The sequence below is a fragment of the Ranitomeya imitator genome, chromosome 7 (assembly GCF_032444005.1).
Source record: "Ranitomeya imitator isolate aRanImi1 chromosome 7, aRanImi1.pri, whole genome shotgun sequence".
Taxonomy (NCBI): Eukaryota; Metazoa; Chordata; class Amphibia; order Anura; family Dendrobatidae; genus Ranitomeya; species Ranitomeya imitator.
The window spans coordinates 220,357,824-220,502,002 of record NC_091288.1 but is presented as its reverse complement, the minus strand read 5'-3'; the positions used below and the strand labels follow the sequence as shown (position 1 = coordinate 220,502,002).

At 43.6% G+C, this 144,179-nt stretch overlaps 6 protein-coding genes across 6 annotated transcripts; 4 read left to right on the top strand and 2 right to left on the bottom strand.

Moving 5' to 3' along the window:
• Positions 1-12,962: 12,962 nt before the first annotated feature.
• On the top strand, positions 12,963-19,993 carry LOC138645638 (perforin-1-like). Its single transcript, XM_069735083.1, has 3 exons — positions 12,963-13,632; positions 13,741-14,116; positions 18,014-19,993. The coding sequence occupies exons 1-3, from the start codon at positions 13,094-13,096 to the stop codon at positions 18,713-18,715; spliced, it is 1,617 nt and encodes a 538-aa protein (XP_069591184.1). The 5' UTR covers positions 12,963-13,093; the 3' UTR covers positions 18,716-19,993.
• A 23,058-nt stretch (positions 19,994-43,051) lies between these two features.
• On the top strand, positions 43,052-56,654 carry LOC138645634 (guanylate-binding protein 1-like). The gene is made up of 11 exons (XM_069735080.1): positions 43,052-43,171; positions 45,422-45,601; positions 45,757-45,884; positions 47,173-47,282; positions 49,149-49,336; positions 49,436-49,684; positions 50,327-50,607; positions 51,121-51,333; positions 51,788-51,890; positions 54,519-54,712; positions 55,708-56,654. The coding sequence occupies exons 1-11, from the start codon at positions 43,156-43,158 to the stop codon at positions 55,945-55,947; spliced, it is 1,902 nt and encodes a 633-aa protein (XP_069591181.1). The 5' UTR covers positions 43,052-43,155; the 3' UTR covers positions 55,948-56,654.
• Positions 56,655-62,992: 6,338 nt separating this feature from the next.
• On the top strand, positions 62,993-65,533 carry LOC138646212 (high mobility group nucleosome-binding domain-containing protein 5-like). Its single transcript, XM_069735674.1, has 2 exons — positions 62,993-63,094; positions 64,712-65,533. The coding sequence occupies exons 1-2, from the start codon at positions 62,993-62,995 to the stop codon at positions 65,531-65,533; spliced, it is 924 nt and encodes a 307-aa protein (XP_069591775.1).
• Positions 65,534-86,840: 21,307 nt separating this feature from the next.
• LOC138646210 (up-regulator of cell proliferation-like) lies at positions 86,841-92,292 on the top strand. Its single transcript, XM_069735673.1, has 2 exons — positions 86,841-87,159; positions 88,245-92,292. The coding sequence occupies exons 1-2, from the start codon at positions 86,841-86,843 to the stop codon at positions 92,180-92,182; spliced, it is 4,257 nt and encodes a 1,418-aa protein (XP_069591774.1). The 3' UTR covers positions 92,183-92,292.
• A 3,251-nt stretch (positions 92,293-95,543) lies between these two features.
• Positions 95,544-100,828, bottom strand: LOC138645637 (perforin-1-like). Its single transcript, XM_069735082.1, has 4 exons — positions 100,742-100,828; positions 99,268-99,810; positions 97,435-97,801; positions 95,544-96,516 (listed from the first exon to the last, which is right to left on the bottom strand). Exons 2-4 carry the CDS (start codon positions 99,798-99,800, stop codon positions 95,797-95,799), a joined length of 1,620 nt encoding a protein of 539 aa, XP_069591183.1. The 5' UTR covers positions 99,801-99,810; positions 100,742-100,828; the 3' UTR covers positions 95,544-95,796.
• Positions 100,829-115,198: 14,370 nt separating this feature from the next.
• Positions 115,199-132,932, bottom strand: LOC138645625 (up-regulator of cell proliferation-like). Its single transcript, XM_069735070.1, is given in 3 exon segments — positions 115,199-119,961; positions 126,402-126,712; positions 132,818-132,932. Coding segments are annotated over 2 exon segments (4,998 nt in total). The 5' UTR covers positions 126,694-126,712; positions 132,818-132,932; the 3' UTR covers positions 115,199-115,255.
• Between the last annotated feature and the right edge of the window lie 11,247 nt (positions 132,933-144,179).

Sequence of the window (144,179 nt, the reverse complement as noted above, 5' to 3'; positions counted from 1 at the left end):
TATCAATCAGAAGAGATGCGGAGGATGCATGAAGGAAGAGGCTTTCAGGGCTCTGGTCCAGCAGCCATGGACTACTGCTATGGCCATTGAAACAGTGTCCTGCAAATCAATTACTTTAATGGCGCAGTCAGACAGCCATATAAATCAGACGGAGATGAAAACGCAGTGTATGGACTGGTTGCCGGCTCTCCAGAACACAGCATGAATGCTTCAGTCATTAATATGCTCGGGTCGGGAGAACCACAGGTCAATGAGCATTGCGTTCCAATCTCCACCTGCTTTATATAACCGTCTGACTGTGCCCTAACTCGAATATATATATGTACATACATGTATGTATGTATGTATGTATGTATGTATGTATGTATGTATGTATGTATATATATATATATATATATATATATATATATACACACACACACGGTACAGTATATACCAAGAATATGTATCTGTAGAAAAAAATCCAAAATTAAGACAGATAAAGGAAAAATAAAAATAAAACTTTCCAAGGTAGCTCTGTAAACTAACACAATATGCATAGATACACACACAACACATATATATATATATATATACTAGATTGTGGCCCGATTCTAACGCATCGGGTATTCTAGAATATGCATGTCCCCGTAGTATATGGACAATGATGATTCCAGAATTCGCGGCAGACTATGCCCGTCGCTGATTGGTCGAGGCAACCTTTATGACATCATCGTCGCCATGGCAACCATTATGACATCTACGTCGATACTGTGCCCGTCGCTGAATCAGAAACATGGGATTTCTACGTCCTTTATGACCAATCAGAGACGCGGGATTTCTACGTCGATACTGTGCCCGTCGCTGATTGGTTGAGGCCTGGTGGCCTCGACCAATCAGAGGCGCGGGATTTCCAGGACAGACAGACAGAAAAACCCTTAGACAATTTTTATATATATATATATATATATATATATATATATATATATATATATATATATACATACACATATATACACATATACATACACACACACACACACTTTCTCCTCTTCGCCCAGACTAAAACTAAAAAAGTTAACAAAAGTTGAGTAAAAAGGAAAAAATGTCAAATGTTCCCAACAAAAATGCACAATTTATAATGTCTCAAAGTGCAAAAAGAATGGAGACTTTGAACAAATTACTTGTGAACCTCCGGAGATGTTCTTATGTGAATACACTGCAGATCACAGTAGCTGCATAATGAATGACACTACCAAATCTCAACTACATACTGCACAAGAATATGCAGCCAATGTGACCTTCTCCGTCAATTTTCTTTTGGCAGCATGTCAATTTATGCTGCAAATTTTCATGGTAGATTCCATCCTTTATAAATCAGGGCTATGGAGTCCGTAAGCCAAACCACCAACTCCTCAATTTCTCTGACTCCATGACTCTGACTCCACAGCACTGCCCTGTATACTATATATACAGGGGTGGGATGGCTCCTACCATTAGTGATAGGACAGATCCCTGTTGTGAATTCTGTGGCTGAATTCACTCCTGTGGTCACAAGTGGTACTGCAGCTTCTGAGCTTCCTCCCTCAGGTGTTCTGGTGAGCTCGTTAGCTGCTTCGTTACTTAACTCCACCTGATGCTGCTATCCTGGCTCCTTGTCAATGTTCCAGTGTTGGATCTGAGCTTCTCCTGATTGTTCCTGTGACCTGCTGCTCTGTATAGCTAAGTGCTTTTTTGCTATTTTGTTGCTTTTTTTTCTGTCCAGCTTGTCTTTTGTTTTGCTGGAAGCTCTGAGACGCAAAGGGTGTACCGCCGTGCCGTTAGTTCGGCACGGTGGGTCTTTTTTGCCCCCTTTGCGTGGTTTTTGCTTTAGGGTTTTTTGTAGACTGCAAAGTTCGCTTTACTGTCCTCGCTCTGTCTAAGATTATCGGGCCCCACTTTGCTGAATCTATTTCATCCCTACGTTTTGTCTTTTCATCTTACTCACAGTCATTATATGTGGGGGGCTGCCTTTTCCTTTGGGGTATTTCTCTGGGGGCAAGTCAGGCCTATTTTTCTATCTTCAGGCTAGCTAGTTTCTTAGGCTGTGCCGAGTTGCATAGGTAGTTGTTAGGCGCAATCCACAGCCGCTTTTAGTTGTGTTTAGGATAGGATCAGGTGTGCAGTCTACAGAGTTTCCACGTCTCAGAGCTCGTTCTTTTGTTTTTGGGTATTTGTCAGATCACTGTGTGCGCTCTGATCGCTAGGCACACTGTCTCTGGATTGCCTTCATAACACCTTTCATTAGCAGACATAACAGTACAAGGAGCCAAACTAATGATTCTCAATAGAGGGAAAGAAAAAGTTCTGACATCATTTTTTTTTTTTTTTTTTTTCCTGCTCTGTGTTCACTTTTTTTTTTTTTTTCCCCTAGACATTTGGGGGTGATTCTGGACACAGGTGTGGACATGGATATTCAGGGTCTGTGCTCTTCAATGGATAATCTCGTTATAAATGTACAAAAGATTCAAGATACTATTGATCAGAAATCTATGTTAGAACCAAGAATTCCTATTCCTGATTTGTTTTTTGGAGATAGAACTAAGTTTCTAAGTTTCAAAAATAATTGTAAGCTATTTCTGGCCTTGAAACCTCATTCTTCTGGTAATCCTATTCAACAGGTTTTGATTATTATTTCTTTTTTGCGCGGCGACCCTCAAGACTGGGCATTTTCTCTTGCGCCAGGAGACCCTGCATTGAGTAGTGTCGATGCGTTTTTCCTGGCGCTCGGATTACTGTACGATGAGCCTAATTCAGTGGATCAGGCTGAGAAAAATTTGCTGGCTTTGTGCCAGGGTCAGGATGATATAGAAGTATATTGTCAGAAATTTAGGAAATGGTCAGTACTCACTCAGTGGAATGAATCTGCGCTGGCAGCTTTGTTCAGAAAGGGTCTCTCTGAGGCTCTTAAGGATGTCATGGTGGGATTTCCTATGCCTGCTGGTTTGAATGAGTCTTTGTCTTTGGCCATTCAGATCGGTCGACGCTTGCGCGAGCGTAAATCTGTGCACCATTTGGCGGTATTGCCTGAGGTTAAACCTGAGCCTATGCAGTGCGATAGGACTATGACCACAGTTGAACGGCAGGAATACAGACGTCTGAATGGGCTGTGTTTCTACTGTGGTGATTCCACTCATGCTATTTCTGATTGTCCTAAGCGCACTAAGCGGTCCGCTAGGTCTGCCGTCATTGGTACTGTACAGTCCAAATTCCTTCTGTCCATTACCTTGATTTGCTCTTTGTCGTCGTTTTCTGTCATGGCGTTTGTGGATTCAGGTGCTGCCCTGAATCTGATGGATTTGGATTATGCTAAACGTTGTGGGTTTTTCTTGGAGCCTTTGCGGTGTCCTATTCCATTGAGAGGAATTGATGCCACACCTTTGGCCAAGAATAAACCTCAGTACTGGGCCCAGCTGACCATGTGCATGGCTCCTGCACATCAGGAAGTTATTCGCTTTCTGGTGTTGCATAATCTGCATGATGTGGTCGTGTTGGGGTTGCCATGGCTACAAACCCATAATCCAGTATTGGATTGGAATTCCATGTCGGTATCCAGCTGGGGTTGTCAGGGGGTACATGGTGATGTTCCATTTTTGTCGATTTCGTCATCTACCCCTTCTGAGGTCCTAGAGTTCTTGTCTGATTATCAGGATGTATTTGAAGAGCCCAAGTCCGATGCCCTACCTCCGCATAGGGATTGTGATTGTGCTATCAATTTGATTCCTGGTAGTAAATTCCCTAAAGGTCGATTATTTAATTTATCCGTGCCCAAACACGCCGCTATGCGCAGTTATGTGAAGGAATCCCTGGAGAAGGGACATATTCGCCCATCGTCATCACCACTGGGAGCAGGGTTCTTCTTTGTAGCCAAGAAGGATGGTTCGCTGAGACCGTGTATTGATTACCGCCTTCTTAATAAGATCACTGTTAAATTTCAGTATCCCTTGCCATTGTTATCTGACTTGTTTGCTCGGATTAAGGGGGCTAGTTGGTTCACTAAGATAGATCTTCGTGGTGCGTATAATCTGGTGAGAATCAGGCAAGGAGATGAATGGAAAACTGCATTCAATACGCCCGAGGGTCATTTTGAGTATCTAGTGATGCCGTTCGGACTTGCCAATGCTCCATCTGTGTTTCAGTCTTTTATGCATGACATCTTCCGTGAGTATCTGGATAAATTCCTGATTGTTTACTTGGATGACATTTTGGTCTTCTCAGATGATTGGGAGTCTCATGTGAAGCAGGTCAGAATGGTTTTTCAGGTCCTGCGTGCTAACTCTTTGTTTGTGAAGGGATCAAAGTGTCTCTTCGGTGTGCAGAAAGTTTCATTTTTGGGGTTCATCTTTTCCCCTTCTACTATCGAGATGGATCCAGTTAAGGTCCAAGCCATCCAGGATTGGATTCAGCCGACATCTCTGAAAAGTCTGCAAAAGTTCCTGGGCTTTGCTAATTTTTATCGTCGCTTCATCTGTAATTTTTCTAGCATTGCCAAACCATTGACCGATTTGACCAAGAAGGGTGCTGATTTGGTTAATTGGTCTTCTGCTGCTGTGGAAGCTTTTCAGGAGTTGAAGCGTCGTTTTTGTTCTGCCCCTGTGTTGTGTCAGCCAGATGTTTCTCTTCCGTTCCAGGTCGAGGTTGATGCTTCTGAGATTGGAGCAGGGGCGGTTTTGTCACAGAGAGGTTCTGATTGCTCAGTGATGAAACCATGTGCTTTCTTTTCCAGGAAGTTTTCGCCCGCTGAGCGTAATTATGATGTGGGCAACCGAGAGTTGCTGGCCATGAAGTGGGCATTCGAGGAGTGGCGTCATTGGCTTGAAGGAGCTAAGCATCGCGTGGTGGTATTGACTGATCATAAGAACTTGACTTATCTCGAGTCTGCCAAGCGCTTGAATCCTAGACAGGCCCGTTGGTCGTTATTTTTTGCCCGCTTCGACTTTGTGATTTCGTACCTTCCGGGCTCTAAAAATGTGAAGGCGGATGCTCTGTCTAGGAGTTTTGTGCCCGACTCTCTGGGTTTATCTGAGCCAGCGGGTATCCTCAAGGAAGGAGTCATTGTGTCTGCCATCTCCCCTGATTTGCGGCGGGTGCTGCTAAAATTTCAGGCGAATAAACCTGATCGTTGTCCAGCGGAGAAACTGTTCGTCCCTGATAGGTGGACTAATAAACTTATCTCTGAACTTCATTGTTCGGTGTTGACTGGTCATCCTGGAATCTTTGGTACCAGAGAGTTAGTGGCTAGATCCTTCTGGTGGCCATCTCTGTCACGGGATGTACGTACTTTTGTGCAGTCCTGTGGGATTTGTGCTAGGGCTAAGCCCTGCTGTTCTCGTGCCAGTGGGTTGCTTTTGCCCTTGCCGGTCCCAAAGAGGCCTTGGACACATGTTTTGATGGATTTCATTTCTGACCTTCCCGTTTCTCAAAAGATGTCAGTCATTTGGGTGGTCTGTGATCGCTTTTCTAAAATGGTCCATCTGGTGCCCTTGGCTAAATTGCCTTCCTCCTCTGATTTGGTACCTTTGTTCTTTCAGCATGTGGTTCGGTTGCATGGCATTCCTGAGAATATTGTTTCTGACAGAGGTTCCCAGTTTGTTTCAAGGTTTTGGCGAGCCTTTTGTGGTAGAATGGGCATTGACCTATCCTTTTCCTCGGCTTTCCATCCTCAGACTAATGGCCAGACCGAACGAACCAATCAGACCTTGGAAACATATCTGAGATGTTTTGTTTCTGCAGACCAGGATGATTGGGTGTCCTTTTTGCCGTTGGCTGAGTTCGCCCTTAACCCCTTCATGACCCAGCCTATTTTGACCTTAAAGACCTTGCCGTTTTTTGCAATTCTGACCAGTGTCCCTTTATGAGGTAATAACTCAGGAACGCTTCAATGGATCCTAGCGGTTCTGAGATTGTTTTTTCGTGACATATTGGGCTTCATGTTAGTGGTAAATTTAGGTCAATAAATTCTGTGTTTAATTGTGATAAAAACGGAAATTTGGCGAAAATTTTGAAAATTTCGCAATTTTCACATTTTGAAATTTTATTCTGTTAAACCAGAGAGTTATGTGACACAAAATAGTTAACAAATAACATTTCCCACACGTCTACTTTACATCAGCACAATTTTAGAAACAAAATTTTTTTTTGCTAGGAAGTTATAAGGGTTAAAATTTGACCAGCGATTTCTCATTTTTACAACGAAATTTACAAAACCATTTTTTTTAGGACCACCTCACATTTGAAGTCAGTTTGAGGGGTCTATATGGCTGAAAATACCCAAAAGTGACACCATTCTAAAAACTGCACCCCTCAAGGTGCACAAAACCACATTCAAGAAGTTTATTAACCCTTCAGGTGCTTCACAGCAGCAGAAGCAACATGGAAGGAAAAAATTAACATTTAACTTTTTAGTCACAAAAATGATTTTTCAGCAACAATTTTTTTATTTTCCCAATGGTAAAAGGAGAAACTGAACAACGAAAGTTGTTGTCCAATTTGTCCTGAGTACGCTGATACCTCATATGTGGGGGTAAACCACTGTTTGGGCGCACGGCAGGGCTTGGAAGGGAAGGAGCGCCATTTGACTTTTTGAATGAAAAATTGGCTGCTCTCTTTAGCGGACACCATGTCACGTTTGGAGAGCCCCCGTGTGCCTAAAAATTGGAGCTCCCCCACAAGTGACCCCATTTTGGAAACTAGACGCCCCAAGGAACTTATCTAGATGCATAGTGAGCCCTTTAAACCCCCAGGTGCTTCACAAATTGATCTGTAAAAATGAAAAAGTACTTTTCTTTCACAAAAAAATTATTTTCGCCTCAATTTTTTCATTTTCAGATGGACAACAGGATAAAATGGATCCTAAAATTTGTTGGGCAATTTCTCCTGAGTGCACCTATACCTCACATGTGGGGGTAAACCACTGTTTGGGCACATGGTAAGGCTCGGAAGGGAAGGAGCGCCATTTGACTTTTTGAATGAAAAATTATCTCCATCGTTAGCGGACACCATGTCACGTTTGGAGAGCCCCCGTGTGCCTAAAAATTGGAGCTCCCCCACAAGTGACCCCATTTTGGAAACTAGACGCCCCAAGGAACTTATCTAGATGCATAGTGAGCCCTTTAAACCCCCAGGTGCTTCACAAATTGATCTGTAAAATGAAAAAGTACTTTTTTTTCACAAAAAATTTCTTTTCGCCTCAATTTTTTTATTTTCACATGGGCAATAGGATAAAATGGATCCTAAAATTTGTTGAGCAATTTCTCCCGAGTACGCCAATACCTCATATGTGGGGGTAAACCACTGTTTGGGCACACGGCAGGGCTCGGAAGGGAAGGCGCGCCTTTTGACTTTTTGAATGGAAAATTAGCTCCAATTGTTAGCGGACACCATGTCGCATTTGGAGAGCCCCTGTGTGCCTATGCATTGAAGCTCCCCCACAAGTGACCCCATTTTGGAAACTAGACCCCCCAAGGAACTTATCTAGATGCATACTGAGTACTTTAAACCCCCAGGTGCTTCACAGAAGTTTATAATGCAGAGCCATGAAAATAAAAAATAATTTTTCTTTTCTCAAAAATGATTTTTTAGCCTGGAATTTCCTATTTTGCCAATGGTAATAGGAGAAATTGGACCACAAATGTTGTTGTCCAGTTTGTCCTGAGTACGCAGATACCCCATATGTGGGGGTAAACCACTGTTTGGGCGCACGGCAGGGCTCAGAAGGGAAGGCACGCCATTTGGCTTTTTAAATGGAAAATTAGCTCCAATCATTAGCGGACACCATGTCGCGTTTGGAGAGCCCCTATGTGCCTAAACATTGGAGATCCCCCACAAATGACCCCATTTTGGATACTAGACCCCCAAAGGAACTAATCTAGATGTGTGGTGAGCACTTTGAACCCTCAAGTGCTTCACAGAAGTTTATAACGCAGAGCCATGAAAATAAAATAAAAAATTTCTTTTCTCAAAAATGATTTTTTAGCCCGCAATTTTTTATTTTCCCAAGGGTAACAGGAGAAATTTGACCCCAAAAGTTGTTGTCCAGTTTCTCCTGAGTACGCTGATACCCCATATGTGGGGCTAAACCACTGTTTAGGCACATGCTGGGGCTCGGAAGTGAAGTAGTGACGTTTTGAAATGCAGACTTTGATGGAATGCTCTGCAGGCGTCACGTTGCGTTTGCAGAGCCCCTGATGTGGCTAAACAGTAGAAACCCCCCACAAGTGACCCCATTTTGGAAACTAGACCCAGAAAGGAACTTATCTAGATGTGAGGTGAGCACTTTGAACCCCCAAGTGCTTCACAGAAGTTCATAACACAGAGCCGTGAAAATAATAAATACGTTTTCTCTCCTCAAAAATAATTTTTTAGCCCAGAATTTTTTATTTTCCCAAGGGTTACAGGAGAAATTGGACCACAAAAGTTGTTGTCCAGTTTCTCATGAGTACGCCGATACCCCTTGTGTGGGGGTAAACCACTGTTTGGGCACACGTCGGGGCTCAGAAGGGAAGTAGTGACTTTTGAAATGCAGACTTTGATGGAATGGTCTGCGGGCGTTACGTTGCGTTTGCAGAGCCCCTGGTGTGCCTAAACAGTAGAAACCCCCCACAAGTGACCCCATTTTGGAAACTAGACCCCCAAAGGAACTTATCTGGATATGTGGTGAGCACTTTCAACCCCCAAGTGCTTTACAGACGTTTACAACGCAGAGCCGTGAAAATAAAAAATCATTTTTCTTTCCTCAAAAATTATGTTTTAGCAAGCAATTTTTTATTTTCTCAAGGGTAACAGGAGAAATTGGACCCCAGTAATTGTTGCGCAGTTTGTCCTGAGTATGCTGGTACCCTATATGTGGGGGTAAACCACTGTTTGGGCACACGTCGGGGCTCGGAAGTGAGGGAGCACCATTTGACTTTTTGAATACAAGATTGGCTGGAATCAATGGTGGCGCCATGTTGCGTTTGGAGACCCCCTGATGTGCCTAAACAGTGGAAACCCCTCAATTCTAACTCCAACACACCCCTAAACCTTATCCCAACTGTAGCCGTAACCCTAATCACAACCCTAACCCCAACACACCCCTAACCACAACCCTAATTCCAACCCAACCCTAACCCTAAGGCTATGTGCCAACGTTGCGGATTCGTATGAGATTTTTCAGCACCATTTTTGAAAAATGCGCAGGTAAAAGGCACTGCGTTTTACCTGCGGATTTACCGCGGATTGCCAGTGTTTTTTGTGCGGATTTCACCTGTGGATTCCTATTGAGGAACAGGTGTAAAACGCTGCGGAATCCGCACAAAGAATTGACATGCTGCGGAAAATACAACACAGCGTTTCCGCGCGGTATTTTCCGCACCATGGGCACAGCGGATTTGGTTTTCCATATGTTTACATGGTACTGTAAACCTGATGGAACACTGCTGCGGATCCGCAGCGGCCAATCCGCAGCCAAATCCGCACCGTGTGCACATAGTCTAATTCTAAAGGTATGTGCACACGCTGCGGAAAACGCTGCGGATCCGCAGCAGTTTCCCATGAGTTTACAATTCAATGTAAACCTATGGGAAACAAAAATCGCTGTACACATGCTGCAGAAAAACAGCACGGAAACGCAGCGGTTTACATTCTGCAGCATGTCTCTTCTTTCTGCGGATTCCGCAGCGGTTTTACAACTGCTCCAATAGAAAATCGCAGTTGTAAAACTGCAGTGAAATGCGCAGAAAAACCGCGGTAAATCCACAGCGGTTTAGCACTGCGGATTTATCAAATCCTCTGCGGAAAAATCCGCAGAGGACCAGAATACGTGTGCACATCCCGAACCCTAACCCTACCCCTAACCCTAGCCCTAACCCTACCCCTACCCCTAACCCTACCCCTAACCCTACCCCTAACCCTAACCCTAACCCTAACCCTAACTCCAACCTTAGTGAAAAAAAAAAAATTCTTTATTTTTTTATTGTCCCTACCTATGGGTGACAAAGGGGGGGGGTCATTTACTATTTTTTTATTTTGATCACTGAGATATAACCTATCTCAGTGATCAAAATTCACTCTGGAACGAATCTGCCGGCCGGCAGATTCGGCGGGCGCACTGCACATGCGCCCGCCATTTTGGAAGATGGCGGCGCCCAGGAAAGAAGACGGACACCGGCAGGCTCGGTAAGTATAAGGGGGGGGAGATCAGGGCACGGGGGGGCGTCGGAGCACGGGGGGGGAGGCGTCGGAGCACGGGGTGGGGGGCGTCGGAGCACGGATGAGGATCGGTGTGCGTGCGGGTGGATTGGAGCACGGGGTGGGGGATCGCTGTGCAGGGGGGGTGATCGGAGCACGGGGGGGATCGCTGTGCGGGGGGGGGTGATCGGCGTGCGGGGGGTTGACTGGAGCACGGGGGGAGCGGACAGGAGGACGGGGGAGCGGAGCACAGGACTGAGGGGAGCGCTGCACAGATCGGGGGGCTGGGGGGGCGATCGGTGGGGTGGGGTGGGGGCACATTAGTATTTCCAGCCATGGCCGATGATATTGCAGCATCGGCCATGGCTGGATTGTAATATTTCACCAGTTTTTTAGGTGAAATATTACAAATCGCTCTGATTGGCAGTTTCACTTTCAACAGCCAATCAGAGCGATCGTAGCCACGGGGGGGTGAAGCCACCCCCCCTGGGCTAAACTACCACTCCCCCTGTCCCTGCAGATCGGGTGAAATGGGAGTTAACCCTTTCACCCGATCTGCAGGGACGCGATCTTTCTGTGACACAGCATATGCGTCACAGGTCGGATTGGCACCGACTTTCATGACGCATACGCTGTGTCACAGGTCGGGAAGGGGTTAATAATCGGGCCAGCTCGGCTACCTTGGTTTCTCCATTTTTTTGCAATTCTGGGTTCCATCCTCGTTTCTCTTCAGGACAGGTTGAGTCTTCGGACTGTCCTGGTGTGGATTCTGTGGTGGATAGGTTGCAGCAGATCTGGACTCCGGTAGTGGACAATTTGACCTTGTCCCAGGAGAAGGCTCAACTTTTCGCTAATCGCAGACGCCGTGTGGGTCCCCGACTTCGTGTTGGGGATCTGGTTTGGTTATCTTCTCGTCATATTCCTATGAAGGTTTCCTCTCCTAAATTTAAACCTCGTTTCATTGGTCCGTATAGGATTTCTGAGATTCTCAATCCTGTGTCTTTTCGTCTGACCCTCCCAGACTCTTTTTCCATACATAATGTATTCCATAGGTCGTTGTTGCGGAGATACGTGGCACCTATGGTTCCATCTGTTGAGCCTCCTGCCCCGGTTTTGGTGGAGGGGGAATTGGAGTATATTGTGGAGAAGATTTTGGATTCTCGTGTTTCTAGACGGAAACTCCAGTATCTGGTTAAATGGAAGGGTTATGCTCAGGAAGATAATTCCTGGGTTTTTGCCTCTGATGTTCATGCTCCCGATCTTGTTCGTGCCTTTCATGCGGCTCATCCTGGTCGGCCTGGGGGCTCTGGTGAGGGTTCGGTGACCCCTCCTCAAGGGGGGGGGGTACTGTTGTGAATTCTGTGGCTGAATTCACTCCTGTGGTCACAAGTGGTACTGCAGCTTCTGAGCTTCCTCCCTCAGGTGTTCTGGTGAGCTCGTTAGCTGCTTCGTTACTTAACTCCACCTGATGCTGCTATCCTGGCTCCTTGTCAATGTTCCAGTGTTGGATCTGAGCTTCTCCTGATTGTTCCTGTGACCTGCTGCTCTGTATAGCTAAGTGCTTTTTTGCTATTTTGTTGCTTTTTTTTCTGTCCAGCTTGTCTTTTGTTTTGCTGGAAGCTCTGAGACGCAAAGGGTGTACCGCCGTGCCGTTAGTTCGGCACGGTGGGTCTTTTTTGCCCCCTTTGCGTGGTTTTTGCTTTAGGGTTTTTTGTAGACTGCAAAGTTCGCTTTAATGTCCTCGCTCTGTCTTAGATTATCGGGCCCCACTTTGCTGAATCTATTTCATCCCTACGTTTTGTCTTTTCATCTTACTCACAGTCATTATATGTGGGGGGCTGCCTTTTCCTTTGGGGTATTTCTCTGGGGGCAAGTCAGGCCTATTTTTCTATCTTCAGGCTAGCTAGTTTCTTAGGCTGTGCCGAGTTGCATAGGTAGTTGTTAGGCGCAATCCACAGCCGCTTTTAGTTGTGTTTAGGATAGGATCAGGTGTGCAGTCTACAGAGTTTCCACGTCTCAGAGCTCGTTCTTTTGTTTTTGGGTATTTGTCAGATCACTGTGTGCGCTCTGATCGCTAGGCACACTGTGTCTCTGGATTGCCTTCATAACACCTTTCATTAGCAGACATAACAGATCCCTATATACTGACTCCACAGCACTAATCACTACTGATCATGGACCTAAAGTGCAGCAGATTCTTCCCAACTAAAAGCCGAGATCTGATCAGGAACAGAACAGGCATTCATAGAACATTTCAGAACTTTCACAAAATCTTCTCAAAACATTTACAGCGCATCCTGCATTGTACTACTGCACCCAATGTGTTATATATGATAGAAGTCGGAGTCACTCCATTTTACACCGACTCCACCGACGCCCTGCCTACAATGCAACAAAGACATCCAATTAGTGTGTAAATTACATCTTTTCAACTGCTGTCTGTCAAAAAAGTTCTCGAGTGTAGTTAAATTCTGAGCAAGGTCCTCATGCATTGACCACAAAAGTTAATTTTGGATTGTTCTTGTGATACATATGCATGGATTTTTATTATGTCTGATGATGTAAATACTTTTATGTCAAAAATGACAAAAGTCTTCTTGGAGTGATACCTTTATTGGCTAACCAGAAAATTTATGTTTGCAGCTTTCAGAGCCCAGAGGCTCTTTCTTCACGCAGGTTTGCAAAGGAGGAGAAGGAGCCTCTGTGCTCTGAAAGCTGCAAACATAATTCTTCTGGTTAGCCAATAAAGATATCACTCCAAGAAGACTTTTGTAATATTTGAGCATAAATAAGTATTTACATTGATTTTTCTGGATAACACGGTACCACAAAATCATTTTGTACATCATATTATGTCTGATAAAACCTACATCTTTTTTTTACTTTTTCTGTCTAGGACATTTCAGCAATGGACCACAAGCTGTTTGTTTTGTTCTGGTTTCTGCTTCTTCAGAATCTTACACCTTCTATGTGCTCTCCTATCCTTACACATGGGTGCAGACCTGGCACAATGAAAGAATGCAAAGATACTAAATTTGTTCCAGGCCACACTTTGTTAGGAGAAGGCCTAGATATAGTCACCTTGAAGACAACCGGAAATTTTCTTTTTGATCTACAGGAAGTTGAAAATAAATGCACAGTTTGTGAGAACCCTCATAAAAATTCCATCTTGCAGAAACTACCCAAGGCCGTGGTGGACTGGAGACCAGAAACTTCATGCTCCAGAAATATACAAAGCTCTGTGTCTCAGTCTAAAGTGTCAGTAGCTAATGAAGCCACATCTGTAGTGCAGAATGACTGGAAAGTTGGTCTGAATGTGAAGGTTCAGGTGTCGGCAAGCACAGCTGTGGGAGGCTCTCAAAGCAAAATGGCCAAATTTGCAGAAAGTAGAAGTCTCATTGACAAGTACAACTTTCTGAGCCACAAGCTACAATGTTCCTTTTACAGGTATTAATGTATCCTGCATTGGGTGTGCAATTCAGTAGCTATGAATTTTTATATATTTGCTAGAAATATTATACACATAAGGTTTAACATTTTTTGTTTTTATTTCAGTTTTAGCTTGGGATTAAATGCCTCATTTACACCTCATTTTCAAAAATCTTTGGACGAACTACCAGATTTCTATAATGCAAACAATAAAGATGAATACAGACGTCTGATAGCCAAATTTGGCACACACTATATCACACATGTAAAAGTCGGAGGTCGGGCCCAAGAGGTCACTGCAGTGAAAACATGTCAAGTGGCAATGAATGGGTTAACAATAGATGAAGTCAAAGATTGCCTTAGCGTTGAAGCTGAGATTGAGGCATACAAAATGGGCAAATCAGCAAGTATCGATTCCAAAGTTGAACATTGCAAAAACAAATTAGCAAAATTGAGACTTGGAGGTCATTTTCACCAAAAATTCAAAGAACATTCAGAGGAGGTGAGTTGTTGGGATTTTTTTTTTCACTCATAGGGATACTAGCCACTCTGAATTAATATATATATATATATATATATATATATATACATATATATGTATATATATATATGTATATATATATTCTGCTGGTGTTGGGATATTGCCTCAATCATAACAGTTCAACTGAAAATTTTAGTAAATTGAAGCTTTAGAAATCTTAAGATAAGTTGGAAAGAGGTTATTTTTGTCCTTTGGTCCAATGGAATCGGTGTTAAACATTAGAGCTTTAATATTTTGCAAAGTAAATAACTTCTATGGTTGATTTCATGGTGAATTTTTCGCTGTTTAGGGAGCACATACATATAGACTGACATTACAAAATTAACAAGAGAATTAGTTTTTTCCCCCCTAATGATACATACAATATGTGACCCCGGAAGAAGGCTAACTGCCGAAACGTGCATCTGGTCTTATGGTACAGGAAAGATATATATCTTGGTACCGTGTTAGCCAGTAGATAGAAAAATATTTAGAATTGAGAGTCCTCAGTGGTTGATACCTTTTAATGGCTAACTGAAAAGATGGTAACAAATTGCAGCTTTCGAGACTATTCAGGTCTCTTCATCAGGCATAGACTAAAATAAATTCTGGAGAATTACATATTTATGCACAAAACATCACAGAGAAAAAAAAACATGGATAAGACAGGTGACATGAAGCAGAATTACCATGGGTGATAAATAGTTATGTTAATAAATATTGGACCAGTTCTTAGATAAGGAATGTTTTATTGTCTGCTGATTGGGGTTGGGGTCTGGTTCTGTTGTGATGACCCCACATGGTCTGAAGTGAAAATTCCTTAGTTCCTTAGTTGATGTAAAAAGACATAAGTCCGTGCAACACATTCATTCCTGCAGTGAGAGTGTCAAAGGTCATCATCACAGTTTATAGTCCCATATTGTTCTGTCTCTCTGAGATTTGAAGCTACCTTTTAATACAAGTAATTTCATGTCCATAATGTTATGATCTTGGAGACAGAAATGTATTGCCACCGGTAGATCCATTCTTTTTTCTCTTATTGTGTGGTGGTGAGAATTCATCCTTGTTCTCAGCTTCTGCCCTGTCTCCCCTACATACAGACCCCCAGTTGGACATTTAGTACAAATAATTAGGTACACCACATTAGAAGTGACGCAGCTGAAAGTACCTGGGATCTTGTAGTCCTGATGTGAATTGGGGATCTTTATCTTGTCCATGGTCATTATAAATGGACAGGTTTTACATTTTTTCGGGTTGCAAGGAGAGGCTCCTGCAGCTGTTGGAGGACAGGGAGCTTTTGACAATGATACTTCTTAGATTTGGGGGCTGCCTTAAAACACAGTAGTGGGGAGGTCTGGGAAAATGGATTGTAAGGCATCTTTTTGTAGTAAAGGTTGTAATTTCCGTGCAGCTCCCCTTAGCACCTCCAGATTTGGATTGTAGGTGACTACTAGAGGTACCCGGTTATTTTCTTCTTTAGCTTTGTAATGTAGCAGGTGATTCCTTGATATTCTGGTGGCTCTTGTGATCTGGTTTTCAATTGACCTTGGATGGTCGCACTGATTCAAAAAGGTCTTTCTGAGGCGACCAAGGTGTTCATCCCTATCCATTGGGTTGGAACATATATGATTGTATCTGAAGGCTTGGCTGTAGACAATAGAGTTTTTGATGTGTTTTGGATGGAAACTGTCCCATTTAAGGTATGTTGGACGGTCGATTGGCTTCTGATACAGGGATGTCTCTATTTTATTGTTCTGCAGCTTAATGATGGTGTCCAAAAAGTTAATTTCGGTACAGGAGTAGTTGAGTGTCAAGTTGATGGTGGGATGAAATTGATTAAACTGTTTATGGAATGTCTTTAGCTGTTGCTTAGACTCCGTCCAGATGATCAAAATGTCATCAATGTAGCGGTAGTACGCCAGAGGCCTGATGGGGCATGAGGACAAAAAGTCACTTTCAAGCTTGGCCATGAAAAGATTTGCATACTGTGGGGCCATTTTACTTCCCATTGATGTGCCAGTCTCCTGTAGATACATCTTGTTGTCAAATTCAAAGTAATTGTGGGTGAGGAGGAATTTTATAAGTTTGACCACAGAATCCACAGCCAAAGTCCAGTGGTAAACGTCAAACACGAACTTCTCCAGGAAGTCCGTTGCAATGTTTGGAGTTCCAGGGGAAGTTCTGGTTCACGTTCTGGTAAGGTTCTGTTACCAGAACCAAAACTTTAGAATAAAGTTTGGGTAGGAAACCAGAACCCAAACTTCACTGGCTCATCCGTCGGAAGACTATTTCCCTTTTCAACTATAAAAAAGTGTCCACTCTTCTTGGAAGAATTTTTTATCCAAACATCCAGAAGAACATTTGTGAGGTCAGAAATTGATGTTGGAACAGAGAGCTATGCTCAAAATCTCAGTCCTAGTTCATCCTAAAGCTTTATCAACCCTATTAAGTATTTAGGCAGCAAACCTATAGCAAGATTGAGCTCATCATGTAGTATATAGCTATAAATCAACCAAAGCCTTTAAGAAATAACTGCCTAAATCAAGCATAACATCACATATCCATTATTAGTTACAAATCTAGAATATACTTAATAAAAACCATTTAAAACAGTGATGACTATACATCTAAAAGATTCCAAGAAAGATATAACAAAATGTAAAAGCATCTAGGGTAGGTGATAGGTACATAAACTCAATCATAATGCAACCACACAAAAATATGAGTAATATTAAACCAAAGATGCATTGATGATTTAATGTAGTTCAAGTAACCTACATTTTTGGACAATATGATCCAACTGCAAATTGTATTAGGAGGTAATATCAGGCACAGCTTGATGGACACGTGTCATCCACTAATGGTAATGTCAAATAGATATAATAGAGTGTGGTGACTAAATTTAAGAAGCACAGGTGAGAGATCAGCATGCCACCCTTGGGTAGTGACTGATACGAAAGAGGTAGTAGTAGCCGTACATAGACTGAATACCATACGGTTAGTATCTCCATCCGATTCTTGGCATTGTGCTTTATTAGGTAGCTTATATATGCAGCTGCTCAGCCATAAAGCTTCCGGAGGGGGCATAGTTTTTGAGTGGATGTAATAGCAGAGGAGGTTTGCACTCTGCTGTTATGGAGTCAGTGTCGGTGACTTTTATGCCCTCTGCTCCTCAGAACTCTGTTGCATAGTCTCCACTTCGTGGCTGACTTGCTGCAGTTCCTTCAACTTTTTAGTGAGAATGTTGTAATGGTATATTCACTAAAAAGAGCTTCAAGAAAGGCATCCAGTCCCTTTGTGAAAATATATTAAAGGTTATGGGTACTGATCCTGTGATGAGATGTTGATCCAGGGATCTCGTCGGATGGCTGTATGTGGAGTCAGGAAGGAACTTTCCCCATAATATGGGGCAATTAACATCTACTTCATGAAGTTTTTGCCTTTCTCTGAATCAACATGTACTTCTGTCTACCTCTAACCCTAAAAACGATGAAAGCATGCATAGGTGATGGTGTAATATTTAGGAGATGATGATAAATGTTATGAACTGACTAGTTGCACCGGTCGCTCCTATTACAGAACCAACCAAGAATTCAGTGAGCTTTTTAGAAAGAGCCTGTTATAAAGGGCAGATTGCATGGCAAGGGGATGGGTATTATACGCCGGAGGGCAATGGCGCTGGATGTTATACATCTGTATCATTGGGAATCAAAAAAAAAACTAAATTCAAGGATTAATAGATGTCTGTATATATAATCATGTTAGTCGTAATTTATCAAACACCTGTACATCATGAATTACACCAATTGTCTGTAGACTTTAAGGTATGAAAGACATTGTGTGATGATCGTATTATAAAACTTTCATTTACATTTACAGGTGATCGGAGGAAGCGCAAGTTTTGATCTCCTCTCAAATAAAAAAAACACTGATGATGTCTATAAGAGATGGATAGAAAGTCTGAAGACTAACCCTGGTCTGGTCGCCTATTCCTTAGATTCCATGCATAATTTGGTGAAAAACAGGGGTCCTAAAAAAGAGAATCTCAGACTGGCCATAAGTGATTATATCAATGAAATGGCTCTAACACAGAAGTGTTCATGCCATGGTCGCCACCAAGGGAAGGACTGTTCCTGTACATGTCCAGCATCTAAGTACACCAGTTCTAACTGTTGCCCAACTCATAAAGGAGCAGCTAAGCTTCATGTGACCATCATATCTGCCACTGGCCTGAAAGGCGACTTTTGGTCAGAAACAGATGCCTATGTGAAATTTAAATTTGATGGTAATGACATAAGAACCCCAACAATCATGAATAAGAATAATCCAACATGGAATATTAATTTTAATTTGGGAGTTGTAAGGCTCGGGGAAGATAAAATGTACACAGTAGAGGTTTGGGATGAGGACAACAGATCTGATGATTTTCTGGGAAGATGTGAGAAAGTTCTGAATTCTGGTGAAAATTCTGACACTTGTTACCTAAAGCATGGTAGTGTTTCATACTCTGCAAAGGTTACTTGTGTCAGTCATCTCGATGGGTCGTTTTGCCAGGACTATATCTCAGTGCCAAGTGATTAGAGAAGAGTTCAATGTTCCCCATAGATTAAGTCTTTCTGTCCAGATCTATATTCTGCACTTACAGTATATAAATCTCTTGCTTTATATCCATTATTTTTCCATTTCCATTTCTCTGAGATGTTTGGTGTCATAATTTTAACGCTATGTTCACTTGTCCGCTAGACATGGATCCAGCAACAATTCCTGGACAAAAAAGTTGTGCAGACATCAGTTTTTCTTTCATTTGAAAACGATCCCTTTTTTGCTTACTGGATCAGTTTCAAATGGAGCAAAACGGATGGCTATTTAACGGATCGGTTTTCCATAGACACTAGTGTAAAAAAAAGGATCCAATTGAAAGCAAGGCTTTTTGCCCAACTACTTTTGTGAATGGATTGGGGCTGGATCCAGTCTAATAGATTATTATTGGACATGGGAACATAGCCTAAGCACTGGGGCCAAATTTATTGTCACCAAAAATATATGGTGAGGATTAACAATTGCAATATGGTACCATACAATATGTATCAATATATGACCTCTAGAATATGGCACGCAGATAAGGTGGAGGATACATGCGATTCCTCCAAGTAGACATGGGTTTCCTCCCAGTAGACATGGGATTCCTCCCAGCAGACATGGGTTTCCACCCAGTAGACATGGGATTCTTCCCAGTAGACATGGCTTTCCTCCCAGTAGACATGGCTTTCCTCCCAGTAGACACGAGTTTCCACCCAGTTGTACAATCCATTTGTATACACCTTGGGTGATAACGTCTAATCATCTGGTAGGCCTAGTTTCTAGCACAATTTAGGAGATCAAATCAAATGAGTCAAAAATCTGTCTTTGTGCCAAAAAAAAGTGGTGTACCTCTTGAACCTGACGGAAATAATAACTATTGGAAATAAGACATTAAACATGAGAGTGCCGAAAAGAAAAATCTATTTTATTCACTGTTTTCCATTATGATAAATTAGTTGCATCCTATGTCTATTTGTCTTTTTTTTAGTTTAAAGATGTCTAAACTTTTGCAACTTTGCAATTTACCTCTTATTAAAAAGCCTCTTCAGTCTAAAGAATGGAAAGAATGTGGTCAACACCACCAAGAAAATAAAACATAGCCTTTCCTTGACACTGTGGATTCTTAAAAGAAAAGATGGCAAATGCACAAACCTAACCGCTTTTCATTTTCCTCCCTTGCGTCTTCCCCCATCGCGATGCAGCTCGCTGGACGATATTCTGCTTGAATTTTAGATTCAGCCGTCTCATTATAAGCACAATAAAGAGCATTACAGAATCATCACTTGTGTCATTTTCATAGATTCTCGCTATGATGTTTTACAGTTTTGTTCCATGGATCATGTGAATATATGATCATCACACATACAAACAATGTAATGAAATGTAGAATTTGCTGGTTACACAGAAGTTACACATATTTTCGCTATTATAATATCAGGGGTGGGTAAATGGATTGGCCCCATTATTTATTAAAGGGGTGTGCCAAGATTTTCACATATATGCCCGTGAGTAGAGAATGATGTAAAATAAAGATATCATAATAAACATAATAATATATACCTTTATCTGCAGTATCTGTGGTCCCTGGCTCTGAATGCCTTCACGTTAGAGCTACGGGGCATTAAAATGGTAAAAAAAATACTTGTTTCTTTACTTTAGTTCATTTCCTATTTCCCGAAAAAGATTTTTATAGTAACAGAATTTTCATTGAACCCCTATTTGATGTATATATCCATCAGAGGTCGCTTAGCCCTCCACTGTTATAGCCAGGATCCTGCTCTACCTGCTTTGACCGGCGTTCTCACCCATTTGAGAAGATTAACCCTCATATGTCACTGTGAAGAGTGACAGTAGCACATGAGGAGTTAGAGGGATCGATCCATCTGTCAGCCCATTGGCAACCCCACAATATGATCACGGGTGCCAATGAGCTGTTATGGAAACTGGGGGACTGACAAAGGCCTCCAAGTCTGCCTACACCAATCCACTTAGATCCCATCGGCACCGGATACTACACGGTCAGTGCTTGACTGAGAGGTGGCCTATCAGTTTAGTGTAATGCACGACGATGCTAATGCAATGCTGTCTGTTACTGTCCTTAACCAGTTCATGACTGGGCCATTTATCATAGTTTCATGCTTTATAAGGTTGAAGTCAGGCTACAGATTGAACTCGATGGAATTAAGTCGAACATGGTGATTCAGAGGAAGGCAAAAAACCCATGGGGCAGATGCTAATTGCCCCATATTTGGGTAAAAATGCCTTCCCAACTCCATATATGGCAATGTGGTTCTAAATTTTCTCATTCAGATATTCACATTTTTTTTGCAATTTTTTTTGCGACATGTGTTTAATTTTTATGCTAATTTTTCCATTCTTTTTTCTTTTTTAAACATTGTACAACTCTTTAAATCCCTAAACTCTTGTATATCTCACAAGATCTGATGCGATTTGGTTTCCCAGAGCTCAGAATACATTGTGAACAAATTCACTCTTAAGCAGTTTATTTGATTGCATATGTTGTCGAAGTCTTCTATGGGTACGAGAGGCTTGTCTCGCTTTACGCTCGCTCTACTTCGCTTGCTACAAATTTAGACTTTACCTACATGTATCCATCCTACTTGATTTGGAAAAGAGAAGATTTCAGTCATGGTCATAATTACAGGAGTACTACTGGAAATATTGGTCTTCACTCAAGTGCTCCAAATAACATACAAATATAACCTCCGGGTCCAGTGAGATGTTGGAGGATGCGATACCTGATGGACAAGTGACTGGCTGAAGCCAATTAGTGGACACTGATCAGCTGCTCTAATCAGTGTTTTGTCCATGCTTACAGAATAGTGAAGGCTGCAGCCAATCAGTATCTGAAGATTGACTTCAGCGGTCAAGTGACAAGAAATGTCATATGTCTGCCAGGAATCACAACGCCAACATTGCATGAGTGGTGCCAACCTGGGAGTTACGTTTATATTTTTTTTACTTTATGTGGGGCAATTAAGCAATTAAAAAGGTGCTACCAAGGACTACAGAATCCCTTTTTACTAGAAGTAGCCTTATGGCTAATCTATCTTTCCAGGAATATCTCCAGCCCAAAGTATTAACCTAATTAACAGATTAAATCTCTCCTTAAGTCCGGGGTCACAATTGCGTGTGCAATGCGAGAAACTTGCATGAGTCTCTCGCATCAATACCTGGCACTGCCGCAGGCACTTGGGACCGAGCGTGCAGATGCATAGAAATACAAGCAGCTGTACGCTCCGGTCCCGAGTGCCGGCAGCAGTGCCAGGTATTGATGCAAGAGACTCCTGTAAGAAAGCTGTTGAAAGATATACTTTACCTGGGAGATTTACCTTAAGGGCTTCTACTAGTTGCGATAGATCTTCAAAAGGAAATAACTTTCTGCCATATAGAGCCCAACACACATGTATAGTCCTCAGTGTAGCTCCAAGACAGCATCCTCAATCCATCAGATATGCAAAGTCTCCTCAAAAAAGGATTCATCGTGTAGCTTTAATGAAAAAAGAGCCACAAGATAAAAGCTACATTTTATGTATCAGTCAAACCAAATAGGCTACCACAGTCTTGACATTAGTCACTCCTCTTAGTAGGGTCAATGGTACCCTTATTTTTTACTCTATTCAGAGACGGAGCCTTCACTGCAGGGGCACCTGGGTTGCATCCACAGAGTAGCTTCTGATCAGTGGAGAGAGTTGAGGTAATGTGTCAATAAATCTAATCAGAACCAGATAGATAAGTACTAATAAAAATATGTATCTACCAGCATAATTGAATAGCTGTGTTGAACTCCAGAAGTTAGGAAGGATGTTGGGCAAGAAAGAAGTCAAGCAGTCCAAGGATAAGTCTAGAAGGTCATCCAAGAGTTATACAGGAGTGCAAGAGTAGAACAGAAGCTGGTTCAGAAAATAAAGTCAATCCTAAAAGCAAATGGAGCAGTATAACTAAACAATAACTGAAATTAAAGAATCCTGGAGTGGGAAATTTGAGTATATTTCACATAAGGGGTGTCTGTGAGCACAGAATGACTGTTCAAACCTAATACACATGCTCAGTGCACCTTCCCATCTACGGCTTGCCATGGATTTCTGCCCAGCTCTGGCTCTATAAAACGAGAGCTGTCAACCAAATATAAGGATGACAGAGATAGAGGAAAAACAAGTAGGTGGGACGGTGCACTTAAATGTTTGGCCTCACCAAGGGTGCACCAAGTGCCTGTACTGAGTTTAAACAGTCATTCTGTGTCGACAGCCCCCCTCTAACTAATGCTGTACTCAGGAGAACCATCCTAAGTCTGATCATTGGAGGTCTGAGAGCTCCACATGTGAAATTATCTCACATATCTCAGTAATAGCCACTTTTTCTACAGATGGCTTTTACAGGACACTAACAGTGGAAATTACTAGAATGGATTATGGTAGGTTATAGGTCAGTGGAAACTAGTAGTTGAGATGTACAGGAACAAGTCAAAAGTCTAAGCTGAAAAGTTTGGGAGCAACAATTGCAGAACCAAAATTAATATAGCAAATTAATAAACTGATCTTCAGGACCAGAAAAACCCTTAGAAGAGGCAAGATATTCACAGTAAGGCTACTTTCACAAATCAGGTTTTCAGTGTCAGGCTAAATCCGGCTAATTTTCAAAAAAACGGATCAGGCGAATGTTCAGGTTTTTTCCCATAGACTTGTATTAGTGCCGGATTGCACTGGATGACATTGCGTTTTGTCTGGTTTTCACCGGATCCGGCAAATCTGCCGCTTCCGGTTTCTTGAAAAAACGTCCATAGCAACATTTTTTGTCTCCGGTGAAAAAGCCTGAAGCGCCGGATCCTGCGCTTTCGGCTGTTTGCTAGAATGTAAGCCTATGGGAGCCGGATCGGGAAAAAGGCGGATCCGGCGGCCTGATCCGGTTTTTCAAACTGAGCATGCTCCAATTTTTTTTTTATCCAATAATCTAGATAGGCTAGTCGGATCCGTCAAAAAAACAGATCCGTCGCCTCAGTTTTTCACAATCTGCGCCGGATCGTTTTTCCAACATTCGCCGGATTGTGCCTGACACTGAAAACCTGATGTGTGAAAGTAGCCTAATACATTCATGTATTTCATGAGATGCCACCGCAATCTGACAGATGTGGAGCTGCTAGCTGCTCCAAGGAAGAGTGGATAGAGATTGCCAATTCTACATCTGATAGACTGAATGCTGTCAGAAATGGAAAATATTAGTCTCTGGGTGTGCAGATTTATGCAACCACATTATTTTTACTTCTTTATTTTTCTTTTGCTATCAGAAAAGATTCTACTTTGTTTCCCAATGGATTTGTACAGCTTGTGAGAGACATTAAAATATTTTAAAAATTCTGAAGTTATTCTTCTTGCTATGATTATTTTACATTGCAAAAAAATTAAATTTTAACAGGGATGTGTAGACTTTTACATAAACTATAGTCTTTAGTCAAATTCAAAACTAGGAGCCTAGTGTTACTAAATATCAAGACACTGTGGTATCTGTAAAGCCACTGAACTCTTAAGTAGGACCAATACTACTACCTGCATTAATCGAGATTGCGTGGCTGTGTGCTTGATTTTATGCAGCCACTTGTAATGGGCATGATAGAATCACAAATATATATATATATATACACACATATACACATATATACACACACACACACAAATATACTCACATACTGTATGTACGGAGACAAACTGTATCTAGGTGGACCATATACATAAACCTGCACACATACATTGCTTGTATAGATACAAACACACTTACATGATGCACAAATTAACACGTACATATAACATCATTTTCTTGTTGACTGCTGCTTTGTGGCATTGCACCTCGGTATGTTTTTGCTAAATCTCGCTATTTTGGGAGAGTTCATCAGTAGCAGTGTACGTTTTCCACAAATGTTTAGTCATTTACTAGCAACCTGTGAATTTCCTGTTATTGTTTCATGGTTGCAACATTTCACACCATTGTTATCTGTAAACTGTAGAACGATTTCGGCAGATCTGCTGAATTCATCTAATATCACCCGGTATTAATGTGCCCCATATGGAGCTATGTATAAATTTGTCAGAACCTTATGTTTAAAGTGCTCCTGTGATCAGGATTGTGCAGAGTAATCTACAGACACTGTCAGGTCGGCGCCGTTATACTGATTACACTGATACCTGTGATCAGGATTGAGCTCAGTGACTACAGACAGTGTCAGGTCATAGCCGTTATACTGATTACACTGATACCTGTGATCAGGATTGTGCTCAGTGACTACAGACAGTGTCAGGTCGGTGCCGTTATACTGATTACACTGATACCTGTGATCAGGATTGAGCTCAGTGACTACAGACAGTGTCAGGTCATAGCCGTTATACTGATTACACTGATACCTGTGATCAGGATTGTGCTCAGTGACTACAGACAGTGTCAGGTCGGTGCCGTTATACTGATTACACTGATACCTGTGATCAGGATTGTGCTCAGTGACTACAGACAGTGTCAGGTCAGTGCCATTATACTGATTACACTGATACCTGTGATCAGGATTGAGCTCAGTGACTACAGACAGTGTCAGGTCATAGCCGTTATACTGATTACACTGATACCTGTGATCAGGATTGTGCTCAGTGACTACAGACAGTGTCAGGTCGGTGCCGTTATACTGATTACACTGATACCTGTGATCAGGATTGTGCTCAGTGACTACAGACAGTGTCAGGTCGGTGCCGTTATACTGATTACACTGATACCTGTGATCAGGATTGTGCTCAGTGACTACAGGCAGTGTCAGGTCGGTGCCGTTATACTGATTACACTGATACCTGTGATCAGGATTGTGCTCAGTGACTACAGGCAGTGTCAGGTCAGTGCCGTTATACTGATTACACTGATACCTGTGATCAGGATTGTGCTCAGTGACTACAGACAGTGTCAGGTCGGTGCCGTTATACTGATTACACTGATACCTGTGATCAGGATTGTGCTCAGTGACTACAGGCAGTGTCAGGTCAGTGCCGTTATACTGATTACACTGATACCTGTGATCAGGATTGTGCTCAGTGACTACAGACAGTGTCAGGTCGGTGCCGTTATACTGATTACACTGATACCTGTGATCAGGATTGTGCTCAGTGACTACAGACAGTGTCAGGTCGGTGCCCACACCAACATGGGGAGAACATAAAAAGTCCTGCAGATATTCTGCTTGGTGGGATTTGAGTGCTGCAAAGCATCCGTGCTAACCACTGAGCAACCATATATAACGCGAACCACTGAGCCATCATATATGGTGCTAATCACTGAGCCACCATATATAGTGCTAATCACTGGGCCACCATATATGGTTTTAATAACTGAGTCACCATATATAGTGCTAATCACTGAGTCACCATATATAGTGCTAATCACTGAGCCATAGTGTGACCCATATGTGTTAAAAATATCTATATGGCTCCATTTAACCAAGGAAAGCCAGAAGATTGCCCGTTTGGTGTCTGGTGGTACAAGTTTTATTTTACCAATACAGGTAAGCATAGCAGAATATACAGTGTGGTATATATTTTAAATATTTTTCTCCATAGAGCCCTATTGGTGAAACATGCGCTACAATTATATAATATCAAAGTCTTGGTCTTCATAGCCATTTATAATGATTACAATAGAAGATCTCGTCTCCTGTGTAAAACAGTAAATTGATCTGGCCATTGGATTTGCCACGTCACCTTCCACTAAGGGCTCGCTCATACCACCGTATAAATCAGGCGTGTGCCATCTCATATATTGGGTAGCACATTGACCCATGTTATTCCATGAGGCAGATGGGTGATTTTTTATGAATATGTCTGTGAAAGAAAATTGCAGTGTACTGAGATAGAACTGAAACCGGATGAGAAAGAAAAATCGGATGCCACAGTATAGAGCCACAGGATAGAGCCACAATATAAAACTATGGCATAGAGCCACAGGGTGAAGCCACAGTATAGAGTCACAGTATAAAGCCACAGGCTGGAGCCATGGTATAGTCACAGGATAGAGCCATAGGATGGAGCCACAGTATAGAGTCACAGGATAGAGCCACAAGATAGAGCCACAGGATAGAATCACAGGATAGAGCCACAGGGTAAAACCACAGTATAAAGTCACAAAATAGAACCACAGTATAGAGTCACAGTATAGAGCCACAGGATAGAGCCACAGGATAGAGCCACAGTATAGAGCCACAGGATAGAGCCACAGGATAGAGCCACAGCACAGAGCCACAGTATAGAGCCACAGGATAGAGCCACAGTACAGAGCCACAGTACAGAGCCACAGTACGGAGTCCCAGTATGGAGCCACAGTATGGAGCCACAGTATGGAGCCACAGGATAGAGTCACAGGATAGAGCCACAGGATAGAGCCACAGGATAGAGCCACAGGATAGAGCCACAGCACAGAGCCACAGTATAGAGCCACAGTAGAGCCACAGGATAGAGCCACAGGATAGAGCCACAGGATAGAGCCACAGGATAGAGCCACATATAGAGCCACAGGATGGACCCACATATAGAGCCACAGTAGTCACAGGACAGAGCCACAGTATAGAGCACAGGATGGACCCACAGGATAGAGTCACAGTATAGAGCCACAGTATAGAGCTACAGGATAGTCACAGTATACAGTAGAGCAACAGTATAGAGCCACAGTATAGAGTCACAGTATGGAGCCACAATAGTCACAGTATAAAACCACGGTATAGAGCCACAGCGTAGAGCCACAAAAGAGAGCCACAGTATAGAGCCAAAGGATAGAATCACAGGATAGAGACATAGGGTAGAGCCACAGTATAGAGTCACAGGATAGAGCCACAGGATAGAACCACAGTACAGAGCCACAGGATAGAGCCACAGTATAGAGCCACAGTATAGAGCCACAGGATAGAGCCACAATATGGAGACACAGGATGGTGCCACATATAGAGCCATAGTAGAGTCACAGGACAGAGCCACAGTATAGAGCCACAGTATAGAGCACAGGATGGAGCCACAGTATAGAGTCACAGCATAAAGCCACAGTATAGAGCCACAGGATAGAGCAACAGGATAGAGCCACAGGATAGAGCCACAGGATAGTCACAGGATAAAGCCACAGTATACAGTAGAGCAACAGTATAAAGCCACAGTATAGAGTCACAGTATGGAGCCACAATTGTCACAGTATAAAACCATGGTATAGAGCCACAGCGTAGAGCCACAAAATAGAGCCACAGTATAGCAACAGTATGGAGCCACAGTATAGAGCCACAGTAGAGTCACAGTATAAAACCACGGTATAGAGCCACAGGGTGGAGCCACAGGATAGAGCCACAGTATTGAGCCACAGTATAGAGACAGTATGGAGCCACAGGATAGAGCCACAGTATTGAGCCACAGTATAGAGACAGTATGGAGCCACAGGATAGAGCCACAGTATAGAACCACAGTATAGAGCCACAGTATAGAACCACAGTATAGAGCCACAGTATGGAGAAACAATATAGAGTCACAGTATAGAGATGCAGTATAGAGACACAGCATAGAGACACAGTATGGAGACACAGTATGGCATCCAATTATTAAGGATACATATCAATTCTAGAACATAGGAAACTGTAAATGATTAATAGCTGATTTGCTCCACAAAGTTTATTGGAAAATTTAAAAAAAAAAAAAAAAACTTTTCACAAACTATTTATAACTGTATATGTAACTCAATATGAAGACTGAAGAATGAAGAAATATGGGAATAAGACTGTTCATATCTGTGTTGTGGCCCAGATGGACACCACCACACCAAATACACCCTTCTGACAAGTAATGAGGTCCTTCGTGGTTCGCAGAAGAGTGCGTTATATTGTCAGGGAAAATGGTGCTGAATGTGGTTCTATTTCTCCCACCAAAAATGACCATATCTGCATCTAGTGTGGCATGATATATATTATTATATAGGCGCAGGGCAAAGATTTTATCAATTATTTATAATTGTCCTTTTATTTATTTTACTTTTGGGGCATTTCCCATCCTGTCCAATTATCACAACACAATGAGTCTCCATTACAATGACCTGAACACAGAAACTACTATTTTTGCCTTCAGGTATGAATTCTCTCTTACAATAAAAAAAGTAAAAACTTTCTGGACCCTTTAATGCCAGGTCACTATAAAGAACTTATATCCACAGTACATCTAGACCTAGTGAAGCCCCAGCAGGCCGTAAACCTCCCACATCTCAGTGGTGACCCTGGAGATGGGCCTGAGACCACTACACCAACTCCTTGCCCGAAGCAATGACCAACGCATGAGAGCGGAAGATGAAAAGGTGACAGGAAAGACAGCAGAAAGAAATGATAGATGTAAAAGGGCAACGATATGAAAACTGAAAAATAATAGATAAAAAGTGGGCTGTTAACGTGTTTGCAGGGCCTCGTTCAGACATCCTTTTTCACATGTGTTTCTTTATGTATTTTTACGGATAGATCACATGCCAATTATAGCCTATGGTGCTGTTCACATGTCCATGTTTTCATGCTTTCTGTTCATGGATCAAAATCACCTATACAAGTAAATAAGTTGTTGATAGGATAGCATATGGATGTCATCTGTGTGACATTGATGCATTCTCTGATTTTAACATAATTCGCAGGAGAAGCTTTGAATTTTCTTTGTATACTAGAAAAATCACTGATGGTAAAAACGAACACTGACCAAACACTAATGAAAATATGGTCCAGGATGCAGTCACCCCGACAGACATCGGTATTCACATATGAGAAAAACAGATGCCTGAATGAGACCTACCACCACCATCAGATCTTTATAGAAAATCTCATTTCCTACCTTCTCTTCTCATTTCTCCAGGGTCCAGGGGAAAACCGTCCAGAGGTGTCGAGATGAGGGCTGGAGAACTGGCATCAATCTTTAGATTCCATTTATAATTTAGCCTTCAGCAGGAGAATCTCCAGCCGGTTGTAATGATACTGCCAAGAAAAAGGCCCTCAAGATGTGTTGTGATTTCTGAGACACTCAGTTCTGTGGGTGTCGTCCTCCAAATGTACAAACTCCAACAACAACCAAAACATAGAGGTAAAGCCAAACTTGGAGTGACCAACAAAAATGTCCAGGGCCTGTGGTGGTTCTTCCTTGTTAGTATAATGGTGAGTGTCCTGCCCTCCAACACTATAGAGTAATAGCAATCCTCCTGCTTAGCACAGTGATGAATGTCCCCTCCGATCAAGTATACAGAACTTTACAATCTAAAATGGATCAAGAATAAGGACATTGGACCCATGAAGATGTCAGCCAATAAGAACTCAGCAATGGCAGTTCTTCATCATTAGTATAGTGATGCGCATCCCCCACCAGTCAGCTATATCAGATAATGGCAATCTACAATGGAATAAGAATGATCAGGGTCAAGTGTAAAGGCAGACGCTAATAAGAAATATGCACTGGTGGTTCTTCCTCGTTAGTATAGCGGTAAGTATCCTGCTGGTTAATTACACAGAATTATAACAATCTACAATGAACAAGAATGATCACAGAGGACCTGTAAAGGCAGACGCTAATAAGAAATATGCAGTGGTGGTTCTTCCTCGTTAGTAAAGCGGTAAGTATCCTGCTGGTCAATTACATAGGATAATAATCTACAATGGAACAAGAATGATCACAGAGGACCTGTAAAGGCAGACGCTAATAAGAAATATGCACTGGTGGTTCTTCCTCGTTAGTATAGTGGTAAGTATCCTGCTGGTCAATTACATAGGATAATAATCTACAATGGAACAAGAATGATCACAGAGGACCTGTAAAGGCAGACGCTAATAAGAAATATGCACTGGTGGTTCTTCCTCGTTAGTAAAGCGGTAAGTATCCTGCTGGTTAATTACACAGAATTATAACAATCTACAATGAGCAAGAATGATCACAGAGGACCTGTAAAGGCAGACGCTAATAAGAAATATGCAGTGGTGGTTCTTCCTCGTTAGTAAAGCGGTAAGTATCCTGCTGGTCAATTACATAGGATAATAATCTACAATGGAACAAGAATGATCACAGAGGACCTGTAAAGGCAGACGCTAATAAGAAATATGCACTGGTGGTTCTTCCTCGTTAGTATAGTGGTAAGTATCCTGCTGGTCAATTACATAGGATAATAATCTACAATGGAACAAGAATGATCACAGAGGACCTGTAAAGGCAGACGCTAATAAGAAATATGCACTGGTGGTTCTTCCTCGTTAGTATAGCGGTAAGTATCCTGCTGGTTAATTACACAGAATTATAACAATCTACAATGAGCAAGAATGATCACAGAGGACCTGTAAAGGCAGACGCTAATAAGAAATATGCACTGGTGGTTCTTCCTCGTTAGTAAAGCGGTAAGTATCCTGCTGGTCAATTACATAGGATAATAATCTACAATGGAACAAGAATGATCACAGAGGACCTGTAAAGGCAGACGCTAATAAGAAATATGCACTGGTGGTTCTTCCTCGTTAGTATAGTGGTAAGTATCCTGCTGGTCAATTACATAGGATAATAATCTACAATGGAACAAGAATGATCACAGAGGACCTGTAAAGGCAGACGCTAATAAGAAATATGCACTGGTGGTTCTTCCTCGTTAGTATAGTGGTAAGTATCCTGCTGGTCAATTACATAGGATAATAATCTACAATGGAACAAGAATGATCACAGAGGACCTGTAAAGGCAGACGCTAATAAGAAATATGCACTGGTGGTTCTTCCTCGTTAGTATAGTGGTAAGTATCCTGCTGGTCAATTACATAGGATAATAATCTACAATGGAACAAGAATGATCACAGTGGACCTGTAAAGGCAGACGTTAATAAGAAATATGAAGTGGTTCTTCCTCTTTAGTATAGTGGTAAGTATCCTGCTGGTCAATTACACAGAATAATAACAATCTACAATGGAACAAGAATGATCACAGTAGACCTGTAAAGGCAGACGTTAATAAGAAATATGCAGTGGTGGTTCTTCCTCGTTAGTATAGTGGTAAGTATCTTGCTGGTCAATTACATAGGATAATAATCTACAATGGAACAAGAATGATCACAGTGGACCTGTACAGGCAGACGTTAATAAGAAATATGCAGTGGTGGTTCTTCCTCGTTAGTAAAGCGGTAAGTATCCTGCTGGTCAATTACACAGAATTATAACAATCTACAGTGGAACAAGGATAACATTAGATCTGTAGCCAATAACAATTAAACAATGGTGGTTCTTCCTCATTAGTATAGTGGTAAGTATCCAACCGGTCAACTATTTCGAATAACAATGAAACAAGAATGATTACATAGGGGTTGTACATGTAACCAGCCCTCTCCTACTATCTCCCCCTCCGGTGTCACCTTATTGTGCACTCTGATCCCACATTTAGTTTTGTTCCCCTCTGTGTTGTGGTTCTTCCTCGTTAGTATAGTGGTGAATGTCACCACCTTGTGGGGATCGTAGGATTAATTCCCTCATACTGAATTATTCCATCCTCTGGTTCCAACAATAGAGATTTGGAAAGAGAAAACCCATAAGACAACAATATTCTATAGAAATGCGAGGTGGCTTTGATGTTATGAGTTAAAAGGGAAGGTGCCATGATTTTTACTTTTGTATTAGAAAAATATTTAGAATTGAGAGTCCTCAGTCGTTGATACCTTTTAAAGGCTAACTGAAAAGATGGTAACAAATCGTAGCTTTCGAGACTACACAGGTCTCTTCATCAGGCATAGACTGAAGAGGCCTGAGTAGTCTCGAAAGCTTGCAATTTGTTACCATCTTTTCAGTTAGCCATTAAAAGGTATCAACCTTTTTCTATCTACTGTTTTTCTATCTACTGGCCAACACGGTACCAAGATATATATCTTTCCTGTACTTTTGTATTAATAATTATTGATTAGATAATCAATTACTTCTAATACAAAATTAACTGTTTAAACTGTATAGTTATTATTTCTTTCTACAGCCTCTGGGTGTAACAATTTGTATTTTTTGGGGTGCAAGTGTCTGATCACGACACTTGTTGAAAATACAGCAGCCCCTGAGCATAGTAGACTTAGGCCAGTGTTCATCTGCATCTCCCACACTGTGGTTACCTCCAACTGTGAACTGGGCATGTCCCTTGGGATGTCCAGGTCACAGCTGAGGGGGTGCCAGGTGCCATTTTTTTAGCTCACAGCTCACCTCCTGTCACCACTCACAGTGTTCAGTGCGAGCAGTGACAGGAGGTCCCTTCTACAGACGCTCAGAAGTGGTGGGCAGGAGACATCAGACATGTCAGCTGACCCCACCCACTTTTATTGCAGTAGTAATACAAGCTAGCACTATACTAAGTATTTATGGCAAATTTCAACACACAGGTTCCCCAAGTGTTTAGAAGGGAAAAATATCAACACTTTCTATTATTTTTCAGATTTTATACCAATATATTTAATTAAAAACATTAATAACTTACATTTCTTCAAAAACAAATTTGGGGGCGACTCATTCCTTTCAATATGTATGGTTTCTGAATCAAGACTCTCTTGGAGGCAATCATGCATCTCCAAGGTTCCCGCAGCCCCGACCGGTCACAACACACTCAAACTAAACCAATATAACAAATAATATATATCATGTAACATTACAATCTATTATTATTGTATTATTAGTAATCTCTAAGCACTGTTAATTCCAGGATGCTTTACATAGAAAATTGTGCAGCAGTCTGAGGTGTAGCTAGGGTTTTGGTCCAGGGGGGGCGAAGCTTCTGAGTGGGCTCCTAACCAGGTAACCTTGATTACAACTCGGTGATGCGCCCTTATACTGGAGGAGAACCTCAGCAGATGACCGCGCTGTTACTGAAGATAATCTCTATATAAAGACCAATATGGATATTACCGCCATATGGTCAGTGGTAGATACCAGCCCTACAGAACATATAACAGATCAAAGCACAGTTACAGATAATGTCTTACTGCTGATGTCCTTTCTGATGGAATTGTTCACTTTTCACGTCTTTTCCATCTGGCCCAGACCGACATGACAACTTCTTCCAGCAACGACTCACCTGCAGAGATTACAACAAAGACATATTTCACTTCTCATATTCCAGCCCATCACCATCTATTCCCAACCCTGCACAAACTCCTCATCCTGCTGATACCCCAATACTGAGCCACTGCTGCCGTATGTGTCCCTATTACTGCACCTGATACCCAATACTGAGCCACTGCTGCCGTATGTGTTCCTATTACTGCACCCGATACCCCGATACTGAGCCGCTGCTGCCGTATGTGTCCCTATTACTGCACCTGATACCCCAATACTGGGCCACTGCTGCCGTATGTGACCCTATTACTGCACCTGATACCCCGATACTGAGCCACTGCTGCCATATGTGTCCCCATTACTGCCCCTGATACCCCAATACTGAGCCGCTGCTGCCGTATGTGTCCCTATTACTGCACCTGATACCCCAATACTGAGCCTCTGCTGCCGTATGTCCCTATTACTGCACCTGATACTCCAATACTGAGCCGATGCTGCCATATGTGACCCTATTACTGCACCTGATACCCCGATACTGAGCCACTGCTGCCGTATGTGTCGCTATTACTGCCCCTGATACCCCAATACTGAGCCGCTGCTGCCGTATGTGTCCCTATTACTGCACCTGATACCCCAATACTGAGGCGCTGCTGCCATATATGTCCCTTTTACTGCCCGATACCCCAATACTGAGCCGCTGCTGCCGTATGTGTCCCTATTACTGCACCTGAAACTCCAATACTGAGCCACTGCTGCCGTATGTGACCCTATTACTGCACCTGATACCCCAATACTGAGCCGCTGCTGCCGTATGTGTCCCTATTACTGCCCCTGATACCCCAATACTGAGCCGCTGCTGCCGTATGTGTCCCTATTACTGCACCTGATACCCCAATACTGAGCCGCTGCTGCCGTATGTGTCCCTATTACTGCACCTGATACCCCAATACTGAGCTGCTGCTGCCGTATGTGTCCCTATTACTGCACCTGATACCCCAATACTGAGCCGCTGCTGCCGTTTGTGTCCCTATTACTGCACCTGATACCCCAATACTGAGCCGCTGCTGCCGTATGTGTCCCTATTACTGCACCTGATACCCCAATACTGAGCCGCTGTTGCCGTATGTGTCCCTATTACTGCACCTGATACCCCACTACTGAGCCTCTGCTGCCGTATGTGTCCCTATTACTGCACCTGATACCCCAATACTGAGCCTCTGCTGCCGTATGTGTCCCTATTACTGCACCTGCTGTGTGTTTCTCTGTTCCCTCTAAATTCTAAAGCACCCCTCTATAATATAGTAATGCTGGGTGCAAGTGCCCTAGAAAATAGTGCCCACATTTTGCCCCTAGAAAGTAATAATGCCCTGTGTGCCCCTTTGATATCCACAGTAACCTGAGTTCCCCTATAACAATAAGTGCCCACTTTACATTTAATAAAGTCCCAAGTCTCCCCTGTACAGCTCCCGTATACACAGTATACTGACCCCTTAGTAGCCCCCAAACTGATGGATAGCTCCAATAATGTATAATGACCCACACACTGTACTCTCCATACTGTATGATGGCCCCCTAGATTGACTCCATACACAGTAGCATAATGCACCAAATAGTTCACAATATAGTATAATGCAAACCCCATTCGCAGACTCTATAGCATATGGCAGCCCCCATAGGCAGACACTGAAATAAAGCAGCACCCCCATATAGCAGACCATGTAATAAGGCAGCACCCCTATAGGCAGACCCTGTAATAAGGCAGCACCCCCATAGTCAGACCCTGTAATGAGGCAGCACCCCCATAGTCAGACCCTGTGGGCGGCCTCTGTCTATCATGGAAATCCAAGTCGCTGATTGGTCGTGGCTGTTTTGCCGCGACCAATCAGCGACGGGCACAGTCCGGCGGCAAAATGGCCGCTCCTTCCTCCCCGCAGTCAGCGCCTGATCCATAGTCAGCACTCACACAGGGTTAATGGCAGCGCTAAGGGACCGCGTTATGCCGTGGTGTAACGCACTCCATTCACGCTGCTATTAACCCTGTGTGACCAACTTTTTACTATTGATGCTGCCTATGCAGCATCAATAGTAAAAAGATCTAATGTTAAAAATAATAAAAAATCGTTATATACTCACCGTCCGTCGGCCCCTCGGATACAGAACAGGCCTTTCCCGCTCCTCGCGACGCCCCAGTGACCGCTCCATGCATTGCGATCTCGCGAGATGATGACGTAGCGGTTTCGCGAGTTTACATAATCTCTGTACATACTGAAAAAAAGACCTTCTGCAGGTGGGTGCCGCCGTGTCACCTGCGCTGCAGCATAATCGCATGTTTTCTGTGTAGCTAAGAAATGTGCCTGATGTTTTCCTGAGTATAAAAAAATCCATTTTAAAATGGAGCCCGCCGCACCTGCACAGTAGCAGCTGTCAGTGCTATTGGTTAATATAGGTGATCTGATAGCTGCTACTGCACATGCACCGGCGGCGCCATCTTGCTAGAGAAGGAAAAATAATTTACTCCTCCAAAATGGCACCGCCGGCGCATGTGCATTAGCAGCTATCGGATCACCTATATTCACCAATACTGTAGCTGCTACTGCGCAGGTGCGGCAGGCACCATTTTAAAATGTATTTTTTATATTCAGAATCCCAGAATCCCAGAATCCCTCAATGTCTGTCTGCTATTTCATCCTTCTTCTCCACTAGATTTCTAAAACTTAACATGGACAAAACAGAATTCATCATCTTTCCCCCATCTCACGCGATCTCCCCAACGAACCTATCCATTACAGTAAACGGCTGCCCACTCTCCCCAGTCCCACAAGCCCGCTGTCTTGGGGTAATCCTTGACACTGATCTCTCCTTTAAACCACATATCCAAACCCTTTCCACTTCCTGCCGCCTCCAACTCAAAAATATTTCACGGATCCGCACATTCCTAAACCAAGAATCTGCAAAAACCCTAGTCCATGCCCTCATCATCTCCCGCCTTGACTACTGTAACCTCCTGCTCTGTGGCCTACCCTCTAACACTCTTGCACCCCTCCAATCTATTCTAAACTCTGCTGCCCGACTAATCCACCTGTCCCCCCGCTATTCCCCGGCCTCTTCCCTCTGTCAATCCCTGCACTGGCTCCCCATCACACAGAGACTCCAGTACAAAAGCCTAACCATGACATATAAAGCCATCCACAACCTGTCTCCTCCATACATCTGTGACCTCGTCTCCCGGTACTTTCCTGCACGCAACCTCCGATCCTCACAAGATCTCCTTCTCTACTCCCCTATTATCTCCTCTTCCCACAATCGCATACAAGATTTCTCTCGTGCATCCCCCCTACTCTGGAATGCTCTACCACAACATATCAGACTCTCGCCTACCATCGAAACCTTCAAAAAGAACCTGAAGACCCACCTCTTCCGACAAGCCTACAACCTGCAGTAACCACCGATTGACCAAACCGCTGCACGGCCAGCTCTACCCTCACCTACTGTATCCTCACCCATCCCTTGTAGATTGTGAGCCCTCGCGGGCAGGGTCCTCTCTCCTCCTGTACCAGTTGTGACTTGTATTTTTCAAGATTATTGTACTTGTTTTATTATGTATACCCCTCCTCACATGTAAAGCGCCATGGAATAAATGGCGCTATAATAATAAATAATAATAATAATAATAATAATATTCCTCAGGAAAACATCAAGCACATTAACTACACAGTAAACATGCGATTATGATGTAGCGCAGGAGCCACGGTCGGCACCTAACAGCAGGTTTTTTTTTTTCTTCAGTATGTACAGATATTCATTATGTAAACTAGGGGGTGGATCAGTGACCTGTCAGCAGTCTGCACTATGAATACTTAACCAGACCAAGACATGAAGACCCGCCCCGGATCACGAGCATATCATTAACTGAAAATAAAGATTAACCCCTATCCAACATCGGGTGTAATAGTACGCCGATGTCGGACTCCCTCTGTCAGGAAAATTAGGTATTTGATTGTGTATTATCACGCACACTGAGCTCTGCTAAGTCCCTTACAGCGGACAAGACACACGCTGCCAGCTATTCTAACCCCCCCCCTCTTCTCTCGCTGCCTGCTGCTTATATGTGTGTAACTCAAAACCCCCACTAGAATCACTGAAGTTTTATGGTTCTACACTGCAAATTCCAGACTGAAAACTACTCATCCCTCCTACCATCTAGTACGAGTTGGTTCTGGTGTGAAAACCCTGAGCTTCTTTGTTCTATTAAAGTTATATATCGCGGCACCGATTTGGGCTAGACAGATAAGAATTCTATATTCCGGATGTCCATTGATAGACCTATCATCCACTGAAAGCGCGAGCAGCTAAACGCAATGAGTGCACAGTGCGGATTTCTCAGTAAGCAGTTCAGGTAATTGCTCCATATTTACACTTAAAAGAACACCCCTGACTTGGGGAACATCATGAGCCTCGTGTCTTACTTACACGAGGTTCATACAGCAAGATATACGTAAAAAATGTTTTTCACATCCTGAGAAAAGAGGAGTGCATGTTATAACTAAGCCCACTTAGTGATGTCATGACAAGAGGGCATGTCTTACACTGCTGAGTTGTAAGTTAGTCTTGGCCCAGGAAGTGAGCTAACAACAGCCCGGCAAAGCAGTTCTAATGCACCTGGATGTATCTCCTGAGCACACGGCCACCATGATAATATGGAATGATCTGAAAGACCTGGAAGTGTTCTCTTTTCAATGTTAATCCTATTTTATTTGTAATCTGTAATGCACACATGAATTGTCTTCTTCATAATATCTTAACACCTAAACACTGCCTACCTTTTTTTGGAGTAAAATATACAAAATTACTAGCTTGTCTCTTCTGCTCTATACGAACTGTCGCATCCTCTGAAGTAAATTACGCTACTGATTTTGGTTGGCTCCGAACCCGTTAACCCTTGTGGAATCAGAGCTGGTGGCAGCAAACTTTGTTCTGTGCGTTTGGGAATCTTTGTAGCGACGGTGGCGTTGATAATTATTGTTCCCGCCTGAGTGGCAGTAGTTATATTGCCATCACTGCAAAGTGCCCAATAGCCAGTACATAGCAGGCAGCCTTTCTGGTGACTAATTACCCTGGGTGCAGTACCTAATCTGACCTGAGGGTAAGGGGGCGCCAGAGAGTTGCAAGTTCCAAATCAGAACTGGGAAGTGGGATATAGATAAATCCCCTTCAGAAGGAACCAGGGGTAATCAAACAACCCAATTTGTTTGTGACAAATTGGTGTGAGTAGTGGGGTAGATAAAGATATCCTCCCCGGGATTCCTGACATATTGCTGGGATCCATGACATATTGTTAGCAGCACGGTTTGAATCGTGACACGCTCCTTTTGATGTGGGCTCCGGCGGTGAGCCCACATCTTTCCCGGGACATGTCAGCTGTTTTGAACAGTTGACATGTGCCAACAATAGCCGCAGGTGGAATGGTGATCCACCCGCAGCAATTAACCAGTTAAATGCCGCTGTCAAACTTTGACAGCAGCATTTAACAAGCGCTTCCGACAATCACTCCAGAAATACGCACACCAGTAACCCGTGTCACGTGATCACGGGTCACTGGTGTGTTGGCATGACAACCAGGTTTCCTGGAGACCTCTATGGTTGTCAGTGCCGAATTGCTGTGAGCGCCACCCAGTGGTCAGCGCTCATAGCAAGTGAGTAACTCTGCTATATAGAGGTGATCTGATCATCACCTGCATGTAGCAGAGCTGATCGGGTTGTGGCAGCTTCTAGTCTCCCATGGAAGCTATTGAAGCATGCCAAAAGTAAAAAGAAAATATTTTTAAAAATATTAAAAAAAAAGTTAAACACCCCGCTCAAAATAAAACAATAAAAATAAAATCAAACATATACATATTTAGTATCACCGTGTTCAGAATCTCCCAATCTAACAATAAAAAAAGGATTAACGACGTAGCGAGAAAAAAGTCAACACGCCAGAAATAAGCTTTTTTGGTCACCACGACATTGCATTAAAAGATCGTATCTGCACCAAAATGTTATAATTTAAAACATCAGCTCGGCAAATAAGTCCTCACCCAACCTGAGATCACAAAAAAATGGAGACGCTACGGGTATTGGAAACTGGCGCAACTTTTTTTTTTTAAACAAAGTTTGGCATTTTTTTTCACCACTTAGATAAAAAAAAGAACCTAGGCATGTTGGGTGTCTATGAACTCGTAATGACCTGGAGAATCATAATGGGAGGTCAGTTTTAGCATTTAGTGAACCTAGTAAAAAAGCCAAACAAAAAAACAGTGTGGGATTACCCCTTTTTTGCAATTTCACCGCACTTGGAATTTTTTTCCTGTTTTCCAGTACACGACATGGTAAAACCAATGGTGTCATGCAAAAGGACAACTCGTCCCGCAAAAAACAAGCCCTCACATGGCCATATTGACGGCAACATAAAAAGTTATGGCTCTAGGAAGGAGGGGTGTGAAAAATGAAAACTCAAAACCGAAAAAAACCTAGGGGGTGAGGGGTTAAAAAACAACCACAAGACAGATTTCATCGCCAGGTATCAGTGTAAGGCCGGGGTCACACTTGCATGTGCAATATGAGAAACTCGCGCATGTCTCTCACATCAATTCCTGGCGGCGGTTCGGACCGGAGCGTTCAGCTGCATAGAAAATACATGCAGTCGCATGCTCCGATCCCGAGAGCCGATGGCAGTGCTAGGAGTGGATGCGCGAGTTTCTCACATTGCACACACAAGTGTAACCCCGGCTTTATCAGTATAATGGCACCGACCTGACACTGTAGGTTACTGTGCACAGTCCTGATGACAGGTTCCAGTTAATAATTCAGATTATTACATCATTTTTTTCCCTTTGTGACATGTTAGGGTATGTTTCCACGTTCAGGAAACGCTGCGTGTTTGATGCTGCATAAAGACGCAGCATCCAGATGTTACAGCATAGTGGAGGGGATTTAATGAAATCCCGTCTCCACTATGCGTGGCAACACGCATCCGGCGGCCTTGCGATTCCGGACATGTGGCGCGTCTTTTTAGATCGCAGCATGTCCGTTTACCTTGCGGCGACTCTGCGACGCCGCAAGGTATAACACAGGGCCCTATGTGTGGGGTGCGATGATTCCGGATGTGTGCAATAAACACATCCGGCATCATCGCGTCTCCAGAAGGGGGCGGAGCGAGTTCGCCGCTCCGTCAAAACCGCCGGCCATCCTGAACGTGGACACGTACCCTAACATTTTATCTTCCTGTTGGATGGGGCTGGTCTTTTTCCTAGTGAGCTGACGTTTTTATCGATATCAGCTTTGTGTACTTACGACGCTTTCATTGCTCGATATTACATTTTCTCAGGGAGGTGAAGTGACCAAATAACTCACAATTGTAGCATCTTCATTTCTCTTTACTGTGTTTATTGATTGGGTTAATTAATTAGGGATTTTGATAGATCAGACTTTTACAATCGCAGTGATACCACACACGTATATATATATTTTTTCCTTTATTTTTAACGGAGAAAAAGGGGAATGATTTGAATTTTTCCATTTGAAAAAAAGTTTTATCTTCATTTTTTACATTATTTTTAGTCCCTTTAGAGAACCGGAACGTGCGGGCGTTTACTTTTAGTATATACTGTAATACCACAGCTTGCAGTATATCAGGACAATCTTGATCTTCTTTGGAGCTCGTCGGTCCCCCTAGATCGCGTTGTGGGGGTGTCGATGGGAGATTGATGCCAGCTATATAGTCGGTCAATCATTCCTGCACGCGGCTCCTGGTGTCCACAATCAACATTCAAAATGCTTCTCTGAAAAACAAGTTTCCCTCCTCCTCCTCCTCTGAGAGATTTCATAACCTCTGAGGAAAACAAGAAGCCATAACAGTATAAATGACAGAAATCACTGACCTCCATCTCCTATCAGTGACCCCCGGCCTCCTCCTCTCCACAGGCCTAAATCTGACTGGTCGCCATAGTGACACCACAGCACTCACTGTCACAAGATGGCTGCTGGCCTTATGTTTCAACATCCTTAGCTGGGACTTGTAGTGCTTGTGAACAGAGCACATTACTACAGGCATCGTCACCTGGAAAGCTGCTGCAGCAGCAGCAGCAGCACTCCTCCTCCTCCTCCTCCTCCTCCTCCTCCTCATCATCCTCCTCACAGTGAGGCTGTAAAACCTCTGCTTGCTGCCATTGACTGCTGCTCCTAACATCCTGTTCTGGGGTCACCTGACCGCTGAGGCCTGTGATTGGCTGCAGAGATAGAATGTCTTCTAGTCACCTGACCTAGAGAAGACATTATGTGGCCTAAACTACAATGCTGCACATATAAGACCGGCGGAAAACAGTATATGGCACAAAGTAATGTCGTTCTGAGGTTCTGCAGCAGCTGAGGTGTATCATAAGGTTCTGCACCAGGTGAGAGGGTAATTTGAGGTTCTGCAGCTGCTGAGATTTACTGCGATGTTCTGCAGCAGCTGAGGTATGTATTATGTGGTTCTGCAGCAGCTGAGGTGTATAAGGGGATGTGCACACGTTGCAGATTTCCTGCGGATCCGCAGCGTTTTTTTCCGCGCAGAAACGCTGCAGATCCGCAAGTGATTTACAGTACAATGTAAATCAATGGTAAAAAAAAAATGTTGTGCAAATGGTGCGGAAAAATCTGCACCGAAAACGCAGCAGATTCAAAAAAGGAGCATGTCAATTCTGTTTGCGGATCTGCAGTGTTTCTGCTCCCATTCCATAATAGAAATCTGCAGGGGGAAAAATACATGAAATCCGCAGTAAATCCGCAACAAAAATGCACAAATCCGCAAAAAAAGCGCAGATTTTGACCTGCATTTTCTGCCAAGAGATGCAGAATCCGCACAGAAAATTCCACAGGCAGATCCGCAACGTGTGCACATAGCCTTATGAGGTTCTGCAGAAGCTGAGATATACTGTGATGTTCTGCAGCAGCTGAGGTGTATTATGAGGTTTTGCACCAGATGAGATGTAATATGAGGTTCTGCAGCAGCTGAGATTTACTGTGATGTTTTGCAGCAGATGAGGTATGTATTATGTGGTTCTGCAGCAGCTGAGGTATATTATGAGGTTCTGCAGCAGCTGAGGTGTATGATGAGTTTCTGCAGCAGATGAGATATACTGTGATGTTCTGCAGCAGCTGAGGTTAGTGGCACAGACTTGCCTATGGTTTGCATTGAGGCGTGATACTCTAATCAGGATGTGACCTCCTCCTCACCCTCCTTTTACTTTCCGTCTCCTCCGTTTTGCACATTCGTTTCTCGAACGGCAGAGGATCAGGATCTCCGAGTCTTCGCCCTTCGTTCCAGACACCGCCATGCTGGGAGCCTCCGGTAATCGCACTCGTTATTTAGGGCCCTTCTCCAGTCAGTTTTATGTCTTATGAGGGAACCTTGTCTGATGGTGGGATGTAGCAGAGCTGAGCTTGTCATTTGACATTACAGATATTACTCGTGTAGTGTTATCACAATGGGGAGCACCGAACGACAAACTCGGCTCTGCTGCACCTGTTCGCCGGGTGACCTCTGCTCAGAGCGACGATGGCTCACATTCTGTACTGATTGTCTGGAGGTCGGTAACGTGAGGACACGAGACAATAAAGTGATGGGTGCAGCAACGAGGACGAGGGACTAATATTTATAGACATAGGGCCCAAGAATCAGCCATTGGCTCTGCTGAGTGTTGTAGTCCTTCTTTGACCTGAACTTTGATCATTCTCCTTTCACTTTCTCTTTCACTCTGAGTATGGAGATCAGCACTCCTTAACTCTTCACATGCTGACTGCACCTTTCCTTTAGCAAACGCTGAATATCACATAAATAAGATTTTCTGTTGTTTCTCGTCCTTTTCCCTGGAACGTCGCATCCGTAACATTCGTACCCCCACAATTCCATGTTTGTTTTGAGCTGTTAACCCGGTGATTGAGCGATTCACAGTCACATATGAGGTGCTGAGGCTCAATGTTGAATCTCGGTGTTGAAGCTCGGCACTGAAGTTCGGCACTGAAGCTCGGTGTTGATTCTCACTGCTTAGGCTCGGTGTTGAGGCTTGGCGCTGTGGCTCGGCCCTGATGCTCAGTGTTGAGGCTCGGTGTTGAAGCTCGGCATTAAAGCTTAGCGCTGAGGCTCACTGCTGAGGCTCTTTATTGAAGCTTGGCGTTGATGCTCAGTGCTGTGGCTCGTTGTTGAAGCTCGGCACTGAGGCTTGGCGTTAAAGCTCAGTGCTGAGGCTCGTTGTTGAAGCTCGGTGCTGAGGCTTGGTGCTGAGGCTCGACGTTGAAGCTCGGTGCTGAGGCTCGGCATTGAAGCTCAGTGCTGAGGCTCGGTGCTGAGGCTCGTTGTTGAAGCTCGGCCCTGAGGCTTGGTGCTGAGGCTCGTTGTTGAAGCTCGGCCCTGAGGCTCGGCGTTGAAGCTCGGTGCTGAGGCTCGGCGTTGAATCTCGATGCTGAGGCTAGGTTCTGGCATTATCTTTAATGAGAGGCAAAGTTTATTCCGGTCTCAGAATGTATTAGTGTAAGTGACCACATCTATGGTGACATCTTGTAGTAACGACATGACTCGGGGTTCTGCGCTCTGTGATAATCAGACAGAAATTGGCATCTTTAGTCGTTCAGTTCCTATCCAGATGTTTTTGCAATGACAGTCTTCTTTTCTTCTTCATCAGGTGTTACAGGTCCTCATGAAGTCAGTGGCATCACTTCTTTAGAATTCCACAGCTAGAACAGGTCACTGTTGGCCCCACACAGGCCGGGTTCTCTATGAACCTGTGCTCCACAGAACTTGCCAACACTAAACTCCGCTCAGTAACACAACTTGCAGTGCATACACAGGGCCAAAACGTTAGTGACCCTCATCCTATCTTAATGAGCTCCGGACCCCACATAACACAGTTCTGCTCCGTAAAATACACCTCACTGGCCACACCACAAACCTCAGGACAGTCGATCACACCCTACACACTGTCCACCAGCTTCTCTCAGACTAGTGTTCCACACTTTCCCTATTCCACTAAGTTGTACCCTCCTCCAGGTATGTATCTAACTAGGCTTATGTCCTTCACTGCCCAAACAGACTTCCCAGAACCAAGCCTTTCCCTGTGTTACAATGCAGTCCACCACGCCACCTCACTGCAGCCCATTACTCACAACAGTAATTAATTTCTTGGTCAACTCAGCATCTGCTCTTCAGACCTCATTTTGAAATGTCAGCATCATGGATGGGGCCAAGAAAAAATTATGACATAGGATGAACAGTGCAACGCTCTCCAAGCCACATCAGATAATCCGCATTCTGCCCCTTAACGCCAAAACGCACCTTACATTCTTGCCATATCATTCTGGCGCAGCACAACACATACCCAATAGTCAAGTGGTAAATGACAACATGACCCAAATGACTGCGTATATTGGGGTGGAAATCATACCACGAAGAGACAGCACTAATCTCTCTGAGATAAAGGGCCACTCTGTACAAAGAGAACCTGTTTACAAAAATGTACATAAACTAGATATAGTGTAATAATATAATTTATTATCGATGTGTTTAACGCTATGATTCCTATTACCACTCGCTTCATTACTGCAGCTATGATGGACAACCCGGTGTGTCTGATCGAGAACACAAAGGAAGGAAAGCTGATGGTGAATCCCGAGGCCGTAAAATTCCTGACAAAGATCATCCAGCCGGTGGTGGTGGTGTCAATAGTCGGCTTATACCGAACGGGGAAGTCCTACCTGATGAACAAGTTAGCTGGAGCCAAGAAAGGTGGGGAGCTCACTGAAGAAGTAGATCATCAATCCAAATCATAGCATATATTGGTTTACACAAAAAAATCACCAAAATCCATGTACATGAAGAGTTAGATTTATGTAGTTACTCAAAAAAGGAAACCATTCATTCTCAATAATTCATTTCCATAGGCTTTAACCTGGGTTACAATGTCCAAGCCGAGACCAAAGGCATCTGGATGTGGTGCGTTCCTCATCCTACAAAGCCAGACCACGTGCTGGTTCTGCTAGACACTGAAGGTCTAGGTGATGTGGAAAAGGTATGGTAGTCTAGGGGTTCACGCTCTTTGGTAGTCACTGGGGTTCACACAGGCACGGGTTTTTAGGATCTAACAGGGTAAAGTTTATTTTCTTGCCTAATCTTTCAAAATAAAGTAAAGAGCTTTTCTTTTGCAAGAATATTCAATAACAAAAACTGTCCTTTCTCGGGGTAGGCACCATAAAGTAGCACGGTCTCACCCACCCAGCAGTACAGGCACCACGTATGCTCAGGCACAGTCTGGTATTGGTCTTTTCCTCTCCAACAGGACAGACCACACCTGAGCCAACCCAGCTGCCTTATAGAGGACCTGCAAGCCCTGGGCTGGAATGCATGAGAGCGACCTTCCCACCCAAGCTCTTTTGGTCACTGAAATCCCAGACCCAAGATCTGGTGCACTAAAATTCCTCTCAGTAACTTGTTACCAGAGCACTCTTTTCTGGGACTTACATCACCCTGTCGACCCACATCGATGACACATGCCTTCTATCCAGGACTTTACCTCCTGTTTCCCTACAGTAAATATAGTTTTCCATGATCAGCTCTTGGACAACAGGAGAAACCACACACATATTCAGATCCTGGTTATGGGCACTAGATTCTGTGATGGGACGTTGATCAAGGAAACTAGTCTGATTGCCACATGTGGAGTCATTAAGGAATTTTTTGTCTGCCTCATGGGGTTTTTGCCTTCCTCTGGATCAACAGGCTATAGGTTCAACTCAAAGGACTTAAGTCTACCTTTAACCAAAACTATGAAACTATGGTCTTCAAGGAGGTCTCAAATTCAGTGGATTTTGAGATCCCGAGTAACATAGTTATTAAGGTTGAAGGAAGACTTTAGGTCCATCTAGGTCAACCCATAGCCTAACCTAACATGCCCTAACATGTTGATCCAGAGGAAGGCAAAAAAAATCATGTGACAAAGAATAAGCTCCACACTGGGGAAAAAAATTCCTTCCCGACTCCACATACGGCAATCAGACTAGTTCCCTGGATCAACGCCCTATCAAGGAATCTAGTGTATATAACTTGTGGCGTGGTGGGATCATTCTCAATTATTATCATTATTCTTATTAGAATGTCATCTAATCATTAATAACTTAGGGATGGAAAAATAACAAGAGTGATGTTTAGAGCATAAGGATATACGATATGCAGGTTATTTGATTCCTGAGTGATCATGTCTTTACCTTGGTTGTATGGAAGTCACAGGAAGACAGATCTTGGTAATCCACACGTCATTCATGAATTATCTGTGACCAAGAGACTTTTTTTTTTCTTAAAAGGGAGACAAGAAAAATGACATCTGGATCTTCAGCCTCGCCGTCCTCCTGAGTAGTGCCCTGGTGTATAACAGCAAGGGTACAATCGACCAAGATGCCATAGACAAGCTGAAGTATCCTTCCAAGATGTAACATAGTAACATAGTTAGTAAGGCCGAAAAAAGACATTTGTCCATCCAGTTCAGCCTATATTCCATCATAATAAATCCCCAGATCTACGTCCTTCTACAGAACCTAATAATTGTATGATACAATATTGTTCTGCTCCAGGAAGACATCCAGGCCTCTCTTGAACCCCTCGACTGAGTTCGCCATCACCACCTCCTCAGGCAAGCAATTCCAGATTCTCACTGCCCTAACAGTAAAGAATCCTCTTCTGTGTTGGTGGAAAAACCTTCTCTCCTCCAGACGCAAAGAATGCCCCCTTGTGCCCGTCACCTTCCTTGGTATAAACAGATCCTCAGCGAGATATTTGTATTGTCCCCTTATATACTTATACATGGTTATTAGATCGCCCCTCAGTCGTCTTTTTTCTAGACTAAATAATCCTAATTTCGCTAATCTATCTGGGTATTGTAGTTCTCCCATCCCCTTTATTAATTTTGTTGCCCTCCTTTTTTGTTATATAACAGATTACGCACTTTTCATTTAACAGTGTCTTAAATTGTGATTAATAGTTCTTTTATGTGGAGAAAAAAATTCAGAAACTCGCAAAAAAAGAAAAAGTTTCATTTGCCTCGCCGTCTTGTGAGACGAGTAATGTTTTCATTTTTCCATCTATGGAGTTTGTGCGAGGGCCTGATGTTTTTATTGCAACCATTTTTGGGTGCACATAACATTTGCATGGCTTCTTACTGCAGTTTCACGGGAGTGGGGGGCGGAAAAAAAGCGCAAATCTGAAGTTTTGACTTTTTTTTTTTCTCTCTCTCTCTCTGTGCAGCTTTTACCTCAATCTCCTATGAAGCTCAGTACGTGGCTGGGCTTCACAGGGCTTCCAACATGGCAGCCATGGAGCCAGCAGCCATAGCAGCACTGTTCCTGAGCCCACTCCATACATTTATCCCGACATAGTGTTAAGTCTCCTTGTCTGAGATCAGGAATCCTTCTGCCACTTAATTTTTGTTTCCTTCAAAATGTGCTATCCTATATATGGTCTCCCCTTACGGCACACAAACACCCGTTCACGTACATGTCTGCGACCAACAAGACCATAGGTATTTACTTTGAGTATTTACTTCTCAAGTACTCATCCCTGTCTGTCTAACAATAGTAGGCTACATTTCCCTGTGTCCGCTAACTCCCCCCCTCCATACTGGGCTGGTTCCAATAATTAACCCTGGCTGCAGCTATCCCACTGTTGCAACACTCGAACCAGATAAAACTACATTTAAAACGGCACAATGCATTATATAACCATAAGAGAGGTGTGGGCAGCTTCTTGTCTCCTTTTCAGTGGGACATTATTTACAGTCTATGCTGGGAAGGGGGTAAAACTCTAATTGACTGATGATGATTTAGCACTACTGACCCAATTCACCATTTTATGTAAAAAAAAAAAAGTTCAACCAGAATGACCATGCAATTAATTATGCAAAAATTCTATTGCATAACCAAACTAGCATTATTTCACTCCCTTACACTGCTTGCCATCTTTGTAGGAGCGCAGTTCAAAAGTTGCCCTTCGAATGGTCAAATGTCAATAAAATTCATATAACAGTTGGCCAAAATGAGCAATTTCCAACATAATGGATGATCATCAACCTTTCCATTGAATTTTGACCGATGCCCAACCAACGAATATTGTTATCATTCAAAACACCGATCGGGTGTTTTTTTTTCCACTGATGATAACCACTGGCTACATCATCAGAAAAAAAAAATCCAAAAGTCAGTGAGGTCTGAGTTTTGCCTAATGGGGGGTTCAGACATTTTGTAAGATAACGGCCATTATCCTGCATTTCCTTATCCATCGTGAATAGATTTGTGGGGGATCTGGCAGAACTGATCAAGGTGAAATCTCATGACAATGAGGACGAGGAGGCGGAATTCTCCCTGCATTTCCCCATCTTCATCTGGGCCGTGAGAGATTTCCATTTGAAGCTGAACGTTGACGGGAAACCGATCACGGAGGATGAATATCTGGACAACGCTCTGAAGCTGCGAAACCGTAAGTAACGAGATGACCCCTGTAGATAAAGGAGCGGATTACAGGGGCAGCAATCAATGATGACTTCTCTCTCCATCACATTTCTCTTCTTCACGGCAGCGGAAAAAACAATCCGAGACGAGGATTTTAACAGACCCAGGAAACGCCTGCGCATGTACTTCGGGAAGCGCAAGTGCTTCGTGTTTGATCAGCCATCTGCGAGTACGGAAGATCTGCAGAACATGGACAACATTTCCGAGAGTGAACTGAAACCGGAATTTTTGCAGCAGACAAAGAATTTCTGTGACTATGTCTTCCAGGAAGCCGGAGCGAAGAAAGTGATCGGCAGCGTCACAGTTACAGGAAGCCGTGAGTTATGTCTGTGCAAAAGGGAGTCCATTACTGGAGACTACTACCCCCACCTGAGAGCAGACTACTACCCCCACCTGAGAGGAGACTACTACCCCCACCTGAGAGCAGACTACTACCCCTACCTGAGAGCAGACTACTACCCCTACCTGAGAGCAGACTACCACCCCCACCTGAGAGCAGACTACCACCCCCACCTGAGAGCAAACTACCACCCCCACCTGAGAGCAGACTACCGCCCCCACCTGAGAGCAGACTACCACCCCCACCTGAGAGCAGACTACTACCCCCACCTGAGAGCAGACTACCGCCCCCACCTGAGAGCAGACTATCGCCCCCACCTGAGAGCAGACTATCGCCCCCACCTGAGAGCAGACTACTTCCCCCACCTGAGAGCTGACTACCACTCCCACCTGAGAGCAGACTACTACCCCCACCTGAGAGCAGACTACCAGTCCCACCTGAGAGCAGACTACTACCCCCACCTGAGAGCAGACTACCACCCCCACCTGAGAGCAGACTACTACCCCTACCTGAGAGCAGGCTACTACCCCCACCCGAGAGCAGACTACCAGTCCCACCTGAGAGTAGACTTCTACTTCTAGACTTCATCAGTTCATCCATTCATTCCATTTTTTTCAGAGCTTGGTAAACTGGCGGAGATGTACACTAAGGCGATAATGACGTCCAATATTGCCTGCATGGAGGAAGTGGCCCATACCCTGTCCGACATCGAGAACAAGGCGGCCATCCAGGAGGCTGTGCAATATTATGAGGACAAGATGAAGGAACGCGTCATCTTCCCAACCGACACCCTGAATGAGTTCCTTGAGCTGAGTCGGCAGTGCGAGAACGAAGCTCTTTCTATCTTCTTAAAAAGGTCATTTAAAGACAAAGACCAGAAATTCCTCCAAGAATATATGGTGAGTCCGACACTAGTGATCAACGAATCTGCTGAAATTATGGCCACAAAGTTCGATTCAACATTTTGCTGGAAGGAAATCACAAAAAATTGGATTTAGGTCAAAATATTTTGTAAAATTAGAGAATTAGTTTAGCTTTGAACAGATCCAATCATCTCATCCTAACACCTAAAAATAAAGGTCATAGTTTGTTTCTTTTTATTGGAGATTCACAATCACAGTACTTCCAGTTTCCTCGCAGGTACTCTACACCATGTCCAGGTGACTACCATGATAAGTAGTCAAGAGAAACTTGTATGATCAATACTACGAGAGAAGTGTGTAGGAAAACTGATGTAAAAAAGGCAAAAGTATGACCCACATGTACAATGGGACCTTCATACCAAATCTAGTCCATCTCCAACTGGACCTTAAAAGTCCCAAATTCTCCGTATACGGCTACTGCATTTGGAGCTTGACTCTTAAGACCAACTATTCAGCAAAAATTAGCAGGTTGTGTTTTTCTTCCTTCAGGAACTGATACAACAGAAGAAGAAAGAGTTCTGTGATATGAATGAGGTGAAGTCCCGGGAAGTTTGTGAAGTTCTGATTAAGAAGCATGCCGCGGAGAACCAGGAAGCTTTTTCTAAAGGATCATACAGCGTTCGTGGTGGCCATAGAAAATTCAAGGAAGACTTGAAAGCAATAGAGGAAAAATATAACATGGAACCCAGGAAGGGCATTCAGGTCGGTGGTAGAGAATAACAACTGAACGTTCAATCATCAGAGAGGAGAAAGCTGCTGTTGGACTCTTCTGATAGCAGCTTATCTTCCCTGCAAACAAAAGGATCAGGTGCTGAAACGCCAATGGCTCAGTCCTTCTCTTCTCTGACACCATCTATTCAGGAGAGTCAGGAGGCTTCTATAAACATCAGATGGTTGTCCAGTGCTGCCCTGATCGTCAGGTTCAACGTACTTTCATCTAATATGTGTGGGGACCTTAAGTGTCCAACATGTGTATGATGATGCCTCCAACAAGTGATCGCTGACTCTTTCCAGTTGATCTATTGATCTATTGATGGCCATTGATGCTTCGCGTGATGGACGAGATTCAAATTGGCTTTTCTCATGGTTCAAATAGTTTAGGTGCTCATCATTTCTCCAAAATTTGTTATATTTTTTACATTTCTCATTCATGCAGGCTGAAACTGTGCTCCAGAAATACCTGACTCATTCGAAATCCATTGAAATCAATATTCTGAAGACCGATGAAGCCTTGACTGAGAAAGAGAAGGAGCTTGAAGGTGAAGGATCTCTTATAGTTGTTGGTGTTCTTCTTACAGTCTTGCGAGGATCTTCTGGCTTCTCAATGTTGCGTTCACGATTTCTCTTGTACATTTCTCTGTTCTTCATCCTATGTCAGAGACTCGTATCTTTACATAGTATATCCAAGTAATGGTCCATGTACACGGGTCTAATCCGGCTACATATAACCTTCTTATGGAGCAAAGCTAGAGAAAAGTGGCGCAGAGCGGTAGTCGTGACCGAGCTACTGTCCGGCTTCGCTCTGGCACTTTACAGACAAGGGGTATGCCAGTCCCAGTGTGCTGTAGGGTGTGGGGTGCATCACACTTACTTGTAGGTCACATACCTCCACTTTCTCCAGGTTTCTGTCATCAAGAACCGCTGCACACAATGTATGGGACACCAAGTTCTTTACAACAGTCAAACTTTTACTAAACAGTCCGAGTTCATCAGGTGGGATAGGGCACAGCAAGTCACGTTTTCTTCCTTCTTAGCACAACTCTTCTTAACTCCTGTGCCTAGCTCGTCTTGGACTACCCCCAAGTGCACTGATTCTGTCAGTCTCAGGGATTTCTTGTCCACCTCGGTAGTTCACCTGGAACCGGCCATCCCCTTCCATCTTGGCGGGTCCCTGTCCATCTTCCACTGTACTTCAGAGGACATGATGTGTCCGGCAGCCCCTATGCCGGACCTTAGGCTCCGAGCGTGACAGGAGCGACCGCTCAGAATCCCAGTAATACCACTCACTGCCTGGAACAAGCGACACATGCTGCCCCTAGCAGACCACCACACCTGAACTTGGCCTTCACTAGGCTCTTCGGTAACTGACACTGGACTCCCTCTAACCAGGAAGTGCCCCCCTTTTATCAGCACTGTAACAACCCTGCCGGCATCACTGCATGGCCTTCCATTCCCCACCTGCCTGTTACATCTACTCACTCACCCAGTGCCATGCTGTGAGATCTGTCTGCTGCTGGTTCCATGCCATGTGCTTCATGGCGGCCTGCTCTGTGTACACTTCCTGGCTGTGTGCATAAGGGGGCGGCGCCAGCCATTCCGGATTCTTATTGAGACTGTGTGCACCTCCCTTGGGTGTTCCTGGCCAATAGCCTTGAGGCCTCTGATACTTAAGGCATCCTATCCCATTGGAGGATGCCTGAGCAAACTATTCCCCTCAGTTAGCATTTGCTACTGAGCTGCCAGGTCGTGTCTGTTTCCTGTCTCTGAGTGCTGCAATACTGCAGGCCTTCATCTGTGTTCTGTTTGTGTATCCGTGTCCGTTCCTGTCTGAACTCTGGTCTATGTCCGTCCCTGCTCCTCCTTTGTCATTTGTCATTTCCCACTCTGCTGTGTGTACCTCCGCCTTATCTTCCTGCTCTGCTTGCCACTTTCTGTGGCTCTGCATCTCTGCTCTGTTCTGCCACAACCTGTGGTTCTGTGCCTCTCAGCTTTCCTCACCACAACCTGTGGTTCTGCACTCTTTTACTCTTGGCGTTACCTCCTGCGGTTCTGGCTCTTGGCTCCGCCTCCAGTGTCTCCGCTCTTGGCTCCGCCTCCAGTGTCTCCGCTCTTGGCTCCGCCTCCTGCATCTCAGCTCTTGGCTCTGCCTCCTGCATCTCAGCTCTTGGCTCTGCCTCCTGCATCTCTGCTCTTGGCTCCGCCTCTAACGTCTCCGCTCTTGGCTCCGCCCCCTGCAGCTCCGTCCTTGGCTCTGCCTTCTCCTTCTCTGCTCATAGCTCTGCCTTCTCTTCTCTTAGCTCCACCTTCTACTCTTACTCCACCTCCTGTGATTCTGCTTTGCTTCCACTTTTGCTCTATCTTTATTCTGCTACTTTCCCTACAGGTCTCTACCTGTTCCTTTATATTCTCCAGTCTGAACAGGTTCTTACCTGTTTTCACACATCCACCTGAATACCAGTTCCTACCAGAGTATCAGTCCTGTCTGCCAGTGCCAGCCGTGCCCGCCTGTCTGCCTGAGTGCCAGCCGCGCCCATCTGCCTGCCTGTATCTCCGTCAAGCCAGTCCGCCCGTCAGGGCTTCTGCCATACCCGTCTGTCAGCCAGTGTCACAGCCGTGCCTGCCTGCCCGTGTCTTGTCTCCGGTGGGATCAGCATCCACAGTCCGACTCCACCCTGGAGTGGTACCTGGTAGCTTCCTATTGCACAAGTCTGACCTCACCATCAGAGGCTCCAGCGAACAGCTAGGAAGCTACTTAGTTACGCCCCTTCCAGGGAAGTTCGGTCTGTGGTCCAGTGGGGCCATACCCCCAGGTGCCCGCGCCAACCAGTCTGGGCGCGTGCGTGACAAGCACTCGTACCCACCCACTGGACTAGAGCTATACTTAACCATTTCCTATCTTATACGTTAAACCTATTATCCTTATTCTATATCTTATGCTGTACTCACATTATGCATTAACACTTTACATACTGTACATCACCATAATACATCCCTTCATTAGGAAATCTCCAGGTCGGAGTCCTCAAGAAGAAGTAATATAGTAGGAAAATATAAAACTCTTGTGCAGAGTATGTCCCTTTGTCTAGAAACCTGTGTAGGGATGAGGCGGACAATATGGCGCCCTACTTCAGGCAAAGCCGTCCTATCTTCAATTCTTCTCTCTACAGAGGAGAAGGCAAAGAAAAAAATTGAAGAGATGGAGCAAAAAGTGCGTGAAATGAATGAATCCCAGAAGAATCAGAAGCTTGAAGACGAGAAGGCGTATATAGGGAACCACGTTATGGGCGCGTTTGAAAAATTTGCCGAAGAAAATAGATTGATGGCTGCTCAACTTCAACGAGCTATTGCAGACAAGGAGAGGGTGAGTGCTGTGTCCTTGTACTGTACGAATGAGGCAGGAGACATTAATAACGCCATTAATTCCTAATAACTCCTTCAGCGGCAGCCAGATGTAGTCATTGATCAGACAGTTTCGTTCACTGTGTAACAGCTGCTACCAGGAACTGGAGATCAAGAGTGTAGTCAAGAGAAGGAGCTGATCTGCAGCACCCATCAGCGACCACTACACACTGAAAGAAGCTGCACTGATCAGATCTGGTCCAAGTTTTACAGCCTGACATTATAGAGAAGATGGAGAAACTTTTTTTTTCTCTCTCGTCGTACGAGAAAATTGGATTGTACTCTGATAAAACTCTGATCAAAGTGTGATTAGCATACTCGGACAGATTTCCTCGGATGTGGAGAATTCGGTGGTGTGACCCTAGGCTTAATACTGTGTTCTCACATGGTCAAATATTATCAGCAATTAGACTTTTTTTAGATAATTTTAAACATTTTTTTATTACGTTGGTTGTTTTTTTTAAATCTTTTATACTTTAGTCCCACTGTTAAACTATTGTTCAACCCCAGCTTAATCGATTGAGGGCCCCAATTGTTATAAAAACAATGTCTACTCACCTCGAGCGCAGCATCGCTTTTCCCGGTGAGTAATGTAAATTTTTGCCCCACGTAATCTCTGCAGCCGATGAGTGGCTGCGGTTTAGCTGCAGCATTTACTATTTCATCAGAGCAGATGATTGGCTGCAGCGGTCACAACAAGTTATGTCACTATCTGGGAAAAATGGGGCTGATGCTGGCGGAACACCATTGGAGGTCACTGTAAGGCTCCCAACTGACATAGCAAGTGGTGGTTGGGTGACAGAGCGAGCAGCATCCTGAGGGTTAAGCTGCCCGGATAGGGACTGGCGCTGACTCATTCTCTAAGACCCCCGATAACACGACACCTTGCCTGACTTATACTTAGTGGACGCTCTATTACCGTAGCTTTATACTCAGCCATTCTTATTGTGTGCATAGGAGCGGGATTCTTACGAGAGACAAGGATTTCAGAAACAAGCCAACATGTACCAAGCGCAGATCAAGGACTTGCAGGTGGAGGAGGAGAAGAAGATGGAAGAGCATCAATGGTATACGCCCGTCCTTGACAAGTTGAAGAACGTGGTCTCTGCTGTTGCCCCCTCACTTATCGAAATGGCGGGAACCATGATCCACGCTAAAGCCGGCCAGATGTATAGAGAATACAAAATGTGGAAATAATTAATATAAAATCACAAAACATCGAGTTCACCCATTCAGACCCTGCAAAATTCTACCCACACCCAAGTGCCGTAAAGCCCTCCAGTGGGGCAGCCCCTCATCTGCTGCCCAGAAGGCAACGCAACTGGTAAAGACGTCTTCTGTCCTGTGTACACAGCTCCGCTCGCGCCTCCTTCTGACACCTCAATGTGTCATGCTTAGATCCGCTGTTGTAACCCAAACCTCGTGGGCCCCAATGCGAAATCTCCAACAGGGCCCCTACGTATCAGGCGTCTCTGGTACGATGAGTCATCTCCAACAATCGGAAGGGACCTCCTGGAACCTGGTTGTGACTGCCGCCCCTATGCACCGGTGTAGATCTTCTCATTTACAGGGTGTGTGGACGTATGCATCCACACCAGCTCCGCGATATGTTGTCCGTAGGTGCCTCTTTGAACTTCAGATAGGGGGCATTTAATTACATGATTGGTGAGACCCCTCATTACTAATGACATACGGCTGTGACCCTTATCTCTATATGTGCAGAATAACAATCACTGATTACACTTTTATAATCGTTCTTCACTTAGTAACTATGCTACATATATGACTACTGGCTGTATACGACGTGACATGGACCTCACACATCATCAGTAGCCAAACAATCAGCTGCTGAGAGATTAAATGTTTCTGCACACGGAGGAATAAAGTACTGAATGTTTACTTTACTTCAACTATATCAATAGTAAAAGAATAAAAACTGAAAATGTAGGCCCCTTAAAAAATAGTGAGGAAAGAATGGTTGTAGATGACGAGGAAAAAGCTAACATATTAAACACCTTCTTCTCCACGGTATTCACGGTGGAAAATGAAATGCTAGGTGAAATCCCAAGAAACAATGAAAACCCTATATTAAGGGTCACCAATCTAACCCAAGAAGAGGTGCGAAACCGGCTAAATAAGATTAAAATAGATAAATCTCCGGGTCCGGATGGCATACACCCACGAGTACTAAGAGAACTAAGTAATGTAATAGATAAACCATTATTTCTTATTTTTAGGGACTCTATAGCGACAGGGTCTGTTCCGCAGGATTGGCGCATAGCAAATGTGGTGCCAATATTCAAAAAGGGCTCTAAAAGTGAACCTGGAAATTATAGGCCAGTAAGTCTAACCTCTATTGTTGGTAAAATATTTGAAGGGTTTCTGAGGGATGTTATTCTGGATTATCTCAATGAGAATAACTGTTTGACTCCATATCAGCATGGGTTTATGAGAAATCGCTCCTGTCAAACCAATCTAATCAGTTTTTATGAAGAGGTAAGCTATAGGCTGGACCACGGTGAGTCATTGGACGTGGTATATCTCGATTTTTCCAAAGCGTTTGATACCGTGCCGCACAAGAGGTTGGTACACAAAATGAGAATGCTTGGTCTGGGGGAAAATGTGTGTAAATGGGTTAGTAACTGGCTTAGTGATAGAAAGCAGAGGGTGGTTATAAATGGTATAGTCTCTAACTGGGTCGCTGTGACCAGTGGGGTACCGCAGGGGTCAGTATTGGGACCTGTTCTCTTCAACATATTCATTAATGATCTGGTAGAAGGTTTACACAGTAAAATATCGATATTTGCAGATGATACAAAACTATGTAAAGCAGTTAATACAAGAGAAGATAGTATTCTGCTACAGATGGATCTGGATAAGTTGGAAACTTGGGCTGAAAGGTGGCAGATGAGGTTTAACAATGATAAATGTAAGGTTATACACATGGGAAGAAGGAATCAATATCACCATTACACACTGAATGGGAAACCACTGGGTAAATCTGACAGGGAGAAGGACTTGGGGATCCTAGTTAATGATAAACTTACCTGGAGCAGCCAGTGCCAGGCAGCAGCTGCCAAGGCAAACAGGATCATGGGGTGCATTAAAAGAGGTCTGGATACACATGATGAGAGCATTATACTGCCTCTGTACAAATCCCTAGTTAGACTGCACATGGAGTACTGTGTCCAGTTTTGGGCACTGGTGCTCAGGAAGGATATAATGGAACTAGAGAGAGTACAAAGGAGGGCAACAAAATTAATAAAGGGGATGGGAGAACTACAATACCCAGATAGATTAGCGAAATTAGGATTATTTAGTCTAGAAAAAAGACGACTGAGGGGCGATCTAATAACCATGTATAAGTATATAAGGGGACAATACAAATATCTCGCTGAGGATCTGTTTATACCAAGGAAGGTGACACGCACAAGGGGGCATTCTTTGCGTCTGGAGGAGAGAAGGTTTTTCCACCAACATAGAAGAGGTTTCTTTACTGTTAGGGCAGTGAGAATCTGGAATTGCTTGCCTGAGGAGGTGGTGATGGCGAACTCAGTCGAGGGGTTCAAGAGAGGCCTGGATGTCTTCCTGGAGCAGAATAATATTGTATCATACAATTATTAGGTTCTGTAGAAGGACGTAGATCTGGGGATTTATTATGATGGAATATAGGCTGAACTGGATGGACAAATGTCTTTTTTCGGCCTTACTAACTATGTTACTATGTTACTGCATGGGATATATCTGTGTGCGGCCGTTCATCATGGATAGAGAGATATAGACGATTTTTCAATTTTTACATCACAACTAACAGGCGTCCACCAGATGATACTTATTCTATCTATCATCTATCTGAGTCGCCCCACGGGCTAGGGTACTCGGTACCGGGTCCTGCGGTTCACAGGGGGATGTCACGGTGGCTGCGACCCGGTCCGTGGCCCTGGGCGCCCATGTAAAAGGGGAAAGGTCTTTAGAGGGAACCTGTCACCCCCCCCCCCCCCCAGGCGTTAGAAACTAAAAGAGCCCCCTTGTGCAGCAGTATTGCTGCATTCTGACAAGGTGGCTCTTTGAGTTATTGGTGCAGTCAAAGCAGAAATAATGTGTTTTATAATTTCTCAAAAATACCTGTCTTTAGTCCCGGAGGTAGGCCTTCCCCCCTGCTGCAGACGACTCACAGCCGTCACTCAAAGCTTCTTCGGCGCCGGGCACCGCCCCCTCCGCACTGTTTTCAAATCATCCGGCGCCTGCGCTGTTTTGTTCTGCCAGGGGCAGGCGCAGTGAGCGCTGCCCGTCTGACCTCAGATGCAGTCTCGCTGACTGCGCCTGTGCGGCCGCCCTGCCTGTGAATCCCAGCCCAGCAGTGTCTTATGATGTATTCACACTACGGGGCTGGGATTCACAGGCAGGGCGGCCGCACAGGCGCAGTCAGCGAGACTGCATCTGAGGTCAGACGGGCAGCGCTCACTGCGCCTGCCCCTGGCAAAACAAAACAGCGCAGGCGCCGGATGATTTGAAAACAGTGCAGAGGGGGCGGCACCTGGCGCCGAAGAAGCCTTGAGTGACGGCAGTATGGCGTGTGCAGCAGGGGGGTTAAGACCTGCCTCCCGGACTAAAGACAGGAATTTTTAAGAAATTATAAAATGCATTGTTTCTGCTTTCACTGCACCAATAACTCAAAGAGCGGCATTACTGCTGCACAAGGCGGCTCTTTTAGTTTCTAACGCCTGGGGGGGTGACAGGTTCCCTTTAAAGGGATAGAGTTTATGTTCGTGACGCCACCTGTGGTATTCGGTCAGGGTGACAGACGCTGCTTTAAGGGGTCCGCTGGGGTGATGTTATGGCAGCTGGATGGTATACCTTCCCACAGGTGAAGTGTGTCCCCAGGGCTCCCGGTGTGTAGATGGTGGATGGTGTGAGGTGCAGTGGAGAACGAGGACACAGGTTTGCAGTCTCTTTACCTTTACTGAAGACTTCAGGATCCACAGTCCAGAGCACAGATCACAGGGCAGGCAGAGTCCGGCCGGTTCGGAGGCAAGTCCAGAGTCCCCTTTATCAGGTGAAGAATAAAAGCCTTCCTTTGCGCTGTAGTGTTGTAGTCCCTTACTGCCTATGGCTTCACATAAGGTCCGCACAGATGTTATCTCTCTCTCTGTCCCCCATATAGGATAGGACAAAACCCGTATGACTGGTGGCTTGAGCCTGTTTATAGGATCTCGATAACCCGGCTCTGTGGGTGCCACCGTGCCTCCTGGGTGTAGGTGCGGACAGGTAACGTGCAATTAGCTGTCCTGCTGGTGTTTGATGTAAGATGTAGAGGTCCTCACAACCTCAGTGTTCCGGCTACCGGCATTCCTGTGCCTCAGAAGGAGGCAGCCTGCTCGAGGCTGGTCCCCTTCTGGTATCCTCTCCTGTGCTTCCTATCCTGCACGCTCACTGCAAACAATTCGGCCTTTAATGTCTATTTCTGGGATCTGCAGCTCTGTGGGCATGCACAGCTCCGTGAACCTTCTATCCTCCTTTGACGACTGTCTGGAACTAACTGAGCTGAGCTCAGCCAGCAACTAACTAACTGTCCCTACAGACAATCAGAGAGATATATATATATATATATATATATATATATATATATATATATATACAGTTAGGGCCAGAAATATTTGGACAGTGACACAATTTTCGCGAGTTGGGCTCTGCATGCCACCACATTGGATTTGAAATGAAACCTCTACAACAGAATTCAAGTGCAGATTGTAACGTTTAATTTGAAGGGTTGAACAAAAATATCTGATAGAAAATGTAGGAATTGTACACATTTCTTTACAAATACTCCACATTTTAGGAGGTCAAAAGTAATTGGACAAATAAACATAACCCAAACAAAATATTTTTATTTTCAATATTTTGTTGCAAATCCTTTGGAGGCAATCACTGCCTTAAGTCTGGAACCCATGGACATCACCAAACGCTGGGTTTCCTCCTTCTTAATGCTTTGCCAGGCCTTTACAGCCGCAGCCTTCAGGTCTTGCTTGTTTGTGGGTCTTTCCGTCTTAAGTCTGGATTTGAGCAAGTGAAATGCATGCTCAATTGGGTTTAGATCTGGAGATTGACTTGGCCATTGCAGAATGTGCCACTTTTTGGCACTCATGAACTCCTGGGTAGCTTTGGCTGTATGCTTGGGGTCATTGTCCATCTGTACTATGAAGCGCCGTCCAATCAACTTTGCAGCATTTGGCTGAATCTGGGCTGAAAGTATATCCCGGTACACTTCAGAATTCATCCGGCTACTCTTGTCTGCTCTTATGTCATCAATAAACACAAGTGACCCAGTGCCATTGAAAGCCATGCATGCCCATGCCATCACGTTGCCTCCACCATGTTTTACAGAGGATGTGGTGTGCCTTGGATCATGTGCCGTTCCCTTTCTTCTCCCCATCATTCTGGTCCAGGTTGATCTTTGTCTCATCTGTCCATAGAATACTTTTCCAGAACTGAGCTGGCTTCTTGAGGTGTTTTTCTGTCTATTTTTGGTATTGATGAATGGTTTGCATCTAGATGTGAACCCTTTGTATTTACTGTCATGGAGTCTTCTCTTTACTGTTGACTTAGAGACAGATACACCTACTTCACTGAGAGTGTTCTGGACTTCAGTTGATGTTGTGAACGGGTTCTTCTTCACCAAATTAAGTATGCGGCGATCATCCACCACTGTTGTCATCCGTGGACGCCCAGGCCTTTTTGAGTTCCCAAGCTCACCAGTCAATTCCTTTTTTCTCAGAATGTACCCAACTGTTGATTTTGCTACTCCAAGCATGTCTGCTATCTCTCTGATGGATTTTTTCTTTTTTTTCAGCCTCAGGATGTTCTGCTTCACCTCAATTGAGAGTTCCTTTGACCGCATGTTGTCTGCTCACAGCAACAGCTTCCAAATGCAAAACCACACACCTGGAATCCACCCCTGACCTTTTAACTACTTCATTGATTACAGGTTAACGAGGGAGACGCCTTCAGAGTTAATTGCAGCCCTTAGAGTCCATTGTCCAATTACTTTTGGTCCCTTGAAAAAGAGGACGCTATGCATTACAGAGCTATGATTCCTAAACCCTTTCTCCGATTTGGATGTGGAAACTATCATATTGCAGCTGGGAGTGTGCACTTTCAGCCCATATTATATATATAATTGTATTTCTGAACATGTTTTTGTAAACAGCTAAAATAACAAATCTTGTGTCACTGTCCAAATATTTCTGGCCCTAACTGTATATATATATATATATATATATATATAGGGAGTGACTTAATAAATAGGAGCAAAAGCTCCCCCTGGTGGCCTGGAATGTGAAGTGTTGCATGTTTGTGATACCTGGATGCAGTTATCCTTTCTTGCCTCCAAATGTTGCATCACTCTTCCCTGGAGGAAAGCAATACCACTGTGACGACCAGGACCCTGGGGCGCCGCACATCATCTACCTATGTATTATCTATCTATTATCTATCTATCTATTATCTATCTATCTACTACCTATCTACTATCTATTTACTATCTATCTATTATATATCTGTTATCTATCTATCTAAATCGGAAAAAATGAAGTCAGCACACCAACAGCTGAAAATTCACATGCAGCTTATTGACCCATGTGCAACATTTCAGTCCCAAGTGTGAACCTTTCTCAAGCTATCTATTATCTATCTATCATCTATCTATTATCTATCTATTATCTGTTATCTTTCTATTTATCTATCTATTATCTATCTATCATCTATCTATTATCTATCTATTATCTGTTATCTTTCTATCTATCTATTATCTATTGATTATTTATATATTTTCTATTTTTCTGGATTCTTACAATTGAGGTTTGGTATTGCCTGGGGGGCTCTGCACCCGGACTCTTTCCTTGTGCTGCTCTAATATTATTTTTAGCTATTACCTATCTATCAATTATCTATCTATCTATGATCTATCTATTATCTACTTGGAAATTATCTATCTACTATCTATCTATCTATCATCTATCTATTATCTATGTATTATCTATCATCTATCTATGTATTATCTATGTATTATCTATCTATTCTCGATTAATCTGTTATCTATCTATCTAAATCCAAAAAAATGAAGGCAGCACACCAACAGCTGAAAATTCACGTGCAGCTTATTGACACTGGCACTGTAGGTAATCTCCCTGGACGTGGACAGCGGAGAAAAATTGCTGAAAGGTTGTAACGCAGGATAGTCCGGATGGTGGATAGGCAGCCCCAATCAAGGTCCAAAGAAATTGAAGCTGTCCTGCCAGCTCAGGGGGCATCAGTGTCAGCAAGAACTATCCATAAACATGGGAATGTAATGAAACGCTATGACCAGAGACCCAGGAGGACCCCACTGCTGACACAAAGCTGTTAAAAAGCTTGACTGCATTTATCCAAAATGTATGTGAGTGAGCCAAAATCCTTCTGGAAAGGGTCTTGTGGACAGATGACACCAAGATAGAGCTTTTTGGTAGAGCACATCATTCTACTGTTTACAGAAATGGAATGAGACCTACAAAGAAAAGAACACAGTACCTACAGTCAAATATGGTGGAGGTTCAAAGATGTTTTGGGGTTGTTTTGTTGCCTCTGGCACTGGAGGCCTCGATTGTGTGCAAGATACCCTGATTTTGGGTGGCAATATAGTGCCCAGTGTCAGAAAGCTGGGTTTGCACCTTGAGTCATAGGTCTTCCAGCAGGACAATGACCCAAAAACATACTTCAAAATGTCCCCAGAAATGGTTGGAATAAAAAAAGTTGGAGACTTCTGAAGTGACAGCAGTGAGTTTGGATCTAAATCTCATTGATCACCTGTAGAGAGATCTTAAAATTGCTGTTGGGAGAAGGCGCCTTCACATACGAGAGACCGGGAGCAGATTGTAAGAAGAGTCGTCCAAAATTCCAGCTGAGAGGAGTAAGAAGCTTGTGGATGGTTATAGGAAGCGACTGATTTTAGTTATTTATTCCAAAGGGTGTGACCAAATATTTAGGTCAGGGTGCCAACAATTGTGTCCGGCCCATTTTGGGGGTTTAGTATGAAATTATGTGCAATTTGCCTTTTTTCTCTGTTTTTTTAGTGTGTGTTGTTCCAATAAAAGGAAATGAACCTTTGTATAACAAAACGTGTGGAATTGTAATCATGTGGGAGAAATACTTCATTTTCTGGAAAAATGTAAAGGGTACCAACACTTTCCGCCATGACTGTATGATCTGTCTAGTTTCACTTGATCATTTCCAGATATTTTTCGTTTTTCTGGTCATTATCCTCCTCCCCCCTTCGTTGCAGGCAGCGCTCAATGATTCATCTCTGAGAAGTTTTCACTTTCACTTTGAGAAGAGCCAGAAGGTTCCGCCCCAGGAGATCTGCGGGGCGGAGGTGTCTGCTTGCTGTCAGTGAACTGAGACCTCTCTTGTTTCCATTCAGAGGCAGTAACTCTGCACACAGCCGCCCTGATCTCTGCTGAGAGATGGCGAAAATTGTACCCAGTCAGGGACTGATACATTGTAACAAACCAGATCTGTGCAGCTGCTGACATAAGGTCAGGAATATGTAAACTAACAACCTGAGCTGTACCTACTCTACCCGGGCTATGGTTGCTGTTGATTGGCAGCAGCGGTGACAGTGCTACAGCCAATCCCTGTGCTGTTGCAGTCGACATTAAACTGCTAAAACCTGGGAACACCACCGCTGCAGCCTGTCAACAAAGGGCGAGGGGCAGCGCAGTGTAATGTAAGCAGCCGATGGGGATCTCACTGATTGCGCCGTGGTCACAGGGCAGCGACTACTGAGCCGCAGCTGCTCCTTCATTGTTCCTCCCAGGAGTAAAGAAATGAGAAGAAAACAAGTAACAGCAGAAGACGAGTCGTCAGAAATAGAGAAAACGACTCCACGGAAGATATCAACATGGAAGAAAGATGAAATGATAACCAGCACCCAGAAGAAGACACCAAGGAAAACCTGCACCTAGGAGAAGACACCAAGGAAAACCTGCACATAGGAGAAGACACCAAGGAAAACCTGCACCTAGGAGAAGACACCAAGGAAAACCTGCACCTAGGAGAAGACACCAAGGAAAACCTGCACATAGGAGAAGACACCAAGGAAAACCTGCACCTAGGAGAAGACACCAAGGAAAACCTGCACCTAGGAGAAGACACCAAGGAAAACCTGCACATAGGAGAAGACACCAAGGAAAACCTGCACCTAGGAGAAGACACCAAGGAAAACCTGCACCTAGGAGAAGACACCAAGGAAAACCTGCACCTAGGAGAAGACACCAAGGAAGACCTGCACCTAGGAGAAGACTCCAAGGAAGACCTGCACCCAGAAGAAGACTCAAAGGAAAACCTGCACCCAGAAGAAGAATCCACGGAAGACCTGCACCTAGGAGAAGACACCAAGGAAGACCTGCACCTAGGAGAAGACTCCAAGGAAGATCTGCACCCAGAAGAAGACACCAGGGAAAACCTGCACCTAGGAGAAGACACCAAGGAAAACCTGCACCTAGAAGAAGACACCAAGGAAGACCTGCACCCAGAAGAAGACACCAAGGAAGACCTGCACCCAGAAGAAGACACCAATGAAGACCTGTACCTAGGAGAAGACTCCAAGAGAGACCTGCACCCAGAAGAAGACACCAATGAAGACCTGTACCTAGGAGAAGACTCCAAGAGAGACCTGCACCAAGAAGAAGACATCAAGGAAGACCTGCACCCAGAAGAAGACACCAAGGAAGACCTGCACCTAGGATAAGACACCAAGGAAGACCTGTACCCAGAAGAAGACTCTACGGAAGACCTGCACCTAGAAGGAGACACCAAGGAAGACCTGCACCTAGGAGAAGACACCAAGGAAGACTTTCACCTAGGAGAAGACTCCAAGGAAGACCTGCACCTAGGAGAAGAGAGACCTACAGATAACAAGGCCCCAGTAAGACTGGGATTGGGGAGCAGCTGCTGGGAGGGCTGTAGAGGGGCACAGTATGGAGGTCATTCCTTAAAAAGGTTGTCCACTACTTTTACATTGATGGCCTATCCATCAACGTCTGATCGGTCAGGGTCTAACACCCGGCACCCCACTGATCAACTGCTATCAGTGTCGATGGCAGTGGCTGCTGGCCGGAAACACTTGCCAAGCCACTCAGTTCATTTGTAGTGGAACTGGTACTGCACATCTGTCTCCTATTAATATATATAACTAGCTATTGAACCCGTTCTACGCCCGGGTGGCGAGCATTTATATTGGTATATGGTCTCCATCATGTGCTGCTGCCATCCTGCGCCCGTTCTGTCATGTGCTGCTGCCATCCTGCGCCCGTTCTGTCATGTGCTGCTGCCATCCTGCGCCCGTTCTGTCATGTGCTGTTGCCATCCTGCGCCCATTCTGTCATGCGCTGCTGCCATCCTGCGCCCGTTCTGTCATGAGCTGCTGCCATCCTGCGCCCGTTCTGTCATGTGCTGCTCCCATCCTGCGCCCCCGTTCTGTCATGCGCTGCTGCCATCCTGCGCCCGTTCTGTCATGTGCTGCTCCCATCCTGCTGCCATCCTGCGCCCGTTCTGTCATGTGCTGCTGCCATCCTGCGCCCGTTCTGTCATGTGCTGCTCCCATCCTGCGCCACTATTGTATTATATGCCCCTGTATGCTGCTGCCATTAGAGTTGAGCGACCTTGACCTTTTTAGAGTCGAGCCGGGTTTTGCGAAACCCGACTATGTCCAAAGTCGGGTCGAGTGAAATCGGCCGATTATGACGTAAAGTCGGGATCGACCGAAACACGAAACCCAATGCAAGTCAATGGGGCAGCATAGTCGGCAGTGAGTGGGGGCCAGGAAAACACCTAGAGTACCCATTTTAATGTCAAAACCATCCATTCTTCTTAATGAAGCTTGTCAAGCGTAATTTACCTTATAATAATTGGAAGGCATTTGAAATTGGGGGTCATGTGGCTAAAGTTGTGGGGGGTAGGGCTGGTTCAAGTAATTAGTGGGCCCAGGAAATCTGGACCACGTCACGGCAGTGGAGCAGGGAGAGGTAAGTATTTCAACTTTGCAAGTGCTGTGAACCTGAGCAAGCAGGGGGGGCCCACTCGTTGGCATTGGCACTGGCACAGGGCCCCTCAAAGTACAGCGGTGTGTTTGCACGGCGGGGGCGCCTCCCACCGGCAGCAACACTTTTGCGTACTATGAGAGGCCCTGTGCCAGTGACGTCGCCAACTAGTATTCCTCCCCCCACCTGATGAAGGAACCTGCACTTTCATCTGCACCTTCCTCTTTGTCCCCGTGTAAGGTGGTATGGTATGCGGGAAGAGCAACCTGACTTTCAGCAGGGTCACAATGTTGTTGTGTAGCGTGCACGGGGAATGTTGCGTTATGGGTCAATGTACCAGCAGACTCATCTATCACTGGCTGGGCAATGGGCACGATGAAGTGGAAACACAGATATAGGCCCAAAGAAGAAAGTGGGCTAAATGCAGTTCAAAATTGGTAACACAGGAATAACCAGGGGGCATTGCAGTGGAGGACAACTGGAATGAGAGGCTGACACAGAGAGTAGGGCCAAATCAGTAAGTAGTCGAAATGCAGTTCAAAATTGGCAACCGTAGTAAACAGGCGGCACAGCTTTGTTCAGTGGAGGAGAACAGCAAGGAGTGGCAGACACCGATAGTAGGCCCCAACCCAACTAGTAGGCCAAATGCAGTCTAACATTAACAACTACTTAACGAGAGGCTGAAAATGGAATTTCAGGACAGGAAACCAGGAGAACAGCAAGGAGTGGCAGACACCGATAGTAGGCCCCAAACCAACTAGTACGCCAAATGCAGTTGTTCCATTTAACCACAATTTAATGAGAGCCTGAAGATAGAAGCTCAGGAAAGGCAACCTGGGGAACACCTTGGAGTGTAACACACCCTCTCTCTCCACCCCATACCCATTTTGTAGGCCTAATGCTGTGTACTTTTCTACAACTACTAAACGAGAGTCGGAAGACCGAAGCAATGGCAAGGAAACCTGGGGAACACCTTGGAGTGTAACACACCATCTCTCTCCACCCCATTCCCCATTTTTTAGGCCTAATGCAGCCTACTTTCCGACACCTACTAAACGAGAGCATGAAGATCGAAGCTCAGGAAAGGCAACCTGGGGAACACTTTGGAGTGTAACACACCATCTCTCTCCACCCCATACCCATTTTGTAGGCCTAATGCTGTGTACTTTTCTACAACTACTAAACGAGAGTCGGAAGACCGAAGCAATGGCAAGGAAACCTGGGGAACACCTTGGAGTGTAACACACCATCTCTCTCCACCCCATACCCAATTTGTAGGCCTAATGCAGCCTACTTTCCGACACCTACTAAACGAGAGCATGAAGATCGAAGCTCAGGAAAGGCAACCTGGGGAACACCTTGGAGTGTAACACACCATCTCTCTCCACCCCATACCCAATTTGTAGGCCTAATGCAGCCTACTTTCCGACACCTACTAAACGAGAGCATGAAGATCGAAGCTCAGAAAAGGCAACCTGGGGAACACCTTGGAGTGTAACACACCATCTCTCTCCACCCCATACCCATTTTTTAGGCCTAATGCAGTGTACTTTTCTACAACTACTAAACGAGAGTCGGAAGACCGAAGCAATGGCAAGGAAACCTGGGGAACACCTTGGAGTGTAACACACCATCTCTCTCCACCCCATTCCCCATTTTTTAGGCCTAATGCAGCCTACTTTCCGACACCTACTAAACGAGAGCATGAAGATCGAAGCTCAGGAAAGGCAACCTGGGGAACACCTTGGAGTGTAACACACCATCTCTCTCCACCCCATACCCATTTTGTAGGCCTAATGCAGCGTACTTTTCTACAACTACTAAACGAGAGCATGAAGATCGAAGCTCAGGAAAGGCAACCTGGTGAAAACCTTGGAGTGTAACACAACCTGTCTCTACACCCCATACCAAATTTGTAGGCCTAATGCAGCGTAGTTTCCACCAACTACTAAACGAGAGCCGGAAGATCGAAGCTCATGAAAGGCAACCCGGGGAACACCTTGGAGTGTAACACAACCTCTCTCTACACCACGAAAGGGCTGATTCTTAGGAAGGAAGGCTGTTGTAAATAAGCATTGCGCGTCCGAGGGTGATTATATTCTTATTCGGTATCTACTCACCCTCGGACGCGCCATGCTTCTTGATTTGTAATTAATGTTTATTTGCAATGTGCTTTTGACTTACTCAATTATTTTTTTAATTATTGATTTTATTAAATCAATAGTTTAACATCTTATTGGAAATAATTTAAAGGAGACGCGACAGGACAACACTCGGTGGATGCCATATCTGTGTTAACAACTCCAAAAAACTTTCAGTTAACTTCTTGCAGGAGAAAGAAATTGTAGCTGTTGGACCTTTGTAGTACAGTTCCAGATATTTGTTGTGTGTTTGTTTTGATTGTTAAAATGTCTGCATTTGAGATCTCAACACGATCTTATTTTTTATAATCAAATTAATTTTTTAAATATTTTATTAGGTTGGTTCAAGGGGTACACGGGCCGCAGTAGACAGGTCAGTGGAGGCCTAGTGGAAGGAGGGACCGCAGATGCGCCACTGTTTCACCCATACACAATTAGTAGGCCTAATGCAGCGTAGTTTCCAACAGCTACTAAACAAGAGCCGGAAGATCGAAGCTCAGGAAAGGCAACCTGGGGAACACCTTGGAGTGTAACACAACCTCTCTCTACACCACGGAAGGGCTGATTCTTAGGAAGGAAGGCTGTTTTAAATAAGCATTGCGCGTCCGAGGGTGATTATATTCTTATTCGGTATCTACTCACCCTCGGACGCGCCATGCTTCTTGATTTGTAATTAATGTTTATTTGCAATGTGCTTTTGACTTACTCAATTATTTTTTTAATTATTGATTTTATTAAATTAATAGTTTAACATCTTATTGGAAATAATTTAAAGGAGACGTGACAGGACAACACTCGGTGGATGCCATATCTGTGTTAACAACTCCAAAAAACTTTCAGTTAACTTCTTGCAGGAGAAAGAAATTGTAGCTGTTGGACCTTTGTAGTACAGTTCCAGATATTTGTTGTGTGTTTGTTTTGATTGTTAAAATGTCTGCATTTGAGATCTCAACACGATCTTATTTTTTATAATCAAATTAATTTTTTAAATATTTTATTAGGTTGGTTCAAGGGGTACACGGGCCGCAGTAGACAGGTCAGTGGAGGCCTAGTGGAAGGAGGGACCGCAGATGCGCCACTGTTTCACCCATACACAATTAGTAGGCCTAATGCAGCGTAGTTTCCAACAGCTACTAAACGAGAGCCGGAAGATCGAAGCTCAGGAAAGGCAACCTGGGGAACACCTTGGAGTGTAACACAACCTCTCTCTACACCACGGAAGGGCTGATTCTTAGGAAGGAAGGCTGTTTTAAATAAGCATTGCGCGTCCGAGGGTGATTATATTCTTATTCGGTATCTACTCACCCTCGGACGCGCCATGCTTCTTGATTTGTAATTAATGTTTATTTGCAATGTGCTTTTGACTTACTCAATTATTTTTTTAATTATTGATTTTATTAAATTAATAGTTTAACATCTTATTGGAAATAATTTAAAGGAGACGCGACAGGACAACACTCGGTGGATGCCATATCTGTGTTAACAACTCCAAAAAACTTTCAGTTAACTTCTTGCAGGAGAAAGAAATTGTAGCTGTTGGACCTTTGTAGTACAGTTCCAGATATTTGTTGTGTGTTTGTTTTGATTGTTAAAATGTCTGCATTTGAGATCTCAACACGATCTTATTTTTTATAATCAAATTAATTTTTTTTATATTTAATGATGTTGGTTCAAGGGGTACACGGGCAGCAATAGACAGGTCAGTGGAGGCCTAGTGGAAGGAGTGACGGCAGACAGGCATCAAAGGCCTAACATTGGGCTGGCTGTAGGCAAGTTAAAATTGGTTCCAGGGGAACACGGCCATCAGTGGCCTGGTCAGTGTAGTTGTAGTTGAAAGAACGGGACGCAGACAGGCTTCGAAGGCCTAACATAATAACATAGGGCTGGCTGTAGGCAAGTTAAAATTGGTTCCAGGGGAACACGGCCATCAGTGGCCTGGTCAGTGTAGTTGTAGTTGAAAGAACGGGACGCAGACAGGCTTCGAAGGCCTAACATAACAAACTTGGGCTGGCTGTAGGCACTTTTAAATTTGTTCCAGGGGTACATGGGCAGCAGTGTATGGTCAGTGGAAGTCTAGTGGAAGGAGTGACCGCAGACAGGCTTCCAAGGCCTAACATAACAAACTTGGGCTGGCTGTAGGCACTTTTAAATTGGTTCCAGGGGTACACGGGCAGCAGTGGTCTGGTCAGTGGAAGTCTAGTGGAAGGAGTGACCGCAGACAGGCTTCCAAGGCCTAACATAACAAACTTGGGCTGGCTGTAGGCACTTTTAAATTGGTTCCAGGGGTACACGGGCAGCAGTGGTCTGGTCTGTGGAAGTCTAGTGGAAGGAGTGACCGCAGACAGGCTTCGAAGGCCTAACATAACAAACTTGGGCTGGCTGTAGGCACTTTTAAATTGGTTCCAGGGGTACACGGGCAGCAGTGGTCTGGTCAGTGGAAGTCTAGTGGAAGGAGTGACCGCAGACAGGCTTCCAAGGCCTAACATAACAAACTTGGGCTGGCTGTAGGCACTTTTAAATTGGTTCCAGGGGTACACGGGCAGCAGTGGTCTGGTCAGTGGAAGTCTAGTGGAAGGAGTGACCGCAGACAGGCTTCCAAGGCCTAACATAACAAACTTGGGCTGGCTGTAGGCACTTTTAAATTGGTTCCAGGGGTACACGGGCAGCAGTGGTCTGGTCTGTGGAAGTCTAGTGGAAGGAGTGACCGCAGACAGGCTTCGAAGGCCTAACATAACAAACTTGGGCTGGCTGTAGGCACTTTTAAATTGGTTCCAGGGGTACACGGGCAGCAGTGGTCTGGTCTGTGGAAGTCTAGTGGAAGGAGTGACCGCAGACAGGCTTCGAAGGCCTAACATAACAAACTTGGGCTGGCTGTAGGCACTTTTAAATTGGTTCCAGGGGTACACGGGCAGCAGTGGTCTGGTCAGTGGAAGTCTAGTGGAAGGAGTGACCGCAGACAGGCTTCCAAGGCCTAACATTACAAACTTGGGCTGGCTGTAGGCACTTTTAAATTGGTTCCAGGGGTACACGGGCAGCAGTGGTCTGGTCTGTGGAAGTCTAGTGGAAGGAGTGACCGCAGACAGGCTTCGAAGGCCTAACATAACAAACTTGGGCTGGCTGTAGGCACTTTTAAATTGGTTCCAGGGGTACACGGGCAGCAGTGGTCTGGTCAGTGGAAGTCTAGTGGAAGGAGTGACCGCAGACAGGCTTCCAAGGCCTAACATTACAAACTTGGGCTGGCTGTAGGCACTTTTAAATTGGTTCCAGGGGTACACGGGCAGCAGTGGTCTGGTCTGTGGAAGTCTAGTGGAAGGAGTGACCGCAGACAGGCTTCGAAGGCCTAACATAACAAACTTGGGCTGGCTGTAGGCACTTTTAAATTGGTTCCAGGGGTACACGGGCAGCAGTGGTCTGGTCAGTGGAAGTCTAGTGGAAGGAGTGACCGCAGACAGGCTTCCAAGGCCTAACATAACAAACTTGGGCTGGCTGTAGGCACTTTTAAATTGGTTCCAGGGGTACACGGGCAGCAGTGGTCTGGTCTGTGGAAGTCTAGTGGAAGGAGTGACCACAGACAGGCTTCGAAGGCCTAACATAATAAACTTGGGCTGGCTGTAGGCACTTTTAAATTGGTTCCAGGGGTACACGGGCAGCAGTGGTCTGGTCAGTGGAAGTCTAGTGGAAGGAGTGACCGCAGACAGGCTTCGAAGGCCTAACATAACAAACTTGGGCTGGCTGTAGGCACTTTTAAATTGGTTCCAGGGGTACACGGGCAGCAGTGGTCTGGTCTGTGGAAGTCTAGTGGAAGGAGTGACCGCAGACAGGCTTCGAAGGCCTAACATAACAAACTTGGGCTGGCTGTAGGCACTTTTAAATTGGTTCCAGGGGTACACGGGCAGCAGTGGTCTGGTCTGTGGAAGTCTAGTGGAAGGAGTGACCGCAGACAGGCTTCGAAGGCCTAACATAACAAACTTGGGCTGGCTGTAGGCACTTTTAAATTGGTTCCAGGGGTACACGGGCAGCAGTGGTCTGGTCAGTGGAAGTCTAGTGGAAGGAGTGACCGCAGACAGGCTTCCAAGGCCTAACATTACAAACTTGGGCTGGCTGTAGGCACTTTTAAATTGGTTCCAGGGGTACACGGGCAGCAGTGGTCTGGTCTGTGGAAGTCTAGTGGAAGGAGTGACCGCAGACAGGCTTCGAAGGCCTAACATAACAAACTTGGGCTGGCTGTAGGCACTTTTAAATTGGTTCCAGGGGTACACGGGCAGCAGTGGTCTGGTCAGTGGAAGTCTAGTGGAAGGAGTGACCGCAGACAGGCTTCCAAGGCCTAACATAACAAACTTGGGCTGGCTGTAGGCACTTTTAAATTGGTTCCAGGGGTACACGGGCAGCAGTGGTCTGGTCAGTGGAAGTCTAGTGGAAGGAGTGACCGCAGACAGGCTTCCAAGGCCTAACATTACAAACTTGGGCTGGCTGTAGGCACTTTTAAATTGGTTCCAGGGGTACACGGGCAGCAGTGGTCTGGTCTGTGGAAGTCTAGTGGAAGGAGTGACCGCAGACAGGTTTCGAAGGCCTAACATAACAAACTTGGGCTGGCTGTAGGCACTTTTAAATTGGTTCCAGGGGTACACGGGCAGCAGTGGTCTGGTCTGTGGAAGTCTAGTGGAAGGAGTGACCGCAGACAGGCTTCGAAGGCCTAACATAACAAACTTGGGCTGGCTGTAGGCACTTTTAAATTGGTTCCAGGGGTACACGGGCAGCAGTGGTCTGGTCAGTGGAAGTCTAGTGGAAGGAGTGACCGCAGACAGGCTTCCAAGGCCTAACATTACAAACTTGGGCTGGCTGTAGGCACTTTTAAATTGGTTCCAGGGGTACACGGGCAGCAGTGGTCTGGTCTGTGGAAGTCTAGTGGAAGGAGTGACCGCAGACAGGCTTCGAAGGCCTAACATAACAAACTTGGGCTGGCTGTAGGCACTTTTAAATTGGTTCCAGGGGTACACGGGCAGCAGTGGTCTGGTCAGTGGAAGTCTAGTGGAAGGAGTGACCGCAGACAGGCTTCCAAGGCCTAACATAACAAACTTGGGCTGGCTGTAGGCACTTTTAAATTGGTTCCAGGGGTACACGGGCAGCAGTGGTCTGGTCAGTGGAAGTCTAGTGGAAGGAGTGACCGCAGACAGGCTTCGAAGGCCTAACATAACAAAATTGGGCTGGCTGTAGGCACTTTTAAATTGGTTCCAGGGGTACATGGGCAGCAGTGTATGGTCAGTGGAAGTCTAGTGGAAGGAGTGACGGCAGACAGTCTTCGAAGGCCTAACATAACAAAATTGGGCTGACTGTAGGCACTTTTAAATTGGTTCCAGGGTAACACGGCCAGCAGTGGCCTGGTCAGTGTAGTAGTTGTAGAAAGAAGGGACCGCAGACAGGCTTCGAAGGCCTAACATAACAAAAATGTCAAAACAATGGTATTGTCAGTGCCAGGAATTGAAGGATGTCAGCGCCTAGACTACACATTGGTGAAGCTGTGAGAGATAATTTTGCTAGTGGTAGAGCACTGTTTGAGCTGGGGGGGGGAACTGTCTTGTGGCCGGCGGTACAGGCACAGGGCCCCTCATATTACAACGGTGTGTCTGACGTTGGGTGCGCACCACCACTGCCAGAGACACTTTATTGTACTATGAGGGACCCAGTGGCAGTGCCGTCGACCAAAAGCGGCCACACCCACCTCTTCAGACAAACAGCACTCTCAAGGGTCCAAGCGCAAAGTGGCGATAGCACGGCCCCGTGTGGGGAGTTTGGCCATTTCGTGAGGTGGAAACATGTCGTATGCTGGACAATCAGGTGAAGAAAATTACGAGATTGGAAAAGTCATTCAGAATAGTCCACAGGCAAGACCTTTTCATAGGAAAGCTAGGTGTCAGCCGGGCAGGGTGGGGCAAAAGATTTTGAAATCCAGTTGTGGTTCATTTTAATGAAGGTTAGATCATCTACATTTTGGGTAGCCAGACGAGTCCTTTTTTCTGTTAGTATTGAACCTGCAGCACTGAATACTCTTTCTGATAGGACACTAGCTGCCGGGCAAGCAAGCTCCTGCAATGCATATTCTGCCAATTCTGGCCAGGTGTCTAATTTGGATGCCCAGTAATCAAATGGGAATGACGGTTGAGGGAGAACGTCGATAAGGGATGAAAAATAGTTTGTAACCATACTGGACAAATGTTGTCTCCTGTCACTTTGAATTGATGCTGCAGTACCTGTCCTGTCTGCGGTCATAGAAAAATCACTCCACAACCTGGTCAGAAAACCCCTCTGGCCAACGCCACTTCTGATTTCTGCCCCTCTAACACCTCTGGTCTGCTGGCCCCTGGAGCTCGTGTGAGAACGATCACGGGCGCTGTGTGCAGGGAATGCCAGAAGCAAACGGTCAACAAGAGTTGATTGTTTTGTTGCTAATATTAGTTCCAAGTTCTCATGTGTCATAATATTTTGCAATTTGCCTTTATAGCGAGGATCAAGGAGGCAGGCCAACCAGTAATCGTCATCGTTCATCATTTTTGTAATGCGTGTGTCCCTTTTGAGGATACGCAAGGCATAATCCGCCATGTGGGCCAAAGTTCCCGTTGTCAAATCTGCGGTTGTGCTTGGTTGAGGGGCAGTTGCAGGCAAATCTACGTCACTTGTGTCCCTCAAAAAACCAGAACCCGGCCTTGCCACGCCACCAATTTCCCGTGCCCCCGGGAAAGCTTCCTCATTAAAAATATACTCATCCCCATCATCCTCCTCATCCTCCACCTCCTCTTCGCCCGGTACCTCGTCATGTACACTGCCCTGACCAGACAATCGCTGACTGTCATCAAGGCTTTCCTCTTCCTCTGGTGCAGACGCCTGATCCTTTATGTGCGTCAAACTTTGCATCAGCAGACGCATTAGGGGGATGCTCATGCTTATTATGGCGTTGTCTGCACTAACCAGCCGTGTGCATTCCTCAAAACACTGAAGGACTTGACACATGTCTTGAATCTTCGACCACTGCACACCTGACAACTCCATGTCTGCCATCCTACTGCCTGCCCGTGTATGTGTATCCTCCCACAAAAACATAACAGCCCGCCTCTGTTCGCACAGTCTCTGAAGCATGTGCAGTGTTGAGTTCCACCTTGTTGCAACGTCTATGATTAGGCGATGCTGGGGAAGGTTCAAAGAACGCTGATAGGTCTGCATACGGCTGGAGTGTACAGGCGAACGGCGGATATGTGCGCAAAGTCCACGCACTTTGAGGAGCAGGTCGGATAACCCCGGATAACTTTTCAGGAAGCACTGCACCACCAGGTTTAAGGTGTGAGCCAGGCAAGGAATGTGTTTCAGTTGGGAAAGGGAGATGGCAGCCATGAAATTCCTTCCGTTATCACTCACTACCTTGCCTGCCTCAAGATCTACAGTGCCCAGCCACGACTGTGTTTCTTGCTGCAAGAACTCGGACAGAACTTCCGCGGTGTGTCTATTGTCGCCCAAACACTTCATAGCCAATACAGCCTGCTGACGTTTGCCAGTAGCTGCCCCATAATGGGAGACCTGGTGTGCAACAGTGGCAGGTGCGGATGGAGTGTTTGTGCGACTGCGGTCTGTGGACGAGCTCTTGCTTCTGCAGGAGGACGAGGAGGAGGAGGAGGAGGAGGGGGTGCGAACGGCTACAGACAACTGTTTACTAGACCGTGGGCTAGGCAGAACTGTCCCAAACTTGCTGTCCCCTGTGGACCCTGAATCCACCACATTTACCCAGTGTGCCGTGATGGACACGTAACGTCCCTGGCCATGCCTACTGGTCCATGCATCTGTTGTCAGGTGCACCTTTGTGCTCACAGATTGCCTGAGTGCATGGACGATGCGCTCTTTAACATGCTGGTGGAGGGCTGGGATGGCTTTTCTGGAAAAAAAGTGTCGACTGGGTAGCTCGTAGCGTGGTACAGCGTAGTCCATCAGGTCTTTGAAAGCTTCGCTTTCAACTAACCGGTAGGGCATCATCTCTAACGAGATTAGTCTAGCTATGTGGGCGTTCAAACCCTGTGTACGCGGATGCGAGGCTAAGTATTTCCTTTTTCTAACCATAGTCTCATGTAGGGTGAGCTGGACTGGAGAGCTGGAGATCGTGGAACTAGCGGGGGTGCCGGTGGACATGGCAGACTGAGAGATGGTGGGAGATGGTATTGTTGCCGCCGGTGCCCTAGATGCAGTGTTTCCTACTACGAAACTGGTGATTCCCTGACCCTGACTGCTTTGGCCTGGCAAAGATACCTGCACAGATACAGCAGGTGGTGCGCTAAATGGTGGTCCTACACTGCCGGAAGGGATGTTGCGTTGATGACTAGCTTCATTGGCCGAGGGTGCAACAACCTTAAGGGACGTTTGGTAGTTAGTCCAAGCTTTCAAATGCATGGTGGTTAAATGTCTATGCATGCAACTAGTATTGAGACTTTTCAGATTCTGACCTCTGCTTAAGGAAGTAGAACATTTTTGACAGATGACTTTGCGCTGATCAATTGGATGTTGTTTAAAAAAATGCCAGACTGCACTCTTTCTAGCATCGGATACCTTTTCAGGCATTGCAGACTGAGCTTTAACCGGATGGCCACGCTGTCCTCCACCAGGTTTTGGCTTTGCCACGCGTTTTGGGCAAGATACGGGCCCGGCACATGGAACCTGTGGCGATGTTGATGCCTGCTGCGGCCCCTCCTCCTCCTCTGCTTCAGAACTGCTGCCGCCTGCACCCTGTTCCCCCAATGGCTGCCAATCGGGGTCAAGAACTGGGTCATCTAATAACTCTTCTTGTACCTCCTGCGCAACTTCGTCTGTGTCACCGTGTCGTTCGGTGGTATAGCGTTCGTGATGGGGCAACATAGTCTCATCAGGGTCTGATTCTTGATCAGCACCCTGCGAGGGCAATGTTGTGGTCTGAGTCAAAGGACCAGCATAGTAGTCTGGCTGTGGCTGTGCGTCAGTGCACTCCATGTCAGATTCAACTTGTAATGGGCATGGACTGTTAACTGCTTCACTTTCTAAACCAGGGACGGTATGTGTAAAGAGCTCCATGGAGTAACCCGTTGTGTCGCCTGCTGCATTCTTCTCTGTTGTTGTTTTTGCTGAAGAGGACAAGGAAGTGACTTGTCCCTGACCGTGAACATCCACTAACGACGCGCTGCTTTTACTTTTACCAGTTTCACGAGAGGAGGCAAAAGAGCTAGAGGCTGAGTCAGCAAGATAAGCCAAAACTTGCTCTTGCTGCTCCGGCTTTAAAAGCGGTTTTCCTAATCCCAGAAAAGGGAGCGTTCGAGGCCTTGTGTAGCCGGATGACGAACCTGGCTCCACAGCTCCAGACTTAGGTGCAATATTTTTTTCCCCACGACCACCTGATGCTCCACCACTACCACTACCCTCATTACCAGCTGACAATGAACGCCCCCGGCCACGACCTCTTCCACTAGACTTCCTCATTGTTTTAAAAACGTAACCAAACTAACGTTATTTGTTGCAGTCACACAACTTACACGGTGAGCTATAACTTCAGTATGATTTAGCTACCCCTTTACAGGTTGGTGAGACCACAGCGAAAATCAGGCCCAATGTTACACACTCTTTTTTTGGTGGCTGCAAATTAGAGAGATGCCCCACACGCAGGACTGTCACTGAAGCACAAATGTTAATATTAATGTCACACTATTATTTTTTTTTTATTTTTATTTTTTTCAGGAACACTTTAGAAACCCCCCAAAAAAAAAAAAATAGATTTTTGCAGGGAGAATTTAGAAAACAAATGTAACAAACTATATGCTTTCTATGGGCCACTGAGTGAGAGATGACGCACACAGGAATCAGGAGTGGCACACAAGCCCAGAGGCCAATATTTTTCTACCAATGATTGATGGAGTTATTTTCTCTGGTAGATTTTGGAACCCAAATCAAGGAAAAAAAATATAGGCTTTCTATGGACCACAATTGGAGAGAGAGAGAGAGAGAGAGAGAGAGAGAGATGGCACACCCAGGAGTCAAGACTGGCACACAAGCAGAAAGGCCAATATTAATCTCCCATTTTTTTGGGGGGTTTGTTTTTTTTTTTGTTTTTTTTTTTTCAGGGAGACTTTAGAAAAAAAAATAATAAAAAAAATATGATTTTATCAGGAAGAATTTAGAAACCAAATAAAATAAAATGATTTTTTCAGGGAGAATTTATAAAACAAATAAAAACAAAAATAGGCGTTCTATGGCCCACTGACTGAGAGATGACGCACACAGGAGTCAGGAGTGGCACACAAGCCCAGAGGCCAATATTTTTCTACCAATGATTGATGTAGTTATTTTCTCTGGTAGATTTTGGAACCCAAATCAAGGAAAAAAAATATAGGCTTTCTATGGACCACAATTGGAGAGAGAGAAAGAGAGAGAGAGAGAGATGGCACACCCAGGAGTCAAGACTGGCACACAAGCAGAAAGGCCAATATTAATCTCCCACTGTTTTTTTTGGTTGTTTTTTTTTTTTTTTTTTCAGGGAGACTTTAGAAAAAAAAATAATAAAAAAAATATGATTTTATCAGGAAGAATTTAGAAACCAAATAAAATAAAATGATTTTTTCAGGGAGAATTTATAAAACAAATAAAAACAAAAATAGGCGTTCTATGGCCCACTGACTGAGAGATGACGCACACAGGAGTCAGGAGTGGCACACAAGCCCAGAGGCCAATATTTTTCTACCAATGATTGATGTAGTTATTTTCTCTGGTAGATTTTGGAACCCAAATCAAGGAAAAAAAATATAGGCTTTCTATGGACCACAATTGGAGAGAGAGAGAGAGAGAGAGAGAGAGATGGCACACCCAGGAGTCAAGACTGGCACACAAGCAGAAAGGCCAATATTAATCTCCCACTGTTTTTTTTGGTTGTTTTTTTTTTTTTTTTTTCAGGGAGACTTTAGAAAAAAAAATAATAAAAAAAATATGATTTTATCAGGAAGAATTTAGAAACCAAATAAAATAAAATGATTTTTTCAGGGAGAATTTATAAAACAAATAAAACCAAAAATAGGCGTTCTATGGCCCACTGACTGAGAGATGACGCACCCAGGAGTCAAGACTGGCACACAAGCAGAAAGGCCAATATTAATCTCCCACTGTTTTTTTTTTTTTTTTTTTTTTTTCAGGGAGACTTTAGAAAAAAAAATAATAAAAAAAATATGATTTTATCAGGAAGAATTTAGAAACCAAATAAAATAAAATGATTTTTTCAGGGAGAATTTAGAAAACAAATAAAACCAAAAATAGGCGTTCTATGGCCCACTGACTGAGAGAGAGAGAGAGATGGCACGCTTAGTACTGGCACACAAGCCCAAAGGGCAATATTAATCTCCCTTTTTTTTTCAGGGAGAATTTCTAAAACCCAAAAAAAAAAAAAAATAGGCTTTCTATGGCCCACTATTTGTGAGAGAGATGGGACGCTCAGGACTGGCACAGATGGCACGCTCAGGACTGGCACAGAAGCCCAGAGGCCAATATTAATCTCCCTTTTTTTCTGGGAGAATTTATAAAACCAAAAAAATATTTAAATAGGCTTTCTATGGCCCACTATTTGTGAGAGAGATGGCACGCTCAGGACTGGCACAGATGGCACGCTCACAACTGGCACACAAGCCCAGAGGCCAATATTAATCTCCCTTTTTTCAGGGAAAATTTATAAAACCAAAAAAAAAATTAAATAGGCTTTCTATGGCCCACTATTTGTGAGAGAGATGGCACGCTCAGGACTGGCACAGATGGCACGCTCACAACTGGCACACAAGCCCAGAGGCCAATATTAATCTCCCTTTTTTCAGGGAAAATTTATAAAACCAAAAAAAAATTAAATAGGCTTTCTATGGCCCACTATTTGTGAGAGAGATGGCACGCTCAGGACTGGCACAGATGGCACGCTCACAACTGGCACACAACCCCAGAGGCCAATATTAATCTCCCTTTTTTTCAGGGAGAATTTATAAAACCAAAAAAAAAATTAAATAGGCTTTCTATGGCCCACTATTTGTGAGAGAGATGGCACGCTCAGGGCTGGCACAGATGGCACGCTCACAACTGGCACACAAGCCCAGAGGCCAATATTAATCTCCCTTTTTTCAGGGAAAATTTATAAAACCAAAAAAAAAATTAAATAGGCTTTCTATGGCCCACTATTTGTGAGAGAGATGGCACGCTCAGGACTGGCACAGATGGCACGCTCACAACTGGCACACAAGCCCAGAGGCCAATATTAATCTCCCTTTTTTTCAGGGAGAATTTATAAAACCAAAAAAAAAATTAAATAGGCTTTCTATGGCCCACTATTTGTGAGAGAGATGGCACGCTCAGGGCTGGCACAGATGGCACGCTCAGGACTGGCACACAAGCCCAGAGGCCAATATTAATCTCCCTTTTTTTCAGGGAGAATTTATAAAACCCAAAAAAAAAATAAAATAGGCTTTCTATGGCCCACTATTTGTGAGAGAGATGGCACACTCAGGACTGGCACACAAGCCCAAAGGCCAATATTAATCTCCCACTGTATTTTTATCAGGGAGAATTTATACACCCCACAAAAAAAAATACAGAAAAATGAAAAGGCTTTCTATGGCCCACTATGTGAGAGAGATGGCACACACAGGGATGGCACTCTAGCAGAAATGCCAAATTGCCAATCTTAATCTCCCACCAAAAAAAAAAAAAAAAAAAAAAACAGGGAATGTCCTACAATTACTATCTCCCTGCCTGCAGTAATCTCAGCCAGGTATGGCAGGCAGCTACTATCTCCCTGCCTGCAGTAATCTCAGCCAGGTATGGCAGGCAGCAATAAGGAGTGGACTGATGCACAAATGAAATAAAAAGTGTGGACAAACAAAAAAGATAGCTGTGCAGAAAGGAAGGAACAAGAGGATTTGTGCTTTGAAAAAAGCAGTTGGTTTGCACAGCGGCGTACACACAGCAATGCAGCTATCAGGGAGCCTTCTAGGGCAGCCCAATGAGCTACAGCGCTGAGGGGAAAAAAAAAAAAAAAAACTTCCACTGTCCCTGCACACCGAGGGTGGTGTTGGACAGTGCAAATCGCTGCAGCACAAGCGGTTTTGTGGTTAATGGACCCTGCCTAACGCTATCCCTGCTTCTGACAAAGCGGCAGCAACCTCTCCCTAAGCTCAGATCAGCAGCAGTAAGATGGCGGTCGGCGGGAACGCCTCTTTATAGCCCCTGTGACGCCACAGACAGCAAGCCAATCACTGCAATGCCCTTCTCTAAGATGGTGGGGACCAGGACATATGTCATCACGCTGCCCACACTCTGCGTTTACCTTCATTGGCTGAGAAATGGCGCTTTTCGCGTCATTGAAACGCGACTTTGGCGCGAAAGTCGCGTACCGCATGGCCGACCCCGCACAGGGGTCGGATCGGGTTTCATGAAACCCCGACTTAGCCAAAAGTCGGCGACTTTTGAAAATGTTCGACCCGTTTCGCTCAACCCTAGCTGCCATATAAAAAAAAAAAAAATACCATACTCACCTATCGTCCGGCTCCACTGCAGGTGTGTCTTCAAGAAAATGGCGCCGGAAAGCGCGGACTGCGCAGGCGCCGATTCCGGCAACAGGAATCGGCACCTGCGCAGTCCGCGCTCTCCGGCGCCATTTTCTTGAAGACACACCTGCAGTGGAGCTGGAGTGTCTTCAAGAAAATGGCGCCGGAAAGCGCGGACTGCGCAGGCGCCAATTCCGGCAGCAGGAATCGGCGCCTGCGCAGTCCGCGCTTTCCGGCGCCATTTTCTTGAACACACACTCCGGCTCCTCTGCCTGTGACTGGACTCTGTCACAGCAGAGGAGCCGGAAGACGGAGCCGCACGCAGCGCTGAAACGGAGGACAGGTGAATATACTTACCCTCCCTCCTGGCGCGTCCACGGTCTCTGACTCTCCGGTGGAGATCGCGGTATGCGTTCAGTGCTTACGCATACCGCGATCTCCTGGGAGCGTCACTCTGTGGGGGCCAGACTGCGCCGGCGCTTGCAGTCTATAAAGGCTTCGGACAGAGTGACGCTCCCAGCGTTATATTATAGATATAGATAATGTAGTAGATGTCATCTGCAGTCCTATGTAACACCACAGATAACACAGTGATAACTCTCTGAGTACAGATAATGTAGTAGATGTCATCTGCAGTCCTATGTAACACCACAGATAACACAGTGATAACTCTCTGAGTACAGATAATGTAGTAGATGTCATCTGCAGTCCTATGTAACACCACAGATAACACAGTGATAACTCTCTGAGTACAGATAATGTAGTAGATGTCACCTGCAGTCCTATGTAACACCACAGATAACACAGTGATCACTCTCTAGAGTACAGATAATGTAGTAGATGTCACCTGCAGTCCTATGTAACACCACAGATAACACAGGGATAACTCTCTGAGTACAGATAATGTAGTAGATGTCACCTGCAGTCCTATGTAACACCACAGATAACACAGTGATAACTCTCTGAGTACAGATAATGTAGTAGATGTCACCTGCAGTCCTATGTAACACCACAGCTAACACAGTGATAACTCTCTGAGTACAGATAATGTAGTAGATGTAGCCTGCAGTCCTATGTAACACCACAGATAACACAGTGATAACTCTCTGAGTACAGATAATGTAGTAGATGTAGCCTGCAGTCCTATGTAACACCACAGATAACACAGTGATAACTTTCTGAGTACAGATAATGTAGTAGATGTCGCCTGCAGTCCTATGTAACACCACAGATAACACAGTGATAACTCTCTGTGTACAGATAATGTAGTAGATGTCACCTGCAGTCCTATGTAACACCACAGATAACACAGTGCTACCTCTCTGAGTACAGATAATGTAGTAGATGTCACCTGCAGTCCTATGTAACACCACAGATGACACAGGGATAACTCTCTGAGTACAGATAATGTAGTAGATGTCACCTGCAGTCCTATGTAACACCACAGATGACACAGTGATAACTCTCTGAGTACAGATAATGTAGTAGATGTCACCTGCAGTCCTATGTAACACCACAGATAACACAGGGATAACTCTCTGAGTGCAGATAATGTAGTAGATGTCACCTGCAGTCCTATGTAACACTATGTATTTTGAGTCGGTCCAGCCTCAAAACACCTGAAAAAATAGTTTGACACCTTTTGAAAGCTCGTCCCATTCATTGCTATGTTTAAACCATTTTGCTGTTCCTGTGTTTGGCCTTTTCAGTGTTTCTTGGGCTTCAGGTTTTGTAATTCGGGAAGCTCAGCCATTTTTTCCTGTTTCTTTTCTATCATATTTATGGTCGTTTCCTGAGCAGTTTTTCAACGTTTTTGGCCACCTGACTTTTTTTTTTTTTGTTGCTTTTTTCCACCATTTTTGTGGCATATTATTTATTGGTGTTGTCCACCTTTTTTTTTTTCCTCAAATCAACAATGAAAAAACACCAGCACTTTTTTCAATCAAGAACACTGACAAACGCTGAGGAAAATCCCGGATGTTTTCAGGGCGTCCTATGAGGCTTCTCATTGTCTTTTATTATGAGGTGTCTTCAGGGTGGGAATTTCCTGGAGAACGGCCAGGTCTCTTCTCACCGGTTGGTTTCTTTGGAAACCTGAAGCCGTTAAAAGATGCTGAAAAGGCAGAACATGAGATCTCCGAGTCATTACTTTCTACATTGCAGTGAATATGTTTGTTCTTTTGAATGTTTCGTTAGAGCTTTTTCAGGTGGTTTCGGAGCAGATCCTCCTGAAAAAGACATGCGTCTTAAATGCAGAATATTTCCTGATGTGGATTCTACCAGAAAACTCTTTGATGGTCTATAATAATACATTATTATGGAGTAATCCCCCTGGCACCGCTATGGCGGCTCGCTATCATGTTGCTTAGGCGCCCTTTCTTGCTCTGCTACTGATGTGACCCTTTCTAGCACCTTTAGAATTGGTGATAAACCTTGTGGGGTAACATAGTTTGATGTGCATGACATATTGGCAGGTTTAGTTGCTGTCCACTTGTCTGCCTCGTGTCTGACCTGTGCGGACAAGGTTCTTACTTACAGTAGTATGACAAGGACCATAAAGATCAAAAGCTCCTCAGTAAATCTGATTTGCGCTCAAAAGTTTTTATCTGGATTTAATCAAGGTGAAAAATTTGTTCTGGATGCTGCGAGTTCACCGTCCGATTTATGGATTGTAATGCCATGTTTATGATGGACTGAGTAACGCAGATTTGACTTCTGTGCAAGCTTCTGGAAGCTGCCAGATATAGCTTGTGCTTCCCTGGTTTGTTCTGTGTCTTCTGCTCTTGGGATGTTTGTGCTTTCCTGTTTTAGACCTCGGTTTATTTATTCAAGTTTCTCCTTCCTGACGATTTTGTACCAATGATGTCCTCTTGTTTTTGACCCGGCTCCCTAACTATCCTTCTTACCACAGAACAGCAGCTGGCTCTGTGGTCCTTGTCCTGGGACCCTTGTGTAGGTCTATATCTTTGTATAAGGGAGTGAAGGCGAGGACAACCCCAGGGCTCTGTGAAACGTAGAAGCTTGCTCCAACCCTGTTCGTGGTAGCTGTTTTAGAGCTGCCAGTCAATGACAGACAGAACCACCTTACACCAGGTTTACTGCCGAAGTCTGCTGCCATCTCATCATGTTAAAAGCAATTTCTTCTATAGATGAGTAATTCGATACAATGCAGATTTCTAGAAATTCACGGAGATCAGCACTCCTCCTCCTCCACCTCTTCTTCCTCCTCCTCCTCCCATAAAAATTGCTATCCTCTTAATATATTGCAGTCACCATATTATATAGCACTGTGCACTTACAATTGCTCATTCCTCCTTTCTACCCAGATAATTCTTCTCTTTTCCATTAGGTCTATGACATCACGTCATTAATAACTACTAACTAATTAATCCTTCTAAGCTGTATGTAGAAACAGGAGGTGAATTTTCCCTGCATGAATCATCACTGCAAAAGTCAGTGGCAGGGGGGAGAAGGGAGCAGTTGGCTCAAGAGTGAAGAGGGGAATGATTTCTGCAGGGACAAGAGACTTCCTGTTTCTACATAGAGCAGAGAAAAGAGAAGAAATAGCTGGGTAGAAGGGCAAAATGAGCAATTATAAGTTTGTAAGTATGATGACTACAATATATTAAAAGAATAAAAAGGTTGAAGGGAGGAGGAGGAGGAGAATGATTGCTTATTTGAGCCAGAGAATTTTAAAAATATGTGAAAGGCTGTTGTTATTTTATACATTGCAAAAAATTGCATCAGCTAGAGAAGAATCACAGGACCTCATGTGCAGCTGGCCAGTTTTTCCCATCATGTTTTGCTATCACATCACATGGTATAGCACAGCTGAACAAGAAGTAATATCGGCGCCTGTATAAAAGCCAAGGCAGGGAATGCAGCAGCCATTTTCAAATGAATTTGGATAGTGAGAGGACATGAAAACTCACAGCTTAGCCATAGGGAGAGAAAGCCATAAACACTGAAGAAACAGTATAGATGTGTGGCAACTCAACCAATTACAAAGATTTGTGTTTGAGGAGCAGAGAATAATGCAGATTTAATTGATCATTGTGAGTATAGTGCTGCTTCATTTCAATCACACAATCACTACTTTTCAGATGACATCTACAAGGAGTTTGTATGCTCTCCCCATGTTTCGCGGGTTTCCTCCGGATTCTCCAGTTTCCTCCCACACTCCAAAGACTGATAGGGAATGTAGATTGGGTCAGCGGTGGTGATGTCTGTAAAGCTGTGATATACTGTAACATTTATAATGAACCAGACGCCTCCATACCAAGGTCCATACAGTATATATACATGGCATGATAAAAGCCTTTACTCAGCAACCTGTCCTCTTGTTATTACCAGATATGAGCTCTACGGAGAGGTTGCTTAAAGTGTTCCGGAAGATTCTTCAATCAAATTTGGCCAGTCTGGAAGAGGAGATTGATACGTTGCTCCATTATACCCTGAGGCACGAAGCCGTGGAACAGATGAATGATCCAAGGAAGAAGACAGAAGAACTCTTGAGCAAATTATTGGACGGAGGGGAAGACGCTTGTCAACAGTTTTTGGAGCATTTGAAACAAAATCCCCATTTGTTTCCCCGGATTTTATGCATCCTGAGTGACGATGGAGCTGGTGAGTCACCATCTATGATTGTCTACACCACTGGCAGCAGCTAGAGCCGATTATACCGATTGTGGGCTGACAATACTGTAGTTATCGGGATCGTGCACTTTTGTTCTGGTTTTTGTTTGTGATTATGTGTTTCCACCTCCTGCTGTGAAATATTCTTATTGATGTAGTTTCCATCGTCTTTGTGATAATGTTTTCTTTTTGCCTAAAAAAAAAATTAAGTTCAAACTTCATTTTTAATGCAAAAAAGACACAATTTTTTTTTAGGTTGACTAGATAAATGACCATTCATTTCACCGTTTCTCATCATGACGACGTAATCACCTTGACCCATTGACAGGTCACTTTTCTCCTTTTGACTTTAGTAGGATTATTGTTTTTAAAATTGGTAGAAGAAGTAAAATAGACTTTTTACTTCCATCTTAAGCAGCCCATACTCTTAGTTCGAAAGTACTTGGTGAACAGTTTCTAACGTCCTCATATTTATGCAGTCTTGGCTTAACTCGTGAATGTGTTTTCAATAGTGTGAGCAGACCAAGCAGCTCTCTGACCTCTCTTCCCCTCCCGTCCACTGGAAGCTTTTATTTTGCACAGAAAATAGGATCAGGAATGTAGAAATCCAACAATCCTAATAGGAAGAACTTCAGGACTTTCCCATACTCACGCACTAGTCTTTTCCTGCTGGTTGGTAGGTTTCGTCAACTTTCCAATGGTTGTCAAATTCGTACATCTATCCAGCAAAAATATCCAGAAGGACTCTGTGAGGTTTTAACTCTAGTACTGATATTTTATGAGACAGTATAAAAAAAATCCAAAGTATCTGATTCTGTCTTACAATGATCTGGTTGACATCGCTCATAAGACCTAACATTGGTCTGGCAATCCTTGCTGACCATGTGTGATGAAGGTCCTACCTTGATGCCTTATGTCAAATCTCCCATTTATGAACAGAATCAGAGTTTACTTATGATGGAAAAACCAATTTGGCAGAGTAGAATATTTGGTTTGCTGGTGGGGTTGGCTGTTTATGATAACAGCAACTATCCTATTTTGCCCAATTACTTGATAAAATTCTCTCTTTTTTCCAGATAATGCGATGTTCAGGATGATGTTAGAAGATTTAGGTCTAGGTGCATTTGCACAACAGAAGCTGTCGCTTTCAAAAGTCCAAAGTATCATTTGTGATGTGCGAATGTCAGATGCTACCTGCCATTCCGTGAAGGACATTCCCATGCATCTTCTAAGACATCTCATGGCATTGAATATCCAAGAAGCTTTTAGAACCTTTGACTTTAACCATGAGTCTGCCAGAAGTAATTCACAACTGAACATTTCAGGTAATGTACCAGGACCTTTTCACCCTCTAGATGTTCTCTGCGGTCTCCTCCATTGCTCAGATAATTTTCTACGACAAGAGATCATAAGAAGGATGTCCATGTGCCAGGTCCCTGTTCCTCTGCTCCTTCCAGCTGGTGAAGGAGGAGACGGCACATTTTTGTTGTGGGCAATGAGAAGTATTATCATGGAAAGCGTTTCTCCATCATTGGTTGACCATAGGGCATTGACTGAAGACAGTGTCGTAAACATTCCTTTGACAATCTTTTCCTTTGTAAGTCTTGGCAAGAGTCGATGCACGTCCATAGCCGAGATTATGAAGCAAATTTTAACTGCTCAACAGAGGAGTAAGGATAATTGCTTGCAAAGAGTGATGGACTGGGGAGATATGCCGAGAATTATTTCACATGGTTTGGTGGAAATATCTTGGTTTTTTCCTGCCTACCAAATTGACATGAATCCACTTGAAAAGCCTTTTGCATTGGTAAATCTAAATGACGATTTACAGACAAGTATGAGGCAGTTTGAGTTTTTAACAAAGGTGTCCTCTGCTGTGTTCATAGTTATGGAAAATTTGACCAAACAACAGTGGGACTTCCTATTACATGTCGGGGGCAGCGACAATAATTACTATTTCATATACCAAGACCAGTTCACCCAAGAATCAAACCAATTTTGTAGACAATTATTTTCAGACTTTGACCTCAAAGAGCAGAAATTTCTGATGCAATCAGACATGAAGCTGAACGAAAAGTTACAGCTTATTCTGAGAGATATCATCCAAAAATCTCCTAAAAAAATGACATTGAGCGACATGTCGGTGGAAGCCGAAAAACTTCACTTTTATAGTGATGAAAACCAACCTGGCTGTGAGTGTGGAAGATTATACGCTAAAGACCTCATTGATGATATTGTAAGTGCAATGAAATATGCAGGAGGAGATGTAAAACAGCAGCAAAATCTAAACATGCAAATTGCAGAAATCGAAAAAGAGTTGTGTCGCCTGAGACACCAAGGAGAACTTTGCATAGCAGACTACAAAGCTGAACTAATCCATAAAAGCCATGATCTCCTGAAGAAGCTAAGTCAATACAATCACAGCGACATAATGGTAAATCTACAATATGCATTTACTTACCTGAACATCGTAGAACAACAATATTTCCTAAAATGGACACAGTTTCAAAAATCCTCTGCAAACGCCATATTGGAAAATACGATACAAGAAGTTGTGTTTTCTAGGATCGGATGGATGTATGAAGCAGATGTTCTGGTAGAGAGCACACCAGAAGGTGTGAGGCTATGTGCCAATTTTCCTAAAGCAGCTGCAGATCTTCTCCTACAAGGAATTCCAGTCCAGCTCATTGATGGAGATACTTCCAGAATACATCTGCAGTGGATCACTGATGTCCTGATTGAACTGCACACCAAAACAAAAGGGAAATGCAGAATACGAGTGATATCCATTCTAGGAGTCCAAGGTACAGGGAAGTCCACCCTTCTTAACACCATGTTTGGTCTACAGTTTCCGATGGCCCGTAGACAATGCACACATGGAGCCTTAATAAGTCTTATTAAGGTGGAAGAGAAGGACTTGGGCTGTGACTTTTTTGTTGTAATTGACTGTGAAGGCCTACGAGCTCTCCAAAATGCACCTGTAGAGGAGAGCTTTCACCACGACAATGAGTTGGCAACACTGGTGGTTGGGTTGAGTGACATTGCCATAATTAACATGGCTTTAGGAAGTATCTCAGAAATGGGAAACATTTTGCAGATTGTGACTCATGCATTAATAAGGATGAAAGGACATAAGCAAAAGCCTAATTGTTTATTGGTCTATCAGGCAATGGACAGAGAATCTTCTGGAGGAGAACTTATGTTAAATAGGGAAATTCTTCGTATAGGGGCAGAAAGTAGCAAGTTCCTTCAATTTTATGACGCAGTTGATAATTTTTTACCATATCATATTTTGACAGATGATTGGGTTATTCCTCCATTTGATCTCAAAACTTCTTGTTACAGTGAGAAAGTTGTAGAGTTAAAGAAGCATCTACTGCAAATAATAAAAGATCTGTCGCAAAGTGCCAACTTTCGCAACGTGCAGAACTTTACTGAAGACATGAAGGTTCTACGGAATTCTATAAATCATGAAAATTATATCTTCAGATTTAAAAATATATTAGAAGGAAACATCTACACTGAGCTCTATGAAAAGTTTCTAGAACTGGAATGGAACCTGTGTAGAAAAATGAGCCGGTGGTGGGCCAACTTACAAGAAGACACCTCCAAACATCCTCCTGGTGAACTTCATATACACGACTTAGTCCAAAAGGTATTGAGAATGCTGAATGAAGAGGAGAGGATGTTGAAGGAATCCCTACAGATTTATTTCACAGGTAATTCAGAAGACATGAATATCCGCATAGCAAAAAAGTTTGAAGCTGAGTTTATAGACAAGATCCAAAGCCTGAGGAGTAAGCTGGAAACCCACTACATCATCAAGTGTTCAAAGATAAAAACTTTAGGAAGTGGGTTAAACGACACAATTCTAGAGGAATTCACCCGAGAAGAACTAGACCTTCATGAAACCTGTTTTGATGTTGAACTCTACTGGAATGAGGCTGTCACCAAATATCAATCCATGATTCTGCATTATAATGTTCAAGAAGAATTTCTAAAACTCCTGAGACAAGACATGAGGACGAAAGGAAGCAAAATCACTGAGCTGATTCACGGTATCAGCAACTTGTCCGATTACGCTCCCGCACATTTGACATATGGTGCAGGATACGCCTATAGATATGGAAATATAAACATGGAGAACGATCCAGCCTACCAAAGCAAAAGGGACAGTATCACCAAATTCTTGCTGGGCAAGTCAAACAAATATGTCTGGAAAATGATTGCATCAAATGCAGAGTATGACTCAGTGCATGGCATGAACCTGCTGAAAATGGTCAATGACGTGATCCATGCGGGCACCATGCCTTATACGGACCTGTTCACCTTAAACCTTAAGCTTCAAATCTTGGCACAAGCTGTACCACATTTTCAGAAAATACAAGAAGGCTCCTTAAGAGAATGTGTCGAACTGTATGATGTGAAACATTTAAGAGGTGAGGCGATACGTTGTCTAAAATATGTGCAAAGAGATAAAATAATCGCCAATAACTTTTGTCAAGATTGTGTGAAACCGGCTGTGGAAGTAAAAGTCAAGAAAATATTGAAACATAGACTTGTCAGTGACTTTACCAACTCTATGTGTGCAGAGAGGAGGCGGATGAGACCCTCCGGGGATTCCCGTGGGCAGAGGTGCATTCACCATCCTCCGGTAGTAGACACTCTGGAGAACATCTGCACCCGTTATACGAATCAAGGCGAGATTCGGGTTGTATTAGCGAACATCATTTCTTCAGTCACAGAGGACATTCGGCAGGTGCTAACCCACCCAGACGCCTTGAAAAGAGGGAAGATTAGGGACCTTTTGTCCGCTCTGTGGTCAGTCCTACCGGTCCTACCGGGTGTAAGAAGAGACATGTTAAAAGCCCCTTACAGAGTCACAGTTTCAGTTGCACAGTGGGCCTCATATCTGGAATATTTTGTAAATAAATTAGAAAAACAACTTCAGGAAGAATTCAGATCGAGGAGTATCGAAGAACTTTACATGGAGTGTCCATATCTAATATACTGAGACCGGCCGGACATTGGGTTATAAAGTCAGAAAGAAACATTGTGTCCCAGGCTTAGTTCCTAAAGGAGTTTGCAATATTCAGGACGTATCCTCCACAACATCAGATCGGTGGGGTCTCAATATCGGCACTGATCAACTGTGTAATGAGCCACTACTGACTTCCTTACTTACTCGGCTGCTTACCAGGCGGAGAGGGGCGGACATGTTTGATGGGGGCACCGGAAGCTTTTTGTCTTGAAGTATAATTGTGTCCCCCACTTTATATCATCATTTCTTACAGCCATGTTTCGTTGTTCCTCTTGGGAATGTCTAGTTTCATTGACAACTGGGTGTTACTAACTATTACAATGTGACACTGGCCAATCAGTGCTGACTAGGTAGGGACACGCCCGTTTCACAAGAGAGAATGGTAACACCCAATAGTCAATTTACTCGCAAATATTCAAGAGGGACGGGGCGACACTGAGAGCGAAGTAACCATGCTCCAAAATTGTTATTTCACGGGGAACACAAATACAAAACGCAAAGAGAGATAAAAATGTGATAAAACAAGCGCTGGCGGAAACTGGAAGCTTCGTACATAACGTTTTGTCTGTTTGGATCCTCAGTGTGTATTCGTATTTATTATGAACATCTTAAAGGGTTCTCCGGCTGCACACTTCTACATCAGGAGGAGGTGAGCGGCACTAATGACACCACGTCTACAGATACTACATGCACCATGACTGTCGGTCGTTCATGTCTCCCGAAAAGTGGAAGAGTGGAAGTGATCAGTGCCGGAGAGCCCCCGTAAGGATCATTATGACTTACACAAATTATTATAAATTATTATATAGAAATATATTATATAAATATTATATATAAATAATATAAATTATTATTATACTGTACACAAATTGTTAAGAACGTTCTCGATACCACTGAATCTTTTAAGGTTATGTTAAACCCATTACTTGCCAAATTAAAATTTTTAAAAGTACAGATTTTTCAGAAAAGGGCGTCCCAATATTCAATTAAAAATGACAATGACATGATTTCCTATTTCGAAAACATTCATTTTACAAACACAACACAAAAAAATTGGACCTAATTATAAAAATTATAAAATCTTAGTTGCTAGAAGCTAAAGATTAGGCGTCCCCCAAAAAAAGGACATTGGTTAGATAATGGGTTAAGATTATGTTTCCATCAATGACTAAAGTGTGGCGAAATATGTTAGCAATGTAAATAATAATAATAATAAATGATAGTAATGATTATTATTATTAATACAACTAATAATATTATTATTTTCATTGTATATTATTATTATTATTGTTTATTATTCTAAAATAATATAATATGATGAATATGATAAGACAAATTATAATATCATATAAAAAATAATGAATAAAACAATATAATAATCTAGCAACACTTCGGCTCTATATTAATTCTGAAATATTGGTGTTTATTACAAAGGCTGTTACTCGATCACATTAGATTTATAATATTCATCCTCTACTTGTATTCATTCATACAATACATAATAAAGAAAATAAATTTAGATCAGAAATGAATCCTTTCTGAAGAATCAATTGTTTGGGGTTTTTTTTTTAAAGAAAATTTGTAAGTTTTTATGGTCCAAGGGCTGAAAAGTGTCTTAGGTAACTACTCCCAAGCTATAAAAAAGAATTAGGCAAAAATTGTATGAATATAAAAGTATATAATAAAAAAGTGATAAAAAAACATAAAAACTTACACTAAAAAAAAAAAAATAATTGAAATGAACTGATAAAATAACACAATTGTTCACCCAGTGATGAGGATGAACTATTGAAGCCGACGAGTTTCAAAAACGACCTCGGGTGAACGCTCTCAAAAAACAAAAACATCCCTGTCTTCCCCCTGTTGTTCTGTGGATCGGATTACTATGGATCCAGTCACGTTCTGCTCCATAATACGTATTACACAATTTTTTTAATATGTCAATTCCTGGGATATTTCAGGGAAGAAACCAGTCCACGGAATAAACTGGAAGAATTTCAGTGTCAAAAAATACAGATTTACGGAAAAAGGTAGAATTTGTTTTTAAAGTTTGCAAAATAAAAATGAATAATCAAAGATAAAAAAGAGAATACATTTGTTCCACAAATCATTTTTTTATTTCATAAAAGCCATAAAAATGTAACAAAATGTGTCATCTACCGTTTATTGTGCAATCAGTGAACAAGAAAAATGACCTCACACAATTGCAATTTTTTTATCTTTACCAATCAAAACAATAAATAGAAGCAAAACAGCAAATGTTTTTTTACCCCAAAACATCAGTTTAGAAAGTCGCAGGAGCAAAAGCAATAAATGCAAAAACCTCAGAATGTGGGAAAGCAACAAACATATTTCTACTGCTAGTAAATCCCAAGAGGTTTAAGGTGTGAAGTCAGCAGAGTCATCTCATCAATAGAGGACAGGGTCAGCAGAGTCATCTCATCAATAGAGGGCGGGGTCAGAAGAGTCATCTCATCAATAGAGGGTGGGGTCAGAAGAGTCATCTCATCAATAGAGGGTGGGGTCAGCAGAGTAATCTCATCAATCGAGGGTCTGGTCAGCAGAGTAATCTTATCAATAGAGGGCGGGGACAGCAGAGTAATTTTATCAATATAGGGAGGGGTCAGCAGAGTCATCTCATCAATAGAGGGTGGGATCAGCAGAGTCATCTCATCAACAGAGGGCTGGGTCAGCAGAGTAATTTTATCAATATAGGGTGGGGTCAGCAGAGTCATCTCATCAATAGAGGGAGAGGTCAGCAGAGTCATCTCATCAATAGAGGGTGGGATCAGCAGAGTCATCTCATCAATAGAGGGCAGGATCAGAAGAGTCATCTCAACAATAGAGAGCGGGATCAGCAGATTCATCTTATCAATAGAGGGTGGGGTCAGCAGAGTCATGTCATTATCATTATTGGGTGGGGTTATCTCATCAATAGAGGGCGGGATCAGAAGAGTCACCTTATCGATAGATGGAGAGGTCAGCAGAGTCATCTCATCGATAGAGGGAGAGGTCAGCAGAGTCATCTCATCAGTAGAGGGAGAGGTCAGCAGAGCCATCTCATCGATAAAGCGAGAGGTCAGCAGAGTAATCTCATTGATAGAGGAAGAGGTTAGCAGAGTCATCTCATCAGTAGAGGGAGAGGTCAGCAGAGTCATCTCATCAGTAGAGGGAGAGGTCAGCAGAGCCATCTCATTATCATTAGGTGGTGGGTGAGATAAGGACAGCTTTATTGCGTGCACTTCTTGCCCTACTGTCTATACAAACAACACAGAAAATCTGTCTCTCCAATTTGGTCATTTCTATACTAAAAACAGTGGCTGGAGTTATGTGCCTCAGTTATGGGAGTTTTTCAAATAATTATATAAAATCTACAACTTACAATTATATAAGAAAATGCAATAATGAGTGCTATGACAATCGCACATGAGATATCGCCTTAATGGTGAGAATTCAGTATACGAACAAGTATTGCCCTGTGGACTCTGATATCGTGAGATGACATTGAGGAAATGTTGAGGTGTCCGGGTGCTAATTCTGATAGTTCTTGGTGTTTCTTTTTGGCTGTCCTTGAACTGTTGAGATCTTTATTTGGTGGAGGCTGCATACTCCCTACAGAGCTGTCCGGTAAGGTGCGGGAGGCACTCGGTACTCACCACAAAGCTCACACTCCCGTGCTGCAGGTAGCAGACCTCAGACTTTACTCCACTGTTTAAACTTTTTGTGCATGATCCGAGGAGATCATCATCATATTTATTATCTTCATCCCAAACTTCAACCTTCAATAAGGGCGCATGGCTGAGCTCCAAGACCCCCAGGTCAAAGCGCGCTTTCCATGAGGGATTATCGTTGTTCCATATAGTTGAGGTCTGAACTTTAGCTGAACCATAACTCAGCACAACGAAGGCATCAGTCTTGGATATATAGTCTCCCCAAAGATTCGAGGCACTTTCGATGTTCACTACTAATTTAGCAAATCCTTTCTTTGATGGGCAGCAGTTGGCATTGCGGTGGGCATTTCCTTGGCAGACACAAGAGCACTCCGCACCGAGACTCTGCATAGCCCCAGAAGGACAGGAGCAGTTCTGTCTGAGAGCCTTCTCCATGATATAGTCACTCACGGCCTTCTTCAGGTTCTCTCGCTGAGGTCCCCTGAACCTGACAAGGTTGTGGATAGACTCCAGGGAATACGATACAATTTCAGGCTGTGTCTTGAGGCTGTCCATCCATTTCTCAAAGACCGAAGCGCTCTCACTATTTTTGGAGTCAAATGAAAGGAGGTCGTACGTGATCTGTCCACCAGTGATCTGAAATGTAGGGATACAAAAAAGGTGTCATGTTCTTGTGTAAGCAAGTGAAAAGGAATACTCAGGGGCAGTTGGAATAAAATAAGCTAAATCTGGCCACTTCTGACCTGGTGACAGGACCTCCTGAAAGTCTACAGTACGTTATTACCTTCATTACTTTCTAAGTATTGTTTTTGTGTTATGCTTAAGTCGGCAGTTTTTGCTCTTATTTTTTTCCTGCTGCTCCCCTGAGAAATCCAATTTTTGTCTTTTTTTATAATCCTCCAAAGGGGCAGGTTGTTAGCAACTACCTTACTGTTAGTTTTTCAGTACGTGGAAAAAAAAATTAATTAGTCCCGGATAGCCCTTTTAATACTGTAACTCCAGGTATGACGAATCTTTGGAATGTGATCCCTATAAATGTTGGAGCCCTGACAGTAAGGACCTACTAATTATGATAGGTCAACCTTCTACGACATTGCATACTACACACACACCGTTGTTTTCAGTGCCCAATATATGCCGCAAGATTTGTACTGTCCCTTGCTGCCATGTGTGTCTGATATACTGTGTAGACAAGACCCCAAAATAAGGTATGACCCCAGGAGAGATACAAAATTAAAAATGAGACTTAAAAAAATTACTCCAGCCCTCAGACCAGACCCCTCTCTTAACCTACTCAGTCCAGGGTCCAATTAATTTTCGTCACTGCCGCATATAGTATAGCTTTATCAGGATGTCGAGGACCCAACCACACACAGAGTCCAAATTTTTGGCCATAACTAGGACCCCTGAGGACAAGCACGTGACTCTGGCCATTACAGATCTGAGCTAATCTAATAGACAATGGCTGGTACAGAACCCCATTAGGTCCACGAGTCCTGTGACAGCCGCTATGGTAGGTAGTTGTTTACTTCATGAAACTACTCCGCCTCTTACCTTCCACATCCTCTCGTTATATGCCTGGTGGAAGCTCTCTCCGTGGTTGGCTTTTTGGCTCAGTTCTTTGCAGGTGCTGGCTTTGGCGTTAGCTTCTGCTTTACCAGTGATGGCAGCAGAGGCCTCAATGCTTAGACAGTCCTTCAGCTCATCTAAGGACACGCCGTCCATCGTGGCATGGCACGTCCTAATCGCAGTGACCTGTTGCGCTTCCCCTCCCATATTGGCTTGTGTGATATAATGGGTCCCATAGGTGCTTATTAGGTGTCTATATTTCTCTTGGGTCTTCGTGTCATACGTGGCAGGGAGCAACTTTAATCTTTCATAAAAATCATGGCTCAGTGGCGGCTGATATGACAGTCGGAGGCTGGAATGAGACAACAGTGATTAATGACGGGGGGCTGGATACCCACTAACATTGTGACATCCCCAAATAAAGATGCTACCACCGTAATCTATACGTTGTGTAGGAGAATCTATACAGTCTTATATCTGGCCCCCGAACTCTCCGATCTGTCACCCGATTTAAGTCTAAATTAACAATTGCATTTTCTCAGACAGATGTCTTTGCTTTGTATCACAATGTACAGACAGTGCAGAGTGTCAGGAACTAGTGCTGTCTACAAGAAGAGACCCTTCCCCAGATACCGGGGAGTGACAGAGGGGCTGCATGTAAAGCCTTACCCTACCACAAATAAGAAGCCAGCAGCCCACCATGTAATGTGATGAGATGACCCCACCCTCCAAAGAGATGACTCTGCTGACTCCGCCCTCTAATGATAATGAGATGACTCTGCTGACCCCACCTCCAATGATGAGATGACTCTGCTGACTATGCCCTCTAATTATAATGAGATGACTCTGCTGACCCTGCCCTCCATTAATGAGATGACTCTGCAGACCATTCCCTTTCATGATGAAATGACTCACCTGATCCTGCCCTCCAATGATGAGATGTCTCTGCTGACCCTATCCTCTCATGATAATGAGATTTCTCTGCTGACCCCACCCTCTATTGATAATGAGATGACTTTGCTGACCTCGCCACCTAATGATAATGAGATGACTCTGCTGACTCCGCCTCCAATGATGAGACGACTGTGCTGACTATGCCCTCTAATTATAATTATCATTATTATTATTTATTTATATAGCACCATTGATTCCATGGTGCTGTACATGAGAAGGGGTTACATACAAGTTACAAATATCACATACAGTAAACAAAACTAACAATGACGGACTGATACAGAGGGGCGAGGACCCTGCCCTTGCGGGCTTACATTCTTACATCTATAATTAGATGACTCTGCTGACCCTGCCCTCCATTAATGAGATGACTCTGCAGACCATTCCCTTTCATGATGAAATGACTCTCCTGATCCTGCCCTCCAATGATGAGATGACTCTGCTGATCCCATCTTCTCATGATAATGAGATTTCTCTGCTGACCCCGCCCTCTATTGATAATGAGATGACTCTGCTGACCTCGCCCCCTAATGAGAGGATTCTGCTGACTCCGCCCTCTAATGATGAGATGACTCTGCTGACCCCGACCACTAATGATAATTAGATGACTCTGCTGACCCTGCCCTCTAATAATAATGAGATGACTGATGACCCCACCATCTAATGATAATGAGATGACTGTCGATCCTGCCCTCTAATGATAATGAGATGACTCTGCTGACCCCATCCTCTAATGATAATGAGATGACTCTGCTGATCCTGCTCTCTAATGATAATGAGATGACTCTACTGAAGCTGAACAATTGTTATTACGTTCTGTTTTCATACTCTATGCACAGTAATACATTAGTGGAGACACTGTACCTGTAGTAGGCGCAGCTCAGCTTGTGCCTCACAAAGGTGTATCGATCTCCGTTGGTCTTACTCTGACCAAACTGTGACAGCTGGGACTGAGATCCGGCTAACACCACTTTGGCTTCTCCCACTTTGTGATGGAGCTCCAGGTCGGCCTCCCAGTTATTCTGAATACTCGATGCCGACTCTTCAGCCAATGCAGAAGTTGACCGTGAGGTCTCTCCACTGATCTTCTTAACACAAGTGGACTGAGGCTTCCAATCCACCACCCCGAGCGGCAGCTTCTGCCAGGCATTCTTCATGTAATGGTTCCTACAGACTGTACAGGTTTCCTCAGATGTGATAACTTTCTGGAGATTTAACAGATAGGACCCTTTCTTCCGCATTGTCACAATATCTACTCCCTCTCCGAGAAGAGTGTGACCTGGGACAAAGTGGAGCTTATTGCACTCTTCAATCTTTGCTGACTGGCAGGCGTAGGTCAACGGAGGAGGAGTGGACGTCCCGGAAACAGAAACGAGAAGAATGAAGATGAAGAACATGGTCCAAAAGCTGAAAATAATCGCAGAAAAAGTTGTGTTACTAAAGATTGAGTCCATGTAGCCAATGTGTGATGGTAAGTGATCCAACAGATTAAGTAACATCTCACTGCTAAGAGCTAAGAACCAGCAACAGAAGGTTTAGTATGGGCAAATTTGGAGGCTTGTCAGGGTCCCTGTGCAGAGGGCCCATTCCTATGTACTAACTCTTCATGGTGTAAGGCACTAATCCGTGCGGATCCACATATCACATGTGCATAAGTCTCAAATATATTTTACTATATATACGAGAGGGCTGCCTCTCTATGGGTGCTCCAGTCACTGCTTACTGGCTTCTCCTGCCTCAGCAATGTGGCTCCCTCGCTGCTCCGGGGCTCGTTTACCACGGCAGTAAATGGCGCTTCCACCGTCCAAGTTCTATTTTTGAAAGACTGTAACGAAGCTTCTGCTGAAGACTCAAGGGTGTAAATGGATCTCAGTAGAGAATATGACTGTTCTTCACCCCAGCTATTGTTCCTGCTCCCTACAAGTGTGAACATTTGTCATCTTGCTGAAGTTTCTTAGATAAAATGCCACTAGTTTGGGCTTTGTATGGAAACTATATTCTCATTTACTGAAACATCATGGTGCAACCACAGATGACCAAACGTGTGATGGACTACATGATCATATACAGCAGACACCATCGTCATTGTCCTCGCACAGCTTTATCAAACATAATTGTAAATGATTGTTACTGTATACAATGTTACTATTGAGGTCAGAGTATACAGTATGCGCTACGCTCTGAAGCTCCCCCTGGTGGTGGCATCTAATCATGTAACTGTTAGTTACTGCAGGAAATTACAGGCTTCGTATTAAATTAATATTAGCACAAATGTTGCCACCTACACTCAAGCTGCAGACAAGATGATTATCTTATAAATGGAAAGACAAGACATTACCTTGTGTAGGTTGTGGATGGCAGCTTAGAGATGATATCTGCATGGAGGCTAGAATCTCACAGGATGTGGCCAGGAGCTACTGTGTAATATACCAGCGCTGTGCGGAGGTGGGGGGAGGATACACAGGTAGGAAACAGCATTGTTGTTGGTGATGAACATGTAAATATATAAATCAATATAAAGGGTTAATTTCATGAAATATTGTGGCTCCATTCATGTCTAGGAATAAGCTGCAATACTAAGTACAATCCCCTGCCAGGAGATACTGTCAAAAAAAGCAGCCATGTTATTAAGTCTTTCACAATCTTTGTAATACCTTGAATATAAAACAGTAAATGATAATAGACCAGACAATGTATGATTCTGTATCATTAGCTGACCCCAGACCGGACATTGAATGTTCCTTTATCAATAGAAGACCACAAACCTGACATTGAATATTCCTTTATAACTAGATGGCCACAGACCGGACATTTAATGTTCCTTTATCAGTAGAAGACCACAAACCGGATATTGAATTTTCCTTTATCAGTAGATGACTACAGAATGGACATTGAATGTTCCTTTATCAATAAAAGACCACAGACCAGACATTGAATGTTCCTTTATCAGTAGATGACTCCAGACCAGACATTGAATGTTCCTTTATAAATAGAAGACCACAGACCGGATATTGAATGTTCCTTTATCAGTAGATGACTACAGACCAGACATTGAATGTTCTTTTATCAATAAAAGACCACAGACCGGACATTGAATGTTCCTTTATCAGTAGATGACCACAGACCAGACATTGAATGTTCTTTTATCAATAAAAGACCACAGACCGGACATTGAATGTTCCTTTATCAGTAGAAGACCACAGACTGGACATTGAATGTTCCTTTATCAGTAGATGACCACAGACCAGACATTGAATGTTCCTTTATAAATAGAAGACCACAGACCGGATATTGAATGTTCCTTTATCAGTAGATGACTACAGACCAGACATTGAATGTTCTTTTATCAATAAAAGACCACAGACCGGACATTGAATGTTCCTTTATCAGTAGAAGACCACAGACTGGACATTGAATGTTCCTTTATCAGTAGATGACTATAGACCAGATAATGAATATTCCTTTATCAGTAGATGACCACAGACCCGACATTGAATGTTCCTTTATCAAAAGAAGACCACAGACCTGACATTGAATGTTTCTATATTAGTAGATGACCACAGACCGGACATTGAATCTTCCTTTATCAGTAGATGACTACAGACCAGACATTGAATGTTCCTTTACCAGTAGATGACCACAGACCAGACATTGAATGTTCTTTTATCAGTAGATGACCACAGACCAGACATTGAATGTTCCTTTATCAATATAAGACCAAGTACCTGACATTGAATTTTTCTATATTAGTAGATGATCATAAACCAGACATTGCATGCTCCTTTATCAATAGAAGACCACAGACCGGATATTGAATGTTCCTTTATCAGTAGATGACCACAGACCGGACATTGAATGTTCCTTTATCAGTAGATGACCACAGACCAGACATTGAATGTTCCTTTATAAACAGAAGACCACAGACCAGACATTGAATGTTCCTTTATTAGTAGATGACTACAGACCAGACATTGAATGTTCCTTTATCAATAAAAGACAACAGACCGGACATTGAATGTTCCTTTATCAGTAGATGATTACAGACCAGATAATAAATATTCCTTTATCAGTATATGACTACAGACTGGACATTGAATGTTCCTCTATCAATAGAAGACCACAGACCTGACATTGAATGTTCCTTCATCAGTAGATGACTACAGGCTGGACATTGAATGTTCCTCTATCAATAGAAGACCACAGACCTGACATTGAATGTTTCTATATTAGCAGATGACCACAGACCGGACATTGAATGTTCCTTTATCAATAGAAGACCACAGACTGGACATTGAATGTTCCTTCATCAGTAGTGGACCACAGACCAAACATTGAATGTTCCTTTATCAAAAGAAGACCACAGACCTGACATTGAATGTTTCTATATTAGTAGATGACCACAGACCGGACATTGAATGTTCCTTTATCAATAGAAGACCACAGACCGGACATTGAATGTTCCTTTATCAATAGAAGACCACAGATCGGACATTGAATGTTCTTTTATCAATAAAAGACCACAGACCGGACATTGAATGTTCCTTTATCAGTAGAAGACCACAGACTGGACATTGAATGTTCCTTTATCAGTAGATGACTATAGACCAGATAATGAATATTCCTTTATCAGTAGATGACCACAGACCCGACATTGAATGTTCCTTTATCAAAAGAAGACCACAGACCTGACATTGAATGTTTCTATATTAGTAGATGACCACAGACCGGACATTGAATCTTCCTTTATCAGTAGATGACTACAGACCAGACATTGAATGTTCCTTTACCAGTAGATGACCACAGACCAGACATTGAATGTTCTTTTATCAGTAGATGACCACAGACCAGACATTGAATGTTCCTTTATCAATATAAGACAAAGTACCTGACATTGAATTTTTCTATATTAGTAGATGATCATAAACCAGACATTGCATGCTCCTTTATCAATAGAAGACCACAGACCGGATATTGAATGTTCCTTTATCAGTAGATGACCACAGACCGGACATTGAATGTTCCTTTATCAGTAGATGACCACAGACCAGACATTGAATGTTCCTTTATAAACAGAAGACCACAGACCAGACATTGAATGTTCCTTTATTAGTAGATGACTACAGACCAGACATTGAATGTTCCTTTATCAATAAAAGACAACAGACCGGACATTGAATGTTCCTTTATCAGTAGATGATTACAGACCAGATAATAAATATTCCTTTATCAGTATATGACTACAGACTGGACATTGAATGTTCCTCTATCAATAGAAGACCACAGACCTGACATTGAATGTTCCTTCATCAGTAGATGACTACAGGCTGGACATTGAATGTTCCTCTATCAATAGAAGACCACAGACCTGACATTGAATGTTTCTATATTAGCAGATGACCACAGACCGGACATTGAATGTTCCTTTATCAATAGAAGACCACAGACTGGACATTGAATGTTCCTTCATCAGTAGTGGACCACAGACCAAACATTGAATGTTCCTTTATCAAAAGAAGACCACAGACCTGACATTGAATGTTTCTATATTAGTAGATGACCACAGACCGGACATTGAATGTTCCTTTATCAATAGAAGACCACAGATCGGAAACTGAATGTTCCTTTATCAATAGAAGACCACAGACCAGACATTGAATGTTCCCTTATCAGTAGAAGACCACAGACTGGACATTGAATGTTCCTTCATCAGTAGTGGACCACAGACCAAACATTGAATGTTCCTTTATCAAAAGAAGACCACAGACCTGACATTGAATGTTTCTATATTAGTAGATGACCACAGACCGGACATTGAATGTTCCTTTATCAATAGAAGACCACAGATCGGAAACTGAATGTTCCTTTATCAATAGAAGACCACAGACCAGACATTGAATGTTCCCTTATCAGTAGATGACCACAGACCAGACATTGAATGTTCCTTAATCAGGTTAATAAAGCTCATATGACTAGAACACAAGGTTAAATAATAATTTGATTTGTAGAAAATAAGTTTTATTTTTGAAGCACTGTAACAAAGTTTCTGCTGAAGACTCAAGGGTGTAAATGGATTTCAACAGAGAATATGACTGGTCTTTACCACAGCTATTGTTCCTATTCATTTCAAGTGTGAAAATGTGTCATCTTGCTGAAGTCTCTTAGAAAAAAGTGCCACTAGTTTGGGTTTTGTATGGAAACTATATTCTCATTTACTGAAATATCATGACACAACCACAGATGACCACACGTGTCATGGAGTACATGATCATATATACGGCTGACACCATAGTCATTGTCCTCACACAGCTTTATCAAACATAATTGAAAATGATTGTTACTGTATACAATGTTACTATTGAGGTCAGTATATACAGTATGCGCTATGCCCTGAAGTTCCCCCTGGTGGTGACATCTAATCATGTAACTGTTAGTTATCGCAGGAAATTCCAGGTTTTGTATAATTTACTACTAATTAATTACCTATCAAATAATTAGAACAAATGTTGCCACCTACACACCGGCTGCAGACAAGATGATGATCTCATCTCAAAATATGGGATGAAGTAATAGGACCTCAGACTGGACAATGAATGCTCCTTTATCAGAAGAAGGCCACAGACTGGAGAATGAATGTTCATTTATCAGCAGATGACCATAGACAGGATATTGAATATTCCTTTTTTTAGTATATAACCACAAACTGGACATTGAATGCTCCTTTATCGGTAGATGACCACTGTTCTTTCATCATTAGATGACCTTAGACCAGACCCTGAATGCTCCTTTATCAGTAGATGAACACAGACTCTACAGTGAATGGATATTTATGAGTAGATGACCACAGACCCAACATTGAAGGCTCCTTCATCAGTAGAGTCCTCAGATTGGACATGGAACGTTCCTTTTTCAGCAGATGACCATAAACTGGACATTGAATGATTCTTTATCAGGAGTTGACCACAGACCGGACATTGAATGCTCATTTATCAGCTGATAACCACACACCAGACATTGAATGTTCAGTTATCAGTAGATGACCACAGACAAGACATTGAATGTCTCTTTATCAGTGGATGACCTCAACCTTGACATTGAATGTTCCTTTATTAGTAGATGATCACAGACTGGACATTGAATGCTCCTTTATCAGCAGATGACTACAGAGCAAACATTTAATATTCTTTTGTCAGTAAATGACCTTAGGGTACCGTCACACAGTGGCATTTTGATCGCTACGACGGCACGATTCGTGACGTTCCAGCGATATATCCGTGACGTTCCAGCGATCTCGCTGTGTCTGACACGCTACTGCGATCAGGGACCCCGCTGAGAATCGTACGTCGTAGCAGATCGTTTGAAACTTTCTTTCGTCGTCTAGTGTCCCGCTGTGGCGGCATGATCGCATGGTGTAACATATATCGTATACGATGTGCGCATAGTAACCAACGGCTTCTACATCGCACATACGTCATGAAATTATCGCTCCAGCGTCGTACATTGCAAAGTGTGACAGCAGTCTACGACGCTGGAGCGATATTGTTACGATGCTGGAGCGTCACGGATCGTGCCGTCGTAGCGATCAAAATGCCACTGTGTGACGGTACCCTTACACCACAGACTGAATGCTCCTTTATCATTAGAGGACCCCGGCCAGACATTAAATGATACTTGTCATGTCCTAATATCGTCCGATAAGCAGTGATACAGACAAATGGAATAAATAATCAGTAATTACTGGCCAAAATAAATATGGACATGATGTGAACATGATATAAAAAGATGTAAAACTACTGTACCTGTTGTTTTTAAGGATCTAGAGCATCAGGTGCCAATCCAGGGACTGTAACGAAGGAGAGCGGCGGTTGAAGGACATCATGGGGGAGATTGAGTTGTGTTTTTTGGGTTTTGTGACTGCAACTCATCAAAGGTCAGAGGAAAGAATACTTAAAAAAAGAGAAAAAAGGTCATAAAACGATAAAATATTCAAGCATCAGTTTGAGGCTGTCCTCCTCTGGGAGAACATTCAGTTTGAGGTTGTCCTCCTGGGTGAACATTCAGTTTGAGGTTGTCCTCCTCTGGGTGAACATTCAGTTAGAGGTTGTCCTCCTTTCGTGGAATGTTTCATTTGATGTTGTCCTCCTCTGGGGGAACATTCAGGTTGAGGTTGTCTTCCTCTGGGAGAACGTTCAGTTTGATTGATGTTGTTCTCCTCTGAGGGAATGTTCAGTTTGATGTTGTCCTCCTCTGGCGGAACGTTCTATAACCCTGTATGTAACCCCTTTCTCATGTACAGCACCATGGAATTAATGGTGCTATATAAATAAATAATAATAATAATAACGTTCATTTTGACTCTGTCCTCCTCTGGGGAAACATTCAGTTTGACGTTGTCCTCCTCTGGGGGAACATTCAGTTTGACATTGTCCTCCTCTGGGGATACATTCAGTTTAATGTTGTCCTCCTCTGGGGAGTGTTCAGTGTGAGATTATTAATGCTCGCACCCAGACTGGATGGCACAAGCGAGGATTGTGGCCCTACTGTGCCACAAAGCAGACTTAAGCTGGAGGGGTGTGACTAAGCAGCTACTTTGGTGTTCACTGGAGCATCTAGTGGTGAGGTCAGGCTTGTGCGGCAGGTAGCTGCCAGGTACCACTGCAGGGCTGAGTCTGGCAGTAGCAGCTGATCCAACAGGGAGGCAGGACATTATATTGGCAGGTGCATGAAAGTACTGTAGATAGCTGAAATATAAACACGCAAGTACTGGTGGGCACGGGTGATGTACAGGTGGGCACGGCTGACAACTCTAGCAGGCAGGTGGGCACATCTGATACTGGCAGGCACAGTTCAGACTAGAGGAACAGGAACTGTTTCAGGAAGGACTGGGACACTGGTAGGTACGAGTTGGATATGGGGACAGGTAGAAACCAGTTCAAGCTGGATGAGCAGGAACAGTTTCGGGAAGGACTGGGACACTGGCAGGAATTAGTGGGACAGGTAGGAACCAGTTCAGACTGGACAAGAAGGAACAGTTTTGGGAAGGACGGGAACACAGGCAGGTACTAGACGAACATGGGAACAGATAGGACTCAGTTTAGTCTGGACAAACAAGGAGCCACAGATGCGGAACAAGAGCAGAGCTGCAGATGCAGAATGAGAGCAGAGCCGCAGATGTGGAACGAGAGCAGAGCCGCAGATGCGGAGAGGGAGCAGAGCAGAACCACAGATGCAGAGCGGGAGCAGAACAGAGCCACAGATGCAGAGCGGGAGCAGAGCCGCAGATGCAGAGAGGGAGCAGAGCAGAGCCGCAGATGCGGAGAGGGAGCAGAGAAGAGCTAAAGATGCGGAGCAGAGCAGAGCCGCAGATGCGTAGAGGTAGCAGAGAAGAGCCGCAGATGCAGAGCGGGAGCAGAGCAGAGCTGCAGATGCCGAACGGGAGCTGACAGGACCAGATTCACATAAATACTTACAATGAAGTAACAAGTGTACACCAAGGACGCTAACATTGTGCCAAGACAACAAGAAAGAGATAGGTGCTGGTTCAGATTAGGCGAATTTACCGAGTAGGAAAAAGGTTTGACACAATATGGTAGGGAAGACACCAGGCTAAGATGCAACAAGCAGGTTCAGGAATAGGACTAGTTCGTTCAGACAAGGAGAAACACAAGTACTAGTTCAAGATACAAGATACAGACCTGGGTATACAGCTCCCAGAGAGGCAGAGACAAAACAGAAACAGGACAGGACCTGACAACTCAGAAGCTGAACACAGACTGAGTGAGAACGTTGCTCAGGCATCTTCCCATTTGTGGAGATGCCTTAAGTACCCAATGCCTGTTGGCAATAGGCTGGGGACACATTAGGAATGTGCACACTGTCTCCTTAAGAATCAGGAAGTGCAGGCGCCGCCGCCCTAAGACTACAGCCAGGAAGTATGTACACAGCAAGCAGAGGACATGTGGTTTACAGCATGGCCCGGAGTGGTGAGTAAGTCGGTGAATCAGCCTGATGGCACATGGAAAGCCATGCAGTGATGCTGTCAGGGATGTTACAGGTTGTCCTCCTCTAGGGGAACGTTCAGTTTGAGGTTGTCCTCCTCTGGGACAAATGGTGGACGATCCCCAGGCTCGGACTGGCCAACTGGGGTACAGGACAATCCCCCGGTAGGCCCTATGAAGGAGTGCTGATTATACTTAGTTAACAATTTGCAGAAAAAAGACATGATCTAATCATTCATTAATTAATATTACATAGAAGCAAAAGGTCAACTTTTATACTAGGGGCAGGATATTTTTGCATGTAGCTGAACATTGGGCCCCAATAATCAATGTTACTGGTTTTTGCCAACCTAGTCTGACACTGAGCTATAGGTGTTTTTCTCACCCCTGTTCATACCTTCCTCAGATAAATATTTTTTTCCTACACTAATTCAGTTACCACATCATTTTTATAAATTTTACAGAATTAAAGAGGCTTTTCCTCATCTTCACAAATGGAATTTATCGGATAGAGCTTGTAAATATAAGCAAATCTGCAATTTACTGCTCATTAAAATTTTCAGCTGTTCTTGAGTTATTGACACTTTCTTTGTTTATAGATGGTTGCCTTGGAGACCGACCACCGCTCCTAGATAACAGAACTTGCACAAGGTCTACAAACACTTTTCTCTTTTCTATGGTACTTGTATTCTCTGGTTTGAAGATGGCCAGGATTTCTGAAACACAATGTTAATTTCTAATCCCAGCCAGCATTCGCACACTGCCTACAAGCTAGATGGCAGCGGTGGTCGGTCTCCTAGGCAACAAACTTAGAATAAAAGAAAATGTTAATATCTCAAGAATGGAAACAAATTTTTACAAACAGTAAATTGCAAAAATGCTTATTTTGAGAAGAAGTATCCAGCAACACCTGGAGAACAAACAGCTGGAATGACGCCATGTTTCCACTATAGTGATGGAACCTGACGCTCGTTACTTTTGATCTTCCATAGATTATTGATCCTTTTCCACGTTGTTTCCCTCTGATCTTCAGTTAATGTCACTTCTGCTCCTGATGGGCCCCTGGATCGGCACGCAGGGCGCCGGCGGCTGAGGAGTGTTTGGATCATTTTTATACTTGTCGCCATGCACATTCAGTAATGATAGATGTCGGCATATTAATGTTTATTAATTATTAATGTTTCTAAATTATTAATGTTTGTAGGTCGATTGTAGAATTGGGCTTTTACCCACTTTTATCACCGTTTGATATTTAAATGCTTGTTCACACTGTGAGTCCTGTAACATGAATGTATCTGAGGAAGGCGCTAATCAGGAGCAGAAACGCACGATTATTAATGTGAAAAGTAAACACTTTATGACACCGATCTCTTGTTGTTAGCGTTCAGGACTGGGACATTGGTTCTGTTATTACCTGTGCACATCTGACCCCGATAGGACATTGGATATTTTTAGGATATCTAACCTGTAGCTGGTCGCGCTCATATTTGTTTTCTTCTTGATCTATCACCTTCTCTCTCAGTTATTTCCATGTTTCCCATTGATTTCAGGTTACGACATCCCCTCTTATAAATGCTGTTGTAAGGTGTAAAGTGGAATCCAAGTCTGAAGTTTTATGATTAGATTTGAATAGAAGAGTCATGTGAGCATGCTCTGTGTCCTGTGCAGAGGTCTCTGTGCAGGGAGTGAGAGGAGGTGAGCTGTGACCTTTAGTATTCTCTCAGTGTTTTTCTTCCTGCCTTATAATTCAGTTGATGATGATAATGATACAACAGGTCATCCATTACTAAGTGTACGCAGCACAAGCTGAAAAGTGACTGGAGGTGTGGGCCTGCTATGAGGCAGCTGGGTGCAGGCCGCTATAACATGGGTGGTCTACCATTATTCTGGTGCAGTCTAGCACTGCTATCCTTACATCTTCGGCTGACCATACAGCTTCTCTGAGGCTCAGGGTCAATGTGGCTCCATCCATTGGTTCTCCGTAATGTGTGTTGGCCATAAGCTCCCATCACCATTCTCTCCTTAAAGGGACGGTTCTTGGATCCTTGCTTTCTGGCGCTCTGTACTCTCTGTAGCTACTCTCTACCCAAGTCTACCAGAATATCCTTGAGTACAGTGGACGAAAAAAAACGGCAACAGAGGTGGTTGACTTAATTATACGGTATGATAACATTCGAGAAGGACCCCGTATAACTGTGCACCTTCTAAAGGAAATCAATGAACGTCAAGTCAGCAATGAACTGGAGGAGGAGATTGAGAGAGGAAAGAATGTCCTGCGATATGTTGGGACCTCCTTACGGTTGAAGAACTTCTGGCGCCAGGTCACCAGTTCTCTAGATAGAATCCAACAGTTATTCATAGTAATTACAGCAAATTATATATTGAGTGACCCCACAATGTCTGTACAATCATTATAAGACAAGGACAATGGGGGAAATGTCATTCTCTGTTTTCTTCCAAGCCTTAGCCACATACAATAATCCCCCTTGTGGATATCCAGCTGTTGGGAAAAGTCAGGAAAAGTTGTGTTTTTGTTTTCTTTTTTTTACTGAGATTCCGTCCAATCTGCATATGGTAATATTTTCAACCTCCTGATAGTCCGGACTGGACCAATATGGAATATTGTCTTGTGAAGAGCCCTTGAAAGGTGGCAATAGTCCACCTCTTGGATTTTGACTGATTGTCGAGAGATATGATATTATTGGAGTAAACTGAAGAAAATACATTAATACATGTGGGCGATTGTATCACTTAAAGAGTAGCTAACCTGTTTATTTAATCATCAATCAGTCTTTATAAAAGTTACGAATCTTTAGTATACTCCCTTACCTTATTTTGCTTCCATGCCTCTCAAACACCCTGCTGAAAGTCATAGTTCATGCTCTTTTAGAAGCTGCTTTGAACTGCTGCTCTATCAAGAATTCATACTGAAGCACTATTTACAAACATACTCCTTATGTGAGCTTCTGTGTTCCCCTCCCTATGTTCATACAGGGAAGTGTCGATAAATAGTGTTTGTATTTGGATTTTTTTGCTAAAGCAGCAACTCAAAGCATATTTTAAAAGATCATGAACTAGGAAAATAAACAGCACTTTTGGTATGATGTTTAAGAGAGAAGGAGGCAAAATAAGGTAAAAAGGAATATTACAAAAATTAATAGAAGTTAATTAAATCAATGGGAAAAAAATATACTTTTAAAAATCAAACTGCGTAATACGTCTTATTGATATGTATACAATAAAAATGTTCAACAATAAAGTGGATCAACAAACGCTATGTACATGATCATCAACAAGGAAAGCCGATACATGACCCATCACTGTAACACTGACCCCAGGCCCCCACACAATCGCACTATTCTAAGGGCACGTCTCCGCTGACATATAACTTATGGTTGTTGTCACTGATAGGAAACCTCATGAACTGTTCAGAAAGCCCAAACAAGGTTGGATGCGATAAGGGATCACAGGACCATTATTTCCTTATAGCGGATTCCTAACATCTCCTAATGTAAGTCAATGAAGTCATCACACGTTGATGGTTTCCATCAGAATCGGCATTGGGTGGTGGTTTTCCTTAAAACGAGAAGCCATGATGCACATACAAGGAGAGCCAAAAAATGTTACCCAGTTGTAGGATCTTTGTCGCCATAGACAATAATGGCTGATATATGGCTGCCACCAATAATTATCAATCAACACAACAGTCTCAGTTACAGCTGAAGTCATAAAATATTGGTGCAATGTTCAGAGATTTCCAGTTTCCTCATCATCTTCTCTATGTGTCTTCCTGTAACCGGTATGATGAAAGATGCAACAAACAGAACATCTTCTCATCTACATTGTGGTCAACACCAGAGACCAAAATATGGAAAAGAGAATCTTTTGAATCTGGGGGATTTGTCTCATTTTTGAGATGACTATCCTCACCCAAAATTATCACAAATTATTAATGTATGGAGGTCACTCAGCATGAGTGAAGCTGAGAACGAGGGGCAATCGTCAAAGACCACTAGAAGGTCTTCATCTTCCAGTCATTAAGGAAGACGATATCGGCCCGATCTACAACTGGATGATCTGACGGACAACGACATCGAAATTATGGCTGAGACCCATGAGGGGAAGGCGCATAGATTTGCTTGTCTTCTGTTTAGACACTTTGTACCCTTTACCAAATACGAAACGTAGACTAAAAACACAAATTTTGATGGATCTCGAGGGAAATACGCCCTCCCAGATAACTTACGGGATGTCATACTAAAGGAGGTTCGTAGAAAAATGTATCTAAAGCAAGAGGACAAAAGACTAATTAGAAAAGCAATTAATGAACTCCTGGAGGAAACCAAGGAAAAGAGGATGGTCAAAGCCAACAAGAGCTTCACTCCAGACAATGGGTAAAACCAATAGAAACAATTGTACAAGGTACAAAAAATAAATTGAAGTGAGTAAACAGTGTAATCTGTCAATATCATATTGTACCACCTAAGCTATCACTAAATAACGTTCTACATCAAGAATGATGAGGACAAAAAGGAAAAAATAATGCATAGAGAAGCAATGTAAAACAAGTAAATGTTTGTTAAATACAAAGATAAAAAATATAGAAATACATAAGCCAGAAAATGTAAAAACAGTACATGGAGCAGCCAGGAGAGGCGCTACACCACACAATACTGGCGGCACTGATCAGTGGAAAGTTTATTACCACCGGTCAGACAGCCGCAGTGTTCCCACGCTGTCTGATGACACAGTGAACCAGCAGCTGTGACAGGCGGTAAAAAGGTTACCTCCGGTCACAGTCATTGGCTGATGGGAGTACTACTCCTATCAATCTACGCCTGCTGTTGCTAAAAACAGCAAGAGCAGGCGCCGCTGATGGGAGTATTAATCAGCCGGCACCTGCGCTTTAAATAAATGCATCTTTAAAAAATTGTGTGGGGTTCCCCTTTATTTTTCATAACCAGCCAGGAAAACTGACAGCTGTGGCATGCAACCCACAGCTGTCAGCACTAGCAAGGCTGATTGTCAAGAATAGAAGGGTCCCCACGTCTTTTTTGTTTACATTTATTAATGTATAGAGCAGGTGCCAGCTGATAAATAATTTGAAAAACAGCGCGGGGTCTCCCTCTTTTTTACAACCAGCCAAACTAAAGAAGACAAGTGGGGGCTGTTATTATCAAGCTGCTAAGGGTCCATGGATATTGCCTCCCCAGCCTAAAAATAGCCCGCAGCCGCCCCGGAAAAGCTGCATCTACTAGATGTGCCAATTCTAGCTCTTTGCCCGGCTCTTCTCACTTGCCCTGTATCGGTGGCAAGTGGGGTAATATTTGTGGGGTTGATGTCACCCTTGTATTGTCAGGTGACATCAAGCCCACGGATTAGTAATGGAGAGGCGTCTATAATTAGGTTTGGCATATAGACGATAAATAATGCTTCTTAAGTGTTTTATGCCAGCTGCAGTAGCGTGTAATGTTACTATTCTGCCCTATCTAATCCACCAACATTGCTATAGGATTTGTTTTTTTTACATTTACTCCATCTAGTAATTATGAGGTGATTCTGTTCAAACTATCTCAGTCTATACAGCAAAGCTGACAAGAGAATGATAAATAAATGCTTAAGTATTTTATGACAGCTATAGTAGCATGTAATATTACTATTATGTCTTATCTCATTCTCTTTTTTTCTTTATTATCTAGTTCTCCAGCAGAGCAATAGGATTTGTTTTTACATCCCCTTTCTAGCAATTGTGAGGTGACTTTGCATAACTTGTCTCAGTCTACACAGCAAAGCTGACAAGAGAACTACCAGGGAAGTACACTTAGCCAGATGAGCCCTTTAAATATGCAATGTAATTGGCCTGGTGACTCAAAATATTTGGTCACTGTGTGGCGCAGCTGATGGTAAGAAGGGACGCGAATAAGGAAACCAAGCAGGTTCTAACGAGGCAGGTAGTTTGGTGTTTTCTTTAGTTTCTTAGCTTTTTCCTTAATTCTTCATTAGGGGGTTTGACATAATTTGCATTTACTTTTCAAAAAGGGAAAATAAAAGAAACAGGAAAAGTAAAATAATTGTAATAAACATTTTTACATATTCCAAAAAAACAGTCCTGTGGGATCTTTCCTTTATTTATTGGTCAATACTAGATACTTGTTAAGGATCAAGCTAGAAATCCCGAAGAACATCTGCGTATAGAATTATAATCTGAAAGGTTTGTATTTCTGCCCAAGCACCCCGTTCTTGTGTTCTTTGTTCAGACTTTCTCAAAACATTTCCAATAAATTCAAATTGTGCAGAAAAGATTTTATTATTGAATGTATGACATTTATAGAATATTATCAATTATTTCCAATATATAATAGATATCAGTTATATCGTCTCATTGAATAACAAGGTTCTTTTTTATAGATTTTGTTATTTTAAAGGGAACCTGTCACCTGAATTTGGCGGGACTGGTTTTGGGTCATATGGGCGGAGTTTTCGGGTGTTTGATTCACCCTTTCCTTACCCGCTGGCTGCATGCTGGCTGCAATATTGGATTGAAGTTCATTCTCTGTCCTCCATAGTACACGCCTGCACAAGGCAAGATTGCTTTGTGCAGGCGTGTACTATGGAGGACAGAGAATGAACTTCAATCCAATATTGCAGCCAGCATGCAGCCAGCGGGTAAGGAAAGGGTGAATCAAACACCCGAAAACTCCGCCCATATGACCCAAAACCAGTCCCGCCAAATTCAGGTGACAGAGTCCCTTTAAAGACATTTTCATTGATGGATATTCAGACTGAATTATATTGAAAGTAACAAAAACAGATATTTAAAAATAGATCAGAAGCCAAGGTTCCATCAATTAATCTAATTAATACAAATTGAAAACTTTCCGTAGACTTTCAAGGGCCTGAATATCCATGATTTGGTGCCAGTCATCTGGCAGTTTAGCCGGTTTGGCTTTATATTCTTTAGCAAATTCTTCATTAAATTGGGCAACGACAAATTTCCAGTAATCTGAGGACTCGATGCTGGGGTCGGGATGGATGGCCCAGTCTGGATAGTATGTGCGATACTCTTTGTATGGATGCCATTTTCCACCGGTGTCAGAGTTTTTGAAATTGGTTGCAGACACAACAGCCGTGGAACAAATGTCTGTCACTAAATCTTCTTTTTTTTCCCATCTGTATTTCCCCAAACCTTGAGGTCTGTGAACAGATGCAAAATGCTCCTTATGGTCGGCTCCTCCGGCCTCACAGGGCACTTTACAGAACGGACACTGATGTCCACATCCGATCACTTTCTTCAATAACTCATCCTGAGGTTTCAATGTGACTCTGGAAAGTATGATGTCTGGACTCATAGATTTCAGGTCTGATAGGACTTGATCTTTCATTTCTGTCAGTAACTCCTGAATCTTGGAGGAAAATTGCTCCACCTTCACTGTGTTATGGAACTTAATGACTTTCATTTCGGTCTGTGAAATCACTAATTCTCCGCTCAACTTCTCACAAACATTTTCCAAAAACAAAGAAACATTCTCACTTTGAAGACAAGTTTCGTCCTGCAGAACGATCCGGATTTTGGCACAAATGAAAGACAGAATATTTTCGTACAATGGTCCTAAGGTTTCCGTGGATTGATATTTCTCTGTGATATAATTCAGGATCCAGGTTTTTGAAAATTCCTCATATGAATTGATGTATTGCACATATTTTGCAAAAGACATTTCTTCCAGTAAATTTGTCAATATGTTACACTGAAAATAACTTCTGCTGCTGAACCTCATATTATCGACACCATTTAAAACGTCATCCACCATCTTTTCTCCCAGATGTTTGAAGATGTATTCGATGATGGCCGGCTTTAGACATCGCTCACAAAACTGTCTGACTCTAGTCCAGCTTTCATCCTTCTCTTTAAATATACTGAGAAATGTCGTCAAATACTGAGGTTTCAGGTTTTCTAAACGTGTTTTAGGGTCGTTTTTTTGAATGAAGACATCATGCATCTTCTGAAACATTTTTGATGCCTTCGCAAAGATGAAAAGTTTGATGTGCAACTCAAATTCTGCTGAGAAGTGAAGCTTTTTGTTTCCACTCTGTAGTTTTCTGTTAATCTTGTACAATAGTTCCTGGCTGTACATATCATCGTAGTCTGAAGAGGTACTTACTTTCTCTGTGACATATTTATTACACATGTCTATCAGTGAGGTGGCAAGATGTCCTACCTTATCATAAGGTTCGTTACCGAAACCCAATCTGTTTGTAATATGTGAAACCATAGACTGATCAACATACTTTTTATTCATGGAAAAAGGTTGATTTGCATACTCTTCTAAATCATTTATGTGGACCAATGTCTGACATATGGCTGGTCCTCTTCTGCTGAGGTCAGTCTTCACCTGGCTTAACATTGCTTTGCACACATTTCTCCGATGCAATGTCTCTATCTGTAATTCTGATAGTGTCTCTTCCCACATTCGCTCAAATTCCTGTTTTATTTCTTCATCGCTCAGTTCGAGGTTCTTCTTCTTACAGCTGTCCAGGAGATTTGTGATCTTTTCTTCTATGACTTGTTGATACTCATTTTGGATCTTCTGGATCTCATACTTCCCTCTTTGAATAGAAATAGCCTCAATGCATTTATTGATAGCGTTTCTTTCCAGTTCTTTTCTTAAAAATTTTACACTCTGTATGAAATCTTCTCGATGCCGTTCTACAAGATTCACATTTTCCAACCTATTTTCAAAATACTTTTCCAGGTGTTGCACCATTTTAGTTTCCTCTTTGAGCAGCAGCTGTTCAAGGTCGCCCCTGTACTCGGTAATCGTGTGTCTGTCCAAGATCTCAGCTGACTGATTCTCTATTTTGTTTTCTGTTCTGGTGATCCAGTTGTAGACCTTTTTCTGAAACTCCCACTCCCAATGAGAAAAATTCACAGACAAATTATTGTAAGCATCAGCCACCAAACTGTTTATGAAACTAAAGATGAATTTCTCATGTTTCACAGCATTCCACAAACTTTCTAACCAAGTAATAAACCCCGGAATATTGGAAGATCTGTTTTGGGATTTCATGAAGTCAAGCAGATACTGTTTTAGCTTGAAGACATTTTCACTGTAGCCAGAATTCACGGGAGCCATTGGTGGGTCTCCAAGCCACAACCCAGGAATGTACCAGTTGTGCTTCTCGACATCGTAGTCCATCACATCAGTGAATGCTGTGATTCCCCTTCTCTTTTCCATAGCTGCAGCCACTTTTGTCATTTCATCTAACTGTTCCAGAAGTGTTTTCCTGTCTCTCAGCGTGTTCTCATGGGCGGACACATCACCCACGTTCTGATGAACAAACTGACAGCTCGGCTTCTTTCCAACTTCTTTCATCCTAAGGAAAGCATGGACCACAATCTGTAAAATATCTTTCATTTCTGTTGCATTTTCCATGGACATGTTGACTATAGTGATGTCACTCAACCCAATGACTAATGTAGCTAATTCATTGTCATGTTCATAACTGTCATCAAGAGAAGCCAATTCAGGAGCTTTCAACCCTTCAGTGTCAATAACTAGAATACATGCACAACCCATCATCTTCTGGAAGTTCTCCTTCACTTTAATGAGAGTCATGAAGGCTCCTCGTGTGCATCGACCACTGGCAACAGGGAACTGTAGACCAAACATGGTGTTCAGGAGGGTGGACTTCCCCGTACTCTGCACTCCCAGCACAGTTATCACTGCCATCTTACATTTTAGACCATGTTTTTCATTTAGTTCAATTAATACATCAGTTACCCATTTCATGGGGATATTAGAAGCATCTCCATCAATTAACTCCAATGGAAAGCCATCCAGAAGTAAGTCGGCAGCTATGGCTGGCAGTCCACCAAACTGTCTCCTGTGCTCTGGAAGTATGTCTTCTTTTATCATGGAACATTCTGCCTCATAAAACTGTCCCAACTCTCGAAGGAAATGTTCTAACCCGAGGGAACTATCAGATAATTTCTGGTCTATCTTTTTAAGCTCTTCTGAATTATTGGACTTGGATTTTTCTTTGTATTCCACTTGTAGATCAGTTACATTTTTTCTAGCTATTAAATCAAGTTCAAATTTCATCCATTTTAAGAAATACTGTTTTTCTTCCCGAGACAAATGAGTAATAGCGTTGATGAATAACATGATGCCATTTGGCAAGTCATGTTGGTTCTGCTCCCGGTGCAGTGAGATCCGCTGCTGTTTCAATTCTGTCTCATACGTATGTGTGTCTCGCCCTCCTTGTTTTGTCATTCTACATAGTTCTTTTTCCACTTTTGCCAATTGTTTCCAAAGTTCCCCTTGAAGTTTCAGTGTCTCCCTTTTATATTCTTCAACATTTGTGATGAGTGAAGTGATGTTACATGCATGCGCTCTCGCTTTTTGGCATTCTGGAAAATTCTCATCCACATCAATGTGAAGTTCATATCTGTGGTTTTTCAGACTTTCTATACTTGAAGTTTTGTGATCTGCGCTCAAAAACCTTTCAATGGTTATTTGTATCCGTTTTACAAACTCAGCATCATTGGCATTGCTTCCCTTAGTTAAAATATGTTTTTTACCAGTTTGTAACCTTTTCATTATGTTCTTTAGGTGTTTTCTTGTTTCTGAGTCGACAACCTTGTCTTTACCTGGAGAAACTATGAAATAAAACTGGGTGTCAGAGGAGCTGCAGAATGATAATAATCGGACGTGTCTCTCACACATACTCTCAATAAATATGAAGGTGGCCGATGAGATCCGAGTGAGAAAGGTGAACTGTTCTCAGTTGGACTCCAGATCTCCACGTAGATTGGCCACAGCTATCGGCTCTGGGAAAACATCAGAATTTCCACAAGGAAAATACCAGGACATTTCCACCAGCCCGTCAGATATCTTCCTATTAATGTTCCCTCCTTCCATGTTGTCGTGTATGAAGAACTCATGATGACGTTGAGCTGGGTTAAGAATCTGGTTTAGTAGTTTAGATTTTGATAACTTATTTGGCCCCAGCCTGACGAAAGAGAAGATCGGCATCTCAATGTTCACCACGTTGTCTTCTCTGAACCCTTTACTATCTGCTAGAGACTGAGGTCTCCATTTCTTCACAATATCTCTCATTGCCCAAAGCATGAAGGTGGATCTTGAACCATCACCAGAGGGAAGCAAAAGAGGAACAGAGAACTGGCACATGGACATTTTTGTTAAAATTTCCTGTTGAAGTAAACTGTCTGAACAATGAAGGAGAACACAAATAATGTCCAGTGGGTTGATGGGACAAGACTGATATTTTTTTACGCAGTCTTCAAACATATCTTCATAATTATCATCATCTTCATCGTTAGGTTCCTGAGTAGAAGGATCTGGCTGCAGCTCAATATTCCGTGCTGTTTGGTTTAAAGCCATAAGTTTTCTCAGAAAATGACACATTATATCCTTAAACTGTTGTGGTAGAACATTTACGTTCTCTGGGCCAATACTTAGGACATCACTCAGGGAAAGCTTTGTTGTCAAGTGTGTCTTCACATCCAGCTGTTCCACCAATTGTTGAAATACTTTCTCTTTATCTGCAGAGATGAAAATAAAAAGATAGATATTCAATACTGAAATAAGTGGAAGTTAAAAAAAGCTACAACCATTTTGAATGGGTACATAGTAAGTTACATTAAAGTCAAAAATTAACTACAGCCCATTGTGACAAAGTCACAGGTAGAGTGCTGGAGGGGAGATATCTTTCACTAAGTGCTGAGAGTGGTTAACAGCTAATGTTTACAGTGGGCTGTCTGTCCGTCCAGTGGGCTTGGACAATCATAGAGCAGGTGGGAGGATATCCACCTTATCTCCACCCCAAGGTGTGGTCTGGGGCTTAAGTAGCTGTCCTCCATAGTCTGTTCAGTGTCTGGAGGAAACACTCCAGAGAAGTGTTTGGGCTTTCCTAATATTTGAACCATGGGTCTTGCTAACCCTGAGTGGGCTGATCCCCACTAATATAAGGATTGTGCTTAGTGCTACCATTTTGATTTGTATTGCTGTTTTGCCCAGAGGGTCGTGTTTACTTTGTGCTTCACCTTGGTTTATGCTGCATCTAATAAACTAATGACTGTCCTAAAGTGGCAGTGTTCCCGTGTCTACCTCCTTGTACAGCTAAGTGAGCCGATGTACCACACGATATATACAACAATATAACCATTATAATGCTGTTTCCCATGTAAAAGAATATAACTACTATAATTCTGAAAATATACAAAAAAGTTTAGTGTCTGCTCACCATCTTTTTCTAGAGCGCGTACATCCTGCTGTGTGGCAAGTTTTCAGAACTTAGAAAAAATAAGTCCAGAGCTGTAAGTCCATAAAGTCCATTTTCTATGGACTTACAGTGCTGGACTTATTTTTTATGAATACTATAATACTGCCCTCAGTGTACAAAAATGTAACTATGATAATACTGCTGCTCTGTACAAGAATATAACTACTATAATACTGCCCCTATGTACAAGAATATAACTACTATAATACTGCTCCTATGTACAAGAATATAACTACTATAATACTGCCCCTATGTACAAGAATATAACTACTATAATACTGCTCCTATGTACAAGAATATAACTACTATAATACTGCTCCTAAGTACAAGAATATAACTACTATAATACTGCCCCTATGTACAAGAATATAACTACTATAATACTGACCCCTATGTACAAGAATATAACTACTATAATACTGCCCCTTATATGCAAGAATATAACTACTATAATACTGCCCCTATATACAAGAATATAACTACTATAATACTGCTCCTATATACAAGAATATAACTACTATAATACTGCTCCTATGTACAAGAATATAACTACTATAATACTGCCCGTATGTACAAGAATATAACTACTATAATACTGCTCCTATGTACAAGAATATAACTACTATAATACTGCTCCTATGTACAAGAATATAACTACTATAATACTGCCTCTATGTACAAGAATATAACTACTATAATACTGCTCCTATGTACAAGAATATAACTACTATAATACTGCTCCTATGTACAAGAATATAACTACTATAATACTGCCCCTATGTACAAGAATATAACTACTATAATACTGCCCCTATGTACAAGAGTATAACTACTATAATACTGCTCCCTATGTACAAGAATATAACTACTATAATACTGCCCCTATGTAGAAGAATATAACTACTATAATACTGCCCCTATGTACAAGAGTATAACTACTATAATACTGCTCCCTATGTACAAGAATATAACTACTATAATACTGCTCCTATGTACAGGAATATAACTACTATAATACTGCCCCTATGTACAAGAATATAACTACTATAATACTGCTCCTATGTACAAGAATATAACTACTATAATACTGCTCCTATGTACAAGAATATAACTACTATAATACTGCTCCCATGTACAGGAATATAACTACTATAATACTGCCCCTATGTACAAGAATATAACTACTATAATACTGCTCCTATGTACAAGAATATAACTACTATAATACTGCTCCTATGTACAAGAATATAACTACTATAATACTGCCCCCTATGTACAAGAATATAACTACTATAATACTGCCTCTATGTACAAGAATATAACTACTATAATACTGCCTCTATGTACAAGAATATAACTACTATAATACTGCCCCCTATGTACAAGAATATAACTACTATAATACTGCCCCTATGTACAAGAATATAACTACTATAATACTGCTCCTATGTACAAGAATATAACTACTATAATACTGCCCCTATATACAAGAATATAACTACTATAATACTGCCCCTATGTACAAGAATATAACTACTATAATACTGCCCCTATGTACAAGAATATAACTACTATAATACTGCCCCTATGTACAAGAATATAACTACTATAATACTGCTCCTATGTACAAGAATATATCTACTATAATACTGCCCCTATATGCAAGAATATAACTACTATAATACTGCTCCCTATGTACAAGAATATAACTACTATAATACTGCTCCCTATATACAAGAATATAACTACTATAATACTGCACCTATGTACAAGAATATAACTACTATAATACTGCTCCCTATATACAAGAATATAACTACTATAGTACTGCTCCTATGTACAAGAATATAACTACTATAATACTGCCCCTATATACAAGAATATAACTACTATAATACTGCCCCTATGTACAAGAATATAACTACTATAATACTGCTCCCTATATAAGAATATAACTACTATAATACTGCTCCTATGTACAAGAATATAACTACTATAGTACTGCCCCCTATGCACAAGAATATAACTACTATAATACTGCCCCTATATGCAAGAATATAACTACTATAATACTGCCCCTATGTACAAGAATATAACTACTATAATACTGCTCCCTATATACAAGAATATAACTACTATAATACTGCCCCCTATGTACAAGAATATAACTACTATAATACTGCTCCCTATATACAAGAATATAACTACTATAATACTGCCCCTATGTACAAGAATATAACTACTATAATACTGCTCCCTATATACAAGAATATAACTACTATAATACTGCTCCCTATATACAAGAATATAACTACTATAATACTGCTCCCTATATACAAGAATATAACTACTATAATACTGCTCCTATGTACAAGAATATAACTACTATAGTACTGCCCCCTATGCACAAGAATATAACTACTATAATACTGCCCCTATATGCAAGAATATAACTACTATAATACTGCCCCTATGTACAAGAATATAACTACTATAATACTGCTCCCTATATACAAGAATATAACTACTATAATACTGCCCCTATGTACAAGAATATAACTACTATAATACTGCTCCCTATATACAAGAATATAACTACTATAATACTACTGCTGGTATGTACAAGAATATAATTAGGTTCCCTGTTAACGCTGCCTTTATGCCTGCTGCTCTAATCTAAGCTCTCATTCCAAAATCAACTATCCCTGAATTGCATCCTGAGGACAGTGTGTCGAGCCTCTCGTCTTACATTAGACCCAATGCCGCGATGAGGCCAGCCAATCACAGTAATGCCTGTAACCAACATGGCTATTGCACTATTGTATATGACAAGCAATCCTTGCATGTTAATTGGCTGTTTAACAGCAGCAAACATGCGAGGCAGGGACTGGAGCATGGCATTGGAGAACCCGAGATACTCGATTGAGTGCCGGCACTGTGAAACAAGTTCTCAAGGTGTTAAAGTGCCTGAGGTAGACCTGAGGAACTTGCGAGTAAATATGGAAACTTGCTTATGTAGATGGGGAGAAAGGGAACACTCCAGGGAAAGACAGCAAAAAGAGTGATCAGAGAATGTGAAGGCAAAAATGCTATAACAGATTGTAAAAAGATGTGGAAAAAAGCTGGAATTCCCCCCAGAGGGGAGTCAGGATGTGTCTAAGTGGCAGCTGTTCATAAGAGCAGAGTGGTTGGTTACTAGACAATGGTCTAACGTCTAAAGTGAGCAGTGTAAGAAAGTAGCTGAGGAAGTGACTATAGGAGGATATAGAGAAACCAAATATAGAGCTGCATGACTGTCTTAACAATGGAATGGATTTATTCAGACAGAAACATCAGTACCTACTTCCTACAATGGGCCGGGAGGGTGGACATGTGCAGTATGTAGAGTACAGAATCCTGAATGCAGAGACAGTTTTTAAAATTGTGAGGCACCCAGACCTAAGCCCATTGTCACGAATACACCTATAATACCTATGGTGACTAAAACATATATACTACAACATTTCATCTCCCCCACATTTGTTGTTATGGAGTGGGAAAGGGACGAGAATAATACAGTAGGTGGGACTGACAGATGGCACCCCCAAAAACTGACCAACAACATTAAATGAACTCCCCACAAGAACAAGTCCTGGCATATACCATTAACACTCCACAAGAACAAGACTTGGCATATAACAGGAACACCCCACAAGAGCAAGACTTGGCATATAACAGGAACACCCCACAAGAATAAGACCTGGCATACACCAGGAACAACCCACAAGAATAAGACCTGTTGTATACCAGGAACACCCCACAAGAACAAGACCTGGCATAAATCAGGAAAACACCCCACAAGAGTAAGACCTGGCATACACAAGGAACACTCCACAAGAACAAGACTTGGCGTATACCAGAAACACCCCACAAGAGCAAGACTTGGAATATACCAGGAACACCCCACAAGAATAAGACCTGGCGTACACCAGGAACACCCCACAAGAACAAGACCTGGCATAAATCAGGAAAACACCCCACAAGAGTAAGACCTGGCATACACAAGGAACACTCCACAAGAACAAGACTTGGTGTATACCAGGACTACCCCACAAGAACTAAACCTGGCGTACACCAGGAACAGCCCCACAGGAACAACACCTGGCGTATATCAGGACTCTTTGGACTATATATCAGGACTAGGGTTGAGAGAAACGGGTCGTTCATTTTCAAAAGTCGCCGACATTTGGCAAAGTCGGGTTTCATGAAACCCGACCCGACCCCTGTGTGGGGTCGGCCATGCGGTACGCGACTTTGGCGCCAAAGTCGCGTTTCGTATGATGCGCTTGGCGCCATTTTTTCAGCCAATGAAGGAGCGTGAGCAGAGTGATGACATAGGTCTTAGGGGCGTGGACTCCTATCGTCATCTTGTCGCTTGTGCGCAGCAGCGATTTGAAATGTGTAACACCAGAGAGAAAAAAATAAAAAATAAAATCCCATTGACTTTGCATTGGGTTTCGTGTTTCGGTCGATCCCCGACTTTACGCCATAATCGGCCGATTTCACTCGACCCGACTTTAGAGATAGTCGGGTTTCGCGAAACACGCTCGACTCTAAAAAGGTCAAGGTCGCTCAACCCTAATCAGGACTACTCCACAAGAGAAAGACCTGGCATATACCAGAAACATCCCACAAGAACAAGACCTGGTGTATATCAGGAACACCCCACAAGAACAAGACTTGGCACATACCAGGAATACTCCACAAGAACAAGACCTGGTGTATACTAGGAACACGCCACAAGAGCCGGACCTGGCATATACCATGAACTCCCCACAAGAGCAAGACATGGTACCAGGAACATCTCACAAGAACAAGACCTGGCGTATACCATTAACACCTCACAAGAACAAGACTTGGCATATACCAGGAACACCCCACAAGAACAAGACTTGGCGTATACCAAGGACACCCCTCAAGAGGAATATCTGGCATACACCAGGAACACCCAACAAGAACAAGACCTGGCGTATACCAGGAACACCCCACACGAGCAAGACCTGGTGTACACCAGGAACATCCCACAAGAACAAGACCTGGCATATACCAGGAACACCCCGCAAGAGCAAGACCTGGCATACACCAGGAACACTCCACAAGAACAAGACCTGGTGTATACCAGATCACCCCACAAGAACTAAACCTGGCATACACCAGGAACACCCCACAAGAACAAGACCTGGCATATACCAGGAACATCCCACAGAAACAAGACCTGGTGTATACCAGTAACACTCCACAAGAACAAGATCTGGCATTTACTAGGAAAACCCCACAAGAAGAAGACCTGGTGTATACTAGTAACACCCCACAAGAACAAGACCCGTCGTGCACCAGGAACACCACACAACACACTCTGTATAAGAGTAAGACAATAAGAGTTGTTCCGTATACCAAGAATACCCCACAAGACCTGTCATGAATTGGGAAGTCCTTAAAAGACCTGTCGAATGCCCCACAAGTCCTGACTGATACTGAGAACAGCCCACAAGTCATGCCAAATAATGGAAACAACTTGCTACACCTGATAATTTTCTCAGCCAGTCAACTGGGCATCACAAAATGTTCCTCCGCAAAGTCACTTGCCCATTTATTTTGCTTTTAATTTTATGGCTGTTGTGTGTATACAAGTCACAATAATCACAATAGGAGGCTACTTACATTTCACAAAGGACTCAAACAAATTAGGCAATGCTGGAAATCTAAGAACAATGCTTTCTATATGACTGAGGAAGTTTTCACAGGCCGTTTCTCCTTTTAGAAGAATAAGGTCCATTAGTTTTTCCACCCGGACTCTCGAGTTTTCATCATGTTGAATAGCAATGTTTTCCTCCAGGGAGATGAGGTGGAGAGATTTCATTTTATCCAACACAGTGTCTACATCTTCTTCCAAAGTTTCTATTAATTCTGACCTCAGATGTTCAATGGTCCATGATGCTCCTCCTGACGTCATGGTGCCTGAATTTCACAATCTGAATAGAAGCACACAGCTCATTAATACACGACTATTATACCAGTGATATCCTGTAGAGAGGACTCAATCTTTTGAAATTTGAATTTGCCGTATTTACTAAATTTTGACAGTAAATTTGATTTGTGGTGAATCGATTCACTGCCAAATGCAAGAGCCCCATAGGGCTGACTGTCAGTGTGAAGCAGCATAGGCCAGCGTAGCCAGCAGCCAAGGCAGCTGAATAGACTGGCACCTGCAGCGTACACAGTGATGCTAGTCGTCCACGGTAACTGGTCTCGGATGTTGATGCTCTGTGCCCGGAGGTGAACTGGAGGTGGATGTCCTGTGCCCGAAGGAGGACTGGCATGTGTAACAGCTGCAAACAGGTGGATATCGTGCCAGGCTGCTATCCGGAGGATATCATGGACTGGGTATGGCTGTGTGAGTAAAGAGACTAATGCAATGGTGCGATCACCCGCGGTAACTGGTCAGAGGAAGACTGGCGTGTGTAGTGATCTGCAAAACTAATCGAGTAAAGCTGTGTGTAAGAGACTTTAATACAGCGTACAGTCGCCCACAGTTAATGGATAAGTAAAGGTCCAGCGTGTTTAGGGACTGCAGTCTAAAGCCGTATGATATGTAGTGTTATGAAACAGGCACTGAGACAAGATACAATTGTGTGTATTGAACTTTGATGCTGTGAAGTTAACACATTAAACCCTTTACCCCCAAGGGTGGTTTGCACGTTAATGACCGGGCCAATTTTTACAATTCTGACCACTGTCCCTTTATGAGGTTATAACTCTGGAACGCTTCAACGGATTCCAGTGATTCTGACACTGTTTTCTCGTGACATATTGTACTTCATGACAATGGTAAAAATTCTTTGATAGTACTTGCGTTTATTTGTGAAAAAAACGGAAATTTGGCAAAAATTATGAAAATTTCGCAATTTTCCAACTTTGAATTTTTATGCAATTAAATCACAGAGATATGTCCCACAAAATACTTAATAAGTAACATTTCCCACATGTTTACTTTACATCAGCACAATTTTGGAACCAAAATTTTTTTTTGTTAGGGAGTTATAAGGGTTAACAGTTGACCAGCAATTTCTCATTTTTACAACACCATTTTTTTTAGGGACCACATCTCATTTGAAGTCATTTTGAGGGGTCTATATGATAGAAAATACCCAAGTGTGACACCATTCTAAAAACCGCACCCCTCAAGGTTCTCAAAACCATATTCAAGAAGTTTATTAACCCTTCTGGTGCTTCACAGGAATTTTTGGAATGTTTAAATAAAAATGAACATTTAACTTTTTTTCACAAAAAATTTAATTCAGCTCCAATTTGTTTTATTTTACCAAGGGTAACAGGAGAAAATGGACCACAAACGTTGTTGTACAATTTGTCCTGAGTACACCGATACCCCATATGTGGGGGTAAACCACTGTTTGGGCGCATGACAGAGCTCGGAAGCGAAGGAGCGCCATTTGACTTTTCAATGCAAAATTGACTGGAATCGAGATGGGACACCATGTTGCGTTTCGAGAGCCCCTGATGTGCCTAAACATTGAAACCCCCCACAAGTGACACCATTTTGGAAAGTAGACCCCCTAAGGAACTTATCTAGAGGTGTGGTGAGCACTTTGACCCACCAAGTGCTTCACAGAACTTTATAATGCAGAACCGTAAAAATAAAAAATCATATTTTTTCACAAAAATTATCTTTTCGCCCCCAATTTTTTATTTTCCCAAGGGTAAGAGAAGAAATTGGACCCCAAAAGTTGTTGTACAATTTGTCCTGAGTACGCTGATACCCCATATGTGGGGGTAAACCACTGTTTGGGCGCATGGGAGAGCTCGGAAGGGAAGGAGCGCCATTTGACTTTTCAATGCAAAATTGACAGGAATTGAGATGGGACGCCATGTTGCGTTTGGAGAGCCACTGATGTGCCTAAACATTGAAACCCACCACAAGTGACACCATTTTGGAAAGTAGACCCCCTAAGGAACTTATCTAGAGGTGTGGTGAGCGCTTTGACCCACCAAGGGCTTCACAGAAGTTTATAATGCAGAGCCGTAAAAATAAAACAAACATTTTTTCCCACAAAAATTATTTTTTAGCCCCCAGTTTTGTATTTTCCCGAGGGTAACAGGAGAAATTGGACCCCAAAATTTGTTGTCCAATTTGTCGTGAGTGCGCTGATACCCCATAAGTGGGGGGGAACCACTGTTTGGGCGCATGGGAGGGCTCGGATGGGAAGGAGCTCCATTTGGAATGCAGACTTAGATGGAATGGTCTGCAGGTGTCACATTGCGTTTGCAGAGCCCCTAATGTACCTAAACAGTAGAAACCCCCCACAAGTGACACCATTTTGGAAAGTAGACCCCCTAAGGAACTTATCTAGATGTGTGGTGAGCGCTTTGACCCACCAAGGGCTTCACAGAAGTTTATAATGCAGAGCCGTAAAAATAAAACAAAAATTTTTTCCCACAAAAATTATTTTTTAGCCCCCAGTTTTGTATTTTCCCGAGGGTAAGAGGAGAAATTCGACCCCAAAAGTTGTTGTCCAATTTGTCCTGAGTACGCTGATACCCCATATGTGGAGGGAACCACCGTTTGGGCGCATGGGAGGGCTCGGAAGGGAAGGAGTGCCATTTGGAATGCAGACTTAGATGGAATAGTCTGCAGGCGTCACATTGCGTTTGCAGAGCCCCTAATGTACCTAAACAGTAGAAACCCCCACAAGTGACCCAATATTGGAAACTAGACCCCCCAGGGAACTCATCTAGATGTGTTGGGAGAACTTTGAACCCCCAAGTGTTTCACTACAGTTTATAACGCAGAGCCGTGAAAATAAAAAATCTTTTTTTTTTCCCACAAAAATTATTTTTTAGCCCCTAGTTTGTTTTTTTCCCAAGGGTAACAGGAGAAATTGGACCCCAAAAGTTGTTGTCCTATTTGTCCTGAGTACGCTGATACCCCATATGTTGGGGCAAACCCCTGTTTGGGCACACGGGAGAGCTCGGAAGGGAAGGAGCACTGTTTTACTTTTTCAACGCAGAATTGGCTGGAATTGAGATCGGACACCATGTCGTGTTTGGAGAGCCCCTGATGTGCCGAAACAGTGGAAACCCTCCAATTATAACTGAAGCCCTAATCCAAACACACCCCTAACCCTAATTCCAACGGTAACCCTAACCACACCCCTAACCCTGACACACCCCTAATCCCAACCTTATTCCCAACTGTAAATGTAATCTAAACCCTAACTCTAACTTTAGCCCCAGCCCTAACTGTAGCCCCAACCCTAACCCTAACCCTAGCCCTAACCCTAACCCTAGCCCTAGCCCTAACCCTAGCCCTAACCCTAGCCCTAACCCTAGCCCTAACCCTAGCCCTAACCCTAGCCCCAACCCTAACCCTAGCCCTAACCCTAGCCCTAACCCTAGCCCTAACCCTAGCCCTAACCCTAGCCCTAACCCTAGCCCTAACCCTAGCCCTAACCCTAGCCCTAGCCCTAACCCTAGCCCTAACCCTAGCCCTGACGGGAAAATGGATATAAATACATTTTTTTAATTTTTCCCTAACTAAGGGGGTGATGAAGGGGGGTTTGATTTACTTTTATAGCGGGTTATTTAGCGGATTTTTATGATTGGCAGCCGTCACACACTGAAAGACGCTTTTTATTGCAAAAAATATTTTTTGAGTCACCACATTTTGAGAGCTAAAATTTTTCCATATTTTGGTCCACAGAGTCATGTGAGGTCTTGTTTTTTGCGGGACGAGTTGACGATTTTATTGGTAACATTTTCGGGCACGTGACATTTTTTGATCGCTTTTTATTCCGATTTTTGTGAGGAAGAATGACCAAAAAAACAGCTATTCATGAATTTCTTTTGGGGGAGGCGTTTATACCGTTCCGCGTTTGGTAAAATTGATAAAGCAGTTTTATTCTTCGGGTCAGTACGATTACAGCGACACCTCATTTATATCATTTTTTTATGTTTTGGCGCTTTTATACGATAAAAACTATTTTACAGAAAAAATAATTATTTTTGCATCGCTTTATTCTCAGGACTATAACTTTTTTATTTTTTTGCTGATGATGCTGTATGGCGGCTCGTTTTTTGCGGGGCAAGATGACGCTTTCAGCGGTACCATGGTTATTTATATCCATCTTTTTGATCGCGTGTTATTCCACTTTTTGTTCGGCGGTATGATAATAAAGCGTTGTTTTTTGCCTCGTTTTTTTTTTTTTCTTACGGTGTTTACTGAAGGGGTTAACTAGTGTGCCAATTTTATAGGGCGAGTCGATATGGACGCGGCGATACTAAATATGTGTACTTTTATTGTTTGTTTTTTTTATTTAGATGAAGAAATGTATTTATGGGAATATTTTTTTTTTTTTTCATTATTTAGGAATATTTTTTTTTATTTTTTTTTACACATTTGGAAATTTTTTTTTTTACTTTTTTACTTTGTCCCAGGGGGGGACATCACAGATCAGTGATCTGACAGTTTGCACAGCACTCTGTCAGATCACTGATCTGACATGCAGCAGTGCAGGCTTCACAGTGCCTGCTCTGAGCAGGCTCTGTGAAGCCACCTCCCTCCCTGCAGGACCCAGATGCCGCGGCCATCTTGGATCCGGGCCTGGAGCAGGGAGGGAGGGAGGTAAGACCCTCGCAGCAACGCGATCACATCGCGTTGCTGCGGGGGGCTCAGGGAAGCCCGCAGGGAGCCCCCTTCCTGCGCGATGCTTCCCTGCACCGCCGGCACATCGCGATCATCTTTGATCGCGGTGTGCCGGGGGTTAATGTGCCGGGGGCGGTCTTTGACCACTCCTGGCACATAGTGCCGGATGTCAGCTGCGATAGGCAGCTGACACCCGGCCGCGATCGGCGGCGCTCCCCCCGTGAGCGCTGCCGATCGCATATGACGTACTATTGCGTCCTTGGGAAGTAAAGCCCACCCCACATGGACGCAATAGTACGTCTAATGGCAGAAAGGGGTTAAAGAGATTTTTGTGTTTTGAACTTTGTGGGTCACTGCCTCATGACTGCGTACGGTGCTACCGCAGCACTACACTGTGGACTCGTACTGACATGGGAAATCATATTGTCAGCTCAGTTTTACCATATTGTGAACGTGGTAAATAAAAACAAACAAACAAACAAACAAACAAACCATTGCTGAATTGCACTTTTTAAAATTTCACTTGCATTTGAGATTTTTTTTCCCAGTTTCCAATGCATCCCATGATAAAATGAATGGTGTCATTCAAAAGTACAACTCGTCCCACAAAAATCAAGACCTCATGCGGCTATGGGGGACGGAGAAATAAAAAAGTTATAGCTCTTGCAAGACGGAAAGGAAAAAGTGAAAATGAAAGAATGGACAATTTCCTGATCATGAAAGGGTGAAACACTGGTGTGCATCGCTTGTGCAACTGTGTAAGGTCCCCTAGTGTTGGGGATGTTGACACGGAACTTTTCACCTTCTTGTCTAACAAGTTTCTGTACAATACCTTGACCGGTATTTTAGACCCAGCCTCCCCTTATCTGCACATCCCCCTTCGGAGGTTTATTCTCACCCTGCTTTTTCCTTTTTCTTTATATTTGTTTTTAATATTATACCAATAAATCATGATCTTATTACTTTTGCTGGAATTGCTTTGTATCCATTGGCAGTACAACGCTGCTTTTACGGATAGTGTGTGTTTCTATGTTTGCATATATGTCAGCGCGTACAGAGGCGGCTGTGTTCTCTTGCCGGTATATTATGCAGTCATTGCATTTTGCACCTGTTCACACTTGCTTTTATTCCCTTCGGAGTTGCCGGTCAGTCTTTTGACGTTCCTGTACAAAGTGTCCCACCCGACCCTCGCTGCACCTGTTACCACGTCAGGTAGAAGGTGCCGCAGATATCCCCAGACTGGATATATGGGAGTCCGGCAACAGTCTGTATATTACACCATATACAAATTATAATCTCACCTTCGGGTATGGTGAAAGTGTGAAAGGTAAATGGAAAATGAGATATCAGTGTATCGGCCACAGGGATCAATAACTGCTCATGAAATGTGAGTCTGGAAAGGAGAGTTTCCTCTTACCTGGGTCAGGACTGTGCAGGACGAGCAGCAAATCTGGAAACGTCTCTTATATTAGTAATCTGTGGGGTCCGAGCTGAGGGCGGGAGGATGACGACAAATCCAAGAAGTGAAAGCAGACCAAACAACAACATCCTCGGAAGAGGCGCTGCCCAGTATTCAGCTCCAAGTCCAAGAATATAGGGACGTCCTAAAATGTAAATAAACCAGGAACACGATGATCTGGAAATATCTTACGTTTTATCACATAGAACATAGAGCAGATCAGACGTAGAACATTTCTCCATTTTATATGAAAAAGTTAAAGTTAAAGGGGCTGTCTAGATTTAACACAAAAGCCTGGAGTCAGTGTATCCTCACAGCACACACACCGCGTATTGTCAGGATTCTCCGGTGCCAGCACCACAATGGTCATGTGACCCCAAGTATGAGCTATCTCAGGCACATTTCGACTAGACATGCACGGCCTCACTGAATACTAGTGAATAGAGAGAGGCCACACATGTCTAGTAGGAATGTGGCTGGAAGTGTGTGGAGCGCCCTCATAGGGCTGTGGGGTACTCGGTACCGGGTCCTCCGGTTCACAGGGGGATGTCACGGTGGCTGACCAGGCCCGTGGCCCTGGAACATCCGTGTAAAAGGGAAAGGTCTTTAAGAGGAATATTTGTGACGCCGCCTGTGGTATTCGGTCAGGGTGACCGATGCTGCTTTAAAGGGTCCGCTGGGGAGATGTTATGGCAGCTAGGTGGTATACCTTCCCACAGGTGAAGTATATCCCCAGGGCTCCCGGAGTGTAGATGGTGGATGGTGAATGGCACAGTGAAGAATGAGGACACAAGGTTGCAGTCTCTTTACCTTTACTGAAGACTTCAGCATCCACTGTCCAGGGCACCAGATCACAGGGCAGGCAGAGTCCGGCCGGTTTGGAGGCAAGCCCAGAGTTCCCTTATCCAGGTGGAAATCAGTCGCCTTCCTTTGCGCTGCGGTGGTGTAATCCCTTACTGCCTAAGGCTTCACATAAGGGTCTCACAGATGCGATGTTTCGCTCTCTCTGTCCCCCATATAGATAGGACAATACCCGTATGACTGATGACTTGAGCCTGTTTGCACGGTCTCTTAGATAACCCGGCTCTGTAGTTGTCACCGTGCCTCCTGGGTGTAAGTGCGGACAGGTAACCTGCAATTAGCTGTCCTGCCGGTCTCTGAAATAAGGCATAGAGGTCCTTACTCCCTCGGTGTTCCTGCTACCGGGATTCTGCGCCTCAGGAGACAGCTTGAGCAGGGCTGGTCCCCTTCTGGTATCCTCTCCTTTGCTGCGACTCTCTTCATGCTCGCTGCAATACAGTTCTGCCTTTCAATATCTCTTTCTGGAAGCTGCAGCTCTGAGGGCATGCACAGCTCCTTTAACCTTCCATCCTCCTCAGACTCTGGTCTGGAACGTTCTAACTTTCCCTACAGACTACCAGTTATATATATATGGGGAGTGACCTAATAAATAGGGTCAGGGCTCCCCCTGGTGGCCTGGAGTGAGAAATGTGTTGCAGGTTTGTGATACCTGGATGCAGTTATCCTTCTTTGCCTCCAAACGTAGCATCACTCTCCCCGAGAGGAAAATAATACCACTGCGACGACCAGGACCCTGGGGCACCACATGTGCATAGTGCATATTTACATTAATATAACCATCTCGTCCCACAGCTGGCACCAGAGAGTCCAGACAGCGCGAACTGTGCATGCTGTGAGGAATCACAAGCATGCAGTTACATAGAGTGTATGTAAACTTTTGTATTAAACCTGGACAACCCCTTTAACTCATTTAGAAACTGATAACAGCAACATATCTCAGAACAGTAGTTCCTGCGCCGTATCCTCCATTGTGTCCGAGCCATATCCATTAATGTGCCTGGGCCGTGTCCACCACTGGTTAGAGGCCATATGCACTTTTGTGCAGCATCCCCTCCTCTTCTTACGACAGTCTGTAAATGTCTGGTAAGTGAGGAGACAATCGTTGGAGATTTAGGAGAAGAACCTTGTCCCCTTCTTGTCCGTGTTGGCTTTTCAATGCCACTAGTTTAGGGTTCTTTGCTGGATTTTTTCGTTTCATAATGCACCAAATGTTTTCTAATGGTGAAAGGTCCGGACTGAAGGCAGTAAGTTCATCTCATGAACTCTTCTTCTTCAGAGCTGTGCTATAATGGATGCAGAATGGGGTTTGCCATTGTTGTATTGGAATATACAAGGTTTTCCCTGAAATAGACATTGTCTGGATTGAGAAGATGCTGTTGTTACACCTCTTTACAGTGTTCAACATTAATAGCACCTTTAATTTTTGAACTGCACCTGCCATAGGCACTAATGCCCTACATACTATCAGAGATGTGAACAGTGCACTGATAATAAGCTGGATGGTCCCTCTCCTCGATAACAAGCTTAATGGTCCCTCTCTTTGGTAACAAGCTTGATGGTCCCTCTCCTCAATAAAAAGCTATATGGTCCCTCTCCTCAATAATACGCTGGATATTCCTTCTCTTCCATAACAAGCTGGATGGTCTCTCCTCCATAACAAGCTGGATGATCTCTCTCTTCGATAACAAGCTGGATGGTCTCTCCTCCATAACAAGCTGGATGGTCTCTCCTCCATAACAAGCTGGATGATCTCTCTCTTCGATAACAAGCTGGATGGTCTCTCCTCCATAACAAGCTGGATGATCTCTCTCTTCGATAACAAGCTGGATGGTCTCTCCTCCATAACAAGCTGGATGATCTCTCTCTTCGATAACAAGCTGGATGGTCTCTCCTCCATAACAAGCTGGATGATCTCTCTCTTCGATAACAAGCTGGATGGTCCTTCTCCTCTATAACAAGCTGAATGGTTTCTCTCCTTGATAACAATCTGGTTATTTCTTCTTCTTTTGAGTACATAGAACACAGCATCCCGGGTTTCCATAAAGGAATTCACATCCTGTTTCCACCGACCACAGAACAGTTTTCCACTTAGCTTTGAATGCATTATAAAAGTGTAATGAGGGCCAGGGGGTAGTCATGGTGGAGGATGGCAGCAGTAGCACACCCTGACCCTCCGTCAAAAACACACAATGTCCCTTCTGCAGTGTACCTTTTTGTCCACTTTCTTGTCCATCAGGGGCCCCTATGATCTGCTGAAGGATCTCGTTCTTTAGGTCACATATAAAGACAGGCAGAGTCAAGTTCAAATTTAAAACAAACAAGTTTACTCAGTTCTTTTCTCAATTCGTCCAGATGGATCACAGGTACAGCACAAGATTCTCCACACAATACAGTCCTTTCTTTCCCTGTACTGTCCCTCTCTCCTCTAGGAATATTGCAGGGTCGTACCGTCGTCTCTGGTACCGCAGCATTCTGTCTGGTCAGCCTAACTACCTTCAGTAGTTCCCTGTCCGTTTTGCCCCGGACATTTGGGTGTCTTCCCACACAGTTTTCTGCAACCATGTTGAAGTTGCCCTGTATTCCTACTCCTCCCGAGTGACCGATGATCTTAGGTTCTGGATGAGCCGGGCTCCTTTACTTTAACGTTACGTGGCACAGCTGCCTTGTTTGGGCTCCCAGGCCCTACTGACTAAATACAGGGAGCTCTCTCTACCCTACACACAGCTGGCACCTCTTAACTAAATACTATTGGTAACTTGTTCGTATCGTGCCCCCCTCTAGTGGGCTAATCTAAGTGCTATGCTTTCCCTATATCTGTGCAGTACTGAAACAATGTACATTAGCAGCATTATGATACAAGGCATTACAATATATATATATATATATTTATTATTATTATTATACATTTTTATAGCGCCATTTATTCCATGGCGCTTTACATGTGAATACGGGGCAAATATAGACAAATACATTAAACATGAGCAGATAACAAGGCACACGAGTACATAAGGAGGGAGGACCCTGCCCGCGAGGGCTCACAGTCTGCTGGGGGTGGGTGAGGATACACTAGGAGAGGGAAAAGCTGGCTGTGCGGCTGTTCAGTAGGTTGAGGATCACTGCAGGCTGTAGGCTTGTCGGAAGAGATGAGTCTTCAGGTTATTTTTGAAGGTTTCTATGGTAGGCGCGAGTCTGATGTGTTGGGGTAGAGAGTTCCAGAGTATGGGGGAAGCACGGGAGAAGTCTTGGATGCGGTTATGGGAAGAAGAGATGAGAGGGGAGTGGAGAAGGAGGTCTTGGGAGGATCGGAGGTTGCGTGTAGGTAGGTACCGGGAGACCATGTCACAGATGTATGGAGGAGACAGGTTGTGGATGGCTTTGTATGTCAGTGTGAGGGTTTTGAACTGGAGTCTCTGGGCGATAGGAAGCCAGTGAAGGGCTTGACACATATCAGAATACACCAAACATATGAGATGTACCAGCACTTTCTGGGACATAGAAGCAGGTGCAGGGTATAAGCTGTCCCCTGTAACCCCTTGCAAATAACCCTTGGTCAAGAGAAGTCGGCAGCGCTTCTGGATTGTGCTGATATGCTGCTTCTTTTTTATATGATGGAGCTTTCACTTTTATTTTGGATTGCATGATGATTGATGACCTGTGATCACAGACAATGTTTCCAGGGAGTTCGACAAAGCCCATACAGTGATTCGAATGACTGAATTCTGCCCGTAGAACCTTAGAATTATAGAATGTTAGAGTTGGAAGGGACCTGAGTCCGAGGTCATCTGGTCCAACCCCCTGCTCAAGGCAGGATTCACTAAATCATCCCAGACATGCCGCCTGAGGGCCCATAGATCGCAAACATCCAATACAATTGTGCACACGGATTTCCCCAGAGTCTCTCAATCCTCTGATGATCTCATGTGCTGTAGATGGAGGATATTCAAAATCTTCAATTTTATGTTGAGGAACATTTTTCTGACATTGTTCCACAATTTTTAGCTGCAGTTGTCACAGATTGGTGACTTCTGACCACCTTAGCACCCAACAGACTCTGTTTAATATGGTGCCACTGCCATTTTATATATTAAAAAAGATTACATCAGTCATAGAAAGATGACAGGACGTTTGGCGCAGCCGGGTGGGCTTCCCATGTGGACTTTCAGCTATGTAGCATGGTGTAGCACAATTAATCAAGAGGCACTATCATAGGTGTAAGGAGGTGGCCGGTCCCCCCAGTTGTGCCCTCTCCTTCTGCCGTATGACCCCCCGTGCACTTTTATGTAAATATGTTGTGTACTTGCATGTTCTAAGTGTCACGTATGTAATCTATGCTATCTAAAGTATTGGGTATTGTGGGGAGTTCCTCTGTAAATTGTCTGTGTGTAGTTGCTTCCTGTGTAGAGTTAAGGTACCTTCACATTTAGCGACGCTGCAGCGATCCAGACAACGATCCCGATCGCTGCAGCGTCGCTGTTTGGTCGCTGGAGAGCTGTCACACAGGGCCACGCTTAGTAACCCGATGTTTACCCTGGTTACCAGCGTAAAAGTAAAAAAAAAAAAACACTACATACTTACCTTCCACTGTCTGTCCTCCGGCGTTCTGCTTCTCTGCACTGTGTAAGCACAGCGGCCGGAAAGCAGAGCGGTGACGTCACCGCTGTGCTCTGCTTTCCGGCTGGCCAGCGCTCACAGTGCAGAGAAGCACAGCGCCGGGGGACAGACAGCGGAAGGTAAGTATGCAGTGTTTTGTTTTTTTTTACTTTTGCGCTGGTAACCAGGGTAAACATCGGGTTACTAAGCGCGGCCCTGCGCTTAGTAACCCGATGTTTACCCTGGTTACCAGTGAAGACATCGCTGAATCGCATCCAGATCGCTGCTGCGTGTCAAACTGAACGATATCGCTATCCAGGACGCTGCAACGTCACGGATCGCTAGCGATATCGTTCAGTGTGAAGGTACCTTTAGGGAAAGTAAGTAGTGAAGCATGTGTGCTGGGCCAGCAGCAGTGAAGCCACAGGAAGCTGCCGTTTTCCCCGAGTAATGCCCAGATCATCTAACAGAGCAGACATATCACATAGAAGGACATTGCCAGAAGGCCCGGACGGGAGAGGTCTGTTTTCCCCGGACCAGAGACTAAGGACTGCAACGCAGGCCCTCAGAACTTTATAAGGGCCTTTGCTGATGGGGTCTCAAGCACCCAGATTCCAGCAAGCGGTTTACTGCGAACTTTGGCTGCTGCGGCCGTTGTGGATGCGACTGCAGCAAACGTCAGGGAAAGAGCAGGAACGCCCGTGTTGTATTTGCCTTCTAAGTCCATTCCTTTCAACTTTGTTCCAAATAAAGTTCATTTTCCCTATTGGAGAGCTGCTGCATCCCTGGACCTTTTAATTCCCGGAAAGCTGAGAGCCAAGGAAAAGAAGGTATCTTCTGGGGAAGAACTGGGTTGATCCCATATTGTATGTACCAGGGGCCGGAGTGTCTACAGACTGTGTTTAGTGGGTGAGATCGGTCCGGACTACCACCCTGGTGCCCACCTTGTTATATAGCCACCATATAAGCAGGAGCAAGAAATGCACCAGTCATTTTGTAGTAAATCTGGACAGTGAGAAGACGTCATAGTTCACAGCTTAGCCACAGAGAAAGGGAGAGAAAGCTATAAAACACTAAAGAAACTGTGCAGATAGTGTGACAGCACAGCAGTGAGGAAATTACTGTGCGACTTACTTGAAAATTGACCCTCCGGCTGTTTTTCCATCACTGCATTCTGGTTTTCTACACATTTTGGGGGAATTTGGAGGGGATTGGGGCTGACTGCAGCATGGTAACATTGTGCTGGAGAAATAGGAGTTTTATAAGGGCAGCAGATGATATCAGCCCCGTATGGATGTAAATGTGTCTGGGGTCCTGAGATGAACAAGGGGTTGAATTTACCTCTAATCACTCAAACCTAACCCTAAAGGTACCATCACACTAAGCGACGCTGCAGCGATACCGACAATGATGTCGATCGCTGCAGCGTCGCTGTTTGGTCTCTGGAGAGCTGTCACACAGACAGCTCTCCAGCGACCAACAATGCCGAAGTCCCTGGTAACCAGGGTAAACATCGGGTTACTAAGCGCAGGGCCGCGCTTAGTAACCCGATGTTTACCCTGGTTACCAGCGTAAAAGTAAAAAAAACAAACACTACATACTTACCTTCCGCTGTCTGTCCTCCGACGCTGTGCTTCTCTGCACTGTGTAAGCACAGCGGCCGAAAAGCAGAGCGGTGACGTCACCGCTGTGCTCTGCTTTCCGGCTGGCCGGTGCTCACAGTGCAGAGAAGCACAGCGCTGGGGACAGACACCAGAATGTAAGTATGTAGTGGTTTTTTTTTTTTCTTTTACGCTGGTAAACAGGGTAAACATCGGGTTACTAAGCTCGGCCCTGCGCTTAGTTACCCGATGTTTACCCTGGTTACCAGTGAAGACATCGCTGAATTGGCGTCACACACGCCGATTCAGCGATGTCTGCGGGAGTCCAGCGACAAAATAAAGTGCGGGACTTTCTGCTCCGACCAACGATGGCACAGCAGGATCCAGATCGCTGCTGCCTGTCAAACTGAACGATATCGCTAGCCAGGACGCTGCAACGTCACGGATCGCTAGCGATATCGTGCAGTGTGACGGTACCTTAAATTACAGGGAAAATTATCATTATCCCCTTATGGAACAACGGGTCATTGACCAGTGTCATAAAAAGGTATTTTGGTTGTTTTTTTATATCTGATTTAGTAAAACTTACTAGGATTCATTGATAGGCCATTTTATTAACCCTTTCACCAACTGGCGTTTTTCTGTTTTCGCTCCCCTACTTCCCAGAGCCATAGCTTTTATGTTTTTCCACCTTGTGAGGGCTTGTTTTTTGTGGGATGAGTTGTACTTTTGACACCGTTGATTTTACTATATTGTGTACTGGAAAATGGGGAAACAATTCTAAGTGCGGTGAAATTGCAAAAAAAAAAAAAGTGCAATTCTACAATTGTTTTTTTTACCATGTTTGTTCTCTAAATGCTAAAACTGAGCTGCCGTTATGATTCTCCGGGTCATTACGAGTTCACAGACACCTAACATGTCTAGGTTCTTTTTATTCAAGTAGTAAAAAAAAGTAAGAAAATCAATGTTTGCTTTTGTTGCCATTTTCCAAGACCTGTAGCATCTCTAATTTTCGGATCTGGGGCTGTGTCACGGCATGTTTTTTGCGCGCCGAGTTGACGTTTTTATTGATGGCATTTTGGTGTGGATGTAATCTTTTGATCGCACGTTATTGTATTTTATTGCATTGTTGCTGCAGCAAAAAAAAAACATAATTCTGGTGTTTGGCATTTTTTCTTGTTACTCCGTTTACAAATTGAATTAATTTATTTTATACTTTGATCGGATGTTTCTGAACCCAGAGATACCAAATATGTGCATTTTTTATTTATTTTTTATTGTTTTATTTTAAATGTGGCAAAAGGGGGGGATTTGACGTTTTGTGTTTTTTCTTTTTTTTTCATATTTTTTTTAAACTTTTTTTTTTTTTACTGTATTTAATAGTCTCCTTAGGAGTTTTGAAGCTGCGATCGTACAATCATACACAGTAGGGCTTCAACATGGGCCGGCGTATCGTAATGACAGGGACAGGGGTCTTCAGCAGACCACCAGCTTTCATAACAACCCATTGGCACTCAGCGATCACATCACGGGCGCGCTGAAGGGCGAGAGGAAGGACGCACTCCTGACCGGTGGGTGTTGAAGGCCGTTGTCAAAGATTGAATAGTGTTTAACAGGTTATCAGCGACGGGCGGAGCACCACCAGAGAACCCGCTCCCTCCATCCGCATCACTGACAGGCGGGGGGCGCTCTACCATGCTGGAATAAATGGAGGGGAACAAAACCAGTTTATTATTGGTTATGGGAAAATTTTAGTCCATCTATGGTGATAAATGTTATACAGGTTACACATGTCAGAAGCATTAAATGGCGATATTATGTGATGCTGTATATGCAATACTGTATGTGCAGTATTATGGGGATAATGTGCTATTTAGGTATTCCTTGCTTGTCTCTGGCATTTATAATTGGACGTAGTAGTTACAGGTGATTTAATAGAGATATTTAGGTTTTGTGTAGTAGTGTTTGATCCCTGGATGACAGTATATTATGGGTCGGGGGATATTATTCTGCGTCTGTATAAATCACGTCTGTATAAATCATTCATATGTCACTGAGGCTTTTTTAATTGTAGATACTTTTATGCTAAAAACTCACATTTGATCGTCCTCTTGTGTCATTTGAACCAACACACAATTGTTTTGTTGGAAGAGTCTGGAGCCAGAGGATGGACGAACATCAGGGGCCGGAGGATGGACGGAGTCTGGGGCTGGAGGATGGACGAAGTCTGGGGCTGGAGGATGGACGGAGTCTGGGGCCGGAGGATGGACGGAGTCTGGGGCCGGAGTCTGGGGCTGGAGGATGGACAGACATCTGGGGCTGAAGGATGGACGGAGTCTGCAGCCATAGGAGAAACAGAGTCTGGGGCCAGAGGATGGGCGGTGTCTGGTGCCAGGGGAAGGGCGGAGTCTGGGGTTCGAGGAAGGGCAGAATCTGGGGCCGGAGGATGGACGGCGCCCGTGGCCAAAGGATGGATGGAGTTCGGAGGTGGAGGATAGACAGAGTGGGTCGGAGGATGGACGGAACCTGGGGCCGGAGGATGGACGTAGTCTGGGGCCGTAGGATGGATGGAGTCTGGGGTCGGAGGATGGATGGAGTCTGGAGCCAGAGGATGGACGGACATTTGGGGCCAGAGGATGGATGGAGTCTGGGGCCGGAGGATGGACGGAATCTGGGGCCGGAGGATGGATGGAGTCTGGGGCCGGAGGATGGATGGAGTCTGGAGCCAGAGGATGGACGGACATTTGGGGCCAGAGGATGGATGGAGTCTGGGGCCGGAGGATGGACGGAATCTGGGGCCAGAGGATGGATGGAGTCTGGGGCCGGAGGATGGATGGAGTCTGGGGCAGGAAGATGGAAGGAGTCTGAGGTCGGAGGATGGACGGAGTCTGCAGATCGGTCCTGTGCTCCTGCTGCTCATTCTCATACGATGCCGCAGAATTGAGCGTATGGCTGATGATGATCCATTACTGGTTACGGACGGTCGCCTTTATTTCATTCTGTAACGCAAATGCTCAGTTCTGATATTTGTCCTTACACCTTTAATACGGATTTGTTCACACTGGCGTCAGAAATCTGGCTTTTCCAGTATTTATGATGGATGTGTTTCCCCGTTATTCCTACATACAGCCCTGAGTTTAGGATTCTCATACAGTGATATAGAAGATGCTAAGCACAGCCTAAATAGGGGAGGTGCACAGTCATAGGTGCCCAAACCTGAACGTATACAATATAAAGTGACTAGCACACTCCAGGGTGTTGTGATGCAAAAAAGTGGGGATTTATTACATACAGTAAATCACAAACGTTTCGGTCGATACTGGACCTTCATCAGTGTGCTAGGTATAATTGTATACTTGTATGGCCCAAAAAACAATAGACTACTCGGATTTGCATCAATCAGACATGCTGGAAAAAAAGCAACAAGCCGGGAAGAAACAGAACCAGGCTGGTCAACTGACGGTGAGTCAGAATAATGGGTGGCGCTGAGGCTCAAAAGAGCTGTCAGTACGCCAGGACACTAGGGATAAATGCGGTATCCACCGCTAATAGCGGTCAGTTGACCAGCCTGGTTCTGTTTCTTCCCGGCTTGTTGCTTTTTTTCCAGCATGTCTGATTGATGCAAATCCGAGTAGTCTATTGTTTTTGGGGCCATACAAGTATACAATTATACCTAGCACACTGATGAAGGTCCAGTATCGACCGAAACGTTTGTGATTTACTGTATGTAATAAATCCCCACTTTTTTGCATCACAACACCCTGGAGTGTGCTAGTCACTTTATATTGTATAGGATTCTCATACAGACATTACACAGCCTCACATTCTCGGGATCTTGATATATCTGAGGACGCAGAACGTATCAGAAAAGGCACATCGTCACTTCTCAGAATAAGTTTTCCAGTTTTATAAAATCCCTGTCTCCCAGCTGCACTTTGTCTTTTAAAAAACCCTATTTTTCACCCTCCCTGGGTCCGGTTCTGAGTCTCCAATGCTGCATTCAGTGTCGGTTATTTCTGCAAGCGCTGCAGCCAATCACTGAGCTCAGCAGCTCTGAACAGTTTGTGTCATCAACTCAAGCAGTAATGGTGAGCTCAGTGATTGGCTGCAGCATTGACATTATTGCTGCAGCCAAACGAAACAGACCGGGGCAGCAGCAGAGACACAGCTCTGCACTTGCGGAGGGTGAGTAAAACTTAATTTTTTACAAGTAACTGAATCCACATTACAGGACAATGAACAACCGATCGTCGGTCACATGAAAATCT

Coding starts and splice junctions, on each gene's coding strand:
- LOC138646210 (XM_069735673.1), top strand. CDS start 86,841: ATGATAAAAGCCTTTACTCAGCAACCTGTCCTCTTGTTATTACCAGAT. Junction 87,160..88,244: donor CCTGAGTGACGATGGAGCTG/GTGAGTCACCAT, acceptor TCTTTTTTCCAG/ATAATGCGATGTTCAGGATG.
- LOC138645638 (XM_069735083.1), top strand. CDS start 13,094: ATGGACCACAAGCTGTTTGTTTTGTTCTGGTTTCTGCTTCTTCAGAAT. Junction 13,633..13,740: donor CTACAATGTTCCTTTTACAG/GTATTAATGTAT, acceptor TTTTTATTTCAG/TTTTAGCTTGGGATTAAATG. Junction 14,117..18,013: donor TCAAAGAACATTCAGAGGAG/GTGAGTTGTTGG, acceptor TTACATTTACAG/GTGATCGGAGGAAGCGCAAG.
- LOC138645637 (XM_069735082.1), bottom strand. CDS start 99,800: ATGTTCTTCATCTTCATTCTTCTCGTTTCTGTTTCCGGGACGTCCACT. Junction 97,802..99,267: donor CTGAGCTGCGCCTACTACAG/GTACAGTGTCTC, acceptor GTCTCATTCCAG/CCTCCGACTGTCATATCAGC. Junction 96,517..97,434: donor ATAACGAGAGGATGTGGAAG/GTAAGAGGCGGA, acceptor CCTACATTTCAG/ATCACTGGTGGACAGATCAC.
- LOC138646212 (XM_069735674.1), top strand. CDS start 62,993: ATGGTGGATAGGCAGCCCCAATCAAGGTCCAAAGAAATTGAAGCTGTC. Junction 63,095..64,711: donor CTATCCATAAACATGGGAAT/GTAATGAAACGC, acceptor AATGATAACCAG/CACCCAGAAGAAGACACCAA.
- LOC138645634 (XM_069735080.1), top strand. Junction 47,283..49,148: donor GATGCCATAGACAAGCTGAA/GTATCCTTCCAA, acceptor CATCGTGAATAG/ATTTGTGGGGGATCTGGCAG. Junction 51,334..51,787: donor AACCCAGGAAGGGCATTCAG/GTCGGTGGTAGA, acceptor TCATTCATGCAG/GCTGAAACTGTGCTCCAGAA.